Source organism: Bubalus bubalis, chromosome 10 (assembly GCF_019923935.1).
Source record: "Bubalus bubalis isolate 160015118507 breed Murrah chromosome 10, NDDB_SH_1, whole genome shotgun sequence".
Classification (NCBI taxonomy): domain Eukaryota; kingdom Metazoa; phylum Chordata; class Mammalia; order Artiodactyla; family Bovidae; genus Bubalus; species Bubalus bubalis.
Genome location: NC_059166.1, coordinates 51,006,624 through 51,150,802, shown reverse-complemented (window position 1 = coordinate 51,150,802; position 144,179 = coordinate 51,006,624). Strand labels below are relative to the sequence as shown.

Here is a 144,179-nt window from a genome sequence, read left to right as displayed (position 1 = left end):
TTATGAGAAGGAGGGAAACTGGAATAAACAGATTTTAGGGGGAGAGAAAGATGGGAGGGAGCAGAAATAGATGCTTGATAATGTCTGCTACAACACTAAATGCATTTGTATATGGAGTTAAAGCTAAATATTTGTAGGCTTGTTTGAAGTAGGTAGTTTAAAACATAATAAAACCAATCTCTTTAATGGTTTTATATTTTTCCTTATAACTTAACCAACTAATTCCCTTTGTCAGAAGGGATATTTGTCTATTTCATCATTCTTCTATTTTGTTTCAGTTTTAAAAATTATCCTGTTGTTTAAATTCAAGTAAAATATTTCTTAAAATATTACATATATTAAAAACTTTATATATATATCCATATCTCTATTATTTTATATATCAGTTCAGTTCAGTTGCTCAGTCGTGTCCAACTCTTTGCGACCCCAAGAACTGCAGCATGCCAGGCCCCTCTGTCCGTCACCAACTCCCGGAGTTTACCCAAACTCATGTCCATCGAGTTGGTGATGCCATCCAGCCATTTCATCCTCTGTCGTCCCCTTCTCCTCCTGCCTCCAATCCCTCCCAGCATCAGAGTCTTTTCCAATGAGTCAGCTCATCGCATGAGGTGGTCAAAGTACTGGAGTTTCAGCTTCAATATCAGTCCTTCCAATGAACACCCAGGACTGATTTTACTTCAGAATGGAGTGGTTGGAGCTCCTTGCAGTCCAAGGGACTCTCAAGAGTCTTCTCCAACACCACAGTTCAAAAGCATCAATTCTTCGGCACTCAGCTTTCTTCACAGTCCAACTCTCACATCCATACATGACCACAGGAAAAACCATAGCCTTGACTAGACGAACCTTTGTTGGCAAAGTAATGTCTCTGCTTTTCAATATACTGTCTAGGTTGGTCACAACTTTTCTTCCAAGGATTAAGCGTCTTTTAATTTCATGGCTGCAATCACCATCTGCAGTGATTTTGGAGCCCAGAAAAGTAAAGTCTGACACTGTTTACACTATTTCCCCATCTATTTCCCATGAAGCGATGGGACCAGATGCCATGATCTTCGTTTTCTGAATGTTGAGCTTTAAGCCAACTTTTTCACTCTCCTCTTTCACTTTCATCAAGAGGCTTTTGAGTTCTTCTTCATTTTCTTCCAGAAGAAGTGGTGTCATCTGCATATCATACATAAGGTATCATACATACATACATCACGAGGTTATTATACATAAATAAATATCTAGAATGAAGCTCATTTAATGTTATTGAGAGTTATTTTTAGTTGTTTACATTTTATATATATTTTTTGCTACCATTTCTGTACTTTTTAGAGAATTTCAATATTTTGGAATGAGAATGCTTCATATTTATTAAAATAATAGCATTGCTCTAAAAAGTAAAAAAAAGACAAGTAGATGTATAATATTGTAAAAGTATTTCCATATTGTTAAATCCAATAAACAAATTGTAAAAAAATATATTATAATCCCATTTTATAAATAAATAGTAAAAAGAGAGGGAAAACTATGTTATTAGAGAAATAGAATAATTCTAGACATCTATATATATTAACAGATAACTTCTGGGAATGATGCTGGCTTAATTTCTGTATTGTTTGAATGATTCTTCAATGACTGTATAATTCCTTTATAAGTATTAAGTATGGTAAATACAAACATATAAATAATAAGCAATCCCATCCCCAGTAATTAGTCCCTTTTGTTGGGTTACTCTCCCAAAGCTGCAAATCCTTATTTCCTGCTGCCTCTGCAAGGGGCATAGTCAGCCTGTCACTTTCTGCAGCTCAACACAGCCCCCAGTTGTCGAATCACTCTCCCTAAGGTTGCAAAGGCTACAAGTGCCTTCCCACTTGTGGTAAATGCTGATGCTTTTTATTGCTGCTGATGCCAGTTCAATGAGAGGTCAATGATGTGACTCTGGCTTTCGCGTTTAGATTCCCCACTCGGCCCTCCTTGAGATCGAACAGGAGTTCTCTTGGCAAGAGCCTACCCTGAGTGCACACCTAATGGTGACCCTGAACCACTGCTATAGAATTAATGATAAAATGATTCCTTCTCTTCTAGTACCTTAGGGGCATCGTAGGTAAGGCCAGCTCTGTGCAGGCAGTTGGAATTTGTTTATAGCTCAGCACATCAGATTTTAAGATTCAGAGAGGTTGGTTTTTAGGTATTTGTTTCCTACTGGACTTTCTTGACACTGTCAACTTTACTTCTCCTTGGTTGGTTTAGGAGATTAACTTTTCAACAGAAGATCTCTTTCTCAATGCTTGAACATATTAGACTTGAGAGTTAATAGAGTGTTAGCTTTAGGAGTACTTGGCATGCATTTTTAACTTCCCACTGAAATATCCATGAAATGTGCAAAAAGACAAAATAAAGCATACACCACCACTAAGACAGTTTCAGACAAGTTCTTGCCATATTTTGGTGGCATTTCATTAAGAGAAAAAGATGAGGAAACAGCATTAAGAATTACTGGCTTTCATGAAACAGAGTATTAAAAAAACTTTGCCATGAAAATAACATTTGATCCCACTGGAACAAACATAATGGGCTGCCATAACAAAATACCACAAGCTGGGTGGCTTAAGCCAGAGTAAATTTATTTTTTTCATAGTTCTAGAGAATAGAAGTCTCAAATCATAGTGTTGGCAAGGCTGTGCTCCCTCTGAAGTTTCCGGGGAGGAATTCTCCTCTCCCTCTTGCTAGCATCTGTTAGCTTCCAGTAATCCTGGGTGTTCCTTTAGATGCATCACTCCAGCCTCTGCACGTAACCTTCTGCCTTCACATAGCTTTCTCCCCTGCATCTGTATCTCTGTGTGTCCTTTTCTTTTCATAAGGACAGCAGTCATTGGATTTAGGGCCAACACTTCTCCAATATGCCCTCATCTTCTGCCAAGACCTTATTTCTGAATATGGTCACATTCACAGGCACTGAGGATTAAAACTTAAACTTGCTTTTTGGGGGATGGGGTGCACACAATTCAACATACCACACTACCTGAAACCAGGGGAATACATCAAATGAATGCATACTAGATCCTAAGTTGGTCAGCTTTTGTTAAGTAAACAATGATGACAAACCAGCCCTGAGATCTCAGTGACATACAATAATAAAGATTTATTTGTGGCTTGTATTGAATGTCAACTATAGAGCGACAAGGCTTTCCTTCATGTATCTCCTTCATTCTTGGATTCAGGATGAAAAAGCAGTTGTGGTGTTGTTAGGGGAAGCACACTGATTGAAACCGCCCACCTTGGCACCATAGTAACCATTTGCATGAGTTGTTTTATGACAGGAGATCCTGATAAGGAATACAGAACTAATAAGCCACCACCAACCGGAAGAGTTCGGGAAAGGTTGAAAGGAGACACCGCGTGTCCGTCCACTTCCCAGAATCCCTCTCGCTAGCATCCATCTTGGCTGAGTGATGCGAGCGCCACCAGGAAAGACTCTGAATTAGAATGATTGGCCAAAGACCACCCGGAAACTAATCCCATCACCATAAAACCCTCCTGGGTTCCCTTACCCTACTGCTCTCCACCAGGGTGCCCTTTCCAAATAAAATCTCTTGCTTTGTCAGCACATGTGTCTTCTTGGACAATTCATTTCCGAGTGTTAGACAAGAGCCCAGTTTTGGGCCCTGGAAGGGGTCCGCCTTCCTGCAACAGTGTGGGACATTGTTATGCATTGAATTATGTCTCTCCAAGTTCATATGTTGACATCTTAACCCTGAATTCTTCAGAGTGACCTTATTTGGAAACAGGGACATTGCAGATGTAATTAGGTAAGATGAGATCATTAGAGTGTGCCCTAATCCAATGTGATTGAGTCCTTATAAAAGGGAAATTTGGACATAGAGACTGACATGCACAGAGAGAAAAGTGATATGAAAACAAGAAGACAGCCATCTATCATCCAGCAAGAGATACCTGGAACAGATCCTTCTCTCGCACCCTGCCAACACCTTGACTTTGGACTTCTAGATTTCAGAACTGTCAGACAAGAAAGTCTGTTAAGCAGCTCCTCCCCGCCCCCCATTTCTGGCTCCCTGTAATGAGACCCCTAGGAAACTAATACAGTCACACCAATCTCATGGAAGAAGGAAAAGTATGTATGAGGAAGCATGTAGTGACTTTTAAAGTTTCTGCTTGTAACTAACTGACATAAATTCCTCTCACATTCTTTTGGTCAAAGGAATGGAGTGACTGACAATGAGGTGACTTGAATTGGAGTCTGGAGGAACACTGTGAATGCAGGGATCTCCCAAGTGCCGGGGCAACAGGCACGATGGGGCCTGGACTGAAAAGAAAAGTGAAATTTCCCAGTCTGCTGGGGCTTCAGTAGAAAAAGCTCTGCTGGAGCCATGGGGCTATCATTAACACAGGTTCGGCCTCAGACATTTGACACTAAGATGAACTGAGTTGTACCTAAAAGTCCATCCATCTTGAGTCAACTCAGTTCTGAGAGCCTGGGGGTCAACCTCACTTCATTTGCTGGACAGAGAAAAGGCAAGCCTTCTTGGAAGAATGTAGGTGGGGATAATACTGACTTCAATTTCTACTATCCTGTTATATGCAAATGTCTGCAATAAAAAAAGATAGGGAAAGACATGCAATGAAGCAGGAAAATGTAATTACTCAGATATTAGGTTTGGTACCAGGCAGAGTTTTTCTGTTGTGATCTTTTAGGGCAGACAATTTTTGGCATCTGTGTTAACTTGCTGTCCTTGCAGACAACGGTGATTGTGCCTCACCCTCCTTAGAACATGAGGCCTGTGTTCAATATACAGTAGGACAAGGGAAAACAATATACATTTAAAATTTCAAAGGATACTTATGCTTCTAATTATATGCTTTGTAATGGTCAGAACCAAAAGAAAAGTGAACTCTTTAGTATCCTCCACACCTATCAATTTATTTATTTGTCCAACAAATATATATGAGGCACTGTGCTAAATGTCAGAAATCTGGGAATGAATAAGATAGACTTATGTCCCAGTGGAATCTAGGGCAGGATATGGGCAGAAATAGTGACTAGATAATGAAATCGAAGGCCACAGGCTGTTAGGGTGAAAAAAAAAAAAAATTACACAACTTGAACTTCCCAGGTGGTCCAGTGGTTAAGACTCCATGCTTCTAATGCAGGAGACACAGGTACGATTCCTGGTCAGGGAGCTAATATACCATGTGCCAAGCTGCGCGGCCAAAAAATTGAAATTATTTTTTAAAAAGAAGTACAGGTCTCTGTCATCCAGAATGGTATTTCTGGATTTCAGTGCTGTAACAAGTGTGGAGTCTCCCTTTTGTGAGTGGCCATTTCAGTCCTTTGCCTCAGGGGCTGTGGCCTCTGCCTCTTCTTATAAAGTGGCTTTCATTCATGAAAACTGATTCTTAGGAAAAATTTCTCCATCAAATTCACAGTTATTTCAGCTGGAGAACCCCGTTTCTGCATAGAAGCTTCCTTCAAGAAGCCGTGTAAGGATCCATGCCTACGTTTTTGCTCCTCAGGGTTCAGACGTCAGAGACCTTGACTAGCCATTTCACCCTCTTGTTTTCAGTCCAAGTGGAATTTGTTTCTGTTAACCGCTCTTCCTTATCCTTTCTGCTGCTCCTCTTTCAGGAAGTCTCTGTGGCATCTAACTGTTTATTCTGCTTGTTATGTTAGTGTCTTTACACCTCTCAACAGTAATGATAATAATGACAATAGAGAGTAGTAAGATCGTTACCCTATGCAGACATTTATCTAAAGACTTCTTTTTTAAAGACTTTTCTTGTAATTACTTATTTTATCCTCACATCACCTTCTTTGTTATTATTTTTGTCGTAATACTATATTTTGTTATAATAATAATTATAAGGAAAACCACTAGACCATTCAGGTATAACCTAAATCAAAACCCTTATGATTATACAGTGGAAGTGAGAAATAGATTTAAGGGCCTAGATCTGAAAGATAGAGTGCCTGATGAACTATGGACGGAGGTTCGTGACATTGTACAGGAGACAGGGATCAAGACCATCCTCATGGAAAAGAAATGCAAAAAAGCAAAATGGCTGTCTGAGGAGGCCTTACAAATAGCTGTGAAAAGAAGAGAAGCGAAAAGCAAAGGAGAAAAGGAAAGATATAAGCATCTGAATGCAGAGTTCCAAAGAATAGCAAGGAGAGATAAGAAAGCCTTCCTCAGCGATCAAGGCAAAGAAATAGAGGAAAACAACAGAATGGGAAAGACTAGAGATCTCTTCAAGAAAATTAGAGATACCAAGGGAATATTTCATGCAAAGATGGGGTCGATAAAGGACAGAAATGGTATGGACCTAACAGAAGCAGAAGATATTAACAACAGGTGGCAAGAATACACAGAAGAACTGTACAAAAAAGATCTTCATGACCCAGATAATTACGATGGTGTGATCACTGACCTAGAGCCAGACATCCTGGAATGTGAAGTCAAGTGGTCCTTAGAAAGCATCACTACGAACAAAGCTAGTGGAAGTGATGGAATTCCAGTTGAGCTATTTCAAATCCTGAAAGATGATGCTGTGAAAGTGCTGCACTCAATATGCCAGCAAATTTGGAAAACTCAGCAGTGACCACAGGACTGGAAAAGGTCAGTTTTCATTCCAATCCCAAAGAAAGGCAATGCCAAAGAATGCTCAAACTACCACACACAATTGCACTCATCTCACACGCTAGTAAAGTAATGCTCAAAATTCTCCAAGCCAGGCTTCAGCAATATGTGAATCATGAACTTCCTGATGTTCAAGCTGGTTTTAGGAAAGGCAGAGGAACCAGAGATCAAATTGCCAACACCTGCTGGATCATGGAAAAAGCAAGAAAGTTCCAGGAAAACATCTATTTCTGCTTTATTGACTATGCCAAAGCCTTTGACTGTGTGGATCACAATAAACTGTGGAAAATTCTGAAAGATACGGGAATACCAGACCACCTGACATGCCTCTTGAGAAACCTATATGCAGGTAAGGAAGCAACAGGTAGAACTGGACATGGAACAACAGACTGGTTCCAAATAGGAAAAGGAGTACGTCAAGGCTGTATATTGTCACCCTGCTTATTTAACTTATATGCAGAGTACATCATGAGAAACGCTGGACTGGAAGAAGCACAAGCTGGAATCAAGATTGCCGGGAGAAATATCAATAACTTCAGATATGCAGATGACACCACCCTTATGGCAGAAAGTGAAGAGGAACTAAAAAGCCTCTTGATGAAAGTGAAAGAGGAGAGTGAAAAAGTTGGCTTAAAGCTCAACATTCAGAAAACAAAGATCATGGCATCACTTCATTGGAAATAGATGGGGAAACAGTGGCAACAGTGTCAGACTTTATTTTTTTGAGCTCCAAAATCACTGCAGATGGTGATTGTGGCCATGAAATTAAAAGACGTTTACTCCTTGGAAGGAAAGTTATGACCAACCTAGATAGCATATTGAACAGCAGAGTCATTACTTTGCCAACAAAGGTTCGTCTAGTCAAGGCTATGGTTTTTCCAGTGGTCATGTGTGGATGTGAGAGTTGGACTGGGAAGAAAGCTGAGTGCCGAAGAATTGATGCTTTTGAACTGTGGTGTTGGAAAAGGCTCTTGAGAGTCCCTTGGAGTGCATGGAGATCCAACCAGTCCATTCTGAAGGAGATCAGCCCTGGAATTTCTTTGGAAGGAATGATGCTAAAGCTGAAACTCCAGTACTTTGGCCACCTCATGCAAAGAGTTGACTCATTGGAAAAGACTCTGATGCTGGGAGGGACTGAGGGCAGGAGGAGAAGGGGACGACAGAGGATGAGATGGTTGGATGGCATTACCGACTTGATGGACATGGGTTTGAGTGAACTCCAGGAGTTGGTGATGGATAGGGAGGCCTGGCGTGCTGTGATTCATGGGGTCGCAAAGAGTCGGACACAACTGAGCGACTGAACTGAACTGAATTATATTTTGGTATAATATATTATTTATTCTTTATTGGTATAATGCTTCTTTGTTGTTTTTGTTAAAATAATATATTACTTATTATAATATTCTCCTCATTATTGATCTATTCTGGCCTTCAAAATCTCATATTTCCTTTAATATCTGCATCTATTTCCTCAGATCTTAACCTTTCTCCTGAAGAAATTTCTTTCTTCCTTCAGTTTAATCAGTCTGTCTTCCTTGATTTGTTTTCATTCTTCCACAGCCCTTTTTCTGAGTATAATACTGAATCAACTATTTTTTTTTAATCACTCTCAATTTCTCTTTGATTCCTGAGCAAACTTGATTTCTAGAAGCATAATGTTCCAAGCACAGGCTTTTTGAATTGCCATCTATGTTTGCAATATTTCTTTGAACCCAAGAAGGTAGCATGTGTTTTTGTATTAAAGGCCACATTCTTACTTTTTTATTTATTAATGAAATATACCACTCTTCCATGAATTTAGCCACAATTTGAGAATTGCATAGTTTTTAAGCGGTTTAAGAACTTAGGTAATTAACAATCGAGCCATCCTGAGGCCATAGCGGGGGAAACTTTCAAGACCCTGTGGACAAGCCGCATGTATCTAAGCTCAGCTCCCCCACCATTTTCAATTTGTTATGAAAGAAGTTCAGAATAGCACAAAACATTGCAGAATTTGGAGAAATCTATCTCACTAATGAGCTAGGCCTCATTTGAACAATTTAAAGCTAAAAGTTCACACCTATTTTTCTGTAGTTCCTATAGACATAGTTACAATTTAAGATTTGATCTAGTTGGCAAAACAAAACAACAAACAATAGAAAACCTAAGCAAAAGCACCAAATAGTTTACATGACCCCCAAATATCTAAAAAGCCTCATGTGAAAAGACTTTTTTTCTATAATCAAATCCTCTCACTACCGTTCGTGAGGCCCGTCTGCATTTGCTGAGGTTCCAATTGCATTCATTGTCTAGCCTGGCACCTGTGTAATTTTCATGGTTAAGTTATAGCAGCATTCAGCCTGAGGCATGCACCTTTGCTGATTCTGGGACAGCCTAGGAATCAGACTTATGCTGAGACCAAGGCACCGTGTGCCTTTGCTGAGGCAGGACTGAATTTTCCTGATGCCTGTGAAGATGTACAAAATAGCCATTTACCTATGAACAAAGTTTAAAGAAGCTTCTGTGCATGTCAATGAAAATCTGCATTTGTGCAGCTTTAATTACTCCCTTTCCCCTTCACTCTTCAACTACTTGAGTTTCTCTGTGTCATATAGCAAATTTCCACTTGTTTGCTGGCAGAAGTTCCTCAGTGTTTGTGTCTTAATCTCTTCTTATAAGTTCATCAGCAGTATTACATTAGGACCCACCCCAGTAACCTCATTTAATCTTAATTACCTTTTAAAGAGCCTATCAATGAGTATAGTCACATTCTGAAATACTGGGGGTTTAGTTCCATTCAGTTCAGTTCAGTCTCTCAATTGTGTCCTACTCTTTGCGATCCCATGAATCTCAGCACACCAGGCCTCCCTGTCTATCACCAACTCCCGGAGTTCGCCCGAACTCATGTGCATTGAGTTGGTGATGCCATCCAGCCATCTCATCCTCTGTCGTCCCCTTCTCCTCCTGCCCCCAGTTCTTCCCAGCATCAGGGTCTTTTCCAGTGAGTCAACTCTTCGCATGAGGTGGTCAAAGTATTGGAGTTTCAGCCTCAGCATCAGTCCTTCCAATGAACACCCAGGACTGGATACCTTTAGGATGGACTGGTTGGATCTCCTTGCAGTCCAAGGGACTCTCAAGAGTCTTCTCCAGCACCACAGTTCAAAAGCACCAATTCTTCAGTGCTCAGCTTTCTTCACAGTCCAACTCTCACATCCATACATGACCACTGGAAAAACCATAGCCTTGACTAGATGGACCTTTGTTGGCAAAGTAATATCTTATAGTCACATTCTGAAATACTGGGGGTTAGGATTTCAATATATGTTCAAATTTGAGGGGACACTATTTGGTCCATAGAAGAGGTTCATTCAAATATTAATTGAAAGCTTACTAATTGTCTCTTTGTGTGAGATGCTGAAGAAAAATTAAGTAGCATATTTGCGATCAAGCAGCTGATTACTGATAGAAACACTGTTTGATGTCAAAGGATGTTCTCTTAACTACTCTAATGTCTTTTAATAGCAAAAATCAGAAAATGAACTAATAAGTAGAGTGTTATATAATCTTTTGTTGGAATACTATGCAGCTTAAAAAGGCTGAGTAGGAAGATAAGAAATATGGGAAAATGCTTTTGGCAGAAATAGAAGTGCTGGTTATTTATACCTCTACATTAGGACTGCATCTCTGCACAACTGCATAGAAAAATAGAAGCCTGAAAAGAAATATATCAAAATGCTAATAGTAATTCTAGTGGAGCAATAAGAGTTCTCAGAGTTTTGGGGTTTTTGGTTTTTTACTTTCAAAATTTTCTGTAGTATAACATACTTTTCTAAAATTTTCTGAGATTAACTAATGAAAGGTAATTATTCTTGATTGAAAAAGACCCTGATGCTGGGAAAGATTGAAGGCAGGAGGAGAAGGGGACAACAGAGGATGAGATGGTTGGATGGCATCACCAACTCAATGGACATGAGTTTGAGCAAGTTGGTGTTGGACAGGGAAGCCTGGCGTGCTGCAGTCCATGGGGTCGCAAAGAGTCAGACACAACTGAGTGACTGAACTATAAGACTCAAAAGACTGAATAATTTTGACAGGGTAAATTCTCTTTTTGGACATGTTGGTTAATCAAAGAACCATGAATATTAGAACTGGAATATGAATATGAGGACAGTAACTTAATGATATTAACCACGCCCATTTTTATGAGCCAATGTAAGAATCACTGCCCTTAGTATCTAAGTGATCTAATGATATTGTCAACCCAAAATTCACTTATTTCATTCTTCAGCTCTATTTAAACACACATTATAGCCTTAATACATCTGGAAAGTCTCTGGTATTTAAAAAAATTCTGAAAGAGATGGGAATACCAGACCACCTGGTCTGCCTCTTGAGAAATTTGTATGCAGGTCAGGAAGCAACAGGTAGAACTGGACATGGAACAACAGACTGGTTCCAAATAGGAAAAGGAGTGCGTCAAGGCTGTATATTGTCACCCTGTTTATTTAAATTATATGTAGAGTACATCATGAGAAACGCTGGGCTGGAAGAAGCACAAACTGGAATCAAGATTGCCGGGAGAAATATCAATAACCTCAGATATGCAGATGACAACACCCTTATGGCAGAAAGTGAAGAGGAACTCAAAAGCCTCTTGATGAAAGTGAAAGAGGAGAGTGAAAAAGTTGGCTTAAAGCTCAACATTCAGAAAACGAAGATCATGGCATCCGGTCCCATCATTTCATGGGAAATAGATGGGGAAACAGTGGCAACAGTGTCAGACTTTATTTTTCTGGGCTCTAAAATCACTGCAGATGGTGACTGCAGCCATGAAATTAAAAGACGCTTACTCCTTGGAAGGAAAGTTATGTCCAACCTAGATAGCATATTGAAAAGCAGAGACATTACTTTGCCAACAAAGGTTCGTCTAGTCAAGGCTATGGTTTTTCCTGTGGTCATGTATGGATGTGAGAGTTGGACTGTGAAGAAGGCTGAACACCGAAGAATTGATGCTTTTGAACTGTGGTGTTGGAGAAGACTCCTGAGAGTCCCTTGGCGTGCATGGAGATCCAACCAGTCCATTCTGAAGGAGATCAGCCTTGGGATTTCTTTGGAAGGAATGATGTTAAAGCTGAAACTCCAGTACTTTGGCCACCTCATGCGAAGAGTTGACTCACTGGAAAAGACCCTGATGCCTGGAGGGATTGGGGGCAGGAGGAGAAGGGGATGACGGAGGATGAGATGGCTGGATGGCATCACTGACTCAATGGACTTGAGTCTGAGTGAACTCCGGGAGTTGGTGATGGACAGGGAGGCCTGGCGTGCTGTGATTCACGGGGTTGCAAAGAGTCGGACACGACTGAGGGACTGATCTGATATGATTATTTATATTTCTTTTAATCATAGAAATTTAATGAAGTCTTTCGGAGTTTATGGGATGGTTAAATGGAAAAAATGGATACATTTTATGACTCTGATCAATTTATTCATGTGGTTCTCCTGTAATGGCTAATTAATCTTACTTGGCAGTCTAGTTACTAAGCATATACCTTTCCAAACATTAACTGTCCTCATTATCCTTCTCCAGGCCTTTTCCGATTACATACCTATCTGTTACAGTAATGTAAAAAAAAAAAAAAAATTAGCACAACTTACTTACCATCAGAAGCATATACAGTGTTCTACCCACACATATTTTCCATAGCAAGATAGCCAATGCATTGGGCTAAATTTTGGAATTCCCGATGATAGCACATCCTGGTCCTTTACCTGTAACCACTCACCAGTCTTTACCCACACACTCAGCAGAGGGCTCATTTTAAGTATTCACTTTGAATAAGAAATATTGTAGGACACTAACATAACTAAGAGAAAATAAAATAGACATCTTTCAAATGAGTGATTGCTCATGTGGTCTACCACGAGGAATAACAATTATGCTTTTCCTCTCAAAATCTCCTTTAGTGAAACCCCAAAATCCCCTTTAGTGAAACCCCAAATCTTTCTATTAATGATTATTAAATAATCCTTTGAGGCCTCCCAGGTACCTCACTGGTAAAGAATCTACCTGCCAGTGCAGGAAACTTAGGAGACAGGTTTGATCCTTGGGTCGGAAAGATCCCCTGAAGTAGGAAATGGCAACCTGCTCCAGTATTCTTACCTGGAAAATTCTGTGGACAGAGGAGCTTGGTGGGCTGCAGTCCATGAGGTCACAAAGACTTGGACACAACTGCATGCATTAAATAATCCTTTGGGACTTGAAAGTAGTCACAGATAAGGCTCTGTGGTCCTAATGTGAAAGAATTGTTAAAAGTCTTCTGTTTAACACTAAAGTAGAGACAACATGCATACCCAAGAAAGAGGAACTAACTAGAGAGATGGATGGGCTGATGAACATGGAAGAGGAAAGACGAATGATGCTGATACGATCTGAATGTTTGTGTCCTACCAAATTCATATGTTGGAAACCTAACCCCCCACAATGTGGTGGTATTAGGAGTTAGGGCCTGGAGCCCTCATGAATGGGATGAGTGACCTTTCAAAAGGGACCCCAGAGAGCTCTCTAGCACTGTCCTCACCTTGGGAGGAGGATACAAGGAGAAGATAGCAGTGTGCAGTCTGGAAGAGGACCCTCATTAGAACCTGACCACACTGGCGCCCTCATCTCAGAGTTTCAGCCTTCAGAACTGTGAAAAATAAATTTATGTTGTTTATTTGCCAGCTAATCTATGGTTTTCTGTGATAGCAGCCCAGACTGACCTAAACAGATTCTGACTTTACCAGAGTGCCTGGTGGTAAGCTTATCTCCCAGCATGGGTATGCTTGGAGGAGTTGGGGGGGAGAGGGGAGGGAAGGTTTTGTGCTTTGCGATGTAACTTTTTGCCAAATGGGAAGAATGACAGTGTTACAACATCTCCTCAAAAGCTAAAATCCATTTCTCTGATTTTTAAAGTGATGCCTACTGGGAGGGTCCTCTGGTGTCTGCGAAGGGTAGAGATAATGTGACGGAAGAAACTGTCTGTGCAGGCTTTGATAATGATTCACACTGTGCCACTCGGAAAGAAGAATGCCAATTTCAGAAAGTAATGTAAGTTAATTTTAAACAAGACAGCATCGAGATTTCCCTGGTAGTCCAGTGGTTAAGACTCTATACCTCCACTGCTGGTGGAGTGGGTTCAATCCCTGGTCAGGGAACTAAGATCCTGCTTGCTATATGGTGCCCCGCCCCCACTCAAATGTCTTAGTTATAAAAAATGAGAGAATAGCATAGGTCTTAAAGATTCACTTCTCATCTTTGACCTTCATTCATATCATCCATTCTGTTTCTGATGTAATGCAGTAATTATGCGGGCTTTGTTGTGTCTCCTCCAGCAGGATGTTGAGTTTATACTGGAGAATTTCAGAAAGAGGAAGCCATCAAAAATTGATGGTCAAATCTGAGTATGGGGGTTGTATGGGGAGGGAGAGAAAAGCAGAGCAAATTATGGCTGTGACGGTTATTGCGTGAATGGAAGTGCAAATTTTCCTTTTCTCTCTACTCAAATTGAGGATGTTATGTAGTGAATTTTAGTCAGTTGAAGAGTCAGAATGGATGGCAATAGCCAGACCAATGTGTGACTCTCTGTCCTGCCTGGATAACTTGGGGAAATTCCTTAACCTACCAGCTTTCTTTCAGTGACATAGTATTATTTACTTTGTGCTTGAAGATTGAATTAGATGACATGGATAGGACATTTAGCCCTGCACCAGTTGGCCCAATTTACAGAGAGACGTGACTATGGAAGAAGGATGAGAGAGACATTTGAAATCGCTGACTTTTGATGGAGGAAGATGGTCACAAGCCAAGGAATGTGGGTGGACTCTAAAAGAAAAAGAAAAAAGAAAGTGAAGTCACTCAGTCATGTCCGGCTCTTTGCGACCCCATGGACTATAGCCTACCAGGTTCCACTGTCCATGGGATTTTCCAGGCAAGAATACTGGAATGGGTTGCTGTTTCCTTCTCCAGGAGATCTTTCCAACCCAGGGATTGAACCCAGGTCTCCTGCATTGTAGGCAGACACTTTACCATCCGAACCACCAGGGATTCTAGAAGCTGAAAAAAGCAAGGAGGCAAATGATTCCTTAGAGTCTCCAAAAAAGACCTTGGCCTTACCGATGCTTTTTAAGCCCAGTGAGACCCATATTGGATTTCTCACCTACCTGGAAAAGAACAAAGATAGTCTACATCTATACTCTCCAGGGAGAAACATGGACATTTATACATAGGCCAAGTGCAGTTATTCAAACAAAGTGCCCCAGGAGCACAGCGGAAGGGAAAACAGCTGGGGATTTATGGAAGGGTTTTGGAAAAGGTAAATAATACAGACCTTGACACATTTTAACAGAGGTAGAAGTGAGATGAAAATTAGTCTGATGAGCAGCACAGTGGAAGCTTGAAAGGGTACTGCATGTTCACCAGCGGGAGTGCCCATCCCAGAGGACTGGAGCAGAGCTCTTGGGGTGGGAGGGGCGAAGAGTAGACAACTCTGCATCTGTGAGCCTGGATGGAGAGGCTGTGTTGCTCACAAGAAGGTGCATAGCTTTGGGAGGAAGGAGACTATAGTTGAACTCTTGAGGTTGAACTTTCAAAAGATAACCAGCTGAAGTAGCTGCAATTCAGTTCCGCTCGCGTGCACCTCTGCCATCTGAGTGGGCACTGACAGGAGCCCTTTCTGGCACTAATGGTCTAAGAGGATTCATCCTAAGCCCTCCTATAAATGACTTCTGCCTCTGGGTACTTTGAGAAAATAGAACAGGAAAATACTGATTTGATTATTTCTCTAAAGCCTCTGAACTTTTGTACTTCCAAGGATATATTTGAAAAACTAAGCACAGGTAGAGACTTCCTTTATTTACCCCTTACCTGACACACATTTCCCTCACAGGAGCCACATGTACTTACCTGACTTCTCAGTGCAGTGCTACCAACTGGGGCTGGGTGGACAGTCTGCAAGGCCTGCAGAGTGAGAAGATGCAGTTCACACCAGGCTGATGCCCAGAGGAGACTTTTGGCACCTAATCCAGTGTCTTGTGAGACCCAGGCTCCCATTTAGCCCGCTCAGACATTTCTATTTTTTTTTTCCTTGTGCCAATCCCTAGTGAAACTTGCAAAGCCAAGCCATCCATGCTAACTAAGGCAACAGATCCTGTCAGTGAGCCTACAGATTGAAGAAAAAACCCTGAAATTTAGACTCAGGTTGAAAACAGTTGTGAAGGACTTTATATTTGAGACATACTAACCTGTTTTATAGAACAAGACTGTTATTTTTCTCTGGCCCAGTCTTGAGAAGCTGGAAATAGTTGGGAAGAAGAGTTTGATTGTTGGAATAAATGAAATGATTACTTGCACTTTGGATGCAAATTTGCAGAGTTTGCAGCATCCCAGCCTCCCCAGACAACTGCACTCCAACTGAGCCTGTGAAATTCCTCTTTTTATCTCTCCCTGGATCTCACATCCTCGTCATAACCAACACCTCTTCCTGGAGACAGCCTGATGTCTATAACATATTACTTTTTGATGGATCTATCCACTGATGCAATAGACCCTGTAGGAGGTGGATGCAACTAGGGGGGTCTAGGTGGGATATAGCTGGCTACAAGCCCTGGAAATTTATTAATAAATAAATCAAAACCCTTTTCTTTTTCTAAAACAGAGTTCCTAAAAATGTGATCTTTCCCAGAACTGCCTTAGAATCTCCTGGAGAATGATTGTTAAATACAGATTCCTGGTCTTACCAGACACACTGAACTTCCAGGGGATGGTGATCTGGAACTACATCTTTTGACAGCATCTGAGGCAATATTGTTGGGCAGCAGTCTTTGAAATTTTTGCTAAAGCAAAAGAGCAATAGAATAAACCATCTCTTCTCTCTCGGGCTTCCCTGGTGGGTCAGATGATAGAGAATCTGCCTGTAATACAGGAGACCTAGGTTCAATCCCAGGGTCTGGAAGATCCCCTGGAGAAGGGAATGGCTTCCCACTCCAGTATTCTTGTCTGGAGAATTCCATGGACAGAGAAGCCTGGTGGGCTACAGTCCACGGGGTTGCAAAGAGTCGGACACTACTGAGCGACTAACACACACACACACACACACACACTTCTGTCTCTCAGATTGCCTTGTAGTAAACTTTTTTTTTCCACCAAAGTTGCCTTATAAGGTGTGCCTTAGTCCTTTGGGGCTGCTATAACAGAATATTATAGACTGGGTGCTTTATAAGCTACAGAAATGCATTTCTCACAGTTTTGGAGGTTGGGAAGTTCAAGATTAAGGTACAGGCAAGTTCAGTTTCTAGTGAATACAAGCTTCCTAGTTCACAGAGCCGGCTTCTCACTTTGCCTCACCGGAAGGAGGGGCATGGGAACTCCCTGGGGTCTCTGACTCTCATTTATGAGGCCTCTATCCTCATGGCATGATCACCTCCCCAAAGGACCCACTTTCAAATGCCATCATACTTGGGATTATATTTTAACATGAATTTGGGATGAACACACCCTTTCAGTTTATAGCAGTGTGTGTGTGTATGTGTGTGTGTGAGAGAGAGAGAGAGAGAGAGAGAGAGAGAGAAAGAGATGGAGAGAGAGAGAGAGAGAATATGGAGGAGGTAGAAAGGGTAGGCAGCAGGAAAGAAGCAAGAAAGTTTGATAAAAATGGATAAAATTCAAGATTTCTCCCTCTTTATATCTTAACATCTGAGATCTTCCCCTGGGACTTCAATATGTAAATTCTACCATAGGTATTTACAATTTTAATGGGTCTAATTCATGGAGAGAAAGTTACTGAAGGCTGAACAGACCAGGAAGACATCTATAGCCAACCAAAAAGTATTATATTTGTTTCAGGCCAAATTTAGGGTTTAGATGATTGACTGTATGTGCTCTGTATATCAGAACTCTCTGCATATTTGTCATTGTTGTTTAGTGGCTAAGTCATGTCTGACTCTTTTGTGACCCCATGTACTATAGCCCACTAGGCTCCTCTGTCCATAGGATTTCCCAGACAAGAATATGGGAGTGGGTTGCCATTTCCTGCTCCAGGGGATCTTCCCAACCCAGAGGTTGAACCCACATCTCCTACAGGGTTCATTGGCAGGCAGAGTCTTTACCACTGAGCCACCAGGGAAGCCCTCTGCATATTTGCAGTATAATGATACTCTTTTTATTTATCTGTGTATCAACTCAGTATTTATCACATTGTAAATGATAGGAGTTCAAGAAATAATTTAGTGAGTGCTTGTTCTTTGCTCTGTTTGCCATTTATTTGATGCTGAGTGGTTGATCAGGAATATAGCCTCTGTTCTGTTGCTGAAGAGATGGTGTGGTATGATGGAAGGGTCTCAAACTAGGGAGCTTTTAAAACTGTAGTACAGTAATGGATATACAACCAATGACAAAAGTCTGGATCCTTTAGCTTTGTCCTAAAGGAAAAATATGATTCTCATTATAATATATGTTTCTAAAAAGCAACTAATAAAAAGCAGGGGGTTTAGACAGACTATGATGAATTGATGAAAACTTCTGTGGATACTGGGGCAGGGCTATATTGCTGGATGCAGAGGCAGCACAAGGCAAATGGCCTTTTTCAGAAAATGCAAGAAAGGAAGACAGACAGCTCTCAAGAATGCAGTTTCCATCTCTCTTGGGTAAACATAGATAACAGACAGAACTAAACACACAAATATCGTGCAGAGGATACGCACTGTAGATACTGTCTGCATAGGTAACCTTCCTTTTAACTGTTCACTCTAGATGACAAGCAAGCCTTTACCTAGCATTGCTTTTCCACTGACTCTTGGATAAAAGCTGAAGAATGAAAATTCTGTTCAAAGGATATATAGGCAACTAGCACGTGAAAATAACATCAAGTATTTAAAATCATTAAATAAGAGAAAAAGGACACTTTATCTGCTTCCTAACGTTAGACAATTTACTTAGCTTCCTTTTAAACCTGATTTTACATATTTGTAAAAATGGGAAGAATAACATCTAAAAAGATTTTGTAGTTATTAAATAAAAAGTATATAAAGTATTTAGCATGAAATGCTCAATGAATAGGAGCTATTTATATTAAATGGAACAAGATGGAATGACTAACAGTAATCAGAAATTAGTTATTGAAATATGGCTCTGAGAATAAGAATGGGGGGTGTTGAGCCTAAAACTGGATTTATTTTGACAACACTAGCTATTTCCACTGAGCTTGTGCAACTGTCAATTGTCTTCTCTTCCTGCTAACATACAGTATTTTCAGTGCTGAGGTAGATTTTAAAAATGGTTCAGAGAAGGTATTTGGCTATCTTTCTGAAGTTACTATAATAATCCCCATAACCCCTCAAGCCAGCAATGTTCTTTTACCTGAGTAAATTGATTTAGTGAGTCATGTGCGATTTCTCTACAGTAAGTTGCACAGAAATTTTGATGGATATATTTTATGGAAAAAATTATACTTTGGGAAATGATTTTTCCCTCATAGATACACAATTGGCAACCAAATTTCAGACTATGCTTAGAGTTTTACAATTGCTATGAATCAGTCAAGGCAGTAGAGATGAAGATTGAACAGGGTTTATCTTTTGTTTTAAATCTTGGTGCTTTTTCAAATAAATAAAAGAGGAAAAATATTTTAAGGCTTTATAAGTTATTATATATCCTTATGTATTATGGTTTGGATAGTTTTAATTCAATTAAATGAAACCACATGTTTGTTGCATTGGCAAAGGTATAAGAATAAGATACAATTCCTACAATTCCTTATCTAAAGGAAGGGGAATAATGATATAAATAAAATGTTTAGTTTAGTAAAAACCAAATGAGGTGTACAAAGTGCTATGTGTGAAGTACACCGCTCTAAGGTGCTGAGAGTGGAGGGAAAGCTCCATTTGACCTGGGCTTTAAAGGATTTGTACCTCAAAGGGATTTGTATTCTAGATATGCAGGAATGGCATATACAAAGTTAGAGAGAGAGAAAAAATACATGTCAGACTAAGGGAACAAAAAAACCCAGCCCATTTTGGCTGGTGCAAGACTCAGTGGAAATCATAGGTAATGAGCCATGCTGCTGCTGCTGCTAAGTCGCTTCAATCGTGTCCGACTCTGTGCGACCCCATAGACGGCAACCCACCAGGCTCCCCCATCCCTGGGATTCTCCAGGCAAGAACACTGGAGTGGGTTGTCATTTCCTTCTCCAATGCATGAAAGTGAAAAGTGAAAGTGAAGTCACTCAGCCATGTCCGACTCTTTGCGACCCCATGGACTGCAGCCCACCAGGCTCCTCCATCCATGGGATTTTCCAGGCAAGAGTACTGGAGTGGGGTGCCACTGCCATAATGGTAGGCTAATACCATATGAAGCATCATATCCCCAAGAGATGTAAGAAAATTAATCGTTATACTGAGAGAATAACGTTATACTGAGAGAATAATTTCCATCAGAATTATCTTCTGATGGAAAATTGCTTTTATGAATAGTGGTGGTGACAGTTAACAGATGAGAACAACTGCTCAGTAGAAAGTAGTTGCTTCAGTCAACAGAAAAGCTGATGATCGCTAAACAGAAGACTGATATGATCAAGAAATTAGGAGACTCTAGTAACTTACTAGACCAGAGGAAATAAAGGCCAATATCTAGTTAAGCAGGGAAGTTGAATTGATCTTTGGCTGCCTGCTTCAATCCATGCTAAAATGGCAGTGAAGAGATTTTAGCTTTTCAACCTAAAAGGACAAAGGAAATGGAGAGGAGCCAACTGCAAAATTTTAAGAGCTGGCAAAGTAGGTGGATGGCCAAGAACTTAATTAGCAGACCTGAGAATTATGAAGAACTGGAAAATAACTCGAGTGCTACTACAGAGTTCTCAGTGGCTGAGGAATATGTTGCATGGTGTGCCTGCGGGAGTGCAGGTGAATTGGGGGCTATAAACAGAAGAATTGGGGGCTATAAACAGAAGGGAGTTTGTGATGGACAGGGAAGCCTGATGTGCTACAGTCCATGGGGTCACAAGGAGTCGGACATGACTGAGCGACTGAACTGAACTGAAACAGAAGAGTTAATTGAAAGTTTGCGGAGGCAGAAAACAATCCTGTAGAGGAGGCAAAACTTTTACCTCTCCCATCTTAGGCTTTCAGCTGGAACTCTTTGACAAGACAGATTAACAAGAGAGAGACAGCAGTTTATTACTGTAGGCTGTACACATCAGCAAGAGAAATCTAAACCCAAAATAATAATTCAAAATGGTTACTTAGAAGTCCAGCTTATACAGCATCTGCAGCAAAGGACAGTATGTTTGTAGAGAAATGTTGCAACAAAGGAAGGCAGTTTTAGGCCTCCAAGGCCAGCAAAATGTCACAAGGTAAGTAAATGGGAGGAAAGTAATGGAGAAAAGTTTACTTGCAGATTCCTCTGGTGCCATCTCTGGGCTGATAAGACTCTGTCTTTAGTAAAAGGAGAATTTATATCCTGCCTTTAGGCAGAAAATGAGGAGCTTTTCCTGGGTTTTCTGCTTCTTGATTGCTTTCAGTTCAAAATAGTTTTTATGTCAAAGAGGCATATTTTGAAGTGACATATCCTGGTTTCCTTCGGCTTCTCTGTTCATTTTTCTACTGCATAAAGCCTAAACAATATCCTCTTTTAACCAGGCAGAAAATCAGAGATTTATTCTTTAAGGATTGTAAAGTGTAGGGTCTTTGGACTCCAGAATACCAGGCAGATTTGAAGGCAAGATTATTGTATGAAAACCGGGGCATTAAGTGAAAAATTTACTCTGAATCTGAGACACTCCCTTTCACTTACCATAATGCTGGTAGCCAGAGCTTTCCTGGTGGCTCAGATGGTAAAGAATCTGCCTGCAATGCAGAAGACCTGGGTTCAGTCCCTGGGTTGGGAAGATGCCTTGGAGAGGGAAATGGCAACTCACTTTAGTATTCTTGCCTGGAGAATCCCAATGGACAGAGGAGCCTGACAGGCTACAGTCTATGGGTTTGCAGAGTTGGGCATGACTGAGTGACTAAGAGCACAACAGCATAGGTTTATACCATCCAAAAAGGCAGTGCAGTCTTTTCCCTGGGGATTCTGATCAGCCAAGAAGAAAAGTTTTATAGAAATGAGTATCGGATATTTCTCCCCAAATCTAATCTGGCTCTTTGAGATTACCATTTATTCAAACTCCTCATTGAAAACCGCAACTATTCATTCAAGACTTTCAAATAGCCTCAGTGCAGATGACATCACCCTTATGGCAGAAAGTGAAGAGGAACTAAAAAGCCTCTTGATGAAAGTGAAAGTGGAGAGTGAAAAAGTTGGCTTAAAGCTCAACATTCAGAAAATGAAGATCATGGCATCCAGTCCCATCACTTCATGGGAAATAGATGGGGAAACAGTGGAAACAGTGTCATACTTTATTTTTTTGGGCTCCAAAATCACTGCAGATGGTGACTGCAGTCATGAAATTAAAAGACGCTTACTCCTTGGAAGGAAAGTTATGACCAACCTAGACAGCATATTCAAAAGCAGAGATATTACTTTGCCAACAAAGGTTTGTCTAGTCAAGGCTATGGTTTTTCCTGTGGTCATGTATGGATGTGAGAGTTGCACTGTGAAGAAGGCTGAGCGCCAAAGAATTGATGCTTTTGAACTGTGGTGTTGGAGAAGACTCTTGAGAGTCCCTTGGACTGCAAGGAGATCCAACCAGTCCATTCTGAAGGAGATCAGCCCTGGGATTTCTTTGGAAGGAATGATGCAAAAGCTGAAACTCCAGTACTTTGGGCACCTCATGCGAAGAGTTGACTCATTGGAAAAGACTCTGATGCTGGGAGGGATTGGGGGCAGGAGGAGAAGGGGACGACAGAGGATGAGATGGCTGGATGGCATCACTGACTCGATGGATGTGAGTCTGAGTGAACTCCGGGAGTTGGTGATGGACAGGGAGGCCTGGCGTGCTGCGACTCATGGGGTTGCAAAGAGTCGGACACGACTGAGCAACTGAACTGAGCTATCCTGAAATATAAGCTGACACCTCTGAATGGAAGATAGAGACTGAAACAAAACATAGAGAAACTGACTATGCAGGGGTTGAAAACCTCAAAGAAATTAATCCTTAATATCCTCTGAGAGACAAAAACAGATTGCATCCATGAAACAGTATCATGAAATGGAACAGAAAAAAAAGAATTACTTAAAATTAAAACTATGGTAACAAAAATGAAAGAAACTAATAATGTTTGGGAGTAAAAATTAAGAAAATCTCCCAGAATACAGAGGAAACGAGAAATAGTCCTGGCAACTTAATATCAAAGTATCAGAAAATTCAGAAAGACAAAACATAGAAAGTTAAGGGGAATAATTTTCAATTGTATATGTATTTCAATAGTATATATATTTCAACGGTATAATATATATTTGTATGTATATATAAATCTCATTAGTAAAGGACATAAGTTTTCAATGGAAAGGGCTCTCTGAATTGAAAGTCACTCAGTCGTGCCCGACTCTGCGACTCCATAGACGGTAGTCTATCAGGCTCCTCTGTCCATGGAATTCTCCAGGCAAGAATACTGGAGTGGATTGCCATTCCCTTCTCTAGGAGATCGTCCCAACTCAGGGATATAACCCAGGTCTCCTGCCTTGGAGGCAGATTCTTTACCATCTGAGCCAGCAGGGAAGTAAAGGACATAAGCTTTCAATGGAAAGGGCTCTCTGAATTGAGTTCTCAGCAAAATGGATAAAAATAGACTCACACTAAAGCACATATGTGTGAAAATTCAGAATACAGGAGATTAAAGAAAGATACTATAAGCTTTTGTATTATTTTATATACAAAAATAAATAGTAATAGTAGGAGAAGGAGGTTCATACAAAGAGAACCAAGAATAAAAATGTCGCAGGTGAAAGCAACACCGAAGACTAGAATATACTATTTTCTAACCTTGAAAACATCTACACAAAGTTTCAATCAAATGTGAAAGTAAAATTTTAAAAGTTTCAAAGCTTCACCTTTTCTCAGGATGTTGCATCAGCGAAATAAGACGGTATAGCTAGAATGAAGACATGGGGTCCAGAAAACAGAGATTCAGCTCAGGAGTTGGGAGAAGGGGATCATCAGGATGCTGGTGATGGGAGATCTAAATATGGCAGCACTGTGGTTGTCCTGACGTGGGGGTGAGGCATGTGAGACAGTTTTCGTGGAGCTGAATCTGAAATTCCAATGAGAGATGTCATGAAGATGAAATCGAAAGGACGCTTGAGCTATTTGAATTATTGAGAAGATACTGACACAATAGGAGAGAATGTGTGGTTGAATTCATGATAGAAAATCAGGCCAATGAAACTCCGGCAAAAACAAATTGTTCAGTAGAGAAAGACATCATATTATGCTATGGGGATCAATAAAAGCATTTGCTTAGTCATAGCAATGTCAACATTGATCCAATCAAAATTATAATATATTTATATTTGAAGAATGAGGATTGCAAAGTGTGTGGTGGGAGCTGGCAAGAAGGAGAGTTAAATCTTCCTATTTTGTTGTGAGAAATCAAGTCAATGCCTAATGTTAAAAACAGGAGCAGCAGACACATGTTATTTGGAAGTCAGGATGCACATATGGCTAAAGAGTCATTTAAAAGAGCAGGAGAGAGTTGGCTCTTGGGATGAGGAAAACAAAGTGGGAGGGTCTGAAATTACATAAGAGGGTGAGGTGAGGAAAAGGCAGTGAAGAAAGGAGATTTAGGACCAGATGAGAGAGAGAGATGTAAAGCTAAATTTGTAGGACTGGGCAATTGATCGGATTATAAAAAGAGTAGAAAAAGATGACAGGTGTTTCAGGCAGGGTAACTGAGAAGACAATGAAATCATTAACAGGATTAGGAAATCCAAAGAAGACATAGGTGATGGAGGTGCGGATGGGGGAGACAATGGAATAGAATTGTCATGGCTCAGAAATATGAAAAGTCTGATTCTGCCACTTTGCCTGTATGATCATGGGCAGACCACCTAACCTCCATGGATTACAGAGATCTTACCTACAAACTAGGAGAGACAGAGGAGCTTGGTGGTAAAGAACCCAGACTCTGGAACTGGAGTGCCCAAGTTTGAACGCCCCATTCTTTTATCCCATTTACTATCCACATGGTTTGGGCCATTTACTTATGCCTGCCTCAGTTTCCTCATCTGTAAAATGGAGATAATAGTATTTGCGTTATGTATTTGTTTGCAGAATTAAATGGGTTGACACATGAAACACTTGGAACAAAAGTCAAGTCCTATATATGAACTTACTATTTTTATTATAAGTAAACTCTGATGTCCATTCCACATACACATTTTTATGAGTATATAATAGGATGGTTTGTATTCGAGATTCCAATGGAATATTCAGGGGAAGGAATAGGATAAACAGTTATAAATATTCTTCTAGAATTTATGAGCAGAATCAGGATGATAAAAATGTGCAAGTTATTTGAATATAGGTGATTGTTGACATTGGGAGAGTGAATTACATTAAGGATAGGAGAGAAAAATACTGATAATACAAAATAAAATCCCTGATTGAACATAAATTACAAATGAAATACATTTGAAAACTAGGAAAGAGGGTATGTAGAAGCATCAGTGGATTTTCTCCTAGTAGACATCAGGTAGTACAAACAGATCAAGGCAAGAATTTGAGCCTTGGACCTGAACAGACCAGGGTTTGTCTTGATTCTCAAGCCGTGTAAATTGGGGCGATTTATTTACATTATCTAAACACACTCTACTTCAGTTGGGAAATGCATTAAAGTTTTTATGAAATAAATGGCATGTTATGGCAAGGGATGGGGGAAGTCACTTAGTCATGTCTGACTCTTTGTGACCCCATGGACTATACAGTCCATTGAATTCTTCAGGCCAGAATACTGGAGTGGGTGGCCTTTCCCTTCTCCAGGGGATCTTCCCAACCAAGGGATTGAACCCAGGTCTCCCTCATTGCAGGCAGATTCTTTACCAGCTGAGCCACAAGGGAAGCCCAAGAATCCTGGGGTGGGTAGCCTATCCCTTCTCCAGCAGATCTTCCCAACCCAGGAGTTGAACCGGGGTCTCTTGCATTGCAGGCAGATTCTTTACCAACTGAACTATCAGGGAAGCCCACATGTTATGAGGGATGTGCCCAATACAATGCATATCCCAGGATATACACTGGAATATTATACACATACAGTGTTGCACACATAGTGGGGATTATTTATGACCACTAGCCTGCATATACCTAGGGCATCTATGTCCATGCCAACCGAAAGCCAAGCTGTTTCCTTCCCTCTGTCAATTTCTTTCCTTGGTTTATTCTTCCCTCATTTGGGTCCTCTCTCTGGGGGTCTCTGTACAGCCATAACTTTCTAATAAGTGTCATTATTCTGTTGTCTGTTCTACAAATAAAGTGAACAAGCAACCTGGTTCACAGATCCCATGACTATGTACAATGTAACATCTACAAGTGGTCATAGTACCACTTGTACTTGCATCTGCACACTGAATTAATACTGTCATTGCACTCGAAGAAGGCAATGGCACCCCACTCCAGTACTCTTGCCTGGAAAATCCATGGACGGAGGAGCCTGGTAGGCTGCAGTCCATGGGGTAGCTAAGAGTCGGACACAACTGAGCGACTTCACTTTCACCTTTCACTTTGATGGACTGGAGAAAGAAATGGCAACCCACTCCAGTGTTCTTGCCTGGAGAATCCCAGGGATGGGGAAGCCTGCTGGGCTGCCATCTATGGGGTCACACAGAGTCAGACACGACTGAATCGACTTAGCAGCAGCAGCAGCACTTAATGTTGTCAATGCAATTAATCTTGTCATTGTACTCTCACGGTAGATCTGTGAGTCCTCTGGTGGCTTCCCAGGTGGTGTTGGTGATAAAGAATGTGCCAATGCAGGTAAGAGGTGCAAGTTCGATCCCTAGGTTGGGAAGATCCCTTGGAGGAGGGCATGGCAACCCACTCCAGTATTTTTGCCTGGAGAATCCCATGGACAGAGAAGCCTGACAGGCTACCGTCCATAAGGTCTCAGAGAGTCAGACACAACTGAAGCAATTTGGCAAGCATACACACGTACACACTGATTTATACAATAATGAAGGAAATTCAAATCCTAGAAAAATGATAGATTGACCTGGTTGTAACTTCCAGTAATAAGAGTACAGAAAACAGTCAGGTATGATAGGTAGGAAATGAAATAACTAGGTTGTAAAATGAAAGAGTAAAAGGAGTAGTTCAATTCATGCTTGTTTTATTGAATACCCGATCTCTTCGTAATCCAAATCATTGATCTATGTGCTTGAGGAAAGCAGAACAAAATGAAAATTAAACAAAATAGAAACAGAATAGAGTTCTTGGGCTGGATTGAAACGGGGCTAACTAACCACAGGTTAAGACTTATAGTATAGATTCTCACTCATATATTTATGGTCACACTGTAATCAACGTCTCAACCTTTCCTTCCTATTTAAGCACTTTTTACTTCTTCAAAAATTTTTATAATATTTCAGCATTAAAAATAAATATGCAGGAAATCAAACACAACACACAGAATATCTATTACAGCCTCCGTAGTATCTGTGCAATCATGACCCTTGGGGTTCCCAGGTGGTGCAGTAGTAAAGAATCCACCTGCCAGTACAGGAGACACAGGTTCAATCCCTGGTCTGGGAAGATCCTCTGGAGAAGAAAATGGCAACGCACTCCAGAATTCTTGCCAGGAGAACACCATGGACAGAGGAGCCTAGCAGGCTACAGTCCATGCGATTGCAGTCAGCCACAACTGAGCACACACACAGTCATAACCCTGGGTTTTTTAACTGTGTCTTTGCAGAAGTGAAAGAAAAAACGGAAATCCTTCATGTTCTACAAGATGTGTCATGTCAGATGGGCCAATCTTAGATCAAGAGAGATGCAGAAAAGAGATACTCAAAGTTCTTTCATTGCCTATCAAAAACTGAGTCCTGCACGTGTCGGCTTCCTGTAACCATACCATCGTAACGATAGATTTATGCTCCATTTTACACTCTAGGCTTAATGCTGTAGGCATTCAGTTGGTGATCAGAGTTAAGCCTGTGTGTGTGTGTGTATGTGTGTATGTGTGCACGCACGCTCAGTCATGTCTGACTCTTTTGCAACCCCATGGATTACTGTTTGCCAGGCCCCTCTGTCCATGGAATTCTCCAGGTAAGAACACTGGAGTGGGTTGCCGTTTTCTCCTCCAGGGATCTTCCTGACCCAGGGATCAAACCTGAGTCTTCTGCACCTTCTGCATTGGGAGATGGATTCTTTACCACTGTGCTACCCGGGAAGCCCGAGTTAAACAAATACTCAGCAGTATTGAATGATTCTTAAGGTTTTATGTGGGGAAGAGATGTGGCCCAGTTCAAGCTAGTTAGCGGGTGACAGTCGCCTCTATCACAAAACATTGTGATAGACAATGTTTTGGTTATTATGCAGAGTTTCCTGTTGTGAATAACAGATTGCTTAGATACAGCAAGACCCGGGCAGCATAGGGAGGGCCTGGCTTCCCAGGTAGAGAATTCATGTGTGCTATATGTCTTTGGCCAGTGCTTAACACATCAGTTTGTTCATCTGTAAAATGAGGATAATAACACTTTGCAAGGTTCTTATGAAGGCCGAATGATTAAACATAAAAATAATACGACCACCTCAGGGTCTGGCACATATTTAGAGCTCAATAAATTTTAGTTATTCTGTTTATTTCTCTCTGAGTGGAAAATGGTCTTAGATAAATGACTGCAAAACTGATCTTTGTCTACCTGGAAATAAGAGAGGGGTTTACCCTTGTAATCCCATCAACCTTTTTCCATTTTTTTGTGGCCAGAGAGGTACATGTCTGTTGGCCCCGTTAATTTGAAACTGCACATTTTTTCTTTTAGTGGGATGAGGCTAAGAATGACAGTCTTAGTCAAATGCCAGACACTTGTGGTTGCTCAATTGATATTAATTAATCCCCACTAGCAGCATTTTGGCAACAGATCTTGACGCCTGTGACCTTTCATGCTGGATCGAATTACTCGCCGATGTTTCCTTTTCTCAGCCAAACCCTTCAAAATGTTCTTAGGCTGTTGGCAGAATTCCATGAGCAGGACAGTTTCCTGAGAAGCCTGAAGTTGGCAGCTTAAAAGTGTTATTGCTAAATAAGTAGAATGTGAGACATTACATATCCAATCTTGGTGATGGAAGGTACCCAAGTAATCGTTGTAAATATACAAAAATTCCCCCTCTGAGCTCTGTGGAAGCTCAAGAGAAAGGATTCAGGAAATTGACTCCTGCCTGCCGTCTTTCACAAGCCCTGTGGTTATGCAGGACGTCCACTCACCACGACAAGGGATACTGCTGGGAAAACAACTGCTCCTCTCAGAGGATAAGCAGCTTAGGTTTGGTGCCTTGGGTAGCTCCAGGGTTTGATGAGTTTTAGTCCCTTTTTCTCCTGCTGTTTATGAAAAGGTGTTTTATTATGTGATTTTATTCTGTGTTTGCAATGAAGGCAGTAAAAGTCTCAAAGCTGAAACAAAGAGGTGACCCTTCTAGCCCTACCGTGGTCTCTTTCTGCCTGAGGTGACAGTGCCCAGGCACCAACTGTGCCAAGGAAGGGGCATGTGACGTTCAGATCATCTTGTACACCCCCAAACGGTAGTTTCTTATAGACAAGGTTGAATGCAATTTAAAATTCTACTGCAAAGGTGATTTTCAAGAACTTGGTAATAAGAGTTATCATGTTATTGGAGATTACAACTGTTATTACTTTGCTGTTGTTCAGTCACTATGTCGTTTCTAACTCTTTGGGATCCCATGGATTGCAGTCCGCCAGGTTTCCCTGTCCTTCTCTATCTCCCGGAGTTTGCTCAAACTCATGTCCATTGAGTCAGTGATGCTATCTAGCCATCACATCCTCTGTCACCCTCTTTTTCTTTTGTCCCCAATCTTCCCCAGCATTTCCCCAGTCTTTTCTAATGAGTCAGCACTTAACATCAGGTGGCCAAAGTATTGGAGTTTCAGCATCAGTCCTTCCAATGAATATTCAGGGTTGATTTCCTTTAGGATTGACTGGTTTGATTTCCTTGCTGTCCAAGGAACTCAAGAGTCTTCTCCAACACCACAGTTTGAAAGTATCAGTTCGACTATTAATGCTTTTTCTTTCCTGGAACTTCACAACATTGTCACAATGTGTTGAAATGGTCAGTTTACTTTTCTCTTTCCTCCACTATATTTTAAGATTTTTTTCATTGCATCCCAATCACCTGGAAATGTAATAGGTACAGAGTAAACTGTTCAATAAAGATTTGCTAAATGAGTGAATGACAAGGTTCTATGAAAGTAGTGGGATGCAGATGATAGTGATGTAGCCAAATATTTATAGACCTGGTCTGGTGAAAAGTAGTATTATTTGTGTATGCTTTCCCCACCTCCAATCTGCTGTCAGTTAACACCAACTTTAGGCTTCCCAGGTGGCTCAGCAGTAAAGAATCCACCTGCAATGCAGAAGACACAGAGACTCAGGTTCAATCCCTGAGTTAGGAAGATCCCCTGGAGGAGGAAATGGCAACGCACTCCAGTATTCTTGCCTGGAGTATCCCATTGACAGAGGAGCCTGGTGGGCTATACAGTCCATGGAGTCACAAAGAGTCAGGCACAGCTGAGCATGTAGGCAGCGGCATCCTTCAGATGAAATGAGTTTCTCAAGGAAGTCTTTTTTTCATGCAATTTACCTTTTAAGCTTTTGAAGTGTATAGGCCATGGTTGTTTTTGCCTAATATTCTATTCCTGGCACCCAGCACAGTGTCTGGCATGCTACAGGCACATAACAAAGATTTGTTGAAGAATTACTCTCTGCTCTGATGGTGCCTCTTTTCTCTACCTACTATCAAATTTCTAGGCATTCATTACATTTAATTTAGAACACTTCAGTGATCTTGCTGGACTTCAGTCATCCAGCCACTCCACACTAGAATGGTCTGGACACTGCTGCCAAAATAATTTTTACAAAGCTGTTCTCAGGCTGTAAACGTCCACAAATTGCTTTCAAATTACTCCTGTTTATTCACTTGTAAGGGCTTCCCAGGTGGTTCAGTGGTAAAGAATCCACCTGCCAATGCAGGAGACATGAGTTAGATCCCTGGATCTGGAAGATCCCCTGGAGAAGGAAATGGCAACCTTGCCATTTCTAGTCTTCTTGCCTGGAAAATCCATGGACATAGGAGCCTGGCGGGATACAGTCTATGGGGATGAGAGGGTAACAGGCAGGAAGGCCAGGGGTCTCCATATGGAGGAAACAGGCTGCAAATGTCAGACATTTTTTTAATCTCTCTCTTAAGAAGCAGGAGGAAACAAACAAGTGTTTGATTTTTTCCCCTTCTCCATACAAATTTAAAAGGAGGTTTCTCTTAAAATTCTGTGTTGCCATGACGACACCTGGCTCCACCTGAACTTAACTTTCCTCAAACCTTGAGCTAACCAATGCGTTTTTCCTATGGAAATGTTTTTCTTGAGCTATGTTAATGAACGATGTATTTACCCTAGACTCTGTCTTTCTTCAAGTCAGTTCCGGTAAAGACTCAGAACCGATAAGGGCTCAACCTGTATGTTTTACTCATACATTGTTCTCCTAATCTATGTTAACAAAACTATATATTTACTTGGAAACCTGCCTTTCTTCAAGATTCATGTCCATCGTTTTATGGCTCGGGGTGACTCACCTGGTGCCAATGTTATCTCAAAATGCGTGTTGTGGGAGAGGGGCCTGGTGCCACTCTGAGTTTTGGGACATCTCCTTTCTCGAATTAACAGCTTGCCGATAGGTATGTAACATACTGCTAAAGGCAAGGGGGACGGGGATTGGCATTCTTTCTGCCCCTTTTTGATGTCGATGTCAGAAGCTTTTTCTGTCTCTTTTAGACTTCAATAAAACGTTATCACACAAAAGCTCTTGAGTGACCAAGCCTTGTCACTAGCCCCAGATTGAATTCCTCTCCTCTGGAGGCCAAGAAGCCCAGCATCTTTCATGGCTCAGTAACAGTCTTTCAGGGTCACAAAAGAGTCAGACAAGACTCAGTGACTAAACAAGAATTCACTTGTAAACAGACACTTCTAAGTTTTATACCAGTTGCCCTCCACTATCTTTTAGAAATCTCATTTCTCCATAGAAGTTGTTTGTACTGCTCAAGCCATTTTTTTTTTTTTGGCTTTGTCTTTAAGTGAAGTCATATTTCTCTATGGTTATGCCCAGCTTCTTGTCTTTTGGGTCTTCAGTAACTTTTATATTGCATATACCATGTGTCTTACATGTATGAAAAATACTCCAAAATATTTTAGCTGCATAGAAGATGAGCTTTCAATATTCAATAGCAAGTAACATGAGCAAATGAACCATACATAGAGATTTGAAGTATTCAGTAATCTGAATAAAACTGTAAAATAAGCTGATCACAGGAATAGGAGGAGGACTTTCTATGACTCCAGCAGGAAAAAGGGAAGAGAAGGAGCAGAAAGTGGGATTCTCTCCGTCTCCACCAATGCTGTGTCATTGCTGCCTTACTGATTCTCTTTCTGAGCTGGAGAAGGGGAAACGGAAGTGTGAGCCTTGGAAGTGAGTGGGAGCACGTGTTGGGGGCTGGTGGTAATAAGTAAGTAAAGGTTGGTAAGCAGTGTTGGGAGCAGCATCAATTGGCTGCTGAAGTCAAGGCCTGGAACCTGGTAAGAATAGCCAACTATAGTAGAAAGAAATGCAGCCTTGGGAAGTCTTGGGACATCTCTCAGTCAGACTATCTTACTAAAACTAAGTTGCCACTCAAAATGTGTGATTCAATCCATAGTCTATAACATTTTTTGCCTTTTTTATTATGTTAGCTTGCCTCCAAAGATGATTATTGTTTCTTAAGTCTATTAGATGAGGAAATACACATTTTATTCTCTAGAGACTCTCCGTGTGCTATTGGCCTACAAAATCAACTATTTGGGTAGTTTTTTCTTCTCAAAGGAAACTATAAATATTAATGGGGTTTGTTGGTTTTATGATCAACGTCAAAGAAGATACAATATTGAACTGCAAAAACCCCCAGAGTGATTGTTTACAAATGCAGCTATCATGGATGAGCAAATACTCATTATCATGAAATTTTTAATCACCAAATCTTAAAAAAAAAAATCTATGGAGTAGATTTAGTGAACTATATGACAAACTTATTATACCAGATCAAATTCTTTAGTGATTTTTGTGGATGGCCTGAAAATATGTTTGAGTTTGGGACAAAAATGAAGAATGTCCTTTACTTTCAAACCAGAAGTAGTGAAGCATTTCTGTAAGTGAGATTGGGAACTTATATAGAAAGCCTTTCATTAAAGATTAATATGAATTTTTGCAAGGACAGCAAGTTTAGTCAATAAGGAGACTACCTGCAATGCAGGAGACCTGGGTTGATTCCTGGGTCAGGAAGATCCTCTGGAGAAGGAAATGGCAACCCACTCCAGTATTCTTGTCTGGGGAATCCCATGGACAGAGGAGCCTGGCAGGCTATAGTCCATGGGGTTGCAAAGAGTTGGGCATGACTGAGTGACTAAATCATCACCACCAAGTTATTGTGTGGGAATTTGATAATATGTTTGCTATGAGGAGTACAGAATAAATGCTATATAGACTCTTCCTAAATTCTTATAATTTCAGGGAAAATAAAACCAAGTTTCTGTAGATTCATAATACCACCAGAGTATGGTCAAAAAGCAAGAAAACAAGTAAAAAGATCAATTTAAAACTGCTTAATGGGGACTTTTAATATAAAATAACTTACTTTCCTTTTTAAAACTGTAATGTATACCAGTCAATTTTTTCCCCAAAGAAATATGGATTTATGTTCCCCTTGCCAGGAAAAATATCAATAACCTCAGATATGCAGATGACACCACCCTATGGTAGAAAGTGAAGAGGAACTGAAGAGCCTCTTGATGAAGGTGAAAGTGGAGAGTGAAAAAGTTGGCTTAAAGCTCAACATTCAGAAAACGAAGATCATGGCATCTGGTCCCATCATTTCATGGGAAGTAGATGGGGAAACAGTGGAAACAGTGTCAGACTTTATTTTTCTGGGCTCCAAAATCACTGCAGATGGTGATTGCAGCCATGAAATTAAAAGATGCTTACTCCTTGGAAGAAAAGTTATGACCAACCTAGATAGCATGTTCAAAAGCAGAGACATTACTTTGCCAACAAAGGTTCGTCTAGTCAAGGCTATGGTTTTTCCCGTGGTCATGTATGGATGTGAGAGTTGGACTGTGAAGAAGGCTGAGTGCCGAAGAATTGATGCTTTTGAACTGTGGTGTTGGAGAAGACTCTTGAGAGTCCCTTGGACTGCAAGGAGATCAGCCCTGGGATTTCTTTGGAAGGAATGATGCTAAAGCTGAAACTCCAGTACTTTGGCCACCTCATGCGAAGAGTTGACTCATTGGAAAAGACTCTGATGCTGGGAGGGATTGGGGGCAGGAGGAAAAGGGTACGAAAGAGGATGAGATGGCTGGATGGCATCACTGACTGGATGGACATGAGTCTGAGTGAACTCTGGGAGTTGGTGATGGACAGGGAGGCCTGGCGTGCTGTGATTCATGGGGTTGCAAAGAGTCGGACACGACTGAGCGACTGATCTGATCTGATCTATCTGTTTTCATTTAATAAATAGAAGTTACTAATTATAACAAAATAAAAGATTTTATCCATTTTGAAGTATAGTGTTTCTTATGAAATTAAATTGCCAATTCCATTTGTAAGCAACTTTTGTTCTGAGCTGTTACAGCTGTGTGCTCCAAGAGTGTACAATTGGTTTATTTTCTTCTCTTTAAATTCAGTATAACCAACCAATTATTAAATTATGTTTCTCCATTATGTCTTTCATCCTCTACTTCTAATCTGTGTCTTCATATGAAAATTGAATTTCTTGTAGACAACATATACTGGATCTTGAACTTTATTTTTTTTAACCCTCTTATAGTTGCTGTATTCAATTGGTACTTAGATCATTCATATTTAAAATGATTATTGATACAGTTTAATATCTTGCATGTCTGTAACCGTTTTCTGTCAGCTGCTGTATGAACAGGTCATCCAAGATTGCTGTTCTCTTGCTTTCTGTACATCCCCAGCTTCACCTACAGTCTACTCATGTGACTGATCTTCTCACATACCTGCTCCCTGCCTCAGCTAATTCTTGTTCTAATCTTTAGAGCAGAGCATCACTGACTTTCCTACATACTTGTGCCCTCCCCCCACCCCCAGCTGGTGATTGTTTTAATCTTTAGAGCAGAACATCTCCACTAGAATAGCTAATCAAAGGGGTGGTAAGGGGCATCCCCCTCGTTAGTTTCCCTGGTAACTGATGAGCCAACCAGATATCAATTCCCCTGTAGCAATAACCTTCCACTCCGTCCTCCCAGGGAGCAGAGGCTGCTGCCATGTTTGTCCTACCTGTTGTCTGCTGCACCCGGAGGTGGAGTGTTGCTCCAGGACCTTGCTCCAGAAAGGTAAGCTCCCCCTATCCATGAAATCATTGATATTTCTGTTGCTGACTCCAGGCTCTTTCTTTGGTCTTGAAGCTGGGCAAGCACAGGGCTTGCAGGCCTGCAGAGTATAGTCGAACAATTGATGCGGCCAACCAGGAGCACCGAGCTGGGAAATGAGGGTGGGGAATGGAAAGTTGCCGCGGTCCTCCATTAACGTATGGAGCCAAAAAGTTACGGGTGTAATTCTAGGGTGGGTGTCCACTAATATAAGGCCCAAGAATTCCAGGGGTGATCCCCAAAGTTGCTGTGGTAATTTTGGGATGGCTGTCCCCTACTATGTGGGGCTCTGTGGTGGCTGTCCTTGACTAATGGAGTATGCCAAGAGAGTACAGAGAACTCACAGACACCACCACCCGCCCCTGCCCCCGCCCCCAACTCCCAACGTTTCTGCTGCGATATTGGCTGCCATTATGGTGGGAAGAAAGAAGTTAGATGATAAGGCAGTGGGCGCAGTTGTAGGCTGACCATTGCTTTTTTTGGTTTGTTTTCTTTGATATTTATGTATTTGGCTGTGCCGGAAGGTCTTAGATGCCACTTTTAGGATCTTTAGTTGTGGCATGTCATTGCTTTTTATTTTTAGTTTTTTTCTTCATGATTTATATTTTAAATTTATTTGTGTTTGTGCTGGGCCTTTGCTGCTGTGTGCTTTCTTGGGTTGTGGTGAGTAGGGGCTACGTTCTAGTTGCGGTGCGCTGGTTTCTCATTGCGATGGCTTCTCTTGCTGCAGAGCATGGGATCTAGGGTTCACGGGCCTCAATAGTTGTGGCACGCTGGGCTTAGTTGCCTCACAGCATGTGGGATTTTGCTGGACCAGGGATTGAACCCATGTCCCCTGCATTGGCAGGGGAATTCTTAACCACTGGACCACCAGAGAAGTCTGCCATTGCTTTTTGTATGAAGAGAGGCCACAGAGGCTGAGCTAACTGCTGAGGTGAGGGTAAATTAAATGTTGATTCCTGTTCCTCTGAAAGTGAGGCATGTGAATATAAGTGAATAATATGTATTATTGTCTTACTGTTGTTTAAACTGACTTGGCTATTTAGAAGCTGAAAAAAATCACTGAAAATGGGCAAGACGGGAGTCTTTGACACTCTGAAACAGGTTTTTGCATATGCCTTAGAGGAAGTTAGTTTTCTAGAAAGAATTGGTATTTCTCTTTCTGTGCCTTTGAGATGTAAATGATCTATGTGGATTCTCAGAAACTATAATCACCTGTGATTCCTGAGAGGGGAGAAAAAAGAGGCCTTTTAAACTCCAGCAGGAAACCTGTGCCATTTCTGTGTATATGGATATAAGAAGAGAATTGGCTATCTCTCTCATTTCAAATAGGATAAAATATTGGAGTATTAATTGCTGTGTATGCTAAGTTGTGTCCGACTCTGTGCAACCCCAGGGAGTATAGCCTGCCAGGCTCCTCTATCCATGGAATTTTCCAGGCAAGAAGATTGGTGTGGGATGTCGTTTCCCACTCCAGGAGATCTTCCCAATTCAAGGATCAAACCTGCATCTTCTGCATTGGCAGGAGTCTTTATCTCTGAACTGCCTGGGAAGCCCATTAATTGCTGGGCAGGTCTAAGTTTATCTACATTTGCTTTCTTAGGAGAAAAAGACTAATGTATAAGTTTTCAGTTAAGGAAATGCTTTTATGACAAATAGTTTACAATTACTTGCTTCTTGGTTTTTGCCAGAGATTAAGTTTTTAAGGGTTAAGATTATAATTGGTCATAATTCTGTTTATTGTAGCCAAGTTTCTTTAATAATTACATTGTAATCAGATGTTTAGCCATGTATTTAAAAGTCTTTTGTCATTTATAGTTATTGTACTTCGATGCTATTGCAAAAGTGCTTCACGTTCAAGAAAATTCACAGGGAGGACTGTTTGACAAGGCCTGACTGTACAGGCCTCTGGTAAATTTCAGAGCATGCTGCCAAACAGGAAAAGAAAAGAATCCTAATAGAAAACCTGATGGCTCCATAAAGCTTTTACAAAAGGATTGTTTACTGAGTGAACTGGTAAATATGGTTATAATGTTTATGGGTTTTGTCTGAAATGTCTAGTTTTGATCTGTGTTTTTCAGGAGAAATCCTTCCCCTCAAGTTAGTTATGACTTACAGCGATTTGGTGAACTATGTACATGTGGGTAGAATTGAAACATTTTTCTTCTCTAACTGGTGCCTCTAGAACCTGGAGATTGCTGGGTTCCTAGTAGCCTTACCATGTGAATGGGAAAAAACTGTCTCCTGGGGTGTGCAGGAGTCTTGATATTTGGGGGACCTCTAGAAGAGAGAAATCCACCAAGGTGAGTCCTGAGGGCAGGCCTTTGCCAGGGCTTTTTCAGCCTCGAGAGGCCTTTTGGGAATTCAGTCTGAGACTCCTTCTGAGGAGTCTGGAGGAGCCTGTGTAGTCAACTGGCCAGACTTAATTTGCAAATAAATTAGTCTTGGTTTGGCTTTGGAGATGAGGGTAATTTTAGAGAGAAAAATACTATGTTTCAATGGATATTAAATTCTAGTTCTGCTATTTAAGGTCTATATTTATGTTGTGTTAGCCCACTCCAGTACTCTTGCCTGGAAAATCCCATGGACGGAGGGGCCTGGTGGGCTGCAGTCCACGGGGTTGCTAGGAGTCAGACACGACTGAGCGACTTCACTTTCACTTCTCACTCTCATGCATTGGAGGAGGAAATGGCAACCCACTCCAGTGTTCTTGCCTGGAGAATCCCAGGGATGGGGGAGCCTGGTGGGCTGCTGTCTATGGGGTTGCACAGAGTCGGACACTGCTGAAGCGACTTAGCAGCAGCAGCAGCCATACTTTTGCTCTGATGTTCAGGATGGAAAAAGAATTCTCTAGTGAAGTTGTCACAGAGTATAGCTACTCATGATGTGTAACGTTGTTTTCTTTAAATCTGTTGCTAAAAGCACAGATACAGTGGTTGTGTAACAATTTGGTATAAATGATAAAATATATAGCTTCTAAAATGTTTCGCCATCAATATACTTCTGAGCTTGTTCAGGGTGTGGTATCTCAGAAAGTGGTTTGCTTAATGGTCCTGTGCTGTAGCTGTTAGACGTCTTACATTTAGTCCCTAGCCTGGGCAACAAAATGGCCTCACCGTGAAATGAGTCTAATTACCAGGCCTACAGTAAGACTTCATTGCCATCATCTTCTGAACTTCATGAAAAATTGACCAGGCTAATGTAAACACGTAGGGATGGCTGACAATGGGGAGAAAGACTTCCTGTCCCACATGCTATTACATCAGAAGAATACCCGCTGGTAAATGTTACCATACAACACATCATATCCTTTGCCAGGGTGACTGCCCATGAGTCCCCTGGGCTATACTCTGTGGAGTGGAATAGACTTGCTTCTGGACACACAAGTCTAACTAGTGGGATTAATTGATTTTGTTTAGAAAGACCTTGTGGGTCCATCCCTAATGTGGCAGACCTGTACTGTGGCTGCCTCCTGGCACCAGAATGTTTCGCTTAGAGCCAGGTGGAGGTGGTTCGCTCCGTCCCGATGGAGGTAGTTCTGGGTTTACAAAAAAAACAGAGGTGGCCTTACTTTCCTTATTACTGGACAAGACACTACTACCATTAACTCCCTCTCTGTTGACCTGGTAAGCCCTTGGCTCCAAAATTTGCCTGCATCCTGGCAAATGACTGTTCAGAGCATACTAGGTGTCTCATTCTTGATACTCTTTGACTGCTACTGTTTTGTATTGTACTTCTGGCACATGGTTGCATTGCCATCCTATGTCACTGACCACAGGGATCTCACGGAAGATTGGGTGGGCCAAGATTGTAAGGGTTGTGCAGGCTGTATAAGGGTGGAGTGTATGATCAGGCCACCCAAGATGGCTATTCTCTTGCTCTCTGTTCATCCTCTGCTTGACCAGTGCCTGCTTCACCTACACCCTACTCACCTGACTGAACTTCCTAAATACTCCTCCCACCTCAGCCTCAGCTGGTGATTGTTCTGATTCTTAGATCCGAATATCTGTCCCAGGATAGCTTATCAAAGGGGCAGTGAGGGGCCTGCTAATTTCCCTGGTAGCCAACAAGCCAACTTGATGTCAATTCCCCTTTAACTGGGAGACTTCCCCTCCCTCTGGGAGTGAGACTGCCCCCATGTCCTGCCCACTTGCTGTGCACAATGCAGTGTTGCTCCAGGACCTTGCTTCAGACCTGGAAGCTCCCACAGCCATTAAACCACTGATGTTTCTGTTGCTGACTCTTGGCTTTCATTGGTCTTGAAGCTGGGCAAGTACAGGGCTTGTAGACCTGTAGTGTGCAGCAGGGCGAATAAAGGCCCTGCTCTTTATTTCTGTCTTCCACTCTTTTTTTGCCTTCTCCAGTTTTAATTGAACATTTTATATGATTCTTTTTGCATTCATCTTAGCATATAAATTATACTTGTTTTTAGTCATTGCCCTAGAATTTGCAAAATACACTTATAATACAACTAATATAAATCTGCTTTCAAAAAATGCTATTATGCTTCATGGGTAGTATATGTACCTAATAATAGTATACCCAATTCCTCCCTTCCATTCCTTATAATATAGCTGTCATTTATTTCACTTAGCCATAAGCTGTAATCACTGATTACATCATTGCTATCATTATTTTGAACAAATTTATTAGGCCAATTAAAAATTAGAAATAAAAGGTCTGATTTCACCTTTGTGCTAAGCTGCTTCAGTCACGTCTGACTCTGTGTGAACCTATGGACTGCAGCCTGCCAAGTTCCTCTGTCCATGCGATTCTCTAGGCAAGAATACAGGAGGGGCTGGCCATGCATTTCACCTTTACTTATTCCTTGTCTGATTCTTTCTTTTTTATGCAGGTTTGAGTTTTTAACCTATGAGTTTCAGACTTTCATGTCTGAAGAACTTTTAATATTTATGTTACTGGCAACAATAACATTACAATAAGTTTGCTTGTCTGAAATGACTATTTCTCCATTTTTGAAAGATAATTTTGCTGGGTTCAATTTTCTAGGTTAGTGTTTTTTTTCTGAGCACTCTAAATATTTCACTTCACTATTTTCTTGTATATACGGTTTCTGAAGAGAATTGTGATGACTTTCTTATACTTGTTTCTCCATGTATTAGGTAGTTTTGTTTCTTCTGAGATTTTCAAAATTTTCTCTTTGTCTTTGGTTTCCTGAAGTCTGAATATGATATACACAGGTGTAGATATTTTTTTTATTTATCCTACTTGAACATCTTGAGGTTTCTGTATCTATAACTTTGTCTGTCATTAATTTTAGAGAATTCTCAGCCATTTTTAAACTAGAGAATATTAGAGGGAAAATATCTTAAAACTTACTAGTCAGAAAAGATACTCTATGAACAAAGAATGACAATTAGGAAATTTCTTACTCAAAAATGGGTACTTGAATACAATAATATGACATTTAAAGTACCGATAGAAACACTTTTAATAAGAAATTCTATACCCAGATAAACTATAATTTAAGAGTGAGGTCACAATAAAAGTATTTTCAGAGAAATACTAATAGCACCTACTAGTATATTCTAACTCTTTTTAAGAGAGCTAAAGGATATAGTTTAAAAGAGCTAAAGGATATAGTTTAGTAAGAAAAAGAATCCTGGATTCTGCTAAAAGAAAATTAGCTAATTTATATTTGTTAGTATGGTGGACTGTATATCCTGAAGAATCTCCCTCAGAATACAGACATTCTAAACATATATGATACTTAATTCATTTAAGTCCATAGTTCAAAAGATCAAAATTTAGAAGTTGAGATCATAGTTGTGAGTGATACGGATACTCTGACTGCCCTGAGAGTGTTTATTAATGAATTTGGATCTATGGCTTACTGGAATTAGACACAAGATATAGGAGTGAGTTGGGAATGTTATCCTTCTCTCTCCTCATTCATCTAATAATCTTACGGTATATGACATTATTGTTTCCAGTTTTTCATCTCTTTCTTTATCTGTACCTTTTGCCATGTTGTAACTGAATGAGAGGCAGTGACCATTGTGGCAGACTTTTGGCATGAAAATAATGATCTGTTTATGAATCAAGTAGTATTCTAGCAAGCTGTCAATATAGTTCATTCTCAAGGACACTCCGATCTACTAGCTCACTAAACATCCCTATGAGTCAGATTATTCTGACCACCACTAGGTGCCTAAGTCCTTTTATATTTGAAATATCCCTATTGTCTTTTGCAGCAAAGTGCTAAAATTTGGTCTCTGCTATTTTGAAATCTCCATTGTAATGAGGGAACCCATCTCAATGGCAATATCCCAAAGGTCACTAGTGCCTAAAGAAGAGAACAAGTGTAGATATTTTTAAGGATATCCTCATTAATATTTTCCTCAATGCCCTAGTAAAGGGAATATCTTCTGGGTCTTCTCACAGATATAACTGGTGTGTGTCGCTGTGGAGATTGTTGTCATTGTTCAGTCGCTAAGTCATATCCAATTCTGCAACCCCATGGACTGCAGCATGCCAGGCTTCCCTGTCCTTAACTATCTTCCTGGGGTTTGCTCAAATTCATGTCTACTGAGTCAGTGATGCCATCCAATTGTCTCATCCTCTGTTACCCACTTCTCCTCCTTCCCTTAATCTTTCCGAGCATCAGATCTTATCTAATGACTCAGCTCTTCGCATCAGGTGACCAAAGTATTGGAGCTTCAGCATCAGTCCTTCCAATGTGAATATTCAGGGTTGATTTCCTTTAGGATTGATTAATTTGATCTCCTTGCAGTTCAAGGGACTCTCAAGAGTCTTCTCCAGCACCACAAATCAAAAATATTAATTCTTTGGCATTCAACTTTCCTTATGGTCCAGTTCTCATATGACTACTGGAAAAATTATAGCTTTGACTATATAGACCTTTGTTGGTAAGTAATGTCTCTGCTTTTTAATACACTGTCTAGTTTGTCATAGCTTTCTTTCCAAGAAGCAAGCGTCTTAATATCATGGCTGCAGTCACTGTCCACAGTGACAGTGATTTTGGAGCCCAAGAAAATTCAGTCTGTTTCCACTTTTTTTCCCATCTATTTGCCACGAAGTAATGGCACTGAATGCCATGATCTTCATTTTTTAAGTGTTGAGTTTTAAGCCAGATTTTTCACTCTCCTCTTTCACCCTCATCAAGAGGCTCTTTAGTTCCTCTTCACTTTCTGCATGAGAGGGGTATCATCTGCATATCTGAGGTTGTTGATATTTCTCCTGGCAGTCTTGATTCCAGTTTGTGATTCATCCAGCCTGGCATCTTGCATGATGTACTCTGCAAATAAGCAAGGTGACAGTATCCAGCTTTGATATACTTCTTTCCCAATTTGGAACCAGTCCGTTGTTCCATGTCCAGTTCTAACTGTTTCCTCTTGACCTGCATACAGGTTTTTCAGGAGACAGGTAAGGTAGTCTCCCATCTCTTTAAGAATTTTCCACAATTTGTTGTGATCTTCACAGTTAAAGGCTTTAGTGATGTTGATGAAGCACAAGTATATGTTTTTCTGGATTTCCCTTGCTTTCTCTATGATCCAGCTGATGTTGGCGCTTTGATCTCTGGTTCCTCTGCGTTTTCTAAATCCAGCTTGTACATCTGGAAGTTCTTAGTTCATGTACTGTTGAAACCTAGCTTGAAGGGTTTTGAGCATTATTTAGCTAGTGTATGAAATGAGCAGAATTGTATTGTAGTTTGAACATTCTTTGGCATTGCCTTTCTTTGGGATTGGAATGAAAACTTGTAATTATACAGGATGCTGCTGCTGCTGCTGCTAAGTTGCTTTAGTTGTGTCCGACTCTGTGTGACTCCATAGACAGCAGCCCACCAGGCTCCCCCGTCCCCGGGATTCTCCAGGCAAGAATTCTGGAGTGGGTTGCCATTTCCTTCTCCAATGCATGAAAGTGAAAAGTGAAAGTGAAGTCGTTCAGTCGTGTCTGACTCTGTGCGACCCCATGGACTGCAGCCTACCAGGCTCCTCCGTCCGTGGGATTTTCCAGGCAAGAGTACTGGAGTGGGGTGCCATTGCCTTCTCCAAATTATACAGGATAAATCCGTTCTAATGGTTCTGTCTTCCTAAATAAAGCTTTGTATTCCTTTCTCTACATTAGTGCCAAGAAAACATTGGCATTTCAATCTCATTAAGCATAGACCACCATGAAGTTCAAGTTTCAGCCAACTATTTACATTGTTAGAACATGTCCTAGCTGTAAAAACTGACATTAATTTTAATATCTCTAGTAAGTGCATCCATATCAAAGAATTTAGCCTGGTATAGTAGTATAATTTCTCCTCCTTAAAATAACAGCTTTTATACATATTCCCCAGTGTTTTCCAGTATGCATTAGTGAAATATTGCAATTCTTTTGGTATTTAAACTACTTCCTCTCTATTCACACCTCTATTTGACCCTCTGGAGCAAGTTCAAATTTGACCCTAGTTATGGCTCTTGTGGCAAAGGAATAGTTAGAGCACATTTTGAGCAGAGTAGGCATTCCCTAGTAAAACATCTAAGGTGAGGTTATTGTAGGATTTACAAGCAGAGGAAGGGGATTCTTACAAGGGAGAGCAAGAACTTTTTCTTGATGAGGAAGGCTAAGATTGACTCAGGGTTTGAAGATTCTCATTTTCTCCAAATCAGATACACACATTCTCAGTTTCAAAGACCCATTTCTTGCCAAACAACACCCTAAATTTTTCCTGAGAAACTTGGCAAGGCTTCAAATAAACTCGCTGTAATTTTGCAATCCACCTATTAAATTTTGGATGGAATTTAAGTTAACAATTATTTGTATTAAATTTTTCCAGTTCAGTTACTGGTGTCTGTCTCCTGACCAGATTCTGACAGGCGCCAAACACGAACTGCGGAAAGGTTTGCTCAAACACTGACTTAAAGATAATGCTATTGTCCAATTAGAAGAGCAACACTGTAGTAGCAGTGATGATAAACAGTATTGACGGATAAAACAATAGATTTTATTGAGTCCATTTGAGTCCTACATGAAGCAAGTGACAAGCTCAACTCAGGTCACAGTCTGAGGACCAAAGACTGAATTTCTGGAAATCATGGGTCAGATAATTGCTGGAAAAATGGCTTTATCCTCTAGTCTCATCTTTGGCACAACCTAACATCAAGGCAGTTGGCAAAGAACAAAAGTAGTTTTGAGAGTTCAGATCCAGCATCATAAAGCAGGGAAGACAGGTGGGTTTGCTTCTGAGAGGCAACAAGATAAGGGCTTAAAACCTCAACTGTTACAGATAAGCAGCTTGAAATGGAAATACATAAATCAATTTCTCACTGAAAAAAAAGCATAGATTGCTCTGTGATTCATAAGGAGAGCTTTAACTTTTGTGTAGAAGGGATAAAAAAGAAATTCATGACTTAACCGCTCAATTTTATAGTCATTTCTAAGTATAAAAATTATACCCTTAAAATAGAGATTGTGTGGAGCACCACTGTATGGAGTTTCAGGGAGGGAAATTTTGTTTTTTTAGTTTTCCAGTGAATCTTCTTATCTTTGGCATGTCTGGATTATACAGTATTTATATTACACACTGTATTCAAGTCAAAATTCATAACCTAAGGAGAGATTAAGTCAGATTTTATTAATCGTTAGCCAGCAGTTTGCTGTTTTTTTCTTAATTGGGTAAATATATTGATGCCTTTGGCTCTTTGTTTCATTATCTGTGAAATATAAGTTTTGAGGTTTATTATGATTCCACATCTATGCAAGTACCTCACAGGGTGTCTTCACTTTGCCCTGGGATTTAGAAGAGGTGTCTATAAGAAGTCAGAGCTACATTTCCAGTTACCTGTTTTGCCAGTCAAATGGTAAAGAGGAGGAGGAAAAAAACATTTTAAATGACCTCATCACAAGCTTTTAATGCTAAGAATACACAGATGCACCAGTGTTTGTGGGTTTTATGGTAGTAGGTCAGGTTTTCATGTGTGGGGATTTTTCAATTTCTCATTTTAAGATGTTATGAAAAATGTTACTATAGCAGAAATGGAGAGTATTTAGCTCCTTAAAAGACAGAAGCAGTGAAATACTAAATTTCTTTTTTTAGGTTTCAGATTTAACTGTAGCACTCATGAATTTCTAAGGTTTCAAACTTGACTATTTCCACATCCATATTCATGATGCTGTTTTTATCCGTAAGTGCTACCCACTAGGTTTATTTTAGATGATCTTGTTAATACCCTGACAAGCAGTGAACCTCTTATCTTTAGGACTCAGAAATGTGAAATAAAGATTCTGTGGGGAGGGTAATAAAAAGAGGATACAGGGGGAAAATCCTTCTGTTATTGCTCAAATACCAACATGAAAGTATTTCAGTGGTTGGAAATTAGTCTGAAATTTAATAAAATAGAAAAAGTATGTAAAGTAATTTAGTGACTGAGACTGAATATTTAATTCACTATATTAAATTAATTTCAAAGTCGAAGAATATTTTAAACTACATTAAAGATGTATTTCTCAAAGGTCTTCTAAGTATTTAAAGGGATGCGTTTGACTCTTTATTTAAAAAGAAATAAACTTGATATCACTGAAGTATTGGTTACTATGCCTTTTGATCCAGGACATTAATTTCAATTAGTATATCTACCATTTTGTCAAAGGAAAAACATTTTCATGAAATGATAAAAATATAATAACATAAAAAGTAGACATTGCTGATTTTTAGTGTAAAATCTTTAGCTACAATAATAATTCAACCTTGAGGTAAACCTACTTCACTTATTTAATCTCCATTTCTGATGCCTAGTCATTTTTTTTTTTTCTTTCAAAAATGCTGGAGTCTCTGGTAGATGTGTTTGTTGCTGTAAGAAAGGAAAGAGAGAGATACTTTTAAAAATTGATCATCATCTGTAAAATGATTTCTTTTTGCAATCCGGTAACTTTAGTAACATACTTTTTGAAAAGTATTTTCAAATATATCTAATAATAAAATGTCAATTAGGGGTCATGTCATCACATTGCTCATTAAACTGTGGAAATTTGTTGGGACCATTGTTTGGACCACTGTTCCACTTTATGTTTGACAGAATGGATGACGTATATAACTTGTCAGTGTCTAATGTGAAGTGTGCTCAGGACCTGTTTTGCTGGGCATTTTATAAAGGCAAATTTCTGAGCACTGCTGGTTCCATTTTGAGATCAAAATTTGAGACTGAAATTTTAGAGCTCTTGAGAAAATAAATGAGAAGTGAAAAAGAAGTGTAGAGAATTCTCATTTTAATATTTGTCGTTTAAAGTATGCCTTTTTCTTACAGTGTGAAAAAAAAACCATTCCCACATTTATACTGCTGATCCTTTACTCCATGAGCCAAAAGAATTGCATTAAAAAGAGGATTTTTATTGTAGCCACCAGAAACACTGAAGTGACAATAATATCTGTATTTTAGATCAGAATGTATCACTAGCAAAATGAATTAGCATGACTAAAAATCAAATGAGTCTTATTTCCACCCCCTCACCACCTTCAGAGGACTTATTTTATTGTTTTTGCTTATTTAATTTTCTGCCTCTGACAGTATAAGCTAAGGGCAGGATCTATATACACTTTTATTTTACACTGTTTTCACAGTATTTAGTACAAGGTTTGGCTCATGGTAAATTGTTAATAAGTACTTGTTGAACATATGTCTGGGGAATAAATAAATGAATAATGCTGTGATTGCAGTTGCTTAAGCAATGCTGTACTAAAAGGAGGGCAAAATTTTTACATAAGAGAACTGTAGTCTACAGTAAGAATGATCAAAAGATCAATTCTTGACAAAGGATCAGTGGCTGAGCTGGCAGTAGTCAACATACTGGGAAATTCTAGTTTAGTCATTTGTTAATCATCTTTTGAAAAGCATGTATTGAACACCTATTATGTACTAGGTCCTGGAATGGCCATAATACCCAACAGTAGTATCCAGCATGAGCCAACTCCCACTTCCCTTTCTGGTGGTGTGTTGCAGCTTGTGTGTTTTCTTCTTCTTCTTCTTCTTTTTTTTTTTTTGTCACAAACATGATATTTAGCGTCAGGAGCCAGAAACTCTAGACATCTTTCAGTCTGTAGGACAGTCCTTCAGTAAAGAATTGTGCAAGCTTCCATAGGATTTTAAAATATTTTACCATACATTCACATATCATATTTCATTTGATATGATACCATTGATTTTTAAGATATATGATTATGTATAACTGAGAAAGGTAAAAATGCTATTATGACATGTACCTTTACTCTAGTTCTATATGAAACATAGGTCACTCTCCATAGCTCTTGTATCTTTGAAATTTCTTTTACCTACCCTGAGGGACCTACAAATTCTCCTGACATCTGTTGCATTGGGTGACATGTGATAAGAAATCTTGTATTTGTTTCATGAACTACATGTAAGCTGCTATCTTCTTATGGCATCTACCTTTCTTAAGGAATGTATGCTTCTTTCTTAAAGGAATAAGCAATTTAGATGTACCTTTGGAAAAAATTGAATATGATGATCATGATTCCAATGATTAGTATTTTAAAATTTCAAAATGATGCAGACCTGCACTGTTTCCATGCCTTTGAATACTTGTTTCAATGTTAAATCATAGCATGATCTTTTAAAAGGAATTGTTACATAGTAATTAAACTCAGAATGGGAAATACCCACAAAGAAGATAATACAATTGAGTGATGACATGATGAGCAGGTGATTGAGTTTGCTGATCTTGACTGCCTCCCAGTTGAGACTAAGAAGCTCTTGACTGTAAGATAAATTTCCTAATTTTAAAGAGATTAAAATGTGAGGGGAAAATATTACCCAGGACAATAGGTGAAAGATTTGTTTTTGTAGTTATGAGTAAAGAGCCTAAATCCATTTTATTTATGTATGGATTTATGTATTGCATTTTTTTCCAACAATGCAAATTGTGTGTAAATCACAGTTAGATTGTTCTTTGCTTTGTTCAGAACATGCCAAGAGTTGTTCATCATATTGGAAGGTCAAGTCGCTGATGGAAGGGATATTTGTGGTATTAGAGGCTCTTACATCACACACCTATAACTGTTGAGTTAGTTATAACTCAACTATAAGCGTTGAGTCAGTACATTGAATGGAATTCTTCATATTGCAAGTATCTAAATAAGTCAAATTTTGTCCTGTTCAAGAATTTTTATATTGACATAGAACCTCCTTAGTTATAAGTAATTTCCCTTTATTACTCCATATGCTAAAGTGAAGGTATTTTGTTGATTTCTTTTGAACACAGCTTACTGCTTTATTATATTTATAGTGGCACAAAAACTTAAATAATACTTGATATTCGCTGACATTCTTCATGCAGATACATCCACATGTTTTTCTAAGGCCTATAAACTTTTAATCTGATCTTATTCATGTTCTTAGAATATTCACACATCCTTAAAGAGTTAACTAAGCTCAGGGAATTTTTTTTCTAAAAGAACTGTTTTTTTTTTTTTTTTAATTAAAGGAATTACCCCCAAAGCAGCTGTTCTTAATAACTGATAGGATACTGACAGCTTTTTATTTTTTTCATTGGAGGTACTGATAGCTTTTGATACAGTTCTTTCTATTAAGAGAAAAAGCAAAAACTTTCACTTGGGCATTCAAACCACCCTTTAATGACTGACTATATCCTTGAAACAGAACTCATTTGAAGGTATTTTCAGTCAGCTATTTCCATTTTAATAGTCAGATGATTGTAGCCTTTAAACTTAAAATCTTCAAATTTGAAGTCATTAATTATCTCAATTTTTTGAAGACTGTGAAATTAAGGAAAGATCTAATTAACTTTTAACGGTTCATTGTGATTTAAATAGTCATGAGTTTAAAGTCTTTCGGCTGCAGGTCTGTGATGTGTGAGATCATATAAGTGATGCTGAAAGGCCCCTTGGGATGATGTCTCCTGTCACCTGATGAAGCTCACTGCTCGCCAAAGAACTGGCTACTGGCATGACACAAGTGCCAATGAAGGGAGTGTTTTTTTGGGGTGGGTAAATTCTAAGCACAATCTAATGATTCTTTTGTCATAGGGGTTAGTTTTGCTTATGTCAGTAGCCTTTGGCAGTTGGTCTGCTTCTTGACCATGAATAATAATCTGGTTCATCTCTTTGCATTTTGTCCAATGTTTCTACTGAAAAGCTTGTTCCTAATCTTCTTCTTCTGGAGAATCCAAGACTGTCAAAAAAGGTTTTGGGATTCCTTGGCATAGTTGGATTTACTCCCTTGGAAGACAGTTCAGCATGTGTGGATGCCTTGATTCTCTCAGTCGTGTCTGACTTTTTGTGACCCCATTGACTGTAGCCCTCTCGGCTTCTCTGTCCATGGGGATTCTCCAGGCAAGAATACTAGAGTGGGTTGTCATTCCCTTCTCCAGGGGATTTTCCCAACCCAAGAATTGAACTGGGGTCTCCTACATTGCAGGCGGATTCTTTACCAGCTAAGCCACCAGGGAAATCCTGTGCGTCTTATGTAGGCTGCATTAACTATGGGTTTCATATCAGGATAGTAAAGGGACTAGACGTATTTCTCAATAGAAGGAGTTGGTCTGATAGGTCAAGAATCCATGAACAGAAATATGCTCTTCCTGCTCTCAGGTAGCTAATAGTGTCATTGAAGAGGTGGAAATAAACAGTTTCAGCAAAATGGAAAGAATTTTATGATAGCGGTCATCACATGGTGGTTATAAAAGCATGCAGGAGGGCACCTGGGAGGCAGGGCTTCCTTGGGCAGGGAATTTCTGAGTTGACCTGAAGAGAGTTGGAATTAGCCAAGTGAATGGAAGTCATTCCAGGAAGATAAGCAAAACTGTGGGGAAGTGAATCCAAAGACAGAGTCTTTTTTTTTTTTTTTTTTTTTTTTACAGAGTCCTTAAAAGTGAATCTAGACGTCCTTTATTTTTTTTTTTTAAATTTTATTTTATTTTTAAACTTTACATAACTGTATTAGATTTGCCAAATATCAAAATGAATCCGCACATGTAAACCCCCATCCTTCCATCCCCACTACCCAAGCACAGTGAGTATAAATCTATAGGCAAAAGGAGAATGAGAGGGGATATTGGTGAATACAAGTTCATTACAGTTTGTGAATTTGTTTATTAGGAGTAGGGTGGGTATTTAAAATATTTGAAAATAATTATGGCATCAGGTCCCAGCATCCAAAAAGAACTGCCAGATATAGTGTCAGGGCAGTTTTCTGGGGACACTCTGGGAGACAGTCATGTGCTGCATGGTCTCTGTCAACCTTTGGTTTGTCTCTTTAGGTGCACTACCAACCTGCCCCTCAGGCTGAGAGGGCCCTCTTGCCCTTTGGCTTCCTGTTGGTTCAGCTAATGGAGGCACCAGGGGATGTCGGGGGTCTTTACTCTGGACCCTGGCTCTTTCCAAATCTTGAAATCTCTTTTCAAGATTTGGCAGTGTCTGCTGTGATCCATCTGAGACCGCAGGTCCTGTAGGGTGACTGTATTCTGTAACAATAGCTCTGCTTAGTTGTGACAACTCTTCCCCTTTCTTATTTGTTCAGATTTAGGGGAGGTGATAGCTGTCTAATCCTGATGATTCTGGGGTCCTGCCCCATCACTTCGTGGTTTCCGTTAACCCTTTCCACATCTCAGTCAGTGGTCTCTTCATTGAACCTTTCAGTGATCCATTTAAAGCTGCCATCTGTGTCCCTTGAAAAACTGTGTGTGTGTTTCCAGGAGATGATGTGGGGGCAAGAGAATACACAAGGAGTTTTGGGGTGGTGGCTATTAACCAACAGATACAAGAGTATTTCTATTTCAAAAGTTTGCATGGCCAAATTGGTGAGTGCCTATTGAGTATCAGCAATGGGTAGAATAAATATTACATACTTAGCAGAGCAGAAGCTTATACAGAAAAGAGGAGAGCTTATCGGCTTCCTTAAATGCAGAGTCAGAACTTAGGGATGGTACAGATATCAAAATACAGGAAATAAAGTCCAGAACTGAAAACGGTATAGGTAAAAGCATTTTTTTTTTCTGTATATAGACCTGAAAGCTGAACTACTATTTCCAGGCCTCTGTACCTTAAATAAGTAACTACATGTATAGCCTTTAGACAAGAGATTAGAGGTTATTCTCTAGAAACTGAACAAGAACTGCTTGGGATTTAGAGCAAATACAGGTTATTAATTGAAAGGCTTCATTCAAGGATGACTTAGATTAGATCTACTCTCTTATCCCATCTGGCCTATATTGCATGTATCCCCAGTTAGGACATTGAAGACCCTTTCTCTGGAGAACTGAAGAGTTCTGGGGGAAAGTCCTTCACATATTGAGCTGCATATGGAATAGGAAGTCTAGAAACTCCCCAGTAGAATTATGGTTCCCATCCTGTCACCCCAAACCAAAACATGTCAGTTGACACATATCATTCACACATAGGAAGCTACCAGTTAGCTTTTTAAACATTCATCTTTAATATGTATTGTCAACCAAAGATATCTAAACATGAGTAAAGACACCTAAATGAAAAAGAAAGTCCCATCAACAAAGCAAAAAGATAGCCCACAGAATGGGGGAAATATTTGCAAATGAAGAGACTGAAAAGGGATTAATCTCCAAAATACACAAACAGCTCAGGCAGCTCTCTGTAAGAAGAACAAACAATCCAATTGAAAAATGGGCAGAAGATCTAACTAGACATTTCTCCAAAGAAAACATACAGTTGGCCAAAAACCACTTGAAAAGATGCTTAATGTCACTAATTATTGGAGAAATGCAAATCAAAACTATAATGAAATATTACTTCACACCAGTCAGAATGGCCATTATAAAAAAGTCTACAAACATTAATTGTTAGAGAGGGTGTGTAGAAAAGGGAGCTCTCCTGTACTGTTGGTAGAAATGTAAATTGGAATAGTCACTATGGAGAACAGTATGGAGGTTCCTTAAAAAACTTAAAATAGAACTGCATATGATCCAGCAATCCTACTCCTTGGCATATATCTGAAGAAAATCGTAATTCAAAAAGATTCATGCACCCCAGTATTCATTGCAACACTATTTACAATAGCCAAGACATGGAAAAAACCTACCTGTCCATTGATAGAGGAGTGGATAAAGATGTGGTGCATATATATAAGGGAGTATTACTCAGCCATAAAATGAATGAAATAATGTCATTTGCAGCAAAATGGATGGACCTAGGGATTATCATATTAGGTGAAGTAAGTCAAACAAAGACAAATATCATACAATATCGCTCATATGTGAAATCTAAAAAATGAAACAAATGAACTGATTTACAAAACAGGAACGGACTCATAGACTTCAAAAACAAAGTTGTGGTTGCCAAAGGGGAAAGGTGGGGGGAGGAGGAATAAATTAGGAGTTTGGGATTAACATATACATACTACATACTTAAAACACATAACCAACAAGGACCTACTGTATACTACAGGGAGCTCTACTCCATATCCTGTCATCACCGATATGGACAAAGGATCTGAAAAAGAATAGATGCATGTATATGAATAACTGAATCACTTTGCTGTACACCTGAAGCTAATGTAACATTGTTAATCAACGATTTGTGCGTGCTTAGTTGCTCAGTCATGTCTGACTCTTTGTGACCCCATGGACTTTAGCCCAGCTCCTCTGTCAATGAGATTCTCCAGGCAAGAATACTGGCGTGGGTAGCCATTCCCTTCTCCAGGGGATCTTCCCGACTCAGGGACTGAACCCCGGTCTCCTGAGTACAGGTAGATTCTTTACCATCTGAGACACTAAAAAAGTCCATTAATCAACTGAATTCCAATATAAAATAAAAATTAAATTAAAAATAGAGTGAAAACGGAAGGAAGAAAATAAAACAAGAAATACAGGAAAATATTTTAGAATTAAAAAAATATGAATATACAGATTTAAAGAACTTACCAATTTGCCACTGCCAAGAATGAAAATGATTCACAGTAGGACACTTCAGTAGGAAATTTCAGAGCACAGATATCCTAAGTATTAGGAAAGACCACATGTAAAGGATTGAGTTTCAGAATAGAATTGAATATCTCAAGCCCCAAAACAAAAAGACAGGAGAAGATGATTGTCAAAATTCTGAAGTAAAGTCTACTACCTATTAGCTAGCTATCATCTATCTCCATCTGTAGTTCTGAGAACTGTATTAAAAATTTTTTTTAAATACAAAGACCTATTTTATTTTTTATTGGTGTATAATTGCTTTACAATGTTGTGTTAGTTTCTGGTGTACAACAAAGTGAATCAACTATTTGTATACAAATATCCCTTCCCTCTTGCACTTCCCACCCTCACTCCACAGCCTACCCAACCAGGTCAATGCAGAGCACTGAACTGAGCTTCCTGTGCTTTCTAGCAGGTTCCCATGAGCTATTTTACACATAGTAGTGTATCTGTGTGGAGAAGGCAATGGCACCCCACTCCAGTACTCTTGCCTGGAAAATCCCATGGATGGAGGAGCCTGGTAGGCTGCAGTCCATGGGGTCGCTAAGAGTCCGGCATGACTGAATGACTTCACTTTCACTTTTCACTGTCATGCACTGGAGAAGGAAATGGCAACCCACTCCAGTGTTCTTGCCTGGAGAATCCCAGGGATGGGGGAGCCTGGTGGGCTGCTGTCTCTGGGGTCACACAGAGTCGGACACGACTGAAGCGACTTAGCAGCAGCAGCAGCAGTGTATGTGTATCAATCCCAATCTTCGGATTTGTCCCACTCTCCCCTTCCCTCACTGTATCCACATGTCTTTTCTCTACATCTGTGTCTCTGTTCCTGCCCTGGAAATAGGTTTATCTGTACCATTGTCTAGATTCCACATATTTGTGCTAACTTGATACTCATACTACCAGTGAAAAGTGGGGAAGATGCGGACCTGTTCAGAAGGGTTGCTTTCTTTGCAAACTTTCTTAAGCTATTAATGGAGGATGTTTTCCAGACAATTGAGGGAATACATCAAGAAAGAGGAAAAGATAGAATGTAGGAAACCATGTCTCTAACGAAAGAGAGTAAGGAAGAGGGGTGCCAGCATCAAAGCTCTTCAGCAAGCTGAGAGAACAGTCAGTCTTATTTGGAGTAGGAGAACAGAGGCCTTAATGAGGGAGAGCTCCAGGAAAACATGTAGATTGCATGAAATTGTATGTAGCAAATTAGAAATAAAGTATTCAAGATATTTACATGGAGGTTATATAAGACAAAGTGTCATAATAATAAGTTCCATACGATAGGAAATAAATCTGGATAATGCTTTTCTGTGCAGTAAATTATATTTCCTAAACCATATTCATGAATTGATTCAGTAGCTTTTAACCATATTCAAATAATAGGAAAGAGGAAATGGACAGGAAATGTGTCTCCTATCTTACAAGCAGTTTCTTTACTATCTGAGCCCACTAGGGAAGCACCTGAAAGGGCAAGAATACTTAACAAGTGGCAACTATACTAAACAAAACTGAAACAGGCTTTTATGGTAATCAAGTAGCAGATAATGAAGACAAAACCAAAGCTAATGAAGAGAGGATCAGGTCAGGAAATATTTGGTTGGGCAAAGTTCATTTGGGTTTTTATGTAAGATATTACAGAAAAGTCTTGAAAGAACTTTTTGACCAGCCCAATATTAGAGAGCTGACTCAACAGAGCTATACTACCAGTCATAAGAAAAGGGTGGGAGATGGAGGAGAGGCAGTACCACCAGCTGGTTCAGACCCTGTCCCCGGAGTCCCCCATCTGCGACTGTCACTCCTGTTTGCCTTAACAAGAATCTGTGAGGATGCTGTGCTCCTCCTCTGCAACATGAATATAATAAGAGTACCTCCATCCTGGAGTTGTGGTTAGCATTACATGCAAGAGCACATGTGAAGCACTCAGTGAACTGCCTGGTGCCGACTGAATATTGAATACATGTCAGCTGCTATTGTGACTGCAGGTTGATCCATTCACAGTGAGGAAGCATGGGAGCAGACTCAGAGTGAGGAGTGGGAAGATGTTGAACTCTTCTGAAATACGGTGCTTGAGGTCAGGACTAACAAGTGGTCTGTTCACTAAAGGTGATTTACAGTGAAGAGTTGAGCTATACTTAGGGGTCATTGGTATTCAGGTAGAATTTGATGCTATGGGAATGAATGAATTCTACATCTGAGAGCAGTGTGCAGAGGTAGGAGAGCATATAAAAGCAGGAAAACTAATTAAAGGGAAACAGAGGCTTCAGAAAACGAAGATCATGGCATCCGGTCCCATCACTCCATGGGAAATAGATGGGGAAACAGTGGAAACAGTGTCAGACTTTATTTTTCTAGGCTCCAAAATCACTGCAGATGGTGACTGCAGCCATGAAATTAAAAGACACTTACTCCTTGGAAGGAAAGTTATGACCAACCTAGATAGCATATTCAAAAGCAGAGACATTACTTTGCCAACAAAGGTTCGTCTAGTCAAGGCTATGGTTTTTCCTGTGGTCATGTATGGATGTGAGAGTTGGACTGTGAAGAAGGCTGAGCGCCGAAGAATTGATGCTTTTGAACTGTGGTGTTGGAGAAGACTCTTGAGAGTCCCTTGGACTGCAAGGAGATCAGCCCTGGGATTTCTTTGGAAGGAATGATGCTAAAGCTGAAACTCCAGTACTTTGGCCACCTCATGCAAAGAGTGGACTCATTGGAAAAGACTCTGATGCTGGGAGGGATTGGGGGCAAGAGGAGAAGGGTACGACAGAGGATGAGATGGCTGGATGGCATCACTGACTCGATGGACGTGAGTCTGAGTGAACTCCGGGAGCTGGTGATGGACAGGGAGGCCTGGCGTGCTGCGATTCATGGGGTCGCAAAGAGTCGGACACGACTGAGCGACTGATCTGATCTGATCTGAAGCTTCAAAGAAATTAAGGAGACGGCAGTTTGAGAGGGGAACAGGGAAGTAACACATTCAAGTAGTCTTTGAGCATGCTTACACGTGACAAGGCTTTGGGCATGTCCGCTGGCTTTTAGCACCCAAGGGGTCTGTGCCAACCATGAGCTTCAAAGAACACAAAACCAGTGGGCAGAAAGCAGAAGCACTGCAGCATGAGGCAGGCAAATTGAGCCCCTGGGCTTAGACTACTCTTTTCTAGCAGCTTGTCTTGGAATAAAACAACTGGGAATTATTTACACATGCAGATAAATAAGATGTCAGAAAAGAGGAACGAGAATAGACGGGAAAGAGTACACACGAGAGAACAGGGGTCCCTGAGGACCTGTTCTCCTGCGATTCTTTTATTCTTTTGCTTACTCAGATAAGTAGGAATTTGTAAATCTAAAAAGATGAATCATTTTTCTTGGCACTTCCTTACATAAGATCTGTCTTAAAGCCCTCATGGGAGCATGTGTTTTTTGTCCTATTACGTATCCTTTTTCTGTATATTTTTTTAAATAACAATGTATTCAAAGGAACAGTGAGAGGGAAATCAATCTGAGATGACATCACATGTCTGGGGATTTTTCTCTGTGGCCAAACAGAAACAGCTCTTTCTGATAGCTTTTCCTATTAACATGCCACCTCCTGGAAGAAAAAGAAGGTGCTGTGCCTCACAGTTGGAAAACTGTTTTCTATTTTAACTTCTCCAAAAAGGTAATTGAGTGATTTCATCTGTCTATGAAAGTAGCAGGTGTATGTGTGTATTTAAGAGACTTGGGAGTTGAACTTAAAAATCTTTATGTAATTAGAGATACGTTCAAACTGTCAGTGAAAACAATCATAAATAAAATATATTTGATCTCAGGATGTAACGAAAGGCATTTCTTGTAACAAGCAGTGAATGCACACAGCCCCAGGGAAGGGGGCTCCTATTCTGAGCTCTGCGCCTGTAGGCCTGCTCCATAGCCACTATGAATAGACAGCGTACGGAGGAGAACCACTGTGCTTCTTTGCATCATTGATCCCGAGAAATGAACTGCTATTAAAGCTGATGACAAGACCTGGATGATTATTTTCAAGTTATTTTAGATAGACTTTCGATGGATATGCTGCTTGACATGTAAGGAAAAAGTTATTTACATATGTCACTTTGAGTGAGCTGAGAAAAAGCTGAATGAGAAATAGCTGCCTTGCTGATTACCAAGCACATGTCCTTCTAGGCCAAAATACTGTCGTGTGTGTTCTTCATGTGAATTCTGATTATTTGCCAGTCGCTGTGCTGTGTACTTTAAAAGGATTTGCAATTTAACAATTACAATCCCATGGCATAAATACTGGTATCCCCCCATTTAGCAGAGGAGGAAATCGAATCTCAATTAAAAGACTTTAGTACTTTGAGATTTGGTATGTGGGATTTAGAGCTACTAATGGGGAGACCAGTCTTCCTAACAGTCTGTAAATGTCTACAATGAGGGAGACCTGGGTTCGATCCCTGGGTCGGGAAGATTCCCTGGAGAAGGAAATGGCAACCCACTCCAGTCCTCTTGCCTAGAAAATCCCATGGACGAAGGAGCCTGGTGCCATGGGGTTGCAAAGAGTTGGACACGACTGAGTGACTTCACTTTAAAAGTTGTGGGCCTGTGTATGTATGCACACACACATGCATATATGTATGTAATTTTTCTGATAAGCATCTACAGCTCTATTTGAAGGGGGTCCTGCTATGAACACTGAGTAAAGTAATCTGTAAGCAAAGAATATACATGATTATTTCCCAGATAAACACATGTATGGAACTAGCTGCACACATGGGGACCTGAGTGCTTCAAACCATGTGGCTAAGATGTGGCCTCCTGTAAACTGAGCGCCATGGCACATGGTGGCTGCTAGAGGTGGGGCCCTGCACTCTACCAAAGCCATGGAGCCTGGGCCTGGGCTTGCTCGCAGCAAGCAGCAAGCCATCTCCCGTGCCTTTCTTGCTAAGGGTGCTCTAGCATAGACTTATATGAACCCTGGTATATTTCCATGATTCCAATTTTTTTTTTGAAATATTTTTGTAAAATATTCCATAGTTTCCTAAGGAAATTTTACCATGTACTCCTTTATTTCTTATTTGTTATTTTTATATGAATTCAAACTTACAGAAATAGAATAGTTCAAAGAAACATGTCCATACCCTTAACCAGACACACCAATTGCTTACATTTCCCTCATTTTCTCTCACTTTAAATGCTTATTTTTTTTTTCCTGAAACACTTAAGAATAAATCTCAGACATTATGCCCCTTTGTCCTAAAGACTTCAGTGTGTTTATTCTAGGAACAAAGATATTCTCCTACATAACCCACAATTGTAATATCATACTTGAAACTGATACATTATTGAATGGTCCATATTCAAATTTTATCATTTGTCTCAATTATATTCTTATATTTTTTTCCCAGTGTAAGAGCCAATCTAGGACCGTGGATTGTGTTTAGTTATCATGTCTCTTTGGTCTGGAACTGCTCCTCAGTCTTTCTTCGTTATTCATGATTTTGACAATTTAAAGAAGTGTAGGCTAGCTATTTGATGGAATGTCTCACGGTTTGGGTGTGTTGGATATTAACTCATAATTAGACATTAGACCATGTGTTGTTAGCAAGAATTCCAAAGAAGATAGGTATCCTTCTTAGAGTTTCACAGCGGGTAGCAGAAGCTTCACTTAGTCCCATTACTAAAGGCCTTGATTTTTACCATTCAGTAACATGGTGTTTACCAAGTATCTCCTCTGTAAATTTATTGTTTTTCTCTTTGTCATTAATAAATAAATTTGTGGGGAAGTCCACTGATGATTCTTGCCTGCATCAATTATTATTATGATATTTAAAAGTGATGATTTTCTTTTCTAAATTTGTTTTTAATTGCAGTTTAGTTGCTTTACAATGTACAGCAAAGTAAATCAGCTAAATACATATATGTATATCCCCTTTGTTATAGAGAGCATTGAGTAGAGTTCCCTGTACTATACAGCAGATTCTCATTAGTTACCTATTTTATACATAACCATATGTATATATGTCAATCTCAATCTTCCAGTTCATCCCACCTGCCACTTCTATGTGACTATACATTTGTTCTCTACATCCATGTGTCTATTTCTGCTTTGCAAATAAGTTTATCTATACCATTTTTCTAGATTCCATATATATACATGAATATAGAATTTTTGTTTTTCTCTTTCTGATTTCATTCTGTGTGACAAATTCTAGGCCCATCCATATCATTATAAATGACACCATTTCATTTCTTTTTTTGTGGATGAGTAATACTCCATTGTCGGGCTTCCCTGGTGGCTCAGTGGTAAAGACTCCGCCTGCCGATGCAGGAGACATGAGTTTGATCTCTGGATCTGGAAGATCCCCTGGAGAAGGAAATGGCAACCTACTCTAGTATTCTTGCTTGGAAAATCCCATGGACAGAGGAGCCTGGCAGGCTACAGTCCATGGAGTTGCAGAAGAGTCAGACACAACTTAGCAATGAAACAATAACAACAAAATTCTATTGTATATACGTGCCATATCTCCTTTATCCATTCCTCTGCTGAAGAACATTTAGGTTGCTCCCATATCCTAGCTACTGTAAATACTGCTGCAGTGAACATTGGGGTGCATATATCTTTCTGAATTGTGGTTTTCTCTGGGTATAACCCAGGAGTGGGATTTCTGGGACATAGGATAGTTTTGGAGAAGGGAATGGCCACCCAATCCAGTATTCTTGCCTGGAGAATTCCATGGACAGAGGAGCTTGGTGGGCTAAAGTCCATAGGGTTGCAAAGAGTCAGACATGACTGTATGACTAACACACACTTGATAGTTGATTAAGTTTTTTTAAGAAACCTCCATCATTTCAGTTTAGTTACTCAGTTGTGTCCAACTCTTTGCAACCCCATGGACTGTAGCACACCAGGCTTCCCTGTCCATCACTAACTCCCAGAGCTTGCTCAAACTCATGTCCATTAAGTCAGTGATGCCATTGAACCATCTCGTTCTCTGTGTCCCTTTCTCCTCCTGCCTTCAATCTTTCCTAACATCAGGGTCTTTTCAAATGAGTCAGTTCTTCGCATCAGGTGGCCAAAGTATTGGAGCTTCAGCTTTAGCATCAGTTCTTCCAATGAATATTCAGAGTTGATTTCATCTAGGATTAACTAGTTTGATCTCCTTGCGGGAGAAGGCAATGGCACCCCACTCCAGTACTCTTGCCTGGAAAATCCCATGGACAGAGGAGCCTGGTAGGCTGCAGTCCATGGGGTCGCGAAGAGTCAGACACGACTGAGCGACTTCACTTTCACTTTTCACTTTCATGCATTGGAGAAGGAAATGGCAACCCACTCCAGTGTTCTTGCCTGGAGAATCCCAGGGATGGGGGAGCCTGCTGGGCTGCCATCTATGGGGTCGCACAGAGTCGGATACGACTGAAGCGACTTAGCAGCAGCAGTTTGATCTCCTTGCAGTCCAAGGGACTCTCAAGAGTCTTCTCCAACACCACAGTTCAAAAACATCAATTCTTTGGCGCTCAGCTTTCTTTATGGTCCAACTCTCACATCCATACATGACTACTGGAAAACCCATACTCTTCTCCATAGTGGCTGTACCAATTTACATTCCCATCAAGAGTGTATGAGAGTTCCCTTTTCTCTACACCCTTACCAACATTTATTATTTGTAGATTTTTTGATGTTGGCCATCCTGACCCATGTGAGGTACTGCCTCATTGTAGTTTTGATTTTTCACGTCTCTGATAATTAATGAAGTTGAGCATCTTTTCATGTGTTTTTTGGCATCTGTACGTCTTCTTTGGAGACATGTCTAGGTTTTCTGCCCATTTTTTGATTGTTATTTGGTTTTTTGATATTGAGCTTCATGAGCTGTTGTGTATTTTAGAGATTAATCCCTTACCTGTTGCTTTGTTTGCAAATACTTTCTCTCATTCAGAGACTTTTCTTTTTGTCTTGTTTCCTTTGCTATTTAAAAGCTTTTAAGTTTAATTAGTTTCCATTTGTTTATTTTTGTTTTTATTTTCATTACTCTAGGAGGTGGGTCGAAAAAGATCTTGCTGTGATTTTTGTCAGTGTTCTGCCTACATCTTCCTTTAAGAGTTTTATAGGGCCTGGCCTTACATTTAGGTCTTTAATCCATTTTGAGTTTATTTTTGTGTATAGTATTAGGCAGTGTTTTAATTTCATTCTCTTACAGGTAGCTGTCCAGTTTTCCCAGCACCACTATAAGAAGAGACTGTCTTTTCTACATTATATATTCTTGCTTCCTTTATCATAGACGGTGTGATCATAGGTGTGTGGATTTGTCTCTGGGTTTTCTGTCCTGTCCCATTGATCTTTTTTTTTTTTTTTTTTTAATGTCAGTATCATACTATCTCAATTACTGTAGCTTTGTAATATATCAAAGTGGTAATTTTTCTAACTCTTTTCTTCTGTAGCAAAGACATTTTTCTTTCCTTTTATATATATACTCCTTTATATCAGTTTGGACTCATGGATTTTATTTTATTCAATAGGATGCAGTATTTCATTATCATTATATGAGGTGATGAGTATATTAATAAACTTGATGGGAGAACCCTTTCACAATGTATATCAGATCATCACTGCATATATTTTAAATATTTTAAAATTTTTCTTGATGATATTTTAATAAAGCTATGTACAAAATCAATTATGAATAGTCAGTATTTTGAAGCCATATTGTTGTTGTAGTTTACAACTTCTTGAACAATCTACTAATATTTCTTTTTTTTAAACTAGTATAGTATAAAGTTCACCACTATCAGTAGGATGATTCTCTCTTTTAGATTTTAGGTTCTGGTAAATTCACATTGTTGATTAGTCACTTAGTTGTATCTGACTTTTTAATGACCCATGGACTGTAGCCTGCCAGGCTCCTCTGTCCATAGGATTCTCTGCAAGAATACTGGAGTGGGTTGCCATTTTCTTCTTCAGGGGATTTTCCTGACCCAGAAATCGTACCCATATCTCCTGCATGGATCTTCTGCATTGCAGATGGATTTACTGCTGAGTCACCAGGGAATCATGCCTTTCATAAGATTTTTTATTTTCTTTCTTTTTTTTTTTGCTTAGCCACCCTCTTAACCTCCAAGAACAACTTGAGAGGTCAGAAATCGGTTAAAATATATGCTGATAATAGTTACTTCTGATTATTTATTGATCATTTCTCTGTGTAGTTTAGTCCAATAAGTATTATCCATTTTAGCTCTAACAGTATGTTTTTTTGGGGATGTCTTAAGGTCAATCTCTCTTTGAAAATCCTAAATGTAAAATTCTGAAAATTGGATCTTATTTGCATGTGTAGAAATCTACAGATTTATGAACAAAAGTGAAATGGCATAAACTTAGATGTGATTACCATTGTTTCTCATTTTGTCATTGGAATGGCATGGAGTGTCACTCCATGTGGTATGATATGGTTTAATTGAAATTGCACAAAGGAAACTCTGTGTACCATTGTTCAGAGGCTACACAATAATAAAACCATGTATCTAAAGCTCATGTTTATAGACATAGAGAACAGACTGTTGTTGCCAAGGGGGAGAGGGTTAAGCAAGGGATGGAGTGGGAGTTTGGGATTAGTGGAAAAACAACAAAGTCCTATTGTATAGCACAGAGAACTATATTCAGTATCCTATGGTAAACCATAATGTAAATATATATATATATATATAAAAATGAATATATTTGTATAACTGAGTCACTTTGCTGTATAGCAGAAATTCATACAACATTATAAATCAACTTTGTTGTTTAGTTGCTCAGTCATGTCTGACCCTTTTGTGACCCCATGAATTGTAACCCACCAGGTTTCTCTGTCCATGAATTTCCCAGGAGAGAATACTGGAGTGGATAACCATTTCCTTCTCTAGGGAGTCTTCCTGACCCAGGGATTGAACACGTGTCTCCTGTATTGGCAGGCAGATTCTTTATCTCTGTGCTGCCTGGGAAGCCCAAATCAATTACATTTCTGTAAAATAAATAAATAAAGCTCATGTTTATTTTAAAAAATCTAATTCTGAAACTTCCTGGAGAAAAATTACCTGGAAGAAAATTAGAGCTTGGAAGGATTTCAAATTTAGATCACAAGTATGGAAAACATGTAGTGCCTTTATGATTGGGCCCTCTCCTTCAGCTTCCCAGGTGGCACGGTGGTAAAGAATCTGTCTGCCAACGCAAGAGATGCAAGAGACACAGTTTTGATCCCTGGGCCAGGAAGATCCCCTGGAGAAGGAAATGGCAACCCATTTCACTATTCTTGCCTGGAAAATTCCATGGACACAGGAGCCTGGTGGGCTACAATAGTTCATGGGCCCACAAAGAGTCAGACTCAACTGAGCACACACTTCATGAGTTTAGGAATCAGATAGGGTAATTAAGAGTGAAAAAGAGAGTTTTCTGGTTGAGAGGAATTGAAATAGGACTAAGTTTTTCATTTAGCAGGTTATTTAGGGTTTGTATTAGTTTTGGGCTTAGCCCAAATAAGGCATTCTTTTGCTTGAGGAAGTATTTACTGTAGATGTTCTAACTCCTTATTTTATTCTGCGATAATTTTAGAAAATAGCCTTGACTCTTCATTAAAGGGAGGTTTACTGGAGTTTGCAAGTTGTTATTTTAGATGATGAAAGCCACACAGTTGTACATCTTCTCCATAAATATGGTTTTAAGTAGTACTTAATCATATTTAGATACTTCTAATGGAGAAAGAGTTTTTGTTTTCTTTTAATTTTAAAGGAATGGTATTTATTTGGCAGTGGCCTATCTGAAATGGTATTGGTGTTGGAAACACAGTGCTCTCTAGCAAGTTCACATTTATTTTCCAGAATGACTGATGCAGGAGCTTAAATACTCTGCTTCCCACAGCAGCACACAGAAAATGAGTTCAGGTGGCCGTCTTCTATCTCCAGATGCTCTGCTTCCCTTCTTCCCACACAGATACAAACAACCTAAAAACTAAGTCGAACTAGAGTCATTGAAAGCTGCCACTCTGGTCTGTGGGTGCATAATGGCCTTCCCATTCAACCCTACAAAGCTGGCTGCAGTTCAGTGATTATGCATCAGCTCTGAGGCAGAGAGCTTCAGTATGAGGGTGATGAATCTATCCAAATTCAGTGGCACGTGGCTCACACTCATTTTAGTCATTGCCTGTATCCTACTGCTGTCTACCATTTTTCTTCACAAGAATATAAGCATTTACTTACAATTGGTTAGTCAGGAACTAAGCATCAGGTAAGTAGGGGACTGTATTTGTTTCTAAAAGTGATTTTATTGTTTTTTAGAAGGTCTACTGACAGTTGTATAAGCAATTATACCTTCTTGTGAGTAGGCATGTCTTTAAAAAATTTTTTAATTGGAGGATAATTGCTTTACAATGTTGCATTAATTTTTGCTGTACAGCAATGTGAATCAGCTGTAAGTATACATATATCCCCTCCCTCATAAGCCTCCCTCCAACCCTGCCCCCCCAATCCCAACACTCGAGGTCATCACAGTGCACCGAGCTGAGTTCCTTGTGCTTGTATCCACTTCCCACCAGCTGTTTTACACATGGCAGTGTATGTATGTCAAAGCTACTCTCAATTCATCCCACCCTCTCCTTCCCACACTGCGTCCACAAGTCTGCTCTCTACATTCGCAGGGGAAGTGTTTTTATATCATAGACTGTGACTCAATTATATCCTCATTTTTATGACCGAATTGATGACAAGTTTCAAGTTAGAAGCAAATGTTGACTGATAATATCTATTAAGCACATGCAAATGGTAAATGCAGTATAAAAACCTACTGTCATCTCACAGCTGATAATCTCAGAAAAGAGATAGAAGTTCAGCCTCTTCCTTACTTACCCACTGGATCCAAAGGAGAGTGACAGTAAGACTGTAGTGAAAAAATATCTTCCCCAGTTATTCTTAATTCAGGTTTTTATTAAGTAGATGCTATTTGAGAATGCTTCTGAGAAGGGCAGTTGATTACAAGTGGGCCCAACAGAACTTTTTGGGTCATAGAAATGTCTTATATTAATATTTTATTCTGCTGGTAGTTATACAAGTGAATACATTTGTCAAAACACAGCAGACTGTATATTCAAAATGGATGAATTTTAATATATTTACATCATACCTGACTTCTAATTTATAAAGCAGTCCTGGAAATTAATATAAAGCCCAAACTAACTGATAGAACGTTCTTCAAAGGATATGAAAAATCAATTGACAGAAAAGGAAATACAAATGACTATGAAGAAAATATACAGATGTTAGACTCCTCTCAAAATAAGGAAAGGCAATTTAAAATGATGAGGCTAGTTGTTTTTTAAATTAAGTTTGAGGAAAATTATTGATAACAAATGTATTGTATAGAAAAATAGGTGCTGTCAAGAGGACAGCATGAAGAATCCTTGTGATGATGGAAGTGTTTTGTGTTCAGACTGGATCACTGTCAACATCTGGCTGTTGTATAGTGCTGCAGGTTTTCAGGATTTTACCATCAGAGGAAACTAGCTGAAGGACACAGGATCACTCTGAAGTTATTGCTTACAACTGCGTGTGGCTCTGCAAGTGCCTCAAAATAAAATGTTTAAAAACAGTCCATGTACAGATTAGCATGTGTAATTGGTTCCTTTATATATAAAAGGTGTGAGAAACAATCTATAATGCAATGCTAGAAAGATGGAGAAGGAAATGACAACCCACTCCAGTACTCTTGCCTGGAAAATTCCATGGATGGGGGAGCCTGGTGGGCTACAGTTCATGGGATCACAAAGAGTCGGACATGACTGAACGACTTCACTTTAGAAAGATTAAGAAACTTAAATGTAGGATGGAGGAATGGAGGGAAGATGAGGGATACAAATAGAAAGGATAATTTTCATTATATATTCCTTTTTAAAATTTTATTTATTTGTAATTGGAGGATAATTGCTTTATAGTATTGTATTGGTTATTGCCATATATCAGCATGAATCAGCCGTAGGTATAGATAAGTTCCCTCCCTCCTGTCTCTCACCTTATCCCACCCCTCTAGGTTGTCACAGAGCACCTGTTTGAGCACCCTGAGTCATACAGCAAATTCCCACTGGCTTTCTGTTTTACACATGGTAATGCATATATTTCCATATTACTCTCTCAATTTGTCCCACCCTTCCCTTCCCCTACTGTGTCCACAAGTCTTCTCTCCATGTCTGCGTCTCCATTGCTGCCCTGCAAATAGGTTCATCAGTAGGATCTTTATAGATTCCATTGTTGTTCAGTTGCTCAGTCATGTCTGACTCTTTGTGACCCCATGAACTGTAGCATGCCAGGCTTCCCTGTCCTTTACTATCTCCTGGCATTTGCTCAAACTCATGTCCATTGCGTTGATGATACCATCCAACCATCTCATCCCCTGTCACCCCTCATCTTTCCTAGCATCAGGGTCTTTTCCAATGAGTCCGCTCTTCACATCAGGTGGCCAAAGTATTGGAGCTTCAGCTTCAGCAGGAGTCCTTCCAATAAGTATTCAGGGTTGGTTTCCTTTAGGATTGACTGATTTGATCTCCTTGCAGTCCAAGGGACTCTCAAGAGTCTTTTCCAGCACTACATTTCGAAAGTATCAATTCTTCGGTGCTCAGCCTTCTTTATGCTGCAATTCTCACAATCTGTACATGACTACTGGAAAAACCATAGCTTTGATTGTATGGACCTTTGTCGGCAAAGTGATGTCTCTGCTTCTTTAATACACTGTCTAGGTTTGTCATAGCTTTTCTTCCAAGGAGTAAACATCTTTTAATTTTATGGCTGCAGTCACTGTCCACAGTGATTTTGGAGCCCAGGAAAATAAAATCTGTCACTGTTTCCATTTTTTTCCCATCTATTTGCCATGAAGTTATGGGACCAGATGCCATGATCTTAGTTTTTTGAATGCTGTTTTAAGCCAGCTTTTTAACTAGATTTTTCACATAGATTCCATATATATGCATTAATACTTGTTATTTGTTTTTATCTTTCTGACTTACTTTACTCTGTATAATAGGCTCTAAGTTCATCTACCTCATTAGAACTGACTTGAATGTATTCCTTTTATTAGTGAAAGTCACTCAGTCATGTCCAACTCTTTGCAACCCCATGGACTATACAGATGGAATTCTCCAGGCCAGAATACTGGAGTGGGTAGCCTTTCCCTTCTCCACGGGATCTTCACAACCCAGGAATTGAACCCAGGTCTCCCGCACTGCAGGTGGATTCTTTACCAGCTGAGCCACAAGGGAAGCCCAAAAATACTGGAGTGGGTAGCCGGTCCCTTCTCCAGTGGATCTTCCTGACCCAGGAATCAAACAAGTGTCTCCTGCATTGCAGGCAGATTCTTTACCAACTGAGCTATCAGGGAAGCCCTAGAAAATGATGATAGAAAAAAATTACAGAAAAGAATTTTCTTTTATGAAAATTCCTTTTATGGCTCATTTTATGGCTGAGTAATCCCAGGGACAGAGGAGCCTGGTGGGCTGCCATCTGTGGGGTCGCACAGAGTCGGACACGAATGAAGCGACTTAGCAGTAGCAGCAGCAATATTCCATTGTATAATCTTAATGTGTACCACAGCATCTTTAGCCATTCATTTGTTAATGGACATTTAGGTTGCTCTCACACTATATATTCTTTTAAACTTCCATTTTCTGTATGCTTCTGTTTTAGATTTTAAACTCCCAAAGTTCACGTATATGTGTTTTCTTGACACAGACCTGCACACTTCTTCTTGCAATTATTTAGTAATTTGTTTAATGTTTGGTAACTGGTTTATAAATGTAGTTAGAAGATTTGCCAAGAGGACAAACCTAGTTGAATAAAAATATAGAACATGGATAATGGATTAAATAAAGCTGGAAGTTGAGTGATAAAATAGGAGATAGTAAGAAATATGAGAAATAGACATACTTGTGAACACTTAAAAATGTAATTTTTTCCATCATCATTTTCTTGGTTATGAACTCATCATTATGAAGCTGTCAGCTCTGGCTGTTGGTTAACTGAACTTCCTAATTCTTGAATCAGTGTTCATTTAGTCTATTTGCTTCATTGACTCAATTCTTATCTTGTTACTGCTTGAGAGAGAGTGTGTGTGTGTGTGTGTGAGAGAGAGAGAGAGAGAGAGAGAGAGTGAATGAGCGAGCAAGAGTGAGAGGAGAGAGAGAGAGAGAGGGAGAAATAATAAGAAAGAGGGAGAAATAATAAGAAATAAGGAGAAATTGCGTATCTTACAGTTTTGTCTTTGGGTTTCTAGTCATTTCTCAGTTCACTTTCTATCCCAAAGAGGCCACACATTTTAAACAATTAGATACTTGGCACCAAGTAAGTACTTTATATGTTTGTTAATGTAATCCTTGTAGCAATGCTGTGATGAAAGTTGTATTATTATCATACTCAGCTTTATTCTTCTCATCTTCAAAATAAGTGAGGTGTACAACTTCCCCAATCTTACATAGCTAGTAAGGAATGGAGCCAAGACTGAAGTCCAGCTCTAACATGAGTGTTTGGTCCTTGCTGCTCTGCTTATCTGACTGAGGAACTATCGTGTGAGCAGAGCGGAGGTGATGCTGTGCAGCACAGCTCCAGCAGAGTTGGTGGGGACAGAGGTGAGAACTGGGTAACTCCTTGACCAGGTTATAGTAGTCTGCATAATGAAATGCCTGAGAATATCATGCATGCTTGGGTCATCCTGAAGGAAATGTATATTTTATAGAGAGAATGAAACATTTTGTCAAAAAATTGAACATGGGAGAAAAGAACAAGACATTTGGTATTCTGTATTGGGGAAAAGAACATGATGGTGCCTTTTACTAGTGAAAATTGGTAGTAGAGTTGTTTAATTAAAAAAGAGAAGAAAATGCTTCTATTGCCCAATTCTGCTATATGTATAGAATGTTATTAATAGTCAAGGGATGAGGGAGAGGTTTGGTTCTTGGACACAAGGGCAGGGACTGGTGATGTAAAGGGTATGAGGAGGCCGTGACTCAAGGCAGTTAGGCTGGGTAAGCTTGTATGATGGCGTATAAAGGGGTGGCGGGGGTGGGGGAGAAAAAAGTGAAAGTTTTAGTCATGTTTGACTCTTCATGACCTGGGGACTGTAGACCGCCAGGCTCCTGTGTTCTTGGGATTTCCCAGGCAAGAATACTGGAGCGGGTTGCCATTTCCTTCTCCAGGGGATCTTTCCAACCCAGGGATCCAACCTGGGTCTTCTGCATTTCAGGCAGATTCTTTACCATCTGAACCACCAGGGAAGCACCCATACATACTTGGAAAGAAAAGAATAGGGCCAGAACAAAGATGAAGAAAATGAAACTCTTACATTAGAGAAAAAAGGGAGGAAAGAGAGAGACCATGAATCATTTCAATGACAGACTTATAGATCTGAAATAAATTTTTGAAAGAAAAGAATCAGATATCTTTTATATAACTGTTGAAGGTAGAATGTTTCACTGTGCTGAACAATATCAGGGTATAATTTTCAGTTTATTTTAGGCTGGTAGGAATATCATTTTTGTGAAGCCTCCTGTATCTCCCTTCTCCTCGTGTTTAAATTTCTTTTCTTCAAAGTGCAACCCAGGGACCAGTGCCATAATCAAGTGCCAAGTCCCATTCCAACTCTAAAATTTACCACACTGGCCCTTTGGAAACCTCAAGGATAGAAAGACTATGGTTTTAAATTGGCTCCTTTCCCTCCTGCAACTCTTCACTTGGTGAGGCCAGAATATACACCTGACTCTCTTAGATGATTGTTGAGTGGCTTGCCAGTCCTCATGGGACAGTGGTTTAGAAAAAGCCTCTCTCACTGATTTCAGGGATTTTGCACATAGCATGGGAGTTTTCAGGGCATTTTTGCCTTGCTGTAACCCACCCCTCTAGGATTTCATGGACCAAGTGACTACATATAAGGAAGCTCTACCTGGGGAGAGAGCCTCCATGTTAACCCAGTGATCTTCAAGAGAGAAAGTCAGCCCATAGAGATGCTCTCAAGATTACTCCTTGTTGAGAGTCCTGCCTTTAAAGTCAGCTTCCTTCCATTGCATTGTCCAGCTGCAATGGGAGTTTCTGTGCAGTTTAAAAATTATTACCCAATCCACAGTCTGGGGGGTGTACAGTAAACTTCTGTGTTTTGCTAAATCGCTGTAGTCTGCTGTTTCACACAACATGTGCTACTGACATTTGGCCCAGAAGAAGCTTTTTTCTAAAAGTAAATGATTACTAAGGAGATTACAACTATTTGACAAGAACCAAACATAGTCTAAGGTTTGGAGAAAGTGCCAGGGGGAAAAACAATATAAATTGTGGTACTGCTGAGGCCCTTTGTATTCCTCCTGATTAAAATTTGCCTGATAAATTACTTTCTGGAAATAAACTGTAATTCCTCAACAATAACCTATGTTTCTTAAGACCAGGGCATTCAATAATGAGTGGGACCTAGATAAAATAGATTCTAACAGTGTAATTTTTACTTTATCAGGTAAATGTTATGTTTTCTTAAAAAGAGCATCTTTAGAGTGTCATACTAAAATATTTGCAGTTGAGGTAGTATGACGTCTGGGATTTGCTTAAAATAACCTGTGTTTGAGGGGAAGGGAATAAGTAGAGATATAGGGAAAGAGATTGGCCCAGAGTTACAAATTAATTGAATTTAGGTGATGAGTACATGTGTTTATTGTACTTCTCACTGTACTTTTACATATGTTTTCCAGCATGAAAAGCTAAAAAATAATAGCACATAATGGTCACTCCTAGAGGCATTTAATTCTTGTTAATATGACTGTCTTCCTCAAAGACAGATGATCCAAAACTTCATAGCAACCATACGGCACACTTACTACTTAAGACTGCCCCCGGATATTTATTTAGCAAGAAATGTTGGCAAAAAGTATTGATATATTCTTCAGGAGAACGCTGCAAAGAATTCAGCCTGATTAAGCCACATGTGGAAGAATCCGTAGCACATCCACCTGCATTTCTATGGAAGCATTCTCACGGGTCAAGAGAGCCATGCATTCAGATGCCAGGAAAAAGTGAGGTTCTAAAAAGAGAGGACAGTGAGAATAGAATGTAGTTTTTATTAGTCTCTTTGAGGCTTAGCAACAAATTCATGTCATGGATGTTTATAGAATTTATTCAATTAGGATTCTCTTGAAAATTCTAATAAGTGCATTTAAAATTCTCTTCTTTTGAAAAATACCAGGGATTACTGAATTCAATTATAATTTCCTCCAGAAAAATAACAGCGCTCCCAATGTACTATTTTTTTTTTTTAGTTAGTCACTGCCAAAGCACAGTTCCCAGACAGAGTGTGCCAATTTTCCAATGAGATCGGCAGCTATGGCTTAAAAAACAATGTTTGAAACTATTGTTGGTACAGGTGCATTTTTACATATAGGCAGAAAGAGAGATGGATTAATCAGCCATTTATGAGGGAATTATGCTATAATGGTATAAGCTCAGGCTCTGAAGCCAGACTGCCAGGAAGAATCTCAACATTCTCTTTCTGTGTGGCCTTGGGCAAGTTCTGAAACCTTTTCATGTCTCATTTTCCCCTAACTCTTTCATAGTGCAGGGGATTAACTAAGTTAATATTCATAAAGGCTCCAGAACAGAATTAGCTCCTGCAGTCACAGAGCTTATAATGATAGATATGCTATTAGATGAGGAGGAAATGACAACCCATACCAGTACTCTTGCCTGGAGAATCCCATGGACAGAGGAGCCTGGAGAGCTACATCTGTAGGGTCGCAGAGTCAGACACGACTGAGCAGGAGCACGTTAGACATCAGTCCTAGAATATTGGAACCTGAAAGACTGAAATGTCTAGTCTAATCCTCTTATAGCTGAGGAGGCTAGAACGAATACCAGTGTCCAGGTTCCACCCTCGGAGTGCTGGGGTAGGGCCCTTGAGTGTCTAGTGTGCAACCAGAGGTGAGAAGGTTGGCTTGAAAGTTACAGAAAACTGTCCTATTACAGGTCTTTCTGCTTAACTATACTCTCTCACATCTGGATGGAACATTCTGTGGAGGCTTTCAGCCCTTCACCCAATGTCTGTGCATCTGTTTCCACTATGTTAAAGCAAAGCAACACAAACATATAATTAGCATGCTCATACCTACTATTTATTACTGTGAAAACCTCTGATTTTTCTTTCCCAGCTTAAAAATAGTTGTTTGCTTTGAAATGCCACGTGCGAAAAGGCCAGCATCGCGAAGCATAGAGGTGAAAGCAATTTGCCTAAATCTGAAGTTTAGCAAAGAGCCTGGACTAATCTAGAAATGTCGCTTTAGATGGTAACAGTTTTCTGCCACCTAGTGGATAATTCAAATAATAAACTGGTCTTTATTTAAAAAAAATCAATATTGTCACCAAGCTATGGCTTCTGAATGTCCTGCTATGGGAAGGAAAGGTTTAGTGTTAGTTAGACAAATAGTTTTCCACAAATTGTCTCAAAGGTAGTCTTCCATTTTTATTGATTTATTGACATTTTTTCATTGTAAAGAAAATTCTCTTAATATTGCTAAAAAAAATTGTGGGTACACAAAATAAAAATCCAAATATGCCCAGTTCCTTTATGCTCACCATCCTTATGGCAGAAAGTGAAGAACAAAGAGCCTGTTGATGAAAGTGAAAGAGGAGAGTGAAAAAGTTGGCTTAAAACTCAACATTTAGAAAACTAAGATCATGGCATCCGGTCGCATCATGTCATGACAAATAGATGAGGAAACAACAGAAACAGTGAGAGACTTTATTTCTGGGGGCTCCAAAATCACTGCAAATGGTGACGGCAGCCATGAAATTAAAGGACACTTTCTCCTTGGAAGAAAAGCTATGACCAACCTAGACAGCATATTAAAAAACAGAGACATTACTTTGCTAACAAAGGCCCGTTTAGTCAAAACTATGGTTTTTCCAGTAGTCATGTATGGATGTGAGTGAAGTGAAGTGAAAGTTTCTCAGTCATGTCTGTCTCTTTGCAAGCCCTTGGACTATACACTCCATGGAATTCTCTAGGCCAGAATACTGGAGTGGGTAGCCTTTCCCTTCTCCAGAGGATCTTCCCAACCCAGGGACTGAACCCAGGTCTTCCGCATTGCAAGTGGATTCTTTACCAGCTGAGCCACAAGGGAAGCCCATGGATGTGAGAGTTGGACTATAAAGAAAGCTGAGTGCCAAAGAATTGATGCTTTTGAACTGTGGTGTTGGAGAAGACTCTTCAGAGTCCCTTGGACTACAAGGAGATCCAACCAGTCCATCCTAAAGGAAATAAGTCTTGAGTATTCATTGGAAGGACTGATGCTGAAGCTGAAATTCTAATACTTTGGCCACCTGATGGGAAGAACTGACTCACTGGAAAAGACCCTGATGTTGGGAAAGATTGAAGGCAGGAGGAGAAGGGGACAACAGAGGATGAGATGGTTGGATGGCATCACCGACTCGACGGACATGAGTTTGAGTGAACTCCAGGGAGTTGGTGATGGACAGGGAGGCATGCTGCAGTCCATGGGGTTGCAAAGAGTCAGATACAGCTGAGGGACTGAACTGAACTAAATGTTCAATTCCAAAAGTTTACATACTTACAGGTCTGTGGTATAGATGCATGTATTTATAGTTGGCTCTTATAAAATTTTTTCTGTACTAGAAGAAATTAAAATATTGTCTACACAGAAGCTATCTACAAAAACATTCTTAGGACCAATAAGTGTGTTTAGCAAAGTTGCAGATGCAAGGTCTTCATAAAAATCAACTGTATTTCTGCAAAAAAATAATGAACAATGGTGAATTCAAGTTTTAAAAAATAAAACCTATACACAAGCTCCAAAATAACTGAAATATTTAGGTATAAATCTAACAAAACCTAAATAGGATCTGTATGCTTAAAAGAACCATCAAAATACCCATTGCCAGACAAATAACTATTCTGCAACCCAGGCAATTAGCTACCAGTCCAAGTATAAATAAGGCTCAATGAAAGTTCAGTAACAAAGTAATGTTCAAAATAATAAACAACATTGCTTTACTTTAAAAAAATTGAACTTTTCATTATTGGGGGTGGTAGTGTCCAAGCTTAAGAGCATGAACTTGAAAGCCAAACCTCTTGATTTAGAATTCAGGCTCTCCCTTGTAGTAGCTGTGGTAACTTGGTGGTAACTTGTGGTAACTTTGTGCCTGGGCTTTCCCATGTGATAAGGATCATACCTCAGAGGGCAGCTGAGAAGACGAAATTCAGTCAAAGTCCTTAGTCTCAATGGCATTAGTAATTTTACTAATTTAACATTGTTGTTACTTTAACTATTTAACATTGTTAAAAACAATGGTAAAACATTTAACTGTTTAAAAATGTTGTTGTTTATGTGTATCAGTATTTATGGGGAAGAAGTTCAGAAGTGGTTTGTTCTGAGACCAAATTCACTTTAAAAAATTAACAAGCATTTGTTTAGGCTTATTTTATACTCAACATTACAGCAAATACAAAGCTGAATCAGGCATTTCCCTATTTTTGAGTCAATGTTCTCATAAATTAATGAGGGAGAATTAACTATAATTCAGAGCAAATATATTGAGTGTGAGACTAGAGTTATCATAAAGAACAGAGGTGAGAGAGGGTGTTTCCAGCTGGAGAAGTTGACTTATGAGCTGTAGCTTAAATAATGGATAAATTTTAATGGAAATTAAATTGCATAAGTATAGATGGTAGAGAGGACTCCATTTTTTTAATCTTTAAAAATTTCCTCTAAGTATATTTTCTTTTAATGGAAATGGAAAGGCATTTTATTTTAAATATAGCAAAGTGTATGAACTTGCAGTGGGTATGAACTTATTTACAACACAGATATGTATTTTAAGCAATGGAATCAAGTTGGGAAAAACATAAGACATTTATTTTGGATTCAACGAGTAATAAGATTCAGTTAAAGCAGAAGATTTCTTCATTCTTCCACCTAATACTAATTTGAGCATCTACTCTGTGCCAGGCTCTGTTCTAGGTATATGTATGATGTAGACAAAAACTCTGTCCTTAAGAATGCATATTCCATTGTAGAAAGAATCCTGGGAGAGATGTCTGGGAAGAGAGGGTGGGACTAGATTTGGGAGACCTAATGAAGAGCCAACAAAGACTGCTGAGTAAGATGGAGTCACACTCAGGTGCTACCTGAGAAATATTTATCTTGTGAAGGAAGTGTGCATAATAGATGTAGGAAAGAGGCCATAGGGGCACAGAAACATATTTCAGTAGGATGCAATTTAAAAAGTCCGGGCAAGAGGTCATGAAGCCTTGAACTGTGGAAGCAAAAAGGAGAAAACAGACTCAGAAGACATCCAACAAGTGGAGCAGGACTTGGACCAGCAGAAAGAAAGCATATGAAAAATAATGCAAGATGGCTTGCTGCAGAGAGAGGAGGCAGAATTACACAGTGTATTGTCAGCCTCACTGGCAGCATAGACTCTGGAGTCAGACCTACCTGTATCAGAATGCCTCAAGCCAATTATTTGATCTCTTTAAACCTTTGTCTCATCAGCCCAATTGGAATAATTAAAAGTGCCACTTTATTAGATTGTTGTGGGAAATAAACACAGGTACTTCGCACATCACTGCAGACATGGTGAGGGCATGGCCCTGGAGGCTGTTCTTGGGGAATGTTAAGAAGGCTAAGCTGAGTCACCTATGCTTGCCTGTATTTAGCATCAGACGTGCTTGTAGGGGGGGCTTCCCAGGTGGCACTAGTGGTAGAGAACCCACCTGCTATGCAGGAGACATGAGAGATAATGGGTTTGATCCATGGGTCAGGAAGGTCCCCTGGAGGAGGAAATCACAATCCGCTCCAGTATTCTTGCCTGGAGAATCCCATGGACAGAGGAGTTTAGCAGGCTACAGTCCATAGGGTTGCAGAGAGTGGGACACAACTGAAGTGACTTAGCCACACACTTGGACTTGTAGGGGAGGTTGCTCTCACCTTAAAGCTGACAATTGTTCACAAAAAAGGTAATTAGCCAAGAGGTTTTCAACAGTTATTCCATGTTAGAGAATGAACCACAAATGAAAGGGCCTTATTTTGCTTTTGGGAATCCTAGCAGCTATGAATTTTGGTGATAACTCTCCTCATAAACTGGCATAGGCCTCATTTACAGCACCTAGAAACATACCTCATTTAAGGAAGAGAAATTTCATGAAAAACCTAAGAATGGGAATTGGACTAAAATTTCAATAGCCAGAGTGTTTTCAGTCTCAGGATCTGTCTCTGAATATTTGCCAGCTGAACACTTGTATTACCCTATCTTTAGAAGCTGCATATAGAGCATAATAGCAGGCAGCAGAATTGTGGGTATTTGTTAAGGACAAGACAATATGGATCAAGAAGTATGCCTAATCTAGGTTAAAATCATTAACACTAGTAGGAAATTTCAGCAAGTTTCCTGGATCTAAGATAAATATATAAAATTCAATAGCATTTTTAGGTACTAGGAACAATTAGGATTCCCAGGTGGCTCAGTGGTAAAGAATTCACCTGCAATGCAGGAGACCCAGGTTCAGTCACAGGGTCTGGAAGATCCCCTGGAGAAGGGAATGGAACTCACTCCAGTATTCTTGCCTGAGGAAACCCATGGACAGAGGAGACTTGTGGGCTATAGTCCATAGGGTTGCACAGAGTTGGACACGACTGACAGAATGTGGTCCACTGGAGAAGGGAATGGCAAACCACTTCAGTATTCTTGCCTTGAGAACCCCATGAACAGTATGAAAAGGCAAAATGATAGAATACTGAAAGAGGAATTCCCCAGGTCAGTAGGTGCCCAATATGCTACTGGAGATCAGTGGAGAAATAACTCCAGAAAGAATGAAAGGATGGAGCCAAAGCAAAAACAATACCCAGCTGTGAATGTGACTGGTGATAGAAGCAAGGTCCGATGCTATAAAGAGCAATATTGCATAGGAACCTGGAATGTCAGGTCCATGAATCGAGGCAAATTGGAAGTGGTCAAACAAGAGATGGCAAGAGTGAATGTCTACATTCTAGGAATCAGCAAACTCAAATGGACTGGAATGAGTGAATTTAACTCAGATGACAGGCAGGAATCCCTCAGAGGAAATGGAGTAGCCATCATGGTCAACAAAAGAGTCTTAAATGCAGTTCTTGGATGCAATCTCAAAAACGACAGAATGATCGCTGTTCGTTTCCAAGGCAAACCATTCAATGTCACAGTAATCCACTATGCCCCAACCAGTAACACTGAAGAAGCTGAAGTTGAACGGTTCTATGAAGACCTACAAGACCTTTTAGAGCTAACACCCAAAAAAGATGTCCTTTTCATTATAGGGGACTGGAATGCAAAAGTAGGAAGTCAAGAAACACCTGGAGTAACAGGCAAATTTGGCCTTGGAATACGGAATGAAGCAGGGCAAAGACTAATAGCGTTTTGCCAAGAAAATGCACTGGTCATAGCAAACACCCTTTTCCAACAACACAAGAGAAGACTCTACACATGGACATCACCAGATGGTCAACACTGAAATCAGATTGATTATATTCTTTGCAGCCAAAGATGGAGAAGCTCTATACAGTCAGCAAAAACAAGACCAGGAGCTGACTGTGGCTCAGATCATGAACTCCTTATTACCAAATTCAGACTTAAATTGAAGAAAGTAGGGAAAACCACTAGACCATTAAGGTATGACCTAAATCAAATCCTTTATGATTATACAGTGGAAGTGAGAAATAGATTTAAGGGCCTAGATCTGATAGATAGAGTGCATGATGAACTATGGAATGAAGTTCATGACATTGTACAGGAGACAGGGATCAAGACCATCACCATGGAAAAGAAATGCAAAAAAGAAAATTGGCTGTCTGGGGAGGCCTTACAAATAGCTGTGAAAAGAAGAGAAGTGAAAAGCAAAGGAGAAAAGTAAAGATATAAACATCTGAATCCACAGTTCCAAAGAATAGCAAGAAGAGATAAGAAAGCCTTCCTCAGCAATCAATGCAAAGAAGTAGAGGAAAACAACAGAATGGGAAAGACTAGAGATCTCCTCAAGAAAATTAGAGATACCAAGGGAACATTTCATGCAAAGATGGGCTCGATAAAGGACAGAAATGGTATGGACCTAACAGAAGCAGAAGATATCAAGAAGAGGTGGCAAGAATACACAGAAAAACTGTACAAAAAAGATCTTCACGACCCAGATAATCACGATGGTGTGATCACTCACCTAGAGCCAGACATCCTGGAATGTGAAGTCAAGTGGGCCTTAGAAAGCATCACTACGAACAAAGCTAGTGGAGGTGATGGAATTCCAGTTGAGCTATTTCAAATCCTGAAAGATGATGCTGTGAAAGTGCTGCACTCAATATGCCAGCAAATTTGGAAAACTCAGCAGTGGCCACAGGACTGGAAAAGGTCAGTTTGCATTCTGATCCCAAAGAAAGGCAATGCCAAAGAATGCTCAAACTACTGCACAATTGCACTCATCTCACATGCTAGTGAAGTAATGCTCAAAATTCTCCAAGCCAGGCTTCAGCAATACGTGAACCGTGAACTTCCTGATGATCAAGCTGGTTTTAGAAAAGGCAGAGGAACCAGAGATCAAATTGCCAACATCCGCTGGATCATGGAAAAAGCGAGAGAGTTCCAGAAAAAACATCTAGTTCTGCTTTCTTGACTATGCCAAAGCCTTTGACTGTGTGGATCACAAAAAACTGTGGAAAATTCTTCAAGAGATGGGAATACCAGACCACCTGATCTGCCTCTTGAGAAATCTGTATGCAGGTCAGAAAGCAACAGTTAGAACTGGACAAGGAACAACAGACTGGTTCCAAATAGGAAAAGGAGTACGTCAAGACTGTATATTGTCACCCTGCTTATTTAACTTATATGCAGAGTACATCATGGGAAACGCTGGACTGGAAGAAACACAAGCTGGAATCAAGATTGCTGGGAGAAATATCAATAACCTCAGATATGCAGATGACACCACCCTTATGGCAGAAAGTGAAGAGGAACTCAAAAGCCTCTTGATGAAAGTGAAAGAGGAGAGTGAAAAAGTTGGCTTAAAGCTCAACATTCAGAAAACGAAGATCATGGCATCTGGTCCCATCACTTCAAAATAGATGGGGAAACAGTGGCAACCGTGTCAGACTTTATTTTTGGGGGCTCCAAAATCACTGCAGATGGTGACTGCAGCCATGAAATTAAAAGACGCTTACTCCTTGGAAGGAAAGTTTTGACCAGCCTAGATAGCATATTGAAAAGCAGAGACATTACTTAGCCAACAAAGGTTTGTCTAGTCAAGGCTATGGTTTTTCCAGTGGTCATGTATGGATGTGAGAGTTGGACTGTGAAGAAGGCTGAGTACTGAAGAATTGATGCTTTTGAACTATATATAGTGTTGGAGAAGACTCTTGAGAGTCCCTTGGACTGCAAGGAGATCCAACCAGTCCATTCTGAAGGAGATCAGCCCTGGGATTTCTTTGGAAGGAATAATGCTAAAGCTGAAACTCCAGTACTTTGACCACCTCATGCGAAGAGTTGACTCATTGGAAAATACTCTGATGCTGGGAGGGATTGGGGGCAGCAGAAGGGGACGACAGAGGATGAGATGGCTGGATGGCATCACCAACTCGATGGACGTGAGTCTGAGTGAACTCTGGGAGTTGGTGATGGACAGGGAGGCCTGGTGTGCTGCGATTCATGGGGTCGCAAAGAGTTGGACACGACTGAGCGACCCGAACTGAACTGAACTGAAGCGACTTAGCACAGCACAGAGTTTTAAAAAAGACACCATTTTGACAAAAGTAATAGTTATGTAACCGCCACCATCACTCCTCAAATTTCCCTTGTAACCCTCTCAATTCATACCCTCACCCCCAGCCTCTAATACCACTGATTTCTGTCTCTATAGTTTTTACTTCCTCAGAAATTCAACTAAACAGGATCATCCAGTTTCTAGTCATTGCTGTCTGATTTTTTCATTTTTATACATGTTTTTCCATGCATTAGTAGTCTCTTTTTATTCTTGGGTAGTATCTCACTGTATGGATACACCCTGGATTTTTATCCAGTTACCCATTGATAAACACTTAGTTGTTTCACCTGTGTCTCCTGCATTGCAGGCCGGTTCTTTACCACCTGAGCTACCAGGGAAGCCTGTTATAATAATAATAAAGCTGCTGTTAATTAATAATCTTTATTGATAAATATTTGTATACCAAAAAGTGTGCTTAGATGTCTGTTTTCTGGAATTCCTTCCAAAGTAATTAAGTGAATAGTCTGAATCTATGTCCAAAGAGAAGTAATGCCCGTCAACAGAAAGATAATGCTGAAATAGAGAAATGGGGACCTCTGGAGGACCAGGGCAGCCCACGCATGCTGTTATGGTACGATAAGAGAATTTAGGATGCTTAGAGCTGTCTGTACTCAGCAATAGGTTAAAGTCCTCTGCACTTTTGAGAGACACAGAGAATGCACAAAGACACAAAGAATGCTTAAACTGGAGTTTAAGCAAAGTAAGTACAATTAGATTTCTAACTAAGTACATGATCCAAAACTTGCTGGCTGGCTTGACTCCATATTTGGCAGGCGTATTTGGGACGGTCTGGCTTGACATAAAAGCTACTCTGCATGCAAAATCTATTTTGAGGGACCAAAAGGAAACTTCAAGTAAAGAGTTATTCTCCAGGGCACCTGAAGATTAAGTGTCTGAAGACACCCTCCTGAATTCTGGTTGAAACAAGTGCATCCTACAGATCAGTAGTCTCTGGACAAAGAAAGCAGTGATATCAAAATAGAAAATTCAGAGCAGATGCTTGAAGTTGCAGGTGCTGATTTGCAGTCTAGCTGCTTCTCACATGGGCAACTTCATTTCACACAATCAAGATGAGAAGCAAAAAGGATTTACATATTTATCATGGTTACTGATAACATAAAGTATTATTGTAATAACTCTTTCACAACTAAAATTTAATTCAGTGAGTATTTATTGCTCTTCTACCAAGTGCCAGACATTTTGTTAAGCTCTGGGTTTATAAACAATGAATAAAAGCATTATCTAGGGGTAGAGCAAGGGTAGAAAGGAAGGTGACAATAACTGACATTTAATTTTTTAGTAACTGAAATGTTTTAGGTAGATGTGAAGCAGCTTGCATCTATTTCATTTAATATTCAGAGCAGGTTTTTGAAGCTTATATTACAGATCCCAAATTCAAGATGGGAAAATCGAGACTCAGAGAGTTTAGTAACTACCAAGTGTCACACACCAAGGGAAGTGGCAAGGCTGAGACCTGTACCTGGTATGCCTGGCTCCAAAGACCATCATCTTTTAGTTAGATTTTCTCCCATTTCTGATTGTAATGTAAATCAAGTTATTTAAACTGCTCACAAAATTGTAAAAGAAGTTGAGGAAAATGGTGAGTTTTTTTCTAACGGATATCAGTAAAGATTTGACATAGGTGATAACTTTGGGCTTTGGAGGTTGATTAACATTTTGACAGGCAGGAGACTCCTAGGCGTAGGAAGTGTAAAGGAATGAAGCATGTGGAGAATGACAAAGCTTGCAAGAGAAAATTTTTAAATCGTGGCTTTTCTTATGAGAATTAGGTATAAGGGATTGGGGAGGGGGTGGGATCCAAGGCAGATTGAAGAAAAAAAAAAAAAGCTTTATGAGATGTACTTTGGGTATCAGATAATTCACTGATTTCAGGGATACAATTTAATAATTTTTTTTTAGTAATTTTACCAAGTGGTGGTGCCACCATCATCATAAGTCAGTTTTAGAATATTTTCATTCCCCTCAACAAAGATCCTTCATGCCCATTTATAGTATATCCCCATTCCTTCTCCCTGCCTTAGGAAACCATGGCTCTACTTTCTGTCTATAAATTTGCATTTTCTGACATTTTTTATAAATGGAATCATACATATATTATCTTTTTTGTCTGGTTTCTTTCACTTAGAACAAAGTTTTCAAAATACCTGTTGTGGCATGTGTCAGCACTTCATTTTTTATTTTTGACTAACATTCCATTGAATGGTTATGCTATGCTTGTTTATCCATTCATCAATTGAATGCTTGGGTGGTTCTACTTCTTTGGCTATTAGGAATAATGCTATTATGAACATTTATGTGGATGTATGTTTTCATAGCTCTCAGGTAGATAAGTGGAAGTAGAATTGCTGGGCTGTTAGATAGTTTTATATTTAACCCTTTGAGAAACTGACAAGCTGTTTTCCAAAGTGGCTGCATCATTTTACATTCCTGCTAGCAGTGTATGAGTGTTCCTATTTCTATGCATCTTAATAGCACTTGTTATTGCCTGACTTACAGATCATAGTCTTTCTAGTCCATGTGAAATGGTACCTTGTGGTTTTAGTTTGCATTTTCTTAATGACTAATGCCCAGGATATAAAATCTAAAGACTCTGTCTGGATGATACATTTAACTAAGATGCAGAACATCATAAGTGGAATTTGTAGGAAGAATAATAAAGTTGTGAGCTGTTCACATGATACTGAGTTGCAGATGTTCAGAAGGCAGAGAAAAACTCAGGTCTGGAACTCAGAAGAGAATTGAAGGCAAGACATGTATATTTAGGCTCAGTTACGTAGAAAAGGCAACTGAAGTCAAGAAACTAGAGTTAATTGACAGAGAAAATGTAGGAATATCTATTTTAAAGAAGCGGGTAAAGGGAGGTATGACTTTAGGAGACATAAGAGAGACAAGTGCCATGGATGCCACTGGAAGACAACTTTTAAATTTTGCTAATGTTCATATTTTATTGTACTTCCTTGCAGTGTTTTTCTTCACACATAAATTAATAAACTTAGTAACATGGACATATCATACATATTTAATAATACTTTATTTCCACTCAACCTTGAGTCATGAACATTTTCATGTCCCTAGTCTTATTTTTTAATGGCTAAAGTAATTATAAATAGATACCATAATTAATTTATTCTCTTATTTTGGACCTTATTAAAGAATACTGAAGTAAACCTTTCAGTACAAAATATTTGTGTGGTTCTCCAATGATTTTTCCAGTATAAATTCTTAGAAATTGGAATTTCTTGTTAAAAGGATATAAAAAATATTAAGACTCTTTATATACATTGCCAAAGTTCTTTCCAGAAGTACCTTTCTCTCTCCAGCAGTGTATGAAAATAATGAGCCAAATGTATCAAACATGAAAAGAGTTATCTCATAGATATAAGGAAAATATTTAACATTGTTATTCTTTTAGGAGATCTGTTTCCAAGATTGCCATGAGCCCCTATTGATGACAACTAACTGGAGAATTTTGTTTTTAATTTTTAAAATTATTTAAGGTGTACTACATGGTAATTTGATAGATACATATAAAAATCAACATCTCTATCAGTACACACACAAAGACATATATATATAGTGAAAATATTACTATAGTCAGATTTTGAACAATAGCAAATACCTCACGACAGCATTGAAACTGTAAATATTATTGACTTTGGTGACTACGTATCTGTTGGTAGTATTTGAGAGTAATTTTTCCTTGAGAGAGGTTATGCATGCATGCTAAGTCGCTTCAGTCATGTCCGACTCTTTGCGACTCTATGGATTATAGCCCGCCAGGCTCCTCTGTCCATAAGATTTTTCAGGCAAGAATACTGGAGTGGGTTGCCATGCCCTCCTCCAGGGTATCTTCCCCACCCAGGGATTGAACCCGTGTCTCTTACGTCACCTGCATTGGCAGGTGGGTTCTTTACTACTAGAGCTACCTGGGGGACAGATATCAAATTGTAGTTCTCTTGTCAAATTTTATCAAATTTTATTTTCTGTTGTCCATTTATTTTGCTTTCTTCAATTGCCTTGTGGTTTTGAAAATGTTTTATTATACTATAGGGAAAAATGTCTTTAAAAATCAATTAAATTTTCTATTTTTTTTCAGGAATGTTAATTTTTTATTACCACTCTTTTTTCCTTCACTTCTTCTTTATTCATATTCCCTCATTTATTTCCTTGGGTTAGAGTTCTCAGATAAATAGCTTCGTAAATGATGCTACAGAGGCAAATTAGGAGTAGGTTGTAACTTGTATAAATAAAGAGTAAACCTTTGGGATTCCGTGTGTGGACTTCCATAAATGTCAAACCTAATTTTTGTTTTTAGATGTGATGGGAATAGCATTTAATGTCACTGTTTGAGTCATTGAATGGATGTCTGTTGAGCTCATTAATGTTCCTCATTCAGAGAACCCTTTATGGACATCCACTCCATAAGTTTATTACCATTCGTGGGAAAATACTTGACCCAAATACTCTTTGCTTCTCTGTGACATGGATCATAATTCTATCACAGTAAGCTGTTTCCTTTCTCAACCACAGAGATATACAATCCAGGCATTCTGAATACACATAAACTCTGTTACTTCCTGTATAAACTGAAACTTGAGCATGAATCATTTCCATTCCTTTCCCCTCCTTTTTGATTCTCAGTTTGAGAACCATCTCCTCCAACCCCACATTTAACAGGTATGTATGGGTGTGCTCGGTCATATGTGACTCTTTACGACCCCATGGACTGTAGCCTGCCAGGCTCCTCTGTCCATGGGATTCTCCAGGCACGAGTACTGAACTGGGTTGCCATTTCCTTCTCCAGGGATCTTTTGGATCTAGGGGTTGAACCCACATCCCTTGAATTGGCAGGCAGATTCTTTACTGCTGAGTCACCAGGGAAGCCCGATCAATTTCCTTTACTTCTTCTTAGAAAGAGGACCACAAAGTTCCCCAAACATTTCTTTACAGTTATTCCAGCTGACTTTTGGAATGTTTCTGGTAGGACAGTGAAGATCTAAAGATCTGATAGTTTTGGGGGAAGAGCTTCATGATAAAGGTTTATCCCTGCAAGTATAATTTCTAGTAATATTCTGACCATTTCACTGAAGAAATACCATTCCAAGACGTAAATGTTTATTGAGTATTCATAAGAATTTCATCATATATTTCAAAGCCCTATGACTTAAAAAATGCTCTGGAAATGTTTGGTGAGAGATATTTTTCTGAATGTTTCTTTGTGGAATACATTCTGTCATTAAATGAGTCGTCTAATGTAACTCTAGAGAGAATTTAACTGATGCTTGTAGTATGGATTAGCTGAAGTTACATGAAGTCTATTACAGATGCAGATTTTGCTTTAGACAAAATTAAGAAGAGATTAAAAGCAATGAGTCTTACCAATTCCTCCAGTACATAAATGAAATTAGCAGAAGACTACCTCAAAATAAGAAATAAGAAAATTCAACTGAAGTGAGATATCTCTGATAGAATATTTTTAGAATCACAGATATAGTAATTAAAATAATTCTTAGTTTAGAATATTTTATTTTTTTCTTGTCTTTCTTTTTTTATTTTTAATTTAATTTAATTTTTTAAACTTTACATAATTGTATTAGTTTTGCCAAATATCAAAATGAATCCACCACAGGTATACATGTGTTCCCCATCCTGCACCCTCCTCCCTCCTCCCTCCCCATACCATCCCTCTGGGTTGTCCCAGTGCACTAGCCCCAAGCATCCAGTATCGTGCATCGAACCTGGACTGGCAACTCGTTTCATACATGATATTTTACATGTTTCAATGCCATTCTCCCAAATCTTCCCACCCTCTCCCTCTCCCACAGAGTCCATAAGACTGTTCTATACATCAGTGTCTCTTTTGCTGTCTCGTACACAGGGTTAAAATGTGATCATTAGAAGACAGAACATAGATATGGAGTTATTACTGTTTGGGTCAGACAGAATTGAATTATGCTATTCCTGTTTTAATACCCTGAAATGATATTTGAACAGATAGCTAATTTAGGTGTTATAAAAGTGAAGATAAAATTCATAACTATGTAATAGACATATATAAACACTATAAAGTTACTCCATATATATCTTGCTTACTGCCCAGTTAATGTAAAAAATAAATCTCTAAATACAGTTTGAGAAATATATACTATGAAAACTTATTTAGCCTAATAAAATTTTGAAGATCAGAATTTGTAAAACAAGCAAAAATGATATTATTGTAATAATGAACATCTATGATTGTATTTGAGAATAATTTCTGTGCTCAATGAAATACACCTCAAGCATATTATAACCATCTTTTCCTATTTAAAACATGAATTGCTATCAATATACCAAAAGTAGGTTAAAAAATAATTTTTTCTTAAAAAATGATGTTATTATTACTAACAACAGACATACATTTTTAGGTTAATTTTTCATTTGTAGGACTAAATTTTGCAGTGATATTTAACCAAGGTCTTTTTTGACAGTGTGATTCATTTTCACCATGGTTGAGCAATCTTTCCCTCCAAAGTACAATTTAATGTTTCTTTTTTTAAAAGTAAGTTTTCAACCCATGATTGTAGCACCATTACACTTCACTTAACCAGTAGGCCCTAGATTTTTCCAATATGATATGTTATGGTTTTGTTGAGTGAAAACTGAAAACTTGGGCACCCTTCCTTTTATGATGAAAGCAGAAATTCTTTTCTGCATTTTTCTTTTTCATCTCTAACTGCAACATGACAGCATAAAGTATTTGATTGACTTGTTCACTCATCATTAAATCTAGCTCTTGGTTTGCATTACCTATTGCTGCCCCTTTCTTCACTTCTGCAGCCACTAATCAAAGGTATTACTGGAGGTATATCTTCACCTTCAGAAACTTGCCCTCTTCTGTTCTAGGCCACATGCGATCATTAGCACAAGGTTCTTTACACATTGTCATAATGCTTAGCACAATGTTCTTTACATGTTTTTCTCTTCTTTTTAAGAACAGTAACTAACTTTCTCTTTCCCATTCTATTAAGTATAAACCATTTATCCTAAGAGTTCATACTCTCCCTTCATCTGACCCTTTTCTTTAGCAATCCCATTTCTTCTTCCTCTTTGGCACAGTTACTGTGCTATTTCCAAGCCATTGGGTTGTTCTCAGCACACAGATTGGTTTCTAACTGCTTCCTTATTTGTGCAGATGTCATGCCCTGAATCTTGGGAGCCCACTGCTTTCTGAGACAGTCCATTCTATCTTGTGATAAGTCAGTTAGAGGGTTTTCTTTTTATTGACCTAAACCACCTATACATATTATGTATGATTTTTACTTTTATCTTTATGTGTCAGTCTAATTGTGTCTTTTCTCAGTCTAATCATGTCTTTTCTCAGTTGTTGTTGCTCTGTGTTATGTCTATAGTGGTGCTTTTTATGAGCTCTCTGCATCTGGCACTCCAATGCTTCCATACCCTAATCTACCTCCCCACCACCCCAGAATCATAGCAGCTTGAGCTGTAACTGTGGATTGTACATCTTTAATATGTGTTTGATGACTAAACTACCCACTAAATATGGAAGAAATATCTTCTAAAAATAGAGATAATTCCACATTTAGAAGGTAGCTTAGTGATAAGATATACTTAGCTATACTTCTCAAAGGATGACAAAATCTCTGTCTTGGAAATGATTCTGTGAATTAAGTAAAATGCCCCATCATGTGCATACTCACATCCCCCCAGTCTCACACAGCAAAATGCCTGAACGATACCAATTGTTTAAGAAAAACCATTTTGTATGTTTACTTCTAATTGATTAACTGAGACAGTATTACATATTGTATATCCACATAGATTCAGAATGGCTTGGCTTTCTAAATATATTGTTCACTGTTTATTCTAAAGCATTGAACAATTGGCATATTCAGTTCTACATGTGCAATTTCAAGCAATGCAGGAAGAATATCGGTATTTTTGCCTACATTTAAATGTTAATATGAGAAAATATCTTGGCATTGTTAATACCCAGAAAAGGACAATTATGTCTTTCAAATAGCCGATGAAGCCTGACCTTTTATTTGTATCTCTAAATTGCTAACATCTCCAAATGTTCTTGCATTTTAAACTTTTTCAAAAATTGTGTTTCCATAACAATTTTAATTGAATCTTCTGTGATGCTATTTTAATCATTGTAATCAACCACAGCATGTAATTAGACTTCAGTCAGAACCTTTAGTGCACTAATATGAGTAGACACTTATAAAAATGTCGTGTCAGTCTGGATTTCTCCTCCTGACCTCTCTCTGCTGCACCCGTGACGCTATAACCAAGGGTCATAATTGAATGAGAGCAGAGGTTGATTTCCACTTATCCTACGTAATGTGGAAATTTTTGTCCAGGGGCAGCTAGTTAGGGGCATCATCAATAGATGTGTGGTATAAAGATAAACATACAGTGATAGGTTTTCATTAAGGCTGTGACCAGTAAACACACTGGTTTATTTGTAGAATGGTTCCTGAAGGTCGAGAGTGCCCCTCAGAGTCAATATAAGAGACTGAAGTTCTAGGCGCGGTGATGGAGGCAGCATGGGTGACGTAAGTGGCACAGGTGATGTGCGTAGCCCAGGTGTGGAGGAAGCCTCATTTACAGACCTTATTGCTCTGTTGTGCTTCTTCACAGGTCCTGAATTATCAGCAGTGAGTTATTCTTTTTAGGTTTTTATTATTACTAGATTTCTTTAAAACTCACTTTTATGTCTTCTCATTAATCATCTGTGAAATGTTGGAAGGCAAAATGCGTGAGGCTCAGAGCTAATTATGCATTCTATTATGCCTTTAGATATCTGGATGAAAGTCATGTTCCAACACACAATCCCTTCCCTAAAACTCATTTCCACAAGTGATGATTTAATGATCAATTTACTTTAAAGGTTTGCCTTTGGGGACAATGATTACCCTGGTTTGCTCTTTTGAAGGAATAGACTTTTCTTTCAGGGAATATGTAAGTATTTAGGAAAAAAATTTCATTGTGGACTTTGAAATGCTTTCAACACAAAATGTGTTGAAACCTATGCTTCGACTATCCCTGGGGGGAAAGGGCACCTTTGTATCTATGCAGAGAATGAGGGGCATGGTGCCCAGAATTCTCAAATTCCTTTGATTAAATATGGTAACCAACTACTTGTGGAAGTGGGAGGATGAGGGCAAATTGCAGCTTTGTTTTTCAACTCCAAAGTTAGTACTTGTGAACAATAAAAGAATGATAAAATAACAAAATACCTAAATATGATTACTGATGTTTTCCCTGACCATTTTTGTTCTACCATTCACAGCCAAGCATGTTACATATAACTAGTGAGGAATGCAAACATTAGTTTCATATATTTGTCTTTCAATTTGATCTCTTGGTATCCTTCTTACTTTGCAGTTTTGAAAAACATCAGTTTTCAGTAATAAAATCCATGACTTCTAGGTATAGGTTATACATTAGATTACAATAAAGAAATATTTTCCCATATTTTCTAACAGCAGAGTGCAGTATTTTGCAAGGAAAGGTGTCTTTGTGATTTAGAGTGTATTCATTTCTGTTAGACTGTGCTTTTCTGAGCCCTTATAGTTCAATTAGAATGTGTGCAAAAACACTTGTGCTATAAACTCTACATGAATTTTTCCTAAAAATTAAGTCGAGTGCAATGTCAGTTGAGTTTTGGATTTAGTGAGAACAAAAGCAAGGTGGATTTCCGGTGGGGAGGGACTGTCTCCTTCTAGATATCAGTGTCCAGCCCAGAGCCACATTTGCGGCAGAAGATTTCCTTGTTGTGAGTCAGGAAGCCTTCCCCCACCAAGGAGACCGAGCACTTCCCACAGTTAAAGCATTCACTGTGCCACTGGCGGTCTTGAAAGCAGATAAATTTGGCACCTCTGAGACCTGTAAAGCAATTGGAGAAAAAGAGTAATCTATTCTTTCAACAAAAAGATGGAGCATTCTATCAGGTACACTTCTGGGAGCTGGAGATAAAACAGTAAGACCGCATCAAGAAAGTAACCAAGAAATGATGCAACCCGCAATGGCCTGTATCCATTCAGGAATGACACCCACAGGTTCTTCCTTTGAGATCCAGCCAGATACCCAGTCAATTTTGTCCCATAATCTGCATAAGTATGTTGAACTTGGGTATACAAAGCACATATTTTTGGAGACAGTTCCCGATTGCCTAAGACATAAGGCTTCCCTTGTGGATCAGAATCTGCCTGTAATGCAGGAGGCCTGGGTTCGATCCCTGGGTTGGGAAGATCCCCTGGAGACAGGAAAGGCTACCCACTCCAGTATTCTGGTCTGGAGAATTCCATGGACTGTATTAGTCCAGGGGGTCGCAAAGTTGTACATGGCTGAGCAATTTTCACAAGACATAAGGAAATTCAGGGTAGTGCAATGAGAAGAAGGAATAAGTTTTGAAGTCAGAACTTCAAAGTTCCATATCTTATCTAAGTAAGTTACTTACTTAGTTACTTGCTTATCTAAGTAAGTTACTTACTTATCTAAGTAAGAATATTTTTTTCCCTCCTCGTGACCCTGTTTACTTTGAAGCAAAGTTAAGGTAAAATAAATGAATACTTCCCAGCCTGGTATCTGATATTTTAATGACTTTTAGTTCTCTTCTCTCTTTTCTCATGTTTAATTTTATTCAAGATAAAGTCCCACAGTCATATTGTGGCTTGAGACACAATTTCCAAAAGGCTCCAATAGAGAATTTCATCCAAACTGTCCTTAGCTAGCCTCATATGATAACCCTGTTACCTTGCCCAGAGTTGACTACAGTGTAGGATTGCAGCAAAGATGTGTGAATCTGATTCCTGTGGCCACTGAAGCCATGTTACCCAATGAAATCAGCTCCCCCATTTCAACTTGGGCCTTACTTGAGCCATAGGGTTTCTATTAATAAGAAAGGTATGAGAAGTTGAGTCTTTGATGAGACTCTGTCTCTATACCCCAAATATGAATCCAGGGTACAATTCAAGGAACTGATTTTGAGGAGTTGTTAAAAAGGAGAAAAGTCTAAGGTCTGGTAAGGGTTGGGATGCCCTAGACTTGAATCTTCATTTGCCAGCTTTTCTCTAAGTGATCTTAGTGCTATGAAATTCTTGTGGTTTGCTTATCACACTATTTTAGTGAGGCTAAAATAGTTCATGTGCTGATGCACATATAATTTCCAAATATTCCACTTGGTATGGTAAATCAAAAAAGGTGAATAAATATTTTATTTCACGTAAATTCTCCTTAGATATGATAATGAGCTTTTGTTTTCTTCCTGGAAATGTTTTTCGATGCCTTCACATATAATTTACTAGTTCAGGGATACATTTACATCAAATTCTTGTACTTTTCTTGATTAAATTTATAGCTTATTTATGATGCCATCACTACTTTCTAATGAGAGTAAATCAATAATGTACCAATTAATCCCTGTAATGTTATTCAAGACGTTAATAAGCTGATTGAAAGAATAATGTTCCATATATACATAAACCACTTCTGTTCATGAATTTATTACACATCTAGCATTTTGATGCACATGAAATTTTCTTGATTTTGTTATTAAGCTTTGTACAGGTGGAAAATGTAAAAATAATTCTTCTAGAATTTTACAAAGAAGAATAAAAAGGAAGCATCTGGTAGCAGGGATATAAGAAAGTCTTGACTTAACATGTGAGATGTTGATAAACTGTTTTGATTTTGGATGTGTTTACTCCCTCAGATCATAAGGGTCATTTTCAATAAGAAAGTCAACCAGGAAACAGGACTCTGACACCTGTTTTATCTGGCTTCATTTATTCCTAAAATTCAGTAAACTAAGAGCTGGCCTTTGTTGAGCTCTTAAAGATGAACCAGTCACTATTCCAAGCCCTTTACTTCATACAGCTCTCACCTCACTCCATGGGGTAGTTATTACCATCAACCCGACTTTGCAGATAGTAATTGTCAAACAGAGAGTTTAGCCTCTTGGCCAAATCACCCGGCTGCTAAGTGGCAGGTCTGGAATTCAATCCTAGGCCATCTGTTTCAGAGTCTGTGCTTCCAACTTCACCAAATTAAGTCTGAATTTTCTTTCTTAAAGAACATAACCAGAAATATTAGCATCCCTGTCTGAAGAAGTCAACATTTGAAACTCACTTTACTGAAAATAAACAGAAATAGAAAACAGCAAAGATGTGATCTTATTTAATTCCTCATTTTGCAAAGAAGACAAAAGAGGACCTTGGAGGTGAGTTGCATACCTATAGTCACACAGTAATAAGGGGCAGAGACAAGGCCATGGTCTTTTATTCCCTAGATTAGTGCTCTTCCCACTAGGTCAAGCTGCTTCATTTATCTCCTTAGAAAGGCAAATCCTATCTTAGAGGAGGAGAAAAAACTTACAGTTACATCTTGAGTTTGTTCCTTATGCTGCTGCGAAGTCACTTCAGTTGTGTCGGACTCTTTGCGACCCCATAGATGGCAGCCCACCAGGCTTCCCTGTCCCTGGGATTCTCCAGGCAAGAACACTGGAGTGGGTTGCCATTTCCTTCTCCAATGCATGAAAGTGAAAAGTGAAAGTGAAGTCGCTCAGTTGTGTCCAACTCGTAGCAACCCCATGGACTGCAGCCTACCAGGCTCCTCCGTCCATGGGATTTTCTAGGCAAGAGTACTGGAGTGGAGTGCCATTGCCTTCTCCGTTGTTCCTTATAGATCTAGCTAATTTAAAATGATGTTTTAAAAGCAATTCTAACATAGTTTCTGGGGATGACATATTGTTTGCCTGAATGTATAACTTTCAGAAGATAAATGTTTGGTATTAATAGTATAGTTCCCTGTGGTACATTAGTTCAAATAGCTCAACTTTAAAGAAGCACAACTACAGAGAATATATATATATATATATATATATATATATATATATATGTATGTGTGTATATATATTTAAAAGTGTTAGTTGCTCAGTTCATGTCTGACTCTATGACCCTATGGACTCTAGCCTGCCAGACTTCTCTGTCCTTGAGATTCTCTAGATGAGAATACTGGAGTGGGCTGCCATGCCCTTCTAAAGGGGATCTTCCTGACCCAGGGCTCAACCCCAGGTCTCTCACATTGCAGGCAGGTTGTTTACCATTTGAGTTACCTGGGAAGCCCATATATATTTAAAAATCAGATCAAAACATACTAAAGTGAGTTGGAAGTTTTTGCAGGCATTTAGTTTCTGGTGTGTCTCAATCACAGAGCCAAAAGAAGATTAAGATAATGATCAACAGACTGATTATTCTAAATATATATCCTGCATTTGGATTACTTTTGGGACACATCTTTGGTTCCTGATCATCCCTATGTTTCATGTGGAAAATGTGGTTTTTCTGTCTGATTTTAAAAAGCTGGGTTCAGTAATTGACCTGCAGCAGTCCATCAGAAAAATCACTTAGACACATGCATTTGCGGTGATGGATCAGAATGGAAACTCATCAGGTTCAAAGCTTGTATAGGCTCTTTAAGATCCATACTAGCCATTTGAGTCCCTGGAAGTTTTCAAACATTTTTAAGTTGTTAAAATTTCTCATTTCTTCATGGAAATCCACCTCCAACCACCCCCCCCGCCCCCGTCTTTTCTGGCCAATTCAAGAAAAGTGTAGAATAAATTGTCTTGAGTCCATCAAGCTGTGATTGCATATTCTACTAAGTTTTTTGAGCTCCAGTTACTGTTACATTTTTGGAAGTTTCATTTCTAACTAGAACCAGTAAAGAGGGTGGCTTATTCCCTTGGCTGCAAGAGTTGCCAGATATGCAAAAGCCGGAGAGGAGAGTTATTAACAGCCCAAGCCTTGGAGCCCTATGGTCTAAAATTGCCAGTGTATGTCCCTGAAAGGGCTGCAGAGGTGACTTAGCTGAATGATTGTGGGAGGAACAAAGGGGGCATGCCCTACACAGTGGGCCAGTCACTCAGCTCCCGTGACAGTGACCTGACCAGGAGTGTGAGGGCAGTATGCTCACCTCGGGCAGGCTCTTCATTTACTTTTTGGCTGAAGAGATGGATTTTACATTAGTTTCCAAGCTTATGCAGGCCAAACAAAACATGCTTGCTGGCCAGATGTAGCCCATGGGCCAGTGTGAGAGTCTAAAAAATATGGTGCCTTGTATGGAGAAACAAGACCATGCTCTGTTTATCTAGGAAACTTCCTCCCTTGCAAAAAAGTGAAACCTATCAAGCTGGGCTTGCAGCAAAACTCTTTACTTGAAGATAAATAAATATTCAATTTTACTTGTGATATATCTGAAGATAGAGGAGGAGAAAAGGTATAAAATAATCTGTAATAATCCTATGTTACATAAACTGAGCCAGAAGCGAAATATGATCTAAGAGTACTAGGAATGGAGAACAGAAATACAGTTCTGCCATGTTATTTGGTGACCATACCTAAAAGAATAGCTATTGAAATGGAATATTACTCAGCCATAAAAGCGAACTTATTTGAGTCGGTTCTAATGAGGTGGATGAACCTAGAGCCTGTTATACAGAGTGAAGTAAGTCAGAAAGAAACAAATATCATATATTAATGCATGTATATGGAATCTAGAAAGATGGTACTGATGAAATTATTTTCAGGGCAGCAACGAAGGCACAGACACAGAGAACAGACATATGGATTCAGGAGCCGGGGAAGGAGGGAGACAAGGGACATATGGAAAGAGTGACATGGAAATATATATTACCATATGCAAAATAGATGGCCAATGGGAATTTGCTGCATGACTCAGGGAACTCAGATCAGGGCTGTATAACAACCTAGAGGGATGGGATGGGGGTGGAGGTGGGAGGGAGCTTCAGGAGGGAGGGGACATAGGTATTCCTATGTCTGATTCATGTTGATGTTTAGCAGAAACCAACACAATACTGTAAAGCAATTATCCTTCAATTGAAAATAAATTTTTAAAAAGGAGAGAAAGAAAGAAGAACTATTAGGTCTCTCAGGGATGAGAGTGTCAGTTCTCTTATGACAGGATTAGCATTTTAGAAGTAACTCTGGGGAAAATACAATGTGCTTTTTACCTTGAAAACTCATTTAGCACAGATAGATTTACCATTTATGTTATTTTCAAATCATATCACACATATTTTGTTCAACAGAATGCTATCTTGTTTTATCTATTCATAATTAGATAATTCTGTAAGTGAACAGAATGAAAAGAGAATAATACATTTGTTAGAATCATCTTAAATTGAGGTTTAATTAATTCCTCACCTATGCTATTGTAATTATTATAACTTCTGATTTTTGCACAGTACTTGCATTTAATTAAAACTTTTTCTATTTTAAGGCTCCTTTACGCTTGTTTAGAATTGAGCAGCATTTTGATTTATAAGTATCCCTTTCTCCCACTCAGTTTGTTAAAGTTCTACCTCAACTCAGGCCTGGAGAAGGATGTGGCAACCCACTCCAGCACTCTTGCCTGGGAAATTCCATGGATGGGGGAGCCTGGTAGGCTACAGTCCATGGGGTCGCAAAGAGTCTAGGCGACTTTCTTTCTTTCTATAGTTCCTTCTGGAGAAGGAAATGGCAACCCACTTCAGTGTTCTTGCCGGGAGAATCCCATGGATGGAGGGGCCTGGTGGGCTACAGTCTATGGGGTTGCAAAGAGTCGGACACGACTAAGCAACTAACACACACACACACACACACACACACAACTCAGGCCTCCTTGTGAAGGTCTTCTTTGTTCATCTTACTCTCCTTCTTTCTTGAACTATTGCTTTACTTTGAGTCAGTACCATGAAGTTTTAGTATTAATGACTCTCTACAGAGCCTAGCTGCCTTAATTATACTCTATACTTACCTTGAGGGTTCTGTGTAATATTCATATTTATATATAAGTACTCATGTTTGTTTCAAAAGGAGACATAAGGGAAAGATCATCCTTTTTAAAATGACATTTCCTAAATTAACTGTATAGCATTTTCAGAACCATACTTTTTCATGCTAGGACTATATTAAACTTACCAGTAATAGGCTTGGTGCAGGCGGCACACTTTTTGGCATAAAGATGGTTGTAGCAGTCCAGACAGAATGGATAGTCATCTCTGGACATAAACTCTTCCTCACAGAGCTCTTTCCTACAGCCGCTGCACAGAAAACACTCCTTATGCCATGGCTGGTCACGAAACGTTATCCCACCTGAAGTTATCACCTGAGAAATGATCACAAAAAAGGCAATGATCATGGAATGTCTTTTGTGATTCTCTGCTTTGTCCACAAGTGGTACTTCGAGCTACCCTATCACCTTGTGTCAGGATGCCTTTTTCCTGTGATTTTTTTGAACCAAAGTAAAACAAAAGGCTATCTCGATCAAATAGAACTGATGAGAATTATCCTAAATTTTCTCCTACAGTGTTATAGGGAAGAAGCAGGGTCATGATGAGCTCAGGAAGATGAAAAAGATATAAGCCCTTGATTTCTTTGCTCATCTTTCTCTTTCTTGTTGGTCTTCAAAGATCTGCCATTAGACTTAAGATACTTTCTATGCTATGTTCTTATGTTCACATATAACTTCTAAGAATCCTAAAAAAAAAAAAAGCTATTTTTTCCTGAATGCTTTATTCAGCAGTAGCAACCCTGAAAGGATTTGCTCAGCACCATTCCCAGGAGGTGCTAGTGGTAAAGAACCCATGTGCCAGTGTAGGAGCTCCAGGAGATTCAGGTTCAGTCCCTGGGTTGGAAAGATCCCTCAGAGGAAGAAATGGTAACCCATTCCAGTATTCTTGCCTGGAGAATTCGCATGGACAGAGGAGCCTAGTGGGCTACAGTGCATGGGGTTGAGAGAGCTGGACATGACTGAAGGAACTTGGCATGGCATGCATCATCTGCTGATAATGACTAATATTTCTAAGGTGTTTTTTCAGTCTTTAGTCCTGTGCTTAACCTGTTCTTAACATTCTCAACATCCTGACACAGTATCTTCCCTCTTTAGAGATGAACCACTCCAGAGAGTTAGAGCAGTTACATCTCTTGCTAGGGACACACAGAGTGAGAATTCAAACCTGCAGCCTGATTCCACAGTCTGTGTGCCTAACCGCGAACATAGTACTGAGACGAGATTGCTTTGCACTGATAAGCCACTGAGAAGTCTTTGTTGAATGAATGAAGAAACACCAAAGGAAGAATGTTTGAAAGCAATTCTAGTATTGTACCTAGCACAAACGGGATGACTGTGGGCAACTGCGTGTTTTCAGTGCTAGGATTCAGTCATCACTGCTGTACATTGAACCGTAATGTGTAATGTGTTAGGGTTTTGCAGAGATGCTTGTTACTCCTCCATAAAATATTTTGTAACCCAGTTTAATCCATGGATTCTACCTTTTAAAAGACTGAGATATCTCTATTTAAAAATCAGATGGAAAAATATTAGACAACTTGACTTGTGTAGCAATTTTTAAGTCCTAGCATCTTTCAAATCCATGGCTACTGAGCTCTTGGGGGTGGCTGGGGAACCTGGCAAGCATTCATAGAAATGTCTTCTAATGACTGAAGCAATGTGATATCTGAGATGGCACCTGTAGTCTTTGATGCAAATTAACTAGATATAGAAAAAGTCTATTCTAAGCCGTTCTATTGTGACAAATTAAACTGTCTATGCTCTAGGCTTTTGAAAACATTATCCTAAAGATATTTAAAAATTTTCCAATGACTACCTTAATAATTAAATTTCATATAAAGTTATTTTTTGTAAATGAGAAAAATATATATACTGTTCTAAATAAGTAAATGGGAAACATAATGGTGTGTGTGAACTAAAGCAATTTAAAATACCCCCTACTGACTTCAAATGCCTTACAACAGGCACAGCAGAATTCAGGATTCTTTTGATTTGTTTGGTCAAATGATTAGCAGGCAAGGCTTAAAAGATTCAAAACTTGAAAACTGTATTCACAGCAAAATGAAACTTGATGTATACACTAAAGATTGTTTCATTATGGAGATGAAACTCTGGAACATTAAAAATAGCTTGTTTGTGATTATATTCCTTTTGAAGAGGCAGACAGGCTAAGATGAAGTCTAATATCCAAGCCTGGTTTTTGATACTGATTGATCCCAGGATTTAGAACATGTTTCTTCTCTGGCAAAGTGGAGGCAACAATGATTTTGCACTCAGTGGATGACAGCTGATCAATCTTAGAACATGTGAAACTTGTGGAGTTTGAATTCAAAGGACTGTTGTTTGAGGTTACTTGCTTTCTGGTAGAAAATACATTTTAGTTTAAGAAAATAAAATCTATGAAAAAATTCTGTGGGCTGGTTGTCAAGTAGTTTTTGCTTATTTTCTTTTGTTTTATATTTGGTCTTTGGCTTGGGTTGAAACAAATTGTTTTTCTTCGGCTTGGATCATCTTGATTAGAAACATTTATATCCAGTTTTCCTTAAAGGACTTGCAGTTTTAAAAAATTAAATAGAAAATAATCTGGCATGTTGTGATCTGTCTACTACCCAATACAAACATTTCATAAATTTTTGGGGACTTAAAATCATGTCCTAAATATAGGGCAGGCTCCTCTAACCTGGGAAACATCAGGGCTTTGGCTCCAGACAGTGCTCAGCTATGATATACTAGAGAAGATATTTGAATCTTGAATAGCATTGAAGGAAACTTTACATCATGTGCCCAACAAATGATTTTAAAATGACTCCCACAAGTCTCATTTTAGTGTAAGTCCTTAAGAAACACAGCCTAAAAACGGCCAACTTAGTTGTCCCTCAAAACAATCAGGTCAATCTATCCATTTTATTTCCATCATCTCTTTCTAAATGCATTTCATTGACTTTTGCAGAGCTTCATCTTCATCTGTCTTCAGGGTCATAGAGTCTAACTGTTTCTTGTGAAGTCATTTTCTAAGTCAGTATTTCTGATAGAGTAATGGAAGTCTCCATGGTTGAGATGGTTTTATGTCATGTTACTTTCAGTTGTAATTTTCAGCTACCACAATCCTAAAGGAAATCATTTCTGAATATTCATTGGAAGGACTGATGCTGAAGCTGAAACTCTGATACTTGGGCCACCTGATATGAACTGGCTCATTGGAAAAGACCCTGAAAGATTGAGGGCAGGAGAAGGGGAAGACAGAGGATGAGATGGTTGAATGGCATCACCGATTCAGTGGACATGAGTTTGAGCAAGCTTCAGGAGTTGGTGATGGACAAGGAAGCCTGGCATGCTGCAGTCCATGGAGTTGCAAAGGGTCGGACAGCAACTGAACTGAACTATCGTGTAATTTAATAATTGTAACTTAGGAGTTTATCGATGCCTCCTCAAATGCAGTATCAGTATTTTAAATATATGTAGAAACTCACTGTGTGTGTTAATTTGTAGATAGTGGTAATGACATGCTAGCTGTCTGGATGCAAATATGCAAATAGTCTTAAGAGATCTGCTAGAGTAGCCTGTCAGAGAAGGCAATGGCACCCCACTCCAGTACTCTTGCCTGGCAAATCCCATGGATGGAGGAGCCTGGTAGGCTGCAGTCCATGGGGTCGTTAAGAGTCGGACACGACTGAGCGTGGACACTGAAGTCGGACACTTCACTTTCACTTTTCACTTTCATGCATTGGAGAAGGAAATGGCAACCCACTCCAGTGTTCTTGCCTGGAGAATCCCAGGGACGGGGAAGCCTGGTGGGCTGCCATCTATGGGGTTGTGAGAGTTGGATATGACTGGAGCGACTTAGCAGCAGCAGCAGCAGCAGAGTAGCCTGTAGATCAAAAGTGTTTAGAAACCACTGTACTGAATTAGTACATGTTTCCATGATTCAGACTTTCTGATCACAACTTACAGGGTATTTGAAACTTATGATACCTCACAGGTCAAGGATTTCTTTGAGAACATCAATATATATTAATGGATTACAGATATTTTATCAAGGTGATAGAGATGAGTGACTTTTTCATATAAAAGCTTAGAGGATAAAAAAAGAATTGTACCAAGTTTACTTGAAAAATGTGACTTTTTTTCCTATTGGAAAAGTTTGAATGGGTATCCAAGTTAAAAGGCCCTACATGAAGCTTTGCAACTGGAGGCGAAGGAAACCACTTGTAGTGCTTAGCCTTCTTTCTATCTAATGAATGAGTTTCCCTAATGAGCTTGTCACTCTTGAGTATCATTCTCTTATCTGTCTACTGCTAGAAATATAAAAGCTTCAAGCCAAGAAGACATTTACATTGCTTGGATATAAAGTGAGGAGTGAGATATCCTGTTTAAATTGGTTCCCTTAGTCACTCTGTGAGACAAATCCATCTCCCTCTGAAATTATATGGATCAAAAATTTTCTAAGAAATATTTGTATTCAAAGAGAGATGTGGGTCCTTCTCCAGAATACGTGAAATCTTGCATGAACATCAGTGAATGGAACTGGAATATCAAATCACTTGAGCTTTTGAAACATTAAATTCATGTTCTGGGCGGCAATTTATGGTGATAAAAATAGATGGGCTTCCTCACTGTGACAGGTAGTGCTTTTGAACTTGTTGGAATTCAGTACTAACGTGAGTGTGCAAAGATGGCTATAAGATGATAGTATCAGTTAATTACAAATATATAATGTTGCTAAAAAGCAATGGTTTGGAAGATTTCATAAGCTTCATGCTCTATAGATATTTACCTTCTTACAAAAGCTGCAGTAGTGAGCAAACTCCTTCTCAAAACACGGCACACAGTAATTGCCACTCTCTTTGGAAATCAAAGGTTTAGTTCCTATTGGCTGTCGGCAGTGCTCACACACAAAGCAGGTTTCATGCCAGTAGTTACCCTTAAATTCCATTTTGCGGGAACCTGGACCCCAAAAGTAAGAGTCTATTAGTACAAATCAAGTTTCATTGTTTTCTTTTAAGCAGTAATACATCAAATCACTTAAACTATATGTTAAGGTGATAAACTAATCAGCCACATAGAAAAAAAATAGTGTTTGGTTTCCAAAACATTTATCTGAAAAAAGAGGTCGATAGAGTTCAGCCACAATGATGGTGAATTACTCTTTCACTGGAAATTCTTGTGCTGTTTCATAATTTTATGATGTGAAAGGACTATAAAAGTAGACTCTGAAAGGCTGCACATGGTTTAGATAAATTGGGCCATAATAAGAATTACAAGCATATTAGGAATGCCCAGGGCACAGACTCCTGAGATTGATGTTGTGCACTTACAGTCTCCTAGAAAAATCTTTGAATCTATAGTAAGAAAATGAGAGAGAATTGTTCTTATGCTGCTGTCCATAGGTATTGAGAAGAGGATCAACGAAGAGGATTATTACTTGCCTAAAGGTGCAACAGTTTACATGGATCCTTGCTTTCCCTGAGAGAAAAGAAAGATGACTGACCCTCAGACCAGTGTGTGTTGAGATACAAAATGATGCTTGATTCCATTCTCCTATGGTGGGCTGTGCTTTTTGATGCTATTGGTTCTGCCTAGGACAGGGTGCTTAATGCAGTTTTAGCATTATTTATTGGTGTAGATTTTATTCCCTGGTTCAGTTTCTGGTTCAAAATGTTTCTATGAATTATGTTTATGACAATATATAAAAGACAGTACACTTGGCCCATTGGAAACAGAAAGTATAATCTTTTCATTTCTAAAGTACACTAAATGAGATAAAGAGATAGTAAGAAATATGTCTTTCTGAAAAGCAGGGTTTTGTGTAATAGTCCCCTTTATCTGTGAAGGATACATCCCAAGATCCCCAGTGGATGTGTGACACTGCAGATAATACCAAACCTTGTGTGTGTGTGTGTGTGTGTGTGTGTGTGTGTGTGTATATACCATGTTTTTTCCCCTGTACATACAGACCTATGTTAAAGTTTATAAATTAGGTATTAGATTAATAACAATAAAATAGAACAATTATAACAATATACTGGAATAAACATTATGTGAATGTGGTCTCTCTTTCTGAAAATATCTTGCTGTACGAATTTAATGCCTTTTCCATCTTCTCTACGTACTTACCATGCACTGTGGCCGTAACTTGCAGTTTGAGGCATGACAGCAAAACTAGCATAAATTTTTCCTTCTTCATGATTTCATGGATGGGGAATTTGTTCTTACATTAGATCTTGGTAACCTCAGCATGTGATTTATTTCCTTATTAAATTAAGAACTGTCTTTTCATTTAAAAGAAGCACTTTATGGCTTTTTTTCGGCGTACCTGATTGCCAGCATCACTACTATTGCACTTTATTTTATTAACTAAAATAAAGGTTTCTTGAACATGAGCACTGTGATACAGCAACAGTCTGATCTGGTAACTGAGATGGTCATTAAGTGACTACTGGGCAGGATGCTCTGGACAAAGAGATGATTCATGTCATGGAACAGGTGCAGGGAGGTTTCATCACACTACTCAGAACAGTACACAATGGAAAACTTAAGGAACTCTTATTGCTGGTATTTTCCAGTTAATATTTTCAGGCTTAACATTTTTGACCTTGGGTGACAACAACCATGAAAAGTGAAACCATGGAAGGAGAATGGGGGTACTAATGCACTACACTCTTCCTGTGCTTGGGTTTAATTTAAAGCATTGTAGTTTCAGTTATAGACCAAAAGGCCTTGAGATCTTACCAGGCATGATGGTCTTCTTGCAGTGAAAGCACTTGAAAGAGCACTCATTAGAATAGCACTCCGAGCACAGCAGGCGCTCATCCTTGGCAGCAAAAGGCTTTTCTACCAAAGAGTGATTGCATTTGGTGCAATTAAAGCATCCTTCATGCCAGTGACGGCCTTTGTAACAAAGATCCTTCGAGACAGAGAATAAAAGTTAATTAAATGTGTTTATGATCAAACAGGCCATTTTGTAAGACAATACTAAACACTCTGGGGCTCTGGTGCTAGTAGGTTTTGCTGTTAGCTTGAGGGCATGATGTTATTGATACTACTACCTGGAGAGAGGCGACTCTCTGCCGCAATTAGGAGCTAGAGCCTGCTTCCTTGGTTGGTCACAAAAGATAGATGGAAAATAAGGGGACTCTCCTATTTCTTCCAATTTCCTGAGATGATTTTTATTTTTAGATGATAACATCCTATTACTGTTTAAGATTTAAGTAAACAAAATCTCAACACTACTTACCTAAAGCAAAGATTAAAAAAAAGAGAAAATAGACAACAATATGCATTCTGGTAGGAATGGGCTATATGCATGAGGGGTGTCAGGGCACAGTGTCTTTAATGAATATGAAACTGATTCAGAGTTAGGAAATAAAGGTTTTTGAATCTTTATACTTCCAATTGTTTATGCAGTTAGTCATTTATACTCTTGTCATTCTAGAAAAAACACTTTAGCTGTGTAACTTGGGTCAAATAACTTCTTTAATCTTTAGCGTCCTAAACTGTCTCCCAAGATCACTGTAAGGATTAAAGCATGTGTTATGTTTCACAGTGCTGAGCCTTGAACATCAACTTGATTGATGATAGCTTTGAAAATCCTTATATCTAGTAGCAGAGCCTTAGATTATTAAAGAAAAATAGGAATCACAACACATTTTTCTGCTGATCATATGCAATAATTCTGTGAATTAAACCTACCTTGGAACCTGATTCAATTGGTTCTTTGCACTCCTCACAATAGTTAGAAAAGATACGATCATAACAAGAAACACAGTATGGATTGTCATCCTTTAGTACATATTTCTTCCCAAGAAGTGATGCCATGCAGTATTGGCAATAAAATTGAGGAGTTGTCATTTTGCCTTAATCCTATGAATAGAAAAATAATTCACATACATAAAGGCAAAATTTTTGATAAATTATAAAGCCCCAATACAGCATGAGTCAAGCACTTGAATGGATTTATATCTTCTTATATGAACACCCACCAGTTTAGGAAATACGCTGTAGTCATGGTGACACTTGGAGGGATTTAGGAAAGGCTACTCTCCCATCTTGGCAGTTCCTGCGTATTTTGCTAGCAAAACGCATCAAGCCAGCAGCCGGAGTGTGAAAAAACATCTTGTATTCATCATTCACTAATGTGGAATTCAATGAGAAAGTGATATTTGTTGAAATAGGGTGGTTTCACCTCCAGGATATAAATATGAACTGTTGATAGAGCTTTCACTAACTGTCATCACTTACTAGCTTGTTGTAGAGACCTGGAGGTGGAATTCCATGGAAATAAGTCTTTTTTTTTTTCTAACTGAAATAGAAATTACTAATCAAGTACATTGTCATTTTCTATGCCATCCTTTTATTTCCCAAATTTTTGGGCTTCCCATGTGGTGCTAGTGGTAAAGAACCTGCCTGCCAATGCAGGAGACTTAAGAAATGCAGGTTTGATTTCTGCACATTAGTTAGTTCTAAGGTCCCTTGAGACATTCTTCTTACCTGTGGCTTCACCCTCCCCAACTACACTGTTGTACCTGCCATTGAGCAATATGTAGACATGCAGTCAAAACCATCAGTGGTAGAAAAGAGCTATAGGCTTCTTAAAGTTTTAGGGCTAAACTAACATGTACACAGAAGGAAAAATAGCAGCAGCATTTTATAAAATGAAAAATATAAAGCCAAGGTTAAGAGAAGAATTATAGTTATTTTGTAAATTTAGGAAAACCATTTAACAAAATACATGGATTTCAAAAGGTTTTTATTCAGTTGTTCAGTCATGTCTGACTTTTTGCAACCCCATAAACCACAGCACGCCAGACTTCCCTGTCCTTCACCATCTCCCAGAGTTGCTCAAATTCATGTCCATTGAGTCAGTGATGCCATCCGACCATCTCATCCTCTGTCATCTCCTTCTCCTCCTGCCTTCAGTCTTCCCAGCATCAGGGTCTTTTCCAGTGAGTTAGATCTTCACATCAGGTGGCCAAAGAATTGGAGCTTCAGTTTCAACATCAGTCCTTCCAATGAATATTCAGAGTTGATTTCCTTTAGGATTGACTAGTTTGATCACCTTGCTGTCCAAGGGACTTTCAAGAGTCTTCTCCAGCACCACAGTTCAAAGGCATCAATTCTTCATCACTCAGCCTTTTTTTTTTTTTTTTATTGTCCAGCTCTCACATCCATACATGACTACTAGAGAAACCATAGCTTTGACTATACAGACCTTTGTCGGCAAATTATTATGTCTCTGCTTTTTAATACACTGTCTAGGTTTGTCATTGCTTTTTTCCAAAGAGCAAGCATCTTTTGATTTCGTGGCTGCAGTCACTGTCCACAGTGATATTGGAGTCCAAGAAAATAAAGTCTGACACTGTTTCCATTGTTTCCCCATCTATTTGCCATGAAGTGATGGGACTGGATGCCATGATCTTAGTTTTCTGAATGTTGAGTTTTAAGCCAGTTTTTTCACTCTTCTCTTTCACCTTCATCAAGAGGCTCTTTTAACTCTTCTTTGTTTTCTGCCATAAGGTGGTGTCATCTGTGTATCTGAGGTTATTGATATTTCTCCCAGCAATCTTGATTCTAGCTTAGTGATTCATCCGGCCCAGTGTTTCTCATGATGTCCTCTGCATATAAGTTAAATAATCAGGGTGACAATATACAGCCTTGACATGAAAAGTGAAAGTGTTCCACTCTGTTGTTCCATGTCTCGTTCTAACTGTTGCTGCTTGACCTGCTTATAGGTTTCTCAGGAGACAGGTAAGGTGCTCTGTTATTCCTATCTCTTAAGAATTTTCTGCAGTTTGTTGTGATCCACACAAAGGCTTTAGCATAGCCAATGAAGCAGAAGTAGATGTTTCTCTGGAATTTTCTTGCTTTTTCTATGATCCAACAGATGTTGGCAATTAATTAGGATTAAACACGAGTTTTTTGTTGTCACCAAAAGCAGTACCACTGATTTTCTTGGAAAATAAATATACTATGAACTATAGATACTTTCTAATTCTCCATCTCAGAAATTTGTTTTTTTTTTCAATTTTAGCAAAATGAGAAAATCCACTATTGTGATGCTTTTTTACAGAATTTTTAGTGCTAGTTTTTATTTACTGTATTTAAATTGCATTCCCACATAGTTTGCCTTCTTTTATTTTAATGGTAACATTTTCAGCTGAGTATCTTGCTAAATGTACACTGTCATTAAGTCTGTATATAGTAGATCTTCAGTAACAGAGAAAAGACAGGATTTGGAACATGTGTGTCTTTTCTAAGGAAGGACGAAAATTCAGACTAGAAGTTCCCAATGGAACATGCCAAAATTATCTGCGAAGAATATTGAATCCCCTATTTGATTAATTCCATAGAAATGTCCCTTTTACACAAATACAACACACACTAAAAGGATTGCTGAGGGCTTGGAAACAGGAGGAAATAAATGTGAATCCCTTGAAAGATTTTAAAACTCAAATTTTGTTCATGTTTACAGTGATCAAGTGTTTTATCTCTTAATAGTGAAATAAAATATATACTTTTAACTTTCATCACTTCGTATGGAAAATGCCATTTTCATTAGTCATGTATTTCTTTAGTCTTAGATGTGTATAATGGAGAAGGCACTGGCACCCCACTCCAGTACTCTTGCCTGGAAAATCCCATGGACAGAGGAGCCTGGTAGGCTGCAGTCCATGGGGTCGCTAGAGTCAGACACGACTGAGCGACTTCACTTTCACTTTTATGCATTGGAGAAGGAAATGGCAACCCACTCCAGTATTCTTGCCTGGAGAATCCCAAGGACGGGGGAGCCTGGTGGGCTGCCATCTATGGGGTCGCACAGAGTCGGACACGACTGACGCGACTTAGCAGCAACAGCAGCAGATGTGTATGATACCACCATGAAGCATAGCCTCTCAGAACTTAGAAACTCCCAGGCTACTTCCATTTTGTGAGGCTTTTAGTATATTATAAAAAGAATAAACAACCAAAGGGATCACAAAATTGGCAGATTTTCAAGTTTTTATTTTAAACCACACTTTAAATACAATAATACTTGTACCTCATTTGGTGATCAGTTGTCTAAATATAAAATCTAAATCTAAATATTTTATAAAAATATTGATATAGAAGTATATATCAATGAATATAAATACTTATCTAAATGTAAGTATGGGAAGATACGGTTCTGCCCCATCTCCATTATAATTACATAATAGGTCTTGCTCCATAAAAATTCTTAACAAAATGGACCATATTTTCCTCAGTTTCTTTTAAAAGAGAAAGTACATCTTATTCCACCTGTTTTTTAAAAGCAGTGTCAAGAAGCTGGGGAGGGTGAAAGAGTCAGTCCAATATCTCAAAACTGTATAATTTTGTATTTTATAGAATGATACAGTGGGAGTAGGCATTTGGTCCAGGTCAATGCGTATTGAAATATCTACTCAGTAATCGCTGAACTCTCTGCCCTCAAGAAGTCTGGATCCTCTTAGCTCTTACCTTGGTAATAGTGAATATAATTTGAGATACAACAAACTGAATATTCACTCTCTCATTCTTGGTTGGGAAAAGTACACTAAGAAATCCAGTCCTCATTTTTATGAAGTCTGTCATTTAATTATGGGTATAGGAATACATCCACATAGAGTTTTCTTAAACAGGAGTGTTAGAACCATATAGAATATGATACACATTCCACTAGAACCATAGAATTCTTAGTGATTTTAGAAAGGAGTGAGGAGCTACAGCATAGAAGACCTTCCTAGGAAGATTTTAAAGAAGTTAAACTTTTGCAAATCTGTTAGGAAGGAAGGAAGAGAACAAGGATTTTGATTAGCAGGGAAGGAAGGAGAAAAGACAATGAGAGAAGGCATGGGATTACATCTAAAGCTGGGAAATGGTAAGTCTTGCCAACAGATTTTCACCAGGTATATTCAGGATAAAAGAAGACCTTCCAACTATTTAAAGCTATTTGAGCAACAGTTAGAACTGGACATGGAACAACAGACTGGTTCCAAATAGGAAAAGGAGTTTGTCAAGGCTGTATACTGTCACCCTGCTTATTTAACTTATATGCAGAGTACATCATGAGAAATGCTGGGCTGTAAGAAGCACAAGCTGGAATTAAGATTGTTGGGAGACTGATGTATAGAACAGTCTTATGGACTCTGTGGGAGAGGGAGAGGGTGGGAAGATTTGGGAGAATGGCATTGAAACATGTAAAATATCATATATGAAACGAGTTGCCAGTCCAGGTTCGATGCACGATACTAGATGCTTGGGGCTGGTGCACTGGGACGACCCAGAGGGATGGAATGGGGAGGGAGGAGGGAGGAGGGTTCAGGATGGGGAACACATGTATACCTGTGGCGGATTCATTTTGATATTTGGCAAAACTAATACAATTATGTAAAGTTTAAAAATAAAATAAAATTTAAAAAAAAAAGATTGTTGGGAGAAATATCAATAACCTCAGATATGCAGATGACACCACCCTTATGGCAGAAAGTGAAGAGGAACTAAAAAGTGTCTTGATGAAAGTGAAAGAGGAAAGTGAAAAAGTTGGCTTAAAGCCAAACATTCAGAAAACTAAGATCATGGCATCCGGTCCCATCACTTCATGGCAGATAGATGAGGAAACAGTGGAAACAGTGGCTGGCTTTATTTTTCTGGGCTCCAAAATCACTGCAGATGGTGATTGCAGCAATGAAATTGAAAGACGCTTACTCCTTGGAAGGAAAGTTATGACCAGCCTAGACAGCATATTAAAAAGCAGAGACATTACTTTGCTAACAAAGGTCTGTCTAGTCAAGGCTATGGTTTTTCCAATGGTCATGTATGGATGTGAGAGTTGGACTTTGAAGAAAGCTGGGCACTGAAGAATTGATGCTTTTGAACTGTGGTGTTGGAGAAGACTCTTGAGAGTCCCTTGGACTGCAAGGAGATCCAACCAGTCCATTCTAAAGAAGATCAGTCCTGGGTGTTCATTGGAAGGACTGATATTGAAGCTGAAACTCCAACACTTTGGCCACCTGATGCGAAGAGCTGACTCATTGGAAAAGACCCTGATGCTGGGAACGACTGAGGACAAGAGAAGGGGATGACAGAGAATGAGATGGTTGGATGGCATCATCAATTTGATGGACATGGGTTTGGGTGGACTCCGGGAGTTGGTGATGGACAGGGAGGCCTGGCATGCTGTGGTTCATGGGGTCGCAAAGAGTTGGACATGTCTGAGCGACTAAACTGAACTGAACCTTTAATACAAACAGTTCTAGATAGGGTTGGGGGTAGGCAAAAATGCAAGAGTATGAATTTTTCCAACTGGGTCACATTTTACTGCCTTATTCTCTCCTAAACATAATTCTGTACTTTTTTTTTTTTTTTGCCTGTTTTCCTCCTCTTTAATCCTTTCATTATTTATTCTGAATAATCAGGGAATAATCCGTACCCACAGTTCAGTTCAGTTGCTCAGTCGTGTCCGATTCTTTGTGACCCCATGAACCGCAGCATGCCAGGCCTCCCTGTCCATCACCAACTCCCGGAGTCCATCCAAACCCAGAGTGCCATGTACACCTGCACTATGCATTATCCAGACCAGCCCAGTGGCAGAAATACCTGCCCAGCCATAAAGACCAGTTTTTCTTTTTCTGGTGCCAACAATGTAACTCCTTAGAAGACAACATTTCTTTCTCAATCCCATAAAGGGTCATGCTCACCCTCTTACATGGAAACATCTTTGATGAACTTTACATACAATGCTGATATATCATTTCCCTTAAAGACAACAATTGGTGCAGAACAGACTGTTAAGATGACCTGGGGAGATACTGGGGTGCACCAATTGTAAATTCTTAGCTTAAATACTTACTTATGACCTTATTAATGTTACTATGTTGTATTCTGCCTGTTTAACAAGATTTTTTCCTGCATTACCAAATGTGTGACTGAAACTCTGATAAAATTAATAATGATTCCATTCAGTTCAGTCACTCAGTCGTGTCTGACTTTGTGACCCCGTGGACTGCAGCATGATAGGCTTCCCTGTCCATCACCAACTCCCAGAGCTTACTCAAACTCATGTCCATCGAGTTGGTGATGCCATCCAACCATCTCATCCTCTGTCGTCCCCTTCTCCTGTCTTTAATCTTTCCCAGCATCAGGGTCGTTTCCAATGAGTCAGCTCTTCGCATCAGGTGGCCAAAATATTGGAGTTTCAGCTTCAACATCAGTCCTTCCAATGAACACCCAAGACTGATTTCCTTTAGGATGGACTGGTTGGATCTCCTTGCAGTCCAAGGGACTCTCAAGAGTCTTCTCCAACACCACAGTTCAAAAGCATCAATTAAAAAGCTTGCTTTATAGTCCAACTCTCACATCCATACATGACCACTGGAAAAACCATAGCCTTGACTAGACGGACTTTTGTTAGCAAAGTAATGTCTGTGCTTTTTAATATGCTGTTTGGGTTGATCATAACCCACAAGAACAGACCAAATGGCTTGTTTTCAATCATTTTCTAACAGGTAGGAAAGGGGATAGGGACCATGTGATTCTTATCTCAGGAGCCCCCATCTGAGGGTTAATTTGGCAAAGATATTTAAAAATGTTTGCTTCCAAATATTTAAAATCCTTGAGCAGAGCTGATTTATGAGTCATAGGAAATCTTAATAGTAGATCCCAATTGGATAGCATTAAACTTTTCTAGGCATGAACTTAGAAATGTTAGTATCAATATCAATTAGACACTCATGTCAAGCTTTTCAATGGGATAAGATTAGATATATTCTTGTCAAACTTCTTTCAAAGTCATTCTGCAGTTACACAACACTTTAACTACAGAATTTTTATCACTGTATACTGAGGTTTTAGGAGACTGATTTAGAGATACACTGATACATCTAAAAACCTATGAAGATAAATAGCTCAGAAGTTCAATGTCATGGATGGACTTGGCTTTCTTCTTCCAATTCTCTGCTTTAAATTTTAGATTTTTGCCTAAAAGGATGTGAGTCTATGGTCATAGCTTTCATGGGTGAGAATGCTGTTGGATACATGTTATTTTTAAGACTAGGAATAATTTTGTGTCAAGTAATGTTATATGGTGAGTTAATGATTAGAAGGCAAATGCTGTGAGCAATATACTCACTTATATTTTTATTATGCTGAACAGAATTAATAAATTCACAAGAAGTGTACTTCAGAGAACATCAAGCAGGAGAAAGGCAGGGACTTGAGGCCATGCAGGTCATCTTTAACATTCTTGTGTTTTCAGGGCATCACACACCATTCACTCATTCATTATATAAATAGGTAAACCTTTTTTATTTGCAAAGTAATCACCTAGAAGTCAATGAAGGACGTAAAAATAGACGACTCAAATTCTATCCTCAGAGAGCTTATAATCTAGTAGAAAGAGGAAGGACATTTTGTAACTAAACAAAAATTTGGAAGTGATAAGGAGAAATGAAAATTCATAATAATTTAGAGCAATGGTTCTAAACACGATGCATATTAGAATTTTTAAAATTTCCCCCAAAGTGCACCTGTATCCTAAACCAATGAAATCAGAATTTCTTGGAGGGTAGGGAAGGAGAACAAGTATCTTTAAGCTCCCAGGAAGTTCTAAAGTCCAGTGAGAATAAAAAAGCCCCAGTTAAGAAGAGGAAAGGGATTACTTTTAACTTGGAAAAATTCAGAAACAACTTAGAGAAAATGGCATTTGAATGTATCGTGCGGTAGGCATTATGGATTTGTTCTCCCAACTTGGTTCTATCCTCCTCCTGGTTGGAGAGGTCAGGCAGCTAGAGATTTCTCCTGGAACCTCTTACAGCTAATATTCAGGATGAAAATTTAGCTGTTAACTCCAAACAGGTGTGTACATGGGCAGGCAGAAGTGAAGTGAAGGACACGTTCTGGCTACTGTTGCTGCTGGTGGGCTGAGTCATAGAGTGGTGTGTGGTTTCCACCATTCAGAATGCTTGGACTCAGGTTTTCCAGGGGCCAGGGACTTGGTTTGGGGCTGTGAGAGACAGTTGTGGCAGTGGTACTGGTGGCAGCAGCAAGTTTCTGACCTCTGGATTACGGGGCAGACTGGGTACTGAAGTGGGCAGAGAGCAGCCTCTGCCACCCTTGGAGGAACTGTTCAGATACTAACAATGAGAGCTAATGTTCCTGTACGTTTCTTGAGAGCCAAGTACTGTGTTAACCACTTTATGCAGATTCTCTATTAATCCTCACAGCAGTCCTGTGGGATGGGTCCACTATTGTGGTCCCCATTTGGCAGGTGAAAAAAACCAAAGCTTAGAGAGGCCAAGACCACTTGAAAATGCTGAATCTAGGATTTAAACCTCCACCTGTCAGAAAGGGAAGCCCAGGATCTGAGCCTGCATAAACCTCTCCTTTCCTGAAGATGTGGGGAAGGGCATTGAGACTGACCAACATAATTAGGAGGAAAGGTGTTTAGACTTTATATGTGAGGCCTGAATGGAAAACAGCAAGTAAGTTATTTGAAGTGGTTGGTAGGCCATGAGAAGGTACAAATTGGAGGACAAGTTTGAAAAGGTAGCCTGGGTAAGATCATCAATGGCTTAAGCTTCAAACTAGAGATGAGCTTACTTTTTGTATAGAAGAGGTACAATCATTGATGATTAAGAATAGATGAGTGAAGTGTTTTGAACTGAGATCTGTGAAAATTAATCTAGGAATAGTGACAGGATTGGAAGGTAGATACACCACAGACAGGAAACTGATTAGGAGTCTATTTTTCAATATTCCATTTAATCTACAAATAATATTATTATCTCATGTTGATGTATGGCAAAACCAATACAATATTGTAAAGTAATTAGCTTCCAATTAAAATAAATAAATTTATATTAAAAATATTATTATCTCCATGTAAAAGGAGTTGTTTTATATATTTTGGTGGGAATATGAGGGAGAATTTTTGTTGAGGAAATAATGGCCAATCTATTAAAGCTAACAAATTCATCACATTACAAATTTAAAAAACAAAGCAAAAACTATGAACCTCACCCAGACTGAAGACACACAACGTAGGCTTCTCTGGGTAAAGCTATTAAAAACTGAAGAAAAATAAGATCTTAAAAATAGGTCAAAAATATTACTTTTCAGAGTAACAATAATTTGAGAAGTTACCTACATCTCAACAGAAAAAATGGAAGGTAGATGATGGAAAAATAAAATGGCTGGAAAAAAAAATGGGAGCTTACCTAGAAGTCTATCTTTTGATAATAAAGGTGAAAAAAGATTTTTTTCAGACAATCAGAAATTGAATATATCAATAGCACATCCTTATTAAAATAAATACTTAACAGTATATTTCGTGGAGAAGAATACTGAGCTCAGACTCAAGCCCAGAGATAGATGGGTGAAAAACAACTAAAATTATAAATACGTAGATGAATCTGAATAAATATTAACATAGAACAACTTTAAAGAATTTGAAAATTTAGGCAAAATGGGAAACTTCTAAGATAAGTAAAACATTAAAACTGAACAAGAACAAATATAAAAATTTAACTGGTTGTTAACTATTAGAGAAACTGAATTTGAAATTAAAAGTCTACATACAAGGTAAAATACAAGTTCACATGGCTTCTCCAGTGAATTTTACTAAGCTTTTAGGAAGAAATAACAATAATATTAGCAAACTATACCAAATAATTAAAAACAGAAAACATGATCCATTTAATTTTGAACCCATTAAAATTTTGATGATGTTGTCTTAGTCACTAAGTCATCTGACTCTCTTGTGACCCCATGGACTCTGGCCCACCAGGTTCCTCTGTCCATGGAATTTCTCAGGCAAGAATACTAGAATGGGTTGCCATTTCCTTCTCCGAGCGATCTTCCCAACTTAGGGATTGAACCCCCATCTCCTGCATTGACAGGCAGTTTGTTTTTTTTTTTTTTACTGCTGAGCCACCAGGGAAGCCCAAAACTTTGATACCAAAATCTAAAAACATTATGAGAAAAAATGTTTAGGCCAATCATACTACTAATAATAAAATATGCAGTAATTACAAGAAAGTTAGCACAGATAATAACTAACTGAATCCAGTGATATATGAAAAAGTTAATATGATAAGTTGAGTTTATCCCAGGAATGGAGTTTTAGTTTAAAATTAAAAGAATCATTGTATTTTACCACATTTACCAAATAAAACAGAAAGCCATATTCTTAGCTTCCCATATTCTTAGCAGATGCAAAAAGACATTTGATAAAAAATTTTACTTCAATTCACGATTAAAAGCTTAGCAAACTAAGATTAGAGGAATTTTCTCAATGCAGTAGAAAATACAGCAAATATTATCCTTACTGGCAAATGTTGGTAGTTTTTACTGAGATCAGAAAAAGGAAAAGAATGTCCTTGATTACATTTCTGTTCAGTTTTATACTGAAAGTTATAGTCTATGCACTAAGATGAGAAAAAATATAAGAATTGAAAAGGAGAAAATACACTCTCATTTACTGGTGACTTATTTTTGTGCGAAAAACATCTAAGTAATTCTATATTATTAGAATTTACAAGGGAATTATCAGTTGCTGGGTAAAATGTATAAAAATCAATTGTATTCTTACAGCAACACAGAGAAAATGAAAATTTTAAAAATATATAATTTATGATATAATTAAAAGACCTTCAATTACATTTTAATCTAATAAGAATGTGGGAAACCTCTATATAGAATACTTTGAAGGAACATAAAACTCAAAGAAGTATAAAGATATACTATGTTGATGGACTTCAAAATTTACTTTTGTGATGGTGTTATTCGTCTTTTAGCCCTTTCAAAATATATAGGAAAATGTTTTCATTAACTTGTAACAAGGAAAGAGTTCGTAAACAAGGTGGAAAGAGTAACAGCCAAATAGGGGAATTTTAACAAATTAGACTACATTAAAATTAAGAACCACTATTTTTCAAAGGGCTTTCTTGGTGGCTCAGTGGTAAAGAATCCACATGCCAAATCAGGAGATGTGAGTTCAATTCCTGGTCTGGGAAGATGCTCTGGAGAAGGAAATGGCAACCCACTCCAGAATTCTTGCCAAGAAAACCCCATGGACAAAGGAACCTGGTGGGCTACGGTCCATGGGGTCCCAAAGAGTCAGACACAACTTAGTGACTGAACAGCAACAAATTTTTCAAAAGACACAGAGAGAGTGAAAATGACAGCCAAAGTGTCAGAGAAGGTATTCAATGCAAGAATGAACTAAAGAATCATATCCAGAACACATAAAAATTCTACAAATCAATAAGAAAAAAACCTAGACAATCCAATAAAGGAGAGAAAAGCTCAAATAGATACTATACCAAAGAGGATATTCAAATAACTGATAAACATGAACTTGTGTTCAGTCTCATTAACAGTCACTGAAAGAGAGTTTAGCAAGTTCTTTGATACAAAACCAATATATAAATCTCACAGAATTTCTATACCCCAGGAATACAATGTTAAAAAGGTTTTAAAATAATAAAAATTATACTTGTATTAAATGTAGTACAATATATCTAAAAATTTTGATAGTAGGAGGGCATGTCATGAAAGCCAAAACTTAAAGTAGTTAAGGCAAAGTACTAGAACTGGATAAACCAGAAGATCTGTGCAATGTAATAGAAAATCAAATCAAACATTTACACACATACAATAATAGTTCAGTAAAAGAAAAAGTATTCAATAAATGGTACTGAAGTGCCTGGTTATTCACATGTCAAAAAACTAAATTGGGTCCTACCTTATACCATATTGAAAACAGTTCTATCATCAACATAAAAGCAAAGCTTAAAATACAGTAGTAAATTTCTATGATCAGGTTAGGGAAAGTTTTTCAGCAAGATGCAAAAGCACAAGCTACAAACAAAAAGATTGATACTTTTAAAAATTTCTCACTGAAGGATACTATTGATATTGAAAGGACAAGCCACAGAATAACAGATTATTGGATGATATTTGCCACATATATAACTGACAAAGAATTACAATGCAGGATATATAAAACATTCTCATGAATCAATAAGAGTTAAAGGTAAATTTGGCGGATTCATTTTGATATTTGGAAAAACTAATACAATTATGTAAAGTTTAAAAATAAAATAAAATTTAAAAAAAAAGGTAAACCAACAGAAAAGTAGGCAAAATACATAAGCAAAAATTCTTCTTTCTAAAATATTTTAAAGGAAGCTCAATCTACTCAGTGAAATTTGAACTGACCTGTTCAGCAAATGATGAGATAATTTATACTCACAAGGTCAGAAAAAACTATCAATTCTGAAAATACGAAATGTTAGAATAAGGAGCAACGAGAACTCACACACTGAAATAAAACTGAAATATGGATGGACAAAACTACTTTGAAAAGCAGTTTTTTTCATTGCATTGTAAAGGTGAACATGTACCTTTCAAATGACTCAGTGATTTCTTGCCTAAGTGTGTGAATCATAAATCTTGCAGGGATCACCTGGGAGAATGCTCATGGCGCACAGTTTATAGTAGCCCTAACAGCAGGAAACTCTGAAAATCTATCAAAGGAAAAGTGGATAAATAAGTATTAATAGATGTATGGTCATATAGCACACTGCTATACAGCAATAAAAACAGATGAATTACAGGTGCCCTCCTTAATACAGATGAACGTCACAATATTGAGTGAAACAAGTTATAAAATAGTACGTATACCAGGATTGCATTTTTATAAAGTTAAAAAGCAGCCCAAGTTGATTATTTGGAATTATAATAAATATATATTATGTTATTAAACATAATATTATTAAGGCTATTAAAGCAGAGATGATAAACACAAAAATCAGGATTCAGTTTAAGATTAACTTCTGGAGTTAGATTGGAATTGGGAAGTGTCAGAGGGTTTCAAATATATAGAAAATACTTGATTTCTTTAAGCAAAATTATTTCTTATACTTTGCATATAACAGAAATATTCTTTTATATATATCTGTTTTATTTTTAATAGTTAAAAAATGAGTGGGTGGTAAATGTGCAGAAGCATTATAATATATTAAACCATTCTTTTGTTATGTTTGTCGACAGAGAAGTAATCCAGATGCATGTAGCAATATCTTGAGCATATTTTTGCATGCTAATGGTGGTTATAGAATTTATTGTCCAAACAGGGAAGATATGAGGACAGTTGAGGACTGATTCAAAGGGCAGTTGCTCAGGGTGATCATTTTATTTAATTTATGTATTTTTCAAGAAGAAAAATGAAACTGTATTTAAGTCAACCTGAGAATGATAACCTAGGAGATAAACTGTCAGAAACTCTGAGAAATCTCCCACTTGTTACAAGTCTAATACGCAGTTATATACATTTTCAAGACAGAGGATTATACATCCAAATGCTGTACTGATATTTTACATAAAGTTCGCTAGGAATACATAGACCAAATAAGCATGTACAAAGCGGTCATCAAATCACCATGACCCCCTACTGAGTTGGGAGTGACCATTTAGATGCAAAAGGGAGGAGACTGAGACAGAGTTTTCTCTCTCAGTACTCATTTACCATGAATTATGCAAAGCCAAAACATGGTTCCAGTGTGCACGAGATTCATCTTATCACTTGGCAATCAGACATGAACTTTGTCTTATTACTTTCCTGTTAGAGATTACAAACTTCAAAAGAGAGGGCTTTTATTTTTTATGGTGAAGTTGAAATGTGTTCGTTTTAGTCTCTCAATTGTGTGTAACTCTTGGTGACCCCATGGACTGTAGCCTGCCAGACTCCTCTGTCCATGGAATTCTCCAGACAAGAATACTGCAGTGGGTAGCTATTCCCTTCTCCAAATTATATCCCAGATTATATCCTGGAAGTTGAAATGTACTAGGATATAATTTGGGTCTTTTGGTTTCCAACAATGTCTGTATGTTGGTGTGGTTATCAGGAATTTTATTTAGTTAAGGGAGTTGAATTACCATGTATCCTTTATTCTAAATATCAAATGTAAGTTGTTAGATTGATTCAATTACAGCTTTTTGTTCCACATGGAGGCAAGAAGTACTATATAAATTCATGAAGTTGATTATGTGTCTTGATAAGAGGATATACAGTAAATGGTATTTAAGATTACTTCCATCTTTACTACATGATTTGCAAATTTTGCTAAATAGAAGAAAATAATGCCACAGTCATGGAAGGACTGATGCTGAAACTGAAACTCCAATACTTTGGCCACCTCATGTGAAGACTGACTCATTTGAAAAGACCCTGATGCTGGGGATGATTGAAGGCAGGAGGTGAAGGGGATGACAGTGGATGAGATGATTGGATGGCATCACTGACTCAATGGACATGAGTTTGAGTAAGCTCTGGGAGTTGGTGATGGACAGGGAAGCCTGGCGTATTGCAGTCCATGGGGTTACAAAGAGTCCTGAACCGAACTGAAACGTCTACTATTCTAATTAATTTTTTAATTGGAGTATAATTGCTTTATAATATTATGTTAGTTTCTGCTGTACAACAATGTGAATCAGCTAGATGTATACCTGTATCCCGTCCCTTCCACCCTGGTCATCACAAGGCATTGAGCTTAGCTCCCTGTGCTATATAGCAGCTTTCCACTGGCTATCTATTTAACACGTGTGTGTGTGTGTGTGTGTGTGTGTGTGTTAGTCATTCAGTTGTGTCTGACTCTTTGTGACCCCATGGACTGTAGCCCACCAGGCTCCTCTGTCCGTGCGATTCTCCGGGCAATGACACTGGAGTGGGTTGCCATTCCCTTCTCCAGGGGATCTTCCCAACCCAGGGATCAAACCCTGGTCTCCTGCATTGCAGGCGGATTCTTTACCATCTGAGCCACCAAGGGGGCTGGTAGTGCACATATAGCAATGCCACTTTCTCAGTTCATCACACCCTCTCCTTCCCCACTGTGTTATCTATGCCTATGGCTGTTCTCTACCCTTGCCCTGAAAATAGGTTCATCAGCACCATTTTTCTAGATTCCGTATATATACATTAATATATGATATTTGTTTTTTCTCTTTCTTACTATAGTCTGTATGACAGATTCTAGGTTCATCCACAAAGTGCACTGTTCTTTAATTCAAAGCTTGCTGGACTTTCTAGCTTAATCTTCATCTGGTTATTCATAGTAGCCTTACTCAGCCTATGCTAATACATCTCTGCTCATCTGGGAGTGCTGCATGACTGCTTCAATTGCCCATTCCAGTTTTCCACTGATTCTGTAAAGTAGATCTGTTTCTGCTTTTCTTTAGGAAAGAAGTTGAAAGAATTTAAATCCAAAGGGCATAAGGAATATTAAAATGATCTTGAAAAATGTTAGTTCAAAACACTGAAGTCTTTGAAACGTGTGATTGATATATAGAGCTTGGATGAAGACTAAAAGTGGATGAAGAATCTTAATTTGAACTGAGATGAATTTACCAGGGCTTAATTTCCCCATTTAGTATTTTAATTTGAATTGTTGCTCTGAGGGCAGGTAGTGGGCTGATGGTCAGTACAGAGCATTTTGGAAGCCTCATTGAGCGAAGTATATTTTTCTATGCTCTATAATGAGTTACAGAAACCATGGTGATACATGTATAACCATGGCAGCTTGTCTGCCAACGCACTTGTTTCAGTTACTCTCTCCTCCCTCCCTGCCTGTTCCCCTCCACATATCTTTATTGTGGTGGTGGTGTTTAGTTGCTAAGTCATGTCTGATTCTTTTGTGACCCCAGGGACTGTAGCCTGCCACGCTCCTCTGTCTACAGGATTTTTCCAGGCAAGAATGCTAGAGTGGGTTGCCATTTCCTTCTCTAACCTGCATCTGACCCATAGATCTAACCTGCATCTCCTGCATTGGTAGGCGGATTCTTTATCACTGAGCCACCAGGGAAGCCATACCATATCTTATGGATTCCACTTCAGAAGCATTCCTTAAATCATTGTGTATGCCCCTCCCCACCGCCCCTTATATCTCTGATGGACAATAGTGGCTTACATAGAATTGAAGATATTATTAAAATTTTCTCATTCTATTGAGTGGAACCAAGCACATTTCTACTAGATGACTTTTGCTCTCTAAATAAGATCAGTTTCCCTGGGAATTCCAGAACATCACAATGCTCAAGAAAATTCTTTCTCAGACTCATGATCGTCTCCTTTCCCTGGAGAAAAACATGACAACTTCTTTGACTATAAAATCAAGTCCATTACTTAGCATAGAGACCATTTACTACTTTGTCTACTTTTCTCACTATCTCTTTATCCCTTCCCTAACCTTGGGCCATGTGGTATACACATACACACACTGCACATCACACACTACACACACACACCCCAACCCTTCACCTATGCTTTAGCCATTTCCAATGACCCAGTGGTAAAGAACCTGCCTGCCAATGCGGGAAACATGAGAGCCTTGGGTTCGATCCCTGGGTTGGGAAGATCCCCTGAAGGATGGCATGGCAACCTACTCCATTCTTCTTTCCTGAAGAATCACTTGGACAGAAAAGCCTGGCGGAATACAGTTCATAGGGTCACAAAAAGTTGGACACGACTGAAGCGACTTAGTATGCATGCGCGACTCCCTATTCTTCAAATGCACTATGTCTTTTTATACCTTTGATCCTTCACACATGACTTTTCTTCTATCTTCAATGACCTTCTCCTTCTCACCCCCTACCCTGTCCACCTCCTCATGGTTCAAGGTCCAGCTAAAAATCCTTCTCTGTAGCTTTCTCAGATCTCTGAGGACACAGAAGTTGCTCTCATTAGTTCATACATATGTGGGTTTTCACCACATTTGTATTGTGTGTCTTTCTCACTTCTAAGCTCCTCAAGGGAGGGATGATGCCTACTTCTGTGTGTCTCATGTCTGAGCACAGCAGGGCTTCAGCACATGCTTTATGACTGAAGAAATGAATGAATGGAAAACTTCCTATTTCCCATGAGCTTGGAATCCAAGACAAGTCCTAATGAAAACATAGAGGATTCTATCAACAGCATAAAAGATAAAGGTTCAAGAATAAAAAAGTTAAGAATTTGCATATGTTGACTTCAATAGTAAATTAATTCATATTATATCTTTGGCAAATATATCCAAGGACTGAGATAGAGATTAGGGAACAGAAGGTGAAGCTCCAAGGAAGCTTCTTGTCTATGTCAAGGAGGGTCCTTTCACTTTCCCTGAAGAAGTCAGCTAGAATGCCCTTTAAATCCCAGCTGAGGAAGATATCAAGGAAACAGCAGAAGGTGGCTAATCTATTGATATTAGTAAAGGGTTTCTCTCTAAACTGTGGGTACCAGTAAGCTTCCATTAACAGTTTTTGAACTGTTATGACCAGATACTTCAGTTCTCTGTTGGAAGCTGCACCAGCCTGTGAATATGATTTTCAGAGACAAATCTTGTCTTTACCAAGATTCCAAGGTCATTGTCTTCTGAAATCTGTGATGTTAGCTCAAGTATTATTACACTGAAGTGTTATCTGAGTGACTGAATTTGACAGAACTTGGGTGGAGTTAAGTGAGATATATGAAGAAATATATCCTCCACAGTCTGTGTAAACTAGGGCAGATGAAATAAGTATTAATATATGTTTTACAGTAGACACTTTATTTTGGGGGGGCTCCAAAATCACTGCAGATGGTGACTGCAGCCATGAAATTAAAAGACACTTGCTCCCTTGAAGGTTTGTCATAGACAAACCTAGACAGTGTTTTAAAAAGCAGAGACATTACTTTGCCAACAAAAGTCCATCTAGTCAAAGCTATGGTTTTTCCAGTAGTCATGTATGGATGTGAGAGTTGGACTACAGAGAAGGCTGAGTGCCGAAGAATTGATGCTTTTGAACTGTGGTGCTGAAAACTCTTGAGAGTTGCTTGGACTGCAAGGAGATCCAACCAGTCCATCCTAAAGGAGATCAGTCCTGAATATTCATTGGAAGGACTGATGCTGAAGCTGAAACTCCAATCCTATGACCACCTAATGCGAAGAACTGACTCACTGGAAAAGACCCTGATGTTGGGAAAGATTGAAGGCAGGAAGAGAAGGGGATGACAGAGGATGAGATGGTTGGATGGCATCACCGACTCGATGGACATGAGTTTGAGCAAGTTCCGGGAGTTGGTGATGGACAGGGAAGCCTGGTGTGCCGCAGTCCATGGGGTTGCAAAGAGTCAGACACAACTGAGCGACTGAACTGGACAGTAGAAAAATTTAAATTCTCAGATTTGAAAATACTAAGGAGTTAGAATAACTAATAAAGTTATACTCTTAGGTTTTTCCTTTGTTTCTTTTCCTAGTTCTGATGGTGGAGTTGAGTAGACCTGTGTATACTTTATTATCTGGTTTTTCCTTATAACCCAACACATAATATACAGAGAATACTGGGTTGGAATGCAGAGGCTATAGTTTGTTGCAGTAGTTGCTTTAGCCCTAGCATAGAAATGAGTGCTGGAAACAATCTAATCTTTCTGGCACTTACTTTCCTTAACTATGAAATGAGAACATCATTAGCAGCATATATCCCACTGAAGTATCAAGTGAGGTTGGGATGGAAAAGGCATGAGTGAGTTGGCTGTAGGTGTACTCGACTTGATGGAAAATGTGCAATTATAACTGTAGCTCCCATTTTGAAGAAGGAGGCTATTTTCCTAACCCCTCAAACACTACTTTTGAAAGCTCAACAAACAATTTTAAAAATAACTAAAGCCATAACTTCAGGCCATTAATCAAAAATAACCTAAAACAAGCATCATAGAATTGTGGTGGAATGTTTGATACTAGTCTCTAGGGGTGTATTCACAAGCTCAGTTTGTTGGAAGCTGAATGTTTTGTGTAGAGAGGTCAAATGAGAATTCTCCTGAGAGCTGATGCCACTGCTCTCCCATGAAACAAAACAGCTGACAAGAGCTTTCCATCTGGTTAATTTGTTCTGTGGATACTAACAAAGAAAACAACTGCTTTGTATGATTTTCTTGGAGGGATTACTTTCAGAATCATGTAGTTACGGCAGCTATTACTGACACAGAGGTAAAATGTAGTTCATGGTACTATGTAAGAATAACCATATTTTATAAAATGTTATATTCTTTACAAAATAGAAAAAGTAGGGCTCTTAAAAATACATGATTTTAATACCATCCTTGAGTCTTTTCCTCACTGGGATATAAGAAAAATTTCAAGACATAAAGAATACCACTTTTAAGGTGAAACTGCATTATCCAGGCCTCTGCCTATTGAAATACCAAATTTCTGCTTTTAAATCCATCATTAGGCTTGTCTCAGTTTTTATCCTGAAGGAACCACTATCATTTCAATAGGTATTAGTTGTCTTCCCTTCTACTCCCTGTCAACTTGCTGTTATTTCTGTGAAAGTTGTTCTGGAAGAGCAAATACTGTTCCTAGGTTGCCTGAGGATCTCCTCAAAGTCTTGAGTTCTCATTTAGTGCTGGGGTTTGGTATATACAAGACTAGATTATTCGCTCAGTTGTGTCCAACTCTTTGCAACCCCGTGGACTGTAGCCCACCAGGCTCCTCCGTCCATGGGATTCTCCAGGCAAGAGTACTGGAGTGGGTTGCCATTTCCTTCTCCAGGGGATCTTCCTGACCCAGGGATAGAACCCAGGTCCCCTGCATTGCAGGCAGATGCTTTAACTTCTGAGCCACCAGGGAATCCCGGTATATACAAGGACTGAACTAAATGTGGTAGTTTATGTAAATGTGTTTCACATCGAGTCTGCACATGGTAGTGGCAGGGTATTTCCTGCCTGTGAATCCCCCAAATCAACCTCATTTCCTGGAAGTGGATTCTAATCTAAACATAACTCCAGATCTGATGTAAATATTAGAGAATATTTCCTTTACCCATTTCTAAGCTTTTTGAAAAATTCAAGTACTGTATGGAATACTGAAGATAGTAGTTGTGATAGTTTTTTGTTTCTGTTTTGTTTTGCTTTGTTTGGTTGGTCTTCTTTTCTATTTGAGGTCATCTTCTTCATGCTCACCATCTACTATCAGTATCTGAGCCCTGTGTGCCGTGCTGTGCTAAGTTGCTTCAGTCATGTCTGACTCTTTGAGACCCCATGGACCATCGCTGGTCAGGCTCTTCTGTCCCTGGGATTTTCCAGGCAAAAATACTGGAGTGGTTGGCAGTTCCTGCTCCAGGGGATCTTCCTGCCCCAAGGACTGAAACCACATCTTTCATGTCTCCTGCACTGGCAGGTGTGTTCTTTACCTCTACCACCACCAGGGAAACCCCATCTGAGCGGGAGTAGTTTTCTCAACACTGGGGAGGGAACTCATTGATTTGTCTACTTAACACTGTTTCTACCTGCTGCTTCTTGCATCTATTGAGAAATACAAGTATATTTAGCAAGAAGTGTGACCTGCCACTGTAGAAACTAAGTCTACTCTAGAAGGACTGAATCTCTAACACATGCTAGTCAGCTGAATTCCTTACAGGGCCAGGTATTTGAATTTACAAGATCACAGGAGAATTTTTCTATGGCCTAGTGGAATGTGCTTCATCAGACAGGAAATGCAATGTCTTTTGTACCTTTTTTCCTTCAATTTTTGAGTTCAATGTCATGTGTTATAAAGACACTGATTTGATCACTATAAAACCAAGACAGCTATTTTCATTTCTTGGTGTTTTAAAATAAACTCTAATTTCCTTCCATAATTAGTAATGAGAAAACTCTATCCTTCTCAATTAATTCACCTTAAGAAGATGATAAGCATATTCACTTTACACAGTGGCTTGAGAGCAGGTTAGGGTAATAACCACGGACCCAGAAATTTAGGAAAGATGAGCTGAGTGCTCTAATCACAACAGTCTGGTCAATGCATCTTAACTCCATGTAATCATGAAAACCTAAAAGTAATGCTACTCAGAATATAGAAGAATCAAGCAAAAAATGCTTTCCATGATTTTTCTTCCAATAAATAGTTTTAAAATATGAGAAACCACTTCTATTCTGATGAAAAATAACATTAGAAACTCTCCAATGAAGTGAAGAGTATGCTTTATTTGGAAGGTGGCCAATATAAAATGATAAATGTATCCTTTATCTAATAGACTCTATAAAGTAGTTTTCTAAGTCAGAAAACGGCTTAAAAATGACAACTCCAGTTAAACAAATTAAGAAGAACTTTCAGTCATTTAACTGAGGGCACTAAATAAGAGTTCACAATCAACCACACAGTTCTTTTCTGAGAATAAGACAAGTCTAACCATATAATATACTGGTGTTTATGTATCCTGGCATTAATGTGTATTATAGATTCTTTTGGTTTATGACCTTCTTCTAATTCATAAAACATAATGATGGAAGAGGAGCTCTTTTCTGGGCCTTCTGAAATAGAATCTATCGACAAGTTCTATTTCAAGTATTAACTTAAAGCTGCAGATGTTTTTGCATTTTAAGATATATGAATTTATATTATAATGTATATATAGAGTACATGAGTTACATTTACAAGTTGTGTTTCTCTTAGATAATTTTTATATCCTAACTACTATTGTAAATGATGGAGGAGGAGGAGGTGGTTATTGTACTCCTTATGACCATATGTAGGCTCACCAAGGGCGACCACTGTGTCTTTGTTGTTGTTCAGTCACTAAGTCATATCTGACTCTGCTACCCCATGGACTGCAGCACGCCAGGTTTCCCTGTCCTTCACTGTCTCCCAGAGTTTGCTCAAATTCATGCCCATTGAGTTGGTGATGTTATCTAACCATCTCATCTTCTGTCGCCCCTTTCTCCTTTTGCTTTCACTCTTTCCCAGCACTGAGGTCTTTTCCAATGAGTCAGTTCTTCACATCAGGTGGCCAAAGTACTGAAACTTCAACATTGGTCCTTCCAATGAATATTCAGCGTTGATTTCCTTTAGAATTGACTGGTTTTATCTTCTTGCAGTCGAAGGGACTCTTAAGAGTCTTCTGTAGCATCACAATTTGAAAGCATCAAAGAAGCTCAGCCTTCTTTATTGTCCAGCTCTCACATCCATACATGACTACTGGAAAAACCATAGCTTTGATTAGATGGACCTTTGTTGGCAATGTGATGTCTCTGCTTTTTAATATGCCATCTAGGTTTGTCATAGCTTTCCTTCCAAGGAGCAAGTGTCTTTGAATTTCATGGCTACAGTACTGTCCGCAATGATTTTGGAGCCAAAGAAAAGAAAATATGTTACTGTTTTCACTTTCTCCCCTTGTATTTGCCATGAAGTGATGGGACAGATGCCATGATCTTAGTTTTTTTTGAATATTTTTGAATATTGAGTTTTAAACCAACTATTTCACTTTCCTCTTTCACCTTCATCAAGAGGCTCTTTACTTCCTCTTCACTTTCTGCCACTAGGGTGGCATATCTAAAGTTGTTGATATTTCTCCCGGCAGTCTTGATTCCAGCTTAGTGATTCATGCAGCCTGGCATTTCACATGATGTACTCTGCATATAAGTTAAATAAGCAGGTGACAATATACACCCTGATGTACTCTTTTTCCAATTTGAAACCAGTCTATTGTTCCATGGCCGGTTCTGACTGTTGCTTCTTGACTTGCACACAGATTTCTCAGGCAGGTGAGATGGTCTGGCATTCCCATCTTTTTAAGAATTTCCCACAGTTTGTTGTGATTCACACAGTCAAAGGCTTTAGCATAGTAAATAGAATTAGACATTTCTGTGGAATTCCCTTGCTTTCTCTATAATCCAATGAATGTCAACAATTTGATTTCTGGTTCCTCTGCCTTTTCTAAGCACAGCTTGTACATCTGGAAGTTCTCAATTCATGTACTGCTGAAGGCTAGCTTGAAGGATTTTGAGCATAACCTTGCTAGCATGTGAAACGAGGCACAATCGTACAGTAGTTTGAACATTCTTTGGCATTGCCCTTCTTTGGGATTGAAATGAACACTGATCCTTTCCAGTCCTGTGGCCACTGCTGAGTCTTCCAGATTGCTGGCATATTGAGTGCAGCAGTTTATCGGCATCATCTTTTACGATTTGAATTAGCTCAGCTGGAATTTCATCACCTTCACTAGTTTTGTTCTTAGTAGTGCTTCCAGAGACCCACTTAACTTTGTATCTTTATCTTACTCATTTCTGCACTCCACATGGAGCCTGAAAGTGTCCAGCACTTACTGGATGATCTTTTAAAGTGTCTCAGATAAAACTTAGTCACTTTTTACTGAAAATGATGATGACTCAAGATCAAGAAAATAAGCTGAAGTACCTCCTGTCTTGAATGTTCTGTTGGAAGGCATCCTTATGAATCTCTAGAGACTAGAAGCATGCCAGGTGTAAACTATCTTCCCTTAATTTCTAGGGAGGAGACACCGGATACTCTTTCTTTTCCTCTGAACTGGTAGGGCAAGTCAGAGGGTAGCAAATGTCTTGTCTTTGCAAGTCTACCAACAGTTTAATAGATGGATACAGGTTTGGAGTAGATGTCTCTTAGGACCTTTTAATTCTGTTTTCAACAGTAATAGTCACTGCAGCCTTTATACTCCTGTGAACCTCTAGTAGGGATTCTCCTTGGTCCTTCACAGACCATGGGTGAGGGTGGCAATCCCAGGAGTCCACCACTGAGGGCTGACCATAAGGCATAAGTGCCCCTTTTCATAGGAACACAATTTCCACTCATTCTAGAAATTCTTAACTCTCAGTTGATCATTTTCATGACTTTTGCACGGACAAGTCAAAGAACCAGTTTATAAAACTACTCTAATCATCCCATTTGGCATTTTGGCAGCATCTAAATACATATATGGCAGAAAAATATGACATTTGTGTTCTGCCTTATAAGGTAGAATATTGTAAATCATACCCATAGATGGTGCTTTGAAGCAAATTAGATAATATATATCAAAATACCTTAAAACCATTATGAGTTATGGAAAACTAAACCTTGCTGAAATATATAGGAATTAATGGTAGATAGAAAATTTTAAGAATATATATAATTTGTTATCCTAATAGTGCTATAACATTTGGTACTGATCAAAAAAAGCTTACCTTCTCATTAATCAACATTTAACTTAAAAATACCTAGTCACTCTTGAAGAAACTCAAAACAGTGATGAAGAGACTGGGAAGGTAGTGAGATTTTGCTTGTATATAGTCTTTTGTACCTTTTGAATTTTGTACCAAATGACCTATTTTAAAAACTAAATGAAATCTTAACACAAATCAAAAGACTAAACTTACTTAAGTCACCTGTTTTTGATGATAGAACATAAGGACTAGAAGAGATAGATCAATTTTAGCTCCTTATTTTACAGGGATAGAAACTGAACTCCAAAGAGGATGTTTATAGATCTAGTATTTTTTCTGGAAAAATGGAATATATCTTCCAAATAAAATTTTGTAAATACTTAAAAGGAAATACCCATATTGCTAATCAAAATGAATTTTAATAAAATTCAGACTAAATTACTAGTTAGTAAAGATTGAACTTTAGGACCAAATTGTTAAATAGAAATGAGATTTTCTTTAAAATCAGCCAAAATTTAATGCCAGTTTAGTGACCTGTTTAAAGAGTCTTACATGTACCACCGTTTTGGTAATTTCACACAATAGTTTCTCAACTTTGCTCTGCATGATCTCATTTCTCTAAAAGAAAGAGAAAGAATTGACTTCCACTTTCAAAATATTAGTTGTACAACCAACCAATCTTTACTTCAATAGTTTACTAAAATAATTAAATCTCAGTCATTACGACAAGGATGAGGAAAGATAAAGAAGGAAGGAAGATGTGGAGACGTAGAAGAATCATAGAGAAACTTGGAGAAAGGAATCCCCTATAGATACAATAAGATATTTAGAGAGAAAGCTTCTAGTGCTGCAGTCATTTTGATATTTTTCGTTCTCTTTAAAAAATGCTTCTGATTTCAGCCCATTTTCACAGTACCACTAGATCTAGGAGCTCAGAGGGATTTTTGAAATTCTCTACTTTATTCCTCTCATCTATCATGTGAGAAAAACTGAAGTCCAGGAAGGCAAATTGACTTTTTTTTAAGCTTACAGAGTGGTCGCTGAAAAAACTTCATCCAGAATTCAGATCTCCAGGCTCATTATAGAAGCCATTTGCTATGGCTGTTTTCATACAAACACAGGCAAAAACTTTGTATGAAATGACAGCTTTGGTTACCGCTGTGATTTTTTTTAAAAAAGAGAAGAGGTGAAGTTCACTTCAGTTCAGTCACTCAGTCACGTCCAACTCTTTGCGACCCCATGGACTGCAGCACCCCAGGCTTCCCTGTCCATCACCAACTCTCGGAGCTTGCTCAAACTCATGTCCATTGAATCGATGATGCCATCCAACCATCTCATCCTCTGTCATCCCTTTCTCCTGCCTTCAATCTTTCCCAGCATCAGGGTCTTTTCTAATGAGTCAGATCTTAGCATCAGGTGGCCAAAGTATTGGAGCGTTAGCATCAGTCCTTCCAATGAATTCAGGACTGATTTCCTTTAGGACTGACTGGTTTGATCTCCTTGCAGACCAAGGGACTCTCAGGAGTCTTCTCCAACACCACAGTTCAAAAGCATCAATTCTTTGGCGCTCAGCTTTCTTTATAGTCCAACTCTCACATCCTTACGTGACTACTGGAAAAACTATAGCTTTGAGTAGATGAAACACTTTTGGTAAAGTAATGTCTCTGCTTTTTAGTATGCTGTCTAGGTTTGTCATAGCTTTTCTTCTAAGGAGCAAGTGTCTTAATTTCATGGCTGCAGTCACCATCTGCAGTGATTTTAGAGCCCAAGAAAATAAAATCTGTCACTGTTTCCACTGTTTCCCCATCTATTTGCCATGAGGTGGTGGGACCAGATGCCATGATCTTAGTTTTCTGAATGTTTAGTCTTAAGCCAGCTTTTTCACTCTCCTCTTTCACTTTCATCAAGAGGCTCTTTAGTGCTGGCACTATCTGTATCTGGTGGTCTACCTTTTCACTGTGTCCAGGTTACAGCCTCACATGCATGAAGAGAGACGATCTTACATGCCTGAAGGCAAGCTGCCACTAGCTGTACAAAACCATGTCATTAGCCTCAAAAGCAAGTACATGTTCCCCTGAACATTCGAGACAATTCAATTTCTATTGGTTTTTGCTATAGTTGTGTGTGTGAGTTGCTCAGCGTGTCTGACTCTTTGCATCCCCATGGACTGTAGCCAGTCAGGTTCATCTGTCCATGGGATTTTCCCAGGCAAGAATACTGGAGTGGGTTGCCATGCCCTCCTCCAGGGGCTGTTCGCGACCCAGGGACCAAACCTAGATCTCCCACACTGCAGGCAGATTATTTAGCTTCTGAGCTACCAGAGAAGCCCTTTATTATAGTTATTACTGATTAACTGTGCAGTTGGGAAGAAAAGCTTTATCTTCCACATCCTCACCTAAAAAATTGAGGTAATGATGTGTGTGCATGTGTGGTGTGTGTGTTTGTGTGTATGTATGTGTGAGTTTATGTGCCATGAAGAGGGAGTTTAGGTTTGGGTTGGAGAAGGGGTGGAGATTAAGGCTAACTAATTTTCCTAGTATTTATACCTGAAGCAAAATAATCTTCCTACCCAGAATGTGATTTAAAAAGATACAAGGCAGGGTTATATCCTGTACTTTGTTGATAACACTAATCAATAATTACAAGCTACTCTCTTGACAGTTTCAAATTTGTTGGTGATGGAGTGGGTGGCCACTGAAATAGTTATAGGGTAATCTTTAAAATCAGCTTTAATTTTCATCTGTTCTCAGTCTCAGAGATTTAACCAGAGTCAGTTCTTGGTACCTGTCAAAGGAAAATGATTGGACCCAAAGTATTCACAGCCTTCACTCAGCACTTGTGGGTTACAGTTTTGGCAATACAGTGTGTGGATCTCAGGTTGCTTATGCTAATTCTGTGTATAAAGCAAAGGGGAAATCTGTTGTCATTCCTTTGGAAACCGAATGTTCACAGTATTGGTTGACAAGTACTGGTTACGATTTAGTATTATTTTCGTTTTCACCCCAGGCCTCACTCGATGTGTGAATTTTTAAGGCCTGCCAACCTGTCACACTAGCGGTAGCAGAGCCCTCTGCCTTGTTCAGGCTGTGTCCCTGGCACCTGAAAGAGAGCCTGGCCTAAGTATGTGTTGAAGGAATGCAGGAAGAAAGCTGAAGCTTTGGCCATAGGATCTTAACTATTTAGGGTCAAACTGCCGCTGCCCTCCCACTTTAGAAATCAGACTGAGCCAGAGTCTTTAAATGACTGTCTTTGAATCACATTGCTCTCTGTGACCTATCCCTGGTCTAAGTTCTTTAGCATAGAGTTTCAGACCTTTCAAACTCTGGCATCTGCGTTGAGCAGATTTCTTCAGTTTTAAACCCAACAACATCAAACGGTTCTCTGAACACTGTGAACTTTATTTCCATAGTTTTCACAAAGAGCTCTTGAGTGCCTAACACAGTGCTTGGCAGTGAAGGTAAAACGGGGTCTCTCCTTGTGAAAAACTTCTACTCTGGCATGGGAGAGACTTACAAATAAGCACTGTACTCCATCCCTCTGCCACCAGACCAGAGTTCTGGCTCTAAAACTCCACGGCTCTCCGTATGTCAGCACACACTGTGCACCACAGCCCTAGTTAATTGTCCTTCCTGCTCAACGGAGCTTCAGGCAGGACAGATGCTATGTTGGCCCCAAACTAGCTCGTGTCTAGCATATTATCAGCACATACTGGTCACTCACTAAATGTTGTGGATGAGAGGGAGTGAGAGGAGAAAGGAGAGGGCATCTGGACATACTTGGATGTAGGCACAGGATGCCCTGGAATTAGGAAATTTCTAGAAAATGTTAGTTAAAGCTTCTTCCAGAGCTGTAACTCAGTGGTAAAGAATCTGCCTTCCAATGCAGGAGATGCAGTTTCCATCCCTGGGTAGGGAAAATTCCCTAGAGGAGGAAATGACAATCTATTTCAGTATTCTTGTCTGGAGAATCCAGTGGACAGAGGAGCCTGGCAGGCTACAGTTCATGGGGTTGCAAAGAGTCGGACACAACTGGGCACCCATGTGCATGTTTAGATCTGTAGCTTGAAGGTGGAATAAAAGCGAGTCTTTAAGTAAAGGTGGGGAGAAGCAGCAAGGACTCCACACAGCTGTGAGGGAAGCAGTAGGTGGGGGTGTGGACTAGGCCAGAGATCATTGCTACAGCTGTAGAGGGACCACACTTGGAGGGTGGTCCATACCTGGATAGGTGCACTTACTGTTACACGTCAGAACTTTCAAAACTCAACTACACGTTGCTATGAATAATTTTAGCCTACTGTTCTCTTCTTGGTCAGCTGAAGACCATACTGTTAAGCAGGCCTGGGACATATACCTTCAACTGAAAATCTCTCTTATTTGGCATTTCAACAATTTACATTGATGACTTAAATTTATACTAAACTAAAATTACAGTTGTTACTGTTGTTCAGTCGCCAAGTTGTGTCTCTTTGCAACCCCATGGACTGCTTGCTGTAGGCCAGGCCTCCCTGTCCCTCACCATCTCCCGAAGTTTGCCCAAGTTCATGTTCATTGCATCAGTGATGCCATCCAGTCCTCTCAACCTCTAACGCCCTCTTCTCCTTCTGCCCTCAATCTTTCCCAGCATCAAGGACTTTTCCAATGAGTCAGCTGTTGGCATCAGGTGACCAAAGTGCTGGCGCTTCAGCTTCAGCATCAGTCCTTCCAAGGAGTATTCAGAGTTGATTTCCCTTAAGATTGATTGGCTTGATCTCCTTGCAGTCCAAGGGACTCTCAGGAGTCTTCTCAACACCAGAGTTTGAAGGTATCAATTCTTTGGTTCTCAGCATTCTTTACAGTCCAGCTCTCACACCAATACATAGCTATTGGGAAGACCACAGCCTTGACTATATGGACCTTTGTCAGCAGAGTAATGTCTCTGCTTTTCACCACACTGTCTGGGTTTGTCATAACTTTCCTGCCAAGAAGCAATTGTCTTCTGATTTCATGGCTACAGTCACCACCCACAGTGATTTTGGAGCCCAAGAAGAGGAAATCTGTCACTACTTCCACCTTTTCCTCTTTCTGAAGTACGACTGAACTGAACTGAACAGAATGGGGCCAAATGACATGATCTTAGTTTTTTAACATTTAGTTTTAAGCCAGCTCTTTCACTCTCCTCCTTCACCCTCATCAAGAGGCTCTTTAGTTCCTCTTCATTTTCTGCCTTTAGAGTGGTATCATCCACATATCTGAGGTTGTTGATGTTTCTTGCACCTATCTTGATTCCAGCTTGTAACTCATCCTGCCCGGCATTTCTTATGATATGCTTAGCATATAGGTATAAGCCGAATGACAGCAGACAGCCCTGTCATACTCCTTTCTCAATCCTGAACCAGTTTTTCCATACAACATTCTAACTTGCTTCTTGACCCGCATACATATTTCTCAGGAGACAGATAAGATGGTCTGGTATTCCCATCTCTCTAAGAGCTTTCCACGGTTTGCAATGATCCACACAGTCAAAGGCTTTAGTGTAGTTGATGAAACAGGTAGATGTTTTTCTGATATTCCCTTTCTTTCTCTATGATCCAGCAAATGTTGGCAATTTGATCTCTGGTTCCTCTTCGTTTTCTAAAGCTAACTTGGACATCTAGAAGTTCTTGGTTTGTGTAATGCTGAAGCCTACCATGCAAGATTTTAAGCATGACCTTACTAGCATGGGAGATGAGTACAACTGTCCTATGGTTTGAACATTCTTTAGTACTCTCTTTCTCGGGAATTGGGATGAGGATTGACCTTTTCCAGTCCTGTGGCCACGGCTGAGTCTTCTAGGTTTACTGACATATTGAGTGCAACACTTTAATAGCATCATCCTTTACAGTTTTGAATAGCTCTATTGGAATTCCGGCAGAGCTTACATTTATACAAAGAAGCAGGAGTATTTTTTGAATTAAAAATCATATTAAGGAATCTCTCATTTCTCTCAGATTTCTATACTGGCCATGTAAAGGAATTTGTCTTTGGAAAGTTTTGGAGGTAAAATGTTTGTCCCTTCACTTGCTGATTCTGTTCTACCTGGGGAGTCACTTAACTGAGAAGCAACTGGGCAAAGGACCCCACTCAAGTGTCTCCCACTTCCCTCCAGTGGGATTTGCCAAGGCATAGCCCTAAACTCTGCTCTCCTGGAGGGAGTCCACTGCAGCCACCCAGCCACAGGAAGGAGCAATGAGTCCAAGTTCTCTACCTCTGCAAATAAGCTCAGTTCAGGCTGGGAGGCACAGTCTCAGGGAATAGCTCTGTTTTCCAACCCAGCCTTAACAATAAAAACATTGATGATAAATTGATTCATATATGACACTGTATCTATTTCACAATTGTCCTAAGAACTCTGAAAGGAGAGGTTCATGAGTAAGTGGGACTTTCAAATCCATACATACATCCCAATAAAGGCGGCTTTATTCCTAAGTCCTTTTGTTGTGCTGTTAGCATATGCATGTGGCAGAAGAGGAGAAAACAGAACACACACACACACACACAGACACACACACACACACTGCTGCTGCTAAGTTGCTTCAGTCGTGTCTGACTCTGTGCGACCCCATAGACGGCAGACCACCAGGCTCCCCCGTCCCTGGGATTCTCCAGGCAAGAACACTGGAGTGGGTTGCCATTTCCTTCTCCAATGCATGAAAGTGAAAAGTGAAAGTGAAGTCGCTCAGTCACGTCCGACTCCTAGGGACCCCATGAACTGCAGCCTACCAGGTTCCTCCATCCATGGGATTTTCCAGGCAAGAGTACTGGAGTGGCTGCCATTGCCTTCTCCATACACAGGCTAGTTTTTATTAATCAGAATGGTAAATTAGGATTCTCTGATTATTTTAACTTTGTAGTTTAAAACTTAACAAAAACAAAGTGAAGGAATGAATAGTGTTTCTAAGCTCTTGGCTCAGTCTAAAAACAATAAATATTTTAATTACCTCGATCAGAATAACCATTAATTCTATTTTAAATGTCTTTAGTAATTTAACTTGTTATCTAGTCCCTCTTTAGATTACAGTTTATAAGATTTTTGAATTTTGAGTATCAGTTTTTCAGATAGAACTCTGATAATGCCTACATTTATTTTCATTAATCAATTTTTTTCAGATCACTTGGTGTCTGAATGAAAAGTATCATAAGCAAAGTACTAATAGATATTTTAATAATGATTTGTGGTTTACAAGGGCTTCCCTGGTGGCTCAGACAGTAAAGAACCTGCCCACAATACGGGAGACCCAGGTTTGATCCCTGGGTTGGGAAGATGATCTGGAGAAGGGAATGGCAACCCACTCCAGTATTCTTGCCTGGGAAATCCCATGGACAGAGGAACCTGGCGGTCTACAGTCCATAGGGTCACAAAGAGTTGGACACGACGGAGCGACTAACACACACACACGTGGTTTACAAAGTGCTTTCGGGTCTATTATCTAGAGCAGTAATTTTTAAACATTTTTAGCTTAAGAATATCTTAGCACCTAATAAAAGTTATTTACCTCTCCTTAAGAATATATTCACATTTTTGTGTTCATGGAACTTCTTCAAACTTGCTGAAGCCAAGGTTCTTGGTACTAGGCTGCTGAGTGGAGGTTGCCAACTACATCTCAAGAACAAAAATCCAGCCACAATCTGTGTTTGCATGGCTTGAGGCCTAAACATACCTTTTACATTTTTAAGTGATCAAAGAAAATCAAAAGAAGGATAATTTTTTTGATATGTGAAATTATATGACATTCAATTTTCAGTGTCTATAAAGTTTTATTGAAACACAGCCTCTTTCATTTACAGTCTAGCTACTTCTGAACTATCACTGCAGAGTTGAATAGTTTTTGAAATCTAAAATATTTACTGTCTTTTCCATTTACAGAAAACATAAAACACATTTTGTGTTTTTTGTTATATTTTGTTGAGTGTTTATTAAATTATACTTAACTAGGGTTTGAAAAGAACTTTTGCACACTGCTTAAAAAATGTAGAATTATTTACTAAATGACTTTTAAAATAACACTGCTGCTGCTACTGCTAAGTCACTTAAGTCGTGTCCGACTCCGTGTGACCCCATAGACGGCAGCCTACTAGGCTCCCCCGTCCCTGGGATTCTCCAGGCAAGAACACTGGAGTGGGTTGCCATGTCCTTCTCCAATGCATGAAAGTAAAAAGTGAAAGTGAAGTTGCTCAGTTGTGTCCGACCCTCAGCGACCCCATGGACTGCAGCCTTCCAGGCTCCTCCTTCCATGGTATTTTCTGGGCAAGAATATTAAAATAACACTAGAAATTATTAATATGGTGTTTGGAAAATTACTTAATGACATGGCAAAATGCTCCTAATATTGCTTTAAGTGGAAAAAAAAGTAGGAATTAAATAATCAATGTGATCTTGACCACATAAATATTTTTGAAAAGTAGAAAACAAGTTTAGAAGAAAACATACTCAAAATTATTGATTAATGTTACAGATTTTTAAGAAGATTTTTTACTGTTCATTACTTTTTAAATTGTACAATGCATAATATACACTTTGAAAATAAGGAAAAATATTGAACAAAATTAGATTGTAGTAATATATTTTATAAAAAAAACAGTGATTAGAATCTTCTGTAATAGTGTAAGTGTAGAAATGTTCAAGGCATCAAAATAATAGAATGATTGTAATTACAAGGCCAGAAATAATTTTTACAACTTCATTTAGGTGACATGATAGCTTGGTGTCAGATGCATTTTTTTCTCCCTGCATGCAAATTATATCTGTGAACTAACTGCTAAAGAAATGCTGAATTTAATGTGAAGAAAAAATTTTTACATAAAGTCAAAGCACTGTTCTATACTGAGAAGCCTTGGTCAAAATTTATCACAGGCATCTCCTTGTTCACCCATGAAATGGTTATCAGCACAGTGGAGAGATTCATGATAACCTTGACCAATATTTTTATAGATATTAATACTATACTGACTTTATCTACTTGAATGAAAGTGAATACATGAAGGAATGAACATGACTTTTTGACTCTGTCAGGAAAATGATAAATAGTTTGATACCTTGACCAGGACAGCTATTAATAGACTTTTAAAAAGTATTAGGAATTGCATGATAATGGCATTTTACTTAAATTGTCAGCAAGAATAATTAAATATAAAAGATATTTAAAGAGAACAGAATCAAGCTGGAAAGCAAGAATCCCAGAAGCTGATTTCCCCATCATCTACAGTGCATGTTCTCATTGCAATTAAATTGAAAATAAAACCTAAAGTGTATTCTTAAATAATGAGAGGGGAGAACCTGATACATACAAATGGTTTACTGCAAAATAAAACTCAAGGTCCATTGATAATTCTGCTCTGGCAAAATGAATAAGCAAAGGAAAATCTTAAGGTCCAGCAGCAGCAGAATTGTATAAGCAGAATTTGAGAAGATATAAAAGTAAAAAAGACTATGGGTAGCATAGTTCTAAAACAAAATTCTACAAGATGGGTATTTTTATTCCATTTAAGGAAGTGAGGCGAACTCATTTGCTCAAGTTCACAGAGGACTTAACATGGACCAGACTTCAAAGCTTTGACTCTTTCCTCTGTATCACACTATCACTCTTGCACTGATTTTTAGCCTTGCATATTTATTTAATGAATTTAAAACTCCCCCCGCCCCCTTTCCAGTGGGTTAACTGCAACCCAGAGGCCTCATTTGCAGAGAAGCTCATTCTATTACATCAGATCTTAAATCTTTGTTCCCTGTCTCCATGTCTCATTTTATGGTCTTTGGAAATGTGTCTATAAAATGCATTCTTTCTTACTGATCATCAGAAACTTGCAACAGTGTGTAGAATGCTAGAAATTCAGCAGTAATTGCCATAGTCCCTTGCTCTAATGAAGCATACAGTCTTACAGAAGAGAAATAAATGAGACTATAATGTGAGCCCAAGAGGGTACATTGGCAGTTTGAGAATATGAAGAAGTGGTACCAAACATAGATTTGGGTAGAGGGTGGTCTGTAAGTTCTTTGCAGAGAAAGGAGCACCTGAATACGACTAAGGTGAGTTAGGTCTGTGGGCAGAGAGCTCTGTGGAGAAGTGCCCATGGAGGCCTGGCAGAAAAGAGGCATTTGCTCAATTCCTACTTTGCTGAAGGTCATTTGCTGTGACTGAGAAGTAGAGTGTGTTATGTGTGTGTGTGTGTGCACATGTGTGCATGCCTGGGTGTGCCCATCAGTGCAACAGTAAAAACTGTTTTGGAGAAGACTATAGAGGCTGTTATTCAGGGTCTTGTGCTCAGGGCTCAGTTGCTCAGTTGTGTCCAATTCTTTGCAACTCCATGAACTGTAGTCCTCCAGATTGCTCTGTCCATGGGATTTTCCAGGCAAGAATACTGGAGTGGGTTGCCATTTCCTTCTCCAATTTAGTCTTAACTAGTAAGAAAAATAACTTGTGCTTAATACTTATTCTGTGCCAGACACTGTTGTAATTTTAATATAACACATTTATTCCTCATTTTAAACCTAAGAAAATGTTATACTGTCATGATCTTCATTTCATATACAAGGACAATAACACACACACACACACACACACACGTGTGCACACTAAGTGACTCTTCTAAATTATCAGATTTAGTGAGGAATACAACAGACTTGAGCTCCAGCCAATCTAGCATGAAAAGTACGGTCCATGAACCAGTATTATCAGTATCACCTGGGAACTTGTTAAAAATGCAACAACTGAGGCACCAACCCAGACCTACAGAATCAGAATAGACATTTTAACAAGGTGGTTCCTGAGCACTTTAAAGGTTGGGGACTTCTGCTGTAGCCCACTGAACTCTGCTGCTTCTCTTGAACTTTGAGAAGGAACCTGGACATTATCCTAAGGCCAGTGGAGAGTCAGGAAAAGGCTTGAAGTAAGAGATGGTCAAAATCAAATCTATTTTTAGACCAATAGTTTCACGTCAATCACTCTGGCTTCAGTATGGGGAGTGAAGCCAAAGAAGGCAATTCTGGAGTCAGGGAGACCCATGAAAGGACTACTGTTTACCAAATAAAGGAGGATGGCAGCCTGAAATAGGGCGATGGCAGTGACGAAGGAGGGAAGCTGGTGAGTGGATGAGGTAGTGTGAACAGAATTTGGAGATTCTTTGGGTATATAAATTGAGGGAGAAGTGGAGTCAGTTCACCTCCAGTTTCTGGCTTGAGCAACTGGTTGTATCATGGTGTCATTTTCTGTACGAGGATACTTGGGGGAAGAGGGTGGAAAGTATGAGAGGCGGTTGGTTGATGAGTTTACTTTTAGATTAAAATGAGACTTGAGAGGACTGTGGGAAAGTCGAGAGCTATTCAGTCAGGTCCAAAGAGTGAGTGAGGGGAAACCACATAAATTCCTTGGACATTTTGAAAGGGATCCCAGGGCAAATTCTAGGTCAAAATTTCTACCTGGCTTGCCCTTCATGTCCCTCCACTTACTCCATTGTATTCACTAAGGTCTACACCTGCTCTGGGAAGTCCTATATTCAGCAGACAATCAGACATAGAGGTTTGTTGCTCAGGAAAGGCATCTTAGCAGGACATAAAGATTTCAGACACCTAAGCATATAGAATAGACTGTAACTGAAGCTGTGACATTGCTCAGAAAGAGAAAAGACGTCTAGGATAAAGGGAAGAGGAAGAGGAATCTGTGAAACTGACTGAGCGTAGTGGTCTTAGAGGTGGGAGGAAAACTAGGAGTTGGACATCATGGAAGCTCTGGGTAAAGAGTGTTTCAAGATGGGAAAAGTGGAGACTAAGGTAAAATGGTTCTGAAACAGTAAGAAGAGAATAAGAAATTTCTGCTGGATTTAGCAATACACTAGCGATTGATCACCTCAGTGAGAGCTGGGGAAAACTGATGAGGATCAAAGCCAGACAGCAATAGATTGAGAAGTGAGGTCTAAGAAAGTGGGGATTCTTTACAGAGTGTAGACAATACTTTCAGGACATTGATCTATAAAGCTTAGGAATGAGGGTAAACTGGAAAAGCTTGGTAATGAAGCACAAGCTTTTCAAGATGGGGGATTTGAATATGCTTAAATGATGATTTTGCACTTTTGCTAAGTCACTTCAGTCATGTCCAACTCTGTGTAACCCCATAGACGGCAGCCCGCCAGGCTCCCCTGTCCCTGGGGTTCTCCAGGCAAGAACACTGGAGTAGGTTGCCATTTCCTTCTCCAATGCATGAAAGTGAAAAGTGAAAAGGAAGTTGCTCAGTCATGTCCGACTCTTCGCGACCCCATGGACTACAGCCTACCAGGCTCCTCCATCCATGGGATTTTCCAGGCAAGAGTACTGGAGTGGGGTGCCATCACCTTCTCCGATGAATGAGTCTACCCATTTGTAAAAACGTGACTGATGAAAACAGTGCAATCACTAGGTTATCACACTGTGCAAGTTCAGTTGTCACGAGGGAGCAACTCAAAGAACATCGCACAATCTATAAACCAGCTGGAAGGAGCCATCCAGACTTTGCCCTGCCAAACCCTTTCTAGGCGATGATTAGACAAGTCCTCATAGATGATATACTGTGTGCAGAAGTATATGATGATGAGAGGAGCCAATAAAGAAGGAAAGATTAAAGTCCGTGAACCCTGAAGTAGAAGATATGAGATAATGGGCACTGGTTTAGATCTTTCCTTTTATGCCCCAATCTACCAATAGGTCGGTATGGGGATTTGGGAGAATGGCCAGAGAATAGGTAGGTCCCCCTTCAGTCACCTGTTCCACATTCTGGGGTCTCTATAGGCTTAGTCCTATCACCTTTCCTTTCTAAGCATTAGTCTCCACAGAAGAAACTTCTGATATTTGAATCTTCCACTTTTATATCAGTGGACATGCTGTCCAGAACAAGTATGACTATGGATTAACTATGTATCTACTTCAAAAATTAACCCTTAAATGTCATCTTCAGCTAAAATCTTTGCCTTAACCTTTCCTGTCCTTGGGTGAATTGAGAGAGTCAGACATACTTCCACCTTAATCTGTTTAAAGATTGCATAAACCCAACTCCAGGTTTCATAGAGAATAGTAGTTCATAATCAGGACACCTCAAGAATACTCAAGAACAGGTTTCAAGAGTATATAAACCCCAGAAATGTTAAGGATAAAAAGTCTATATACCATGTGCCTCTTTTCTTCTGAGCCATGTCCGTTGATTCTCAGATTGTTAAGAGAATCTGTGATCCCAAGTCTATTGTGGAGATAGTGCTCAAGCTGATAATTTTGGAGGGATTTGAGCTGTTGTGGCAGGAAGGAGTCCCCTATCCTCCTTCTCCTTCCCTTCCTATTCACAGTTCCTTCCAGGGGGCCAAAAGGTAACCAAGAAAAATGATGACAATCAGAAAGGATAAAGAGAATTACAAGAACATGGAAATATAAGGTTGTTTAACTGACATCTGATTCAGAACTTTCCATGTGAACCCAAGTATTTGGTTTTCAATTCTAAAGAGGTCATTTCCTAGATTGAAAATGTGAAAAAACAAATCTAAGCTTATGCAGCATGTTCTAGAAAAATTTTTATTTTCAATATTATAGTATATTATAGTAGAAAGTTGCTAGCCTTGCTTAAGCAACCCAAATTAATCCAGCTTTACTCAGAACGTTGTTGGCAAATATAATAAAAATAAGAGGTAGACTTGTCAGTCAGGTGATGTTACATTAAAGCACAAATCTGCTGCTCTTGTTTAGGTAGAACAGTCCCGGAATTGGCAACTAATGACAACACATGGGAATAAATAGAACAAGTGTAGAGAACAGATGTCAGAGTTTACCTTTCCCACCAAGCAGTTTGGATTATGGCTTTAGGCACATATCATAACAAATAGGTTAAGAAATACCCTGTGCAAGGTGTATATCTGCAATTGTTTGTGCTAAATCTTAACCCATATATGTTGCTAATAAAAATCCTAGAACCTATACATGGTAATATTGTGAATGTGAGATGACAGCTAAAATGACTTGTTACATTTTATTTATAAGAATTACACATTTTATTAATGATTCTTTTTGGTTCCCACATTTCCAAAACCCAAATTGACAAGTTGAGTTGCATTTGGTTTTCAAATGATAACAGACACCAAAAAGAATCTGATTAGAGAGGGAAAAAGTATAAACACATATGGGAAGCATACTTCTGCTTTCATAATACTATCTGTTTCAAGAAGCAATGCTTTAGATTCATTCAGCATATTACACATGGGTCAGACACACAGACATTTTAATTCAATCTTAGAAAGCCTAACATTAGGAATTGTCTTTATGCCTGCTTGTGAAAAATAGGCAGTTTTTCTTTTTTTTAATAGCAGGAATCTCACTAACTCAAAATCTGTAAATGACTTTAAATTGTGCTCTGGATAAATCCAGCCATAAAATATCCTTAGTGATAAAGTTAGTCATTCAAATAAATTAAGCCAATTAAAACCCGAGAATCAAGTCATTCCCTTTTTTATGAATACAATGAAGTTGTATCTCCAATTATAGACAATTTTCAGAACTCAGGAGACAACGCAAAAGAGTTATCTGGCTACTACATTGCCTTTATACACATGGCATCAAATTGAGAAATCTGAAAAGCTCAGCATATAAAGTTTGATAACTGCTGGCTCAAATGCCTTTTAAAAAGTTTCTAAGAAACTTCAAGATATATACTTGCTTGCCAAGTAAAACCAAGTCACCACAAAGTTTCCTTTAAGTAGCCATGAGAAAGTTTATAAGAATCTCCTGTACTTAAAAAAAAATTAGAAATGCAAAGACGACATTAAGGAGAAGAAAACAAAACTTACTTTTTCTTAAAGCCGCTTCTTCCAACAGTTTAAACAGGATGAAAGGAGAATATATGATGATTTACTTTCCCCTCCAACACATTCATATGTTACCTTCAAGAGGTACAGAATGGGCCACCAAAACTGAGGGTCCCTCCCAACTGCAGCCTTTTTAACTTTGTGGAAGAAAATAGGAGGGTGTGTGGGTTTCCTCCAAGTCTTGTGACATGTACATAGCTGACTCCTACTGGGCTGAAAAAGCACTCGTCAATTTTTACTTAAAATTATGAGTAGCAAATTCTCTGCAGGACATCCTTAAAGGGAAATCCTGCCAGAATTAGTACATGAAACGTCTAGATAATCTCCAGAAAGTTTAAAATATAAAGTGCACATATAGACATTCACATACACTTAAGAAATTCCCACTGCCTAGGCTAAATTGAGGGTATATTTAAATTAAAAATTTTTTTCTGTAAAAGATATATTTCCTTTTTTTTTTTTTTTTTTTTGGTTGTTGTTGTTGTTGCTATTATTTCAGTGACAGAATCCTTCTTATGGGTTGCTGTGTGCTGTGCTTAGTCATGGCTCATGGTCGCTCAGTCATGGCTGACTCTGGGACCCCATGGACTGTAGCCTGCCAGGCTCTTCTGTCCATAGGGATTCTCTCCAGGCAAGAATACTGGAGTGGGTTGCCATGCCCTCCTTGAGAGGATATTCCCAACCCAGGGATTGAAACCAGGTATCCTGCATTGTAGGCAGATTCTTTACTGCCTGAGCCACCAGGGAAGCCCCAAAATACTGGAGTAGGTAGCCTATCCATTCTCCAGGAGTTCTTCCCATCTCAGGAATCAAACTGGAGTCTCCTGCATTGCAGGCAGATATTTTACCAACTGAGCTAAAACCAGATCTTCTTATAGGTTAGAAATGGACAAATTACAGAGCTTTTTTGTTGAAATATCTGGAAAGAGATGAGGGCCGATGTTCTCACCTGTAGCGTTTTTGGTAGCTTGAGAGATGAATCGTGGGGTGTGGCCTATATCACTGCCTTCCTGGGAAATTGGTGAACTTTGAGCCTTACACCTGACTTGGATAACTCAAAGTAGTTACCTGCTTCCTGCACCTGAACTGTGGACCTGGCATTCCCTGCTGCTGCCTCTTTCCCTATGAGCTGGCAACAATTGTTATGTCATGTCCACGGCTGTATGACTTCACTTAAGCACAAACTCAGTCTTTTGAAATCTGAAGTCAAAACTTAAAAAGTGGCCAGATATTTCAGGAGCTGGATCTAAAGAAATGTTTGAATACTGAACTAATCTACAACAGGAATTCTCAGTGGGTCATATTTATCTATAAAGCAGGTGACATTTACCTTTAATCTCTCTGTTTAAGGCCATTTCTTCAGTTTGTAAAGGTGGGTGAGGAAGGAAATGTTCTGCTTTAACTCCATCTATTCCCAGACCAAACTTGACCTGTCCTTGTTCCAGGTGCCAAAGAAATATGTTAATGTTTTCTGAGGTCAAACTCAGTTACATACAATCAGAAAACTGGAGCTGGGGAAATATATAAAGGCAATCAACTCAGTGCCTTGTTATTCACCTGACTTTG

General features: G+C 39.0%; 1 protein-coding gene across 1 annotated transcript; it reads right to left on the bottom strand.

The window, feature by feature from the left end:
* Nucleotides 1-85,781: 85,781 nt before the first annotated feature.
* Nucleotides 85,782-142,973, bottom strand: FHL5 (four and a half LIM domains 5). The gene is made up of 6 exons (XM_044924306.2): nucleotides 142,596-142,973; nucleotides 103,521-103,691; nucleotides 102,561-102,735; nucleotides 100,606-100,775; nucleotides 95,960-96,146; nucleotides 85,782-89,864 (listed from the first exon to the last, which is right to left on the bottom strand). Exons 2-6 carry the CDS (start codon nucleotides 103,677-103,679, stop codon nucleotides 89,701-89,703), a joined length of 855 nt encoding a protein of 284 aa, XP_044780241.1. The 5' UTR covers nucleotides 103,680-103,691; nucleotides 142,596-142,973; the 3' UTR covers nucleotides 85,782-89,700.
* Nucleotides 142,974-144,179: the final 1,206 nt, after the last annotated feature.

Coding starts and splice junctions, on each gene's coding strand:
- FHL5 (XM_044924306.2), bottom strand. CDS start 103,679: ATGACAACTCCTCAATTTTATTGCCAATACTGCATGGCATCACTTCTT. Junction 100,776..102,560: donor CAAGAAGACCATCATGCCTG/GTAAGATCTCAA, acceptor TTTGGGGTCCAG/GTTCCCGCAAAATGGAATTT. Junction 89,865..95,959: donor CTGCACCAAGCCTATTACTG/GTAAGTTTAATA, acceptor ATTGCTTTACAG/GTCTCAGAGGTGCCAAATTT.